General features: G+C 41.5%; 4 protein-coding genes across 15 annotated transcripts; 3 read left to right on the top strand and 1 right to left on the bottom strand.

Annotated features, from left to right (window-relative positions):
• Positions 1-17574: 17574 nt before the first annotated feature.
• On the top strand, positions 17575-35152 carry LOC124147072 (receptor expression-enhancing protein 5-like). Of its 2 annotated transcripts, XM_046517674.2 has the most exons (6): positions 17575-17758; positions 23745-23838; positions 26607-26745; positions 27853-27997; positions 30280-30312; positions 32990-35152. In XM_046517674.2, exons 1-6 carry the CDS (start codon positions 17623-17625, stop codon positions 33061-33063), a joined length of 621 nt encoding a protein of 206 aa, XP_046373630.1. In that variant the 5' UTR covers positions 17575-17622; the 3' UTR covers positions 33064-35152. The 2 variants fall into 2 exon arrangements, with proteins under 2 accessions (XP_046373630.1, XP_046373631.1); XM_046517675.1 differs by lacking the exon at positions 30280-30312.
• A 2549-nt stretch (positions 35153-37701) lies between these two features.
• On the bottom strand, positions 37702-107593 carry LOC124147073 (leucine-rich repeat-containing protein 49-like). 10 transcript variants are annotated; one of them, XM_048402936.1, is made up of 20 exons: positions 107199-107586; positions 103102-103125; positions 99236-99313; positions 98646-98769; positions 97548-97589; positions 86009-86185; positions 82195-82300; positions 76394-76597; positions 73355-73421; positions 72600-72743; positions 71480-71541; positions 45869-46016; positions 45504-45587; positions 44376-44563; positions 43661-43807; positions 41778-41994; positions 40923-41108; positions 40041-40135; positions 39600-39729; positions 37702-39455 (listed from the first exon to the last, which is right to left on the bottom strand). In XM_048402936.1, the coding sequence occupies exons 4-20, from the start codon at positions 98692-98694 to the stop codon at positions 39258-39260; spliced, it is 2244 nt and encodes a 747-aa protein (XP_048258893.1). In that variant the 5' UTR covers positions 98695-98769; positions 99236-99313; positions 103102-103125; positions 107199-107586; the 3' UTR covers positions 37702-39257. The 10 variants fall into 10 exon arrangements, with proteins under 10 accessions (XP_048258893.1, XP_048258876.1, XP_048258880.1 ...); XM_048402919.1 differs by lacking the exon at positions 103102-103125 and having other exon boundaries at positions 107199-107593; XM_048402923.1 differs by lacking the exon at positions 103102-103125 and having other exon boundaries at positions 107461-107593.
• A 36-nt stretch (positions 107594-107629) lies between these two features.
• LOC124147074 (galactose-1-phosphate uridylyltransferase-like) lies at positions 107630-123488 on the top strand. 2 transcript variants are annotated; one of them, XM_046517681.2, is made up of 10 exons: positions 107630-107780; positions 109078-109247; positions 111442-111517; positions 114177-114355; positions 115325-115381; positions 117173-117295; positions 118075-118207; positions 119029-119112; positions 120138-120292; positions 121960-123488. In XM_046517681.2, exons 1-10 carry the CDS (start codon positions 107759-107761, stop codon positions 122017-122019), a joined length of 1059 nt encoding a protein of 352 aa, XP_046373637.1. In that variant the 5' UTR covers positions 107630-107758; the 3' UTR covers positions 122020-123488. The 2 variants fall into 2 exon arrangements, with proteins under 2 accessions (XP_046373637.1, XP_048258905.1); XM_048402948.1 differs by having other exon boundaries at positions 107674-107698.
• Positions 123489-125318: 1830 nt separating this feature from the next.
• Positions 125319-128137, top strand: LOC124147075 (E3 ubiquitin-protein ligase TRIM71-like). The gene has a single exon (XM_046517682.2). It carries the CDS (start codon positions 125434-125436, stop codon positions 127348-127350), a length of 1917 nt encoding a protein of 638 aa, XP_046373638.2. The 5' UTR covers positions 125319-125433; the 3' UTR covers positions 127351-128137.
• The last annotated feature ends 16042 nt before the right edge of the window (positions 128138-144179 follow it).

Below are 144179 nucleotides of genomic sequence, written 5' to 3'. Positions count from 1 at the left end.
TATGTTTTCCTTCATATTTTTTTCTACGATATAACATTTACTTACTATTTTTAATTATACTGTTTTGTGTCAATTAGGTAAATATGAAAATGACAGATTTATTATCACGTTGGCTCATATTTGGGACGGCGGCGTAGCCTTGAGGTTAAAGCGTTCGCTCGTCACGCCAGAGTCTTTGATTCAATTCCCCACGTGGGAACAATATGTACAGCACATTTTTTAGTGACCCCCGCTGTGATAAGGGATATTGCGATGTAGGTATAAATACGACGATGTAGGTATAGGCTCCGGTATAGGCTCCGATATTTGAGGTAGTGACTGTTGCAATCATCACAAGTAGAAGGATATCAAAGACGAGTCACAAAACTCTTTATTGCTATATTTCTTCTAAACCAAATTGTCTAGTTAGTCATTTAGTCTCTGAAATCTTATATTACACAATATCCTTCTTGACTCCCTATGCTGATGTGGAACATAGCTAGCTAGAGCTGGCTAGACTTGCTTTTGTATTCGTTTCTAGATTATTTTCTTTTCATAAAATAAATATATTCCAAGGTCATGGTGTGGAATAGAACTAGCTAGAGCTGGCTAGACTTGCTTTTGTATGAGTTTATAGATTATTCTTTTTCATAAAATAAATATATTCCACGGTCATGGTGCAGGACTACAACTCTTCTTGCATTTATGTTTACGTACATTTCAATGGAGACTTTGTTGATAAACTTTATTGAAACATGCATCTTTCCTGACTTCCTGACAACTCATCTGGAGAAAATACATAGTCTATCATCTGAAACAAGGGACAGGCAGGCCAAACCAAATGTTACCTACACATACATGACCCCAACTCGTGACGCAATACAGTACTGACACCCGGTGTCCTTGAAACGGACGACCATGCCCTGAACTACCGTTCACATTAGTCAAGTGCATGTGTGGTGTTCACATATATGTCAAGTGCATGTGTGGTGTTCTCATCTTATTTTAAGAGCATGGCTGGTGTTTACATCTATGGTAAGTTTACATGTGGCGTTCACATCTATGTCAAGTTCACGTGTGGTGTTCGCATCTTTGTCATGAACATGTGTAAACCTGCATGTGTATCATGCAAGACATATTCTTAAACATGCAGCATTTCTGCGAGTTGTGATCAGAAGAGTCAGCTCTTTCTATTCGTTGGCATCTTCCCGAGGCAAGGGAGTTAACTGACAATAAAAGCCCTGTTTCCACCTTGTCGAACTAGACTAGCTGTACTAACGAGTCTATGCATAGTCCAATCAAAATCGTGCAACAAAATCGAAATCATGTTCGTAAACTGTGATGCAGATTTCGGTCGATTGCAGGATTTGCAAAGCATGTGCACCGCCAACTCGTTGTGAACATATATTTTTCAAATCTTTTCATGTTTTAAATCAAGGTGCTCACGTGATTTGATTCACTTCGCGATGTAAGACTTGATTATCGATAAGATCAGACGTCTTGACTGGGCGCCGCCATTTTGTTTGAAGCAAATGCAAGTGATACGAGAGGTGGAATCTGATTGGTCTATTGGAGAGGCATAGAATGGACATAACATACGGTTGAGCCCAGAAATTTCAGCCTAGTTCGGCAAGGGTGGAAACTGGCCTTCTAAAGTCAGTTAACTCCCTTGCATCGGGAAGATGTTCGTTGGAATATGCGGGAGAATGTGGACAACTATTAGACCAATGTATTCAAACGTGCTATCCAAATCATCTCTATCGGATTACATATCAATTGGCTCAGGGATAGCTTATGTCATCTTTCGGAAGATCTGGAAATGATGCTACAGGAAATATTGATGATGGATTGATAACATACTTTGTACATCTACTTATGACACTGTTTGCGACGGTTATACTCTCCACGACAGGCCTGCTATATATATACCTGGCAGTGTCAACACCTTTGTGACCCTTTGGGTCTGCAGATCAGTGTCGATAAAACAAAGATAATGTATTCTGTAAAAGTTGAAATCTACTGTAAACGGAAAAGTGGTTCTTTAAGGGAGAACAACTAGATATAGTTGAAAAGTTCAACTATCTAGGGAACACACTAACCTATAATGTTTATGTCTCTTTGTGTCATAAAACTCTGGAGGTAAGGGTTTAAAGTCAATACATGTGTTATTATTACAAATTAAGACCAATAATTAAGACTAATAATGTCCGTAATCACGTGGTCATCTGTTTGACTCTTTTGTAGCTTCTACAATGTGTCATGGATGTGAACTTTGGGGTGCCGATGATACGCTTGTTATTGAAATGTTCACTTGAATTTTGTAAAAGATTTTTAAAAGTACACGCTTAATCATCTAATGCAGCAGTATAGGGAAAACTGGATCGGTATCATTTTTACATTGTTAGATATGCTAGAATAATAAACTATTGGTTTAAATTGCTAAATGCTAAAAACTGTCTGTTGGCATTAGCCTACAACATATCCTTGCTGTACTGTGAAATGGGTGTTAAAAACTGTGTTTTCCATGTCAAGAATGTTCTTAGTACAAACGATTTTCTATGGGTATGAACCCGCGAAGATCTGGGAAAGAATAGGTCTTCAGCAACCCATGCTTGCCGTTAAAGGCAACTAACGGGAATGGGTGGTCAGGCTCGCTGACTTGGTTCATGCATATCATCGTATCCCAACTACGTAGATCGATGCTCATTATGTCAATCACTGGATTGTCTGATGCAGACTCAATTATTTACAGACCGCCGTCATGTAGCTGGAATATTGCTGAGTGCGTTAAACAACAAACAAACAAACAAACAAAAAATCTATGGGTATGGTCAGACCCTTCCACTTTAAGCCCTGATGCTTTTCGTGTATGTTTTAAACATTGTTTACTTAATACCTACATCCAGAAATGGGGAGAAAATGTATGTCAGAATAAGAAACTTGTATTGTAAATTGAAAGTTAATTTTGACTATGTAATGTATTTAGATATTTTACCCCAAGAGTTAAGGAAGTATATAAAAAGGATTAGAATGTCTTCTCATTTGGTAAAAATTGAAACCGGTCTTTACAACAAATTGCCAGAACTTTTAGATACACTGATTACTGCCATCGCCAAATGTAGATGCTATCGAAGATTGATATCATTTTATGTTCGTGTGTCCAAAATACAGTCTCAGTAGAATTAAGTGCATACATAAATAGGACTGACTCCAAATGAAGGCAAATAGTTTCACTTACTAAAGTGCAACTTTTATTTACAAGCTATGAACATTGCTATGTTTATAAAGGAAAGTAGGAAATGAAATTGTGTTCAACCTCCATACTCTCTATACCTTGTATTATAAGACTCGGGTAGCCTAGTGGTTAAAGCGTTCTCTCGTCACGCCGAAGACCCGATATGGGTACAATGTGTGAAGCCAATTTCTGGTGACCCCCGCCCTGATATTGCTGGAATATTGCTAAAAGCGGCGTAAAACCATACTCGCTCACTCAATATTATAAGACGAGGGGCTCTGCCCAAGTCTTCTACTGAAGAAACCTATGTTCGGCTCGGTTCATCCGGGCATTAACTGCCAGCTTGAGGGGGGTACATGCAATATGACAGATTGGTTTGCTCCATCTCTACGGCCCGTGACGCGGGGGTAATCAGCGTCTCTTTGATGTTCTCTTCATATCTCATAGATATTAGTCCGGACCCCGTGTCCATGGAAGACGCATTAGGAACAACGTCACCCAAAGACCCTGACATATGAAGCGTAGGGATGGCGTTCGCAATCGTTAGCCAAGGCACTATTCTCCTGACCTTATCCGGAAATGTTAACATTTACACGAGGATGTTTTTAACAAGAACAAGTATTTACCGACAGAGAAAGGCCTATTTTAGAACCAACGTGACTCTCCCGATGTAATAGCCTCCTCCTACAACCGAACGTCTGGAGGCGGGGAACCCAGAAGGTCGTGTTAACCTGTGTAGGTAATCTTCTCTCCAACAGAAGGATGCACTCTACAAAAAGTTAGGTGATGCGTAAGATCTGATATTAGAACGTAGCGAAGACGGTACACATTTGTGAATGTCAAATGGTTCAGGCCTTGAGAAATAAGATCCAGCTTTGATGAAGCCACGGGTGACAGGGTGAAGAGTATAAGCAGAATCTTACGTGAATTATTAAATGAACACTCGAGGCACACATGTTTTTGCACATGAAGTGACCACATTGTGTCAAGCGCTGGTTCTTACATATGACATGATCACTTATGCCAAGCATGCTGTTACACATGAAATGATCACTCTATGTCAAGCACGTTCTTACACATGAAAAAATCACTTTATGTCCAGCACGTTCTTACACATGAAATAATCACTTTATGTCCAGCGCATGTTCTTACACATGAAATGATCACTCTATGTCAAGCACGTTCTTACACATGAAATAATCACTTTATGTCAAGCGCATGTTCTTACACATGAAATAATCACTTTATGTCCAGCGCATGTTCTTACACATGAAATGATCACTTTATGTCCAGCACGTTCTTACACATGAAATAATCACTCTATGTCAAGCATGTTCTTACACATGAAATAATCACTTTATGTCAAGCATGTTCTTACACATGAAATAATCACTTTATGTCAAGCATGTTCTTACACATGAAATAATCACTTTATGTCAAGCATGTTCTTACACATGAAATAATCACTTTATGTCCAGCACGTTCTTACACATGAAATAATCACTTTATGTCCAGCGCATGTTCTTACACATGAAATTATCGCTTTATGTCCAGCACGTTCTTACACATGAAATGATCACTTTTGTCAAGCAGGTTCTTAAACATGAAATGATCACTTTATGTCAAGCAGGTTCTTACACCTGAAATAATCACTTTATGTCAAGCGCATGTTCTTACACATGAAAGGATCACTTTATTTTAAGCACGTTCTTACACATGAAAGGATCACTTTATTTTAAGCACGTTCTTACATGTGAAATGGTCACTCTATGTCAAGCGGGTTCTTACATGTGAAATGGTCACTCTATGTCAAGCACGTTCTTACATGTGAAATGGTCACTCTATGTCAAGCACGTTCTTACATGTGAAATGGTCACTCTATGTCAAGCGGGTTCTTGCACATGACATGATCACTTTTCTATATGGCTATTTGTGTTCTTACATATGAAATGTAACCCTAGACAACCACTACACTTGAGAACGACCTTTTAATCTCATGCAGACGTTTGCATATGAAGATGGTCACATGGAAGATGCAGCCTGTGTATAGTATTAAGCAATTGTCACAGCTATCAATGCTATACAACATATCACAATAGTCCATTCTGGCACCTCGTACATGTCCCACAGGAATGGTCACACATAAATCTTTCAGTCTCTCAATACAGTAGGAAATGGGCCGCACCTCTATGTGAGTGTAACATATGGGATTCGCTCCACAGACCCCGGAAACCACATATAACTATTTCTACCACACCCTTTAACATGAAAGAAACCACCATACATACGGTAGGCACTAGCGTCATAAAGTACAGACCCTATAGTGATTGTTTTACCTATTGTTTAGGAAAAGGGCACGGGGGAGAAATTCGCTCGTTGTAAATTGAACCAGCACAATTCTCCGCAATAGGCTTGGCGGCTTGGGACGAACACAGGAAACTAAACACTCAGAAGCAACACGGACATTTGAAACTGGTCATTTATTGCATAGCTTAAAATATAAATATGGCCACTTATTGCCTAGCTTGATATATGAAACCGGACACTTATTGCACAACCTGACATATGAAACCGGCCACTTATTGCATAACTTGGCAAAAGAAACTGGCCACGTATTGCATAAATTGACACATGAAACCTGCCACTTATTGCATAGCCTGACACATGAAACTGGCCACTTATTGCATAGCTTGACATATAAAACCAGTCACTTATTGCAAGTCGAACGGAATATAAACAACATAAACACACTACTTAGTAACTTATGGATCACTAACAATGGATACTGAGCTGTGCCTCGAACTGCTAATGCTAAACTTTAATACTAGTATTAAAGTCGCATCGTATTCGTCTTAAGCCCTGTAGCTTTCTGTGGCGCACGGACATCCACGAACCTCGAACTTAAATGTAAATAACTAGAAGAGTTTAGATCCCACACATCAGACTAGTTCTTAACTTCCAGTCGTTAAACAGTAAGTAATGTTATACCTACGGACATAAACTCTTTGTCAATAGTTATATATCTTTCCACAATGAGTGCTTTCCCTGATCCCCCTGCACTAAATACAGTGTCGTAGAAGTGCGGTTCAACATTTTCATGAAAGAATCTAACAATAATATTTGTTTATACTTGCCCCTTTTTTTCTAGTTGTGTTGTGTCTTTCTACAGAGGTTATGAATGTTTCAGTTATGCAAGGTCTGAGCGCTGACCATGGACTTGGTGGCGATATGGTCTCAGAGTGCTCAAAGCATGGACTTGGTGGCAATATGGCCGTATATAGTGCTTAAAGCATGGACTTGGTGGTAATATGGTCGTATATAGTGCTTAAAGCATGGACTTGGTGGTGATATGGTCGTATATAGTGCTTAAAGCATGGACTTTGTGGTAATATGGTCGTATATAGTGCTTAAAGCATGGACTTGGTGGCGATATGGTCGTATATAATGCTTAAAGCATGGACTTGGTGATAATATGGTCGTATTTAGTGCTTAAAGCATGGACTTGGTGGCGATATGGTCGTATATAGTGCTTAAAGCATGGACTTGGTGGTAATATGGTCGTATATAGTTCTTAAAGCATGGACTTAGTGGCGATATGGTCGTATATAGTGCTTAAAGCATGGACTTGGTGGTAAAATGGTTGTATATAATGCTTAAAGCATGGACTTGGTGGCGATATGGTCGTAGAGTGCTCAAAGCATGGACTTGGTGGCAATTTGGTCGTAGAGTGGTTAAAACATGGACTTAGTGGCGATATGGTTGTATATATAGTGCTCAAAGCATGGACTTGGTGGCAATATGGTCGTATATAGTGATTAAAGCATGGACTTAGTGGCGATATGGTTGCATATAGTGCTTAAAGCATGGACTTAGTGGCGATATGGTCGTATATAGTGTTTAAAGCAGGGACTTGATGGCAATATGGTCGCATTTAGTGCTTAAAGCATGGACTTAGTGGCGATATGGTTGTACATAGTGCTTAAATAATGGACTTAGTGGCAATATGGTCGTATATGGTGCTTAAAGCATGGACTTAGTGGCGATATGGTTGTATATAGTGCTTAAAGTATGGACTTCGTGGCAATATGGTCGTAGAGTGGTTAAAACATGTACTTCTTTGCGATATGGTCGTAGAATGTTTAAAGCATTGACTTAGTGGCGATATGGTCGTAGAGTGGTTAAAGCATGGACTCTTCACGCCGAATAAAGTAAATTCGTAAAGAAAAAGCTTGAAAATAATAATTATGCTTCAGAATGTTGAAAATATAGAAATTGTTAGCCACAAAAATTACATTGTTGCAAGGCTTTTTTAATGAAAAGAATATTTAGGCTCATAGATTTTATTAAAAACAATATCTGGTATTGGCGATGTAGCTAAAAATATATTTAGTCTCTATACAGGAGACAATAGCGTCCCACCGGTGTCACCCATTTAAAACTAAGCCGCTGTTGCCATCATCAGTAGCTGTGTGAAACACTGTACACGTCCTAGACAATTGATAGTGCAGCAATAAACTCAAGATGTCACACCTCCTGCACTCATGGAATGGGAGCACGAAAGCTAATAGAAAATACATCTCGATGTATTCTATATTCGATGTCATATCTATGAAATCGTATTTGTTGGCAATAATGAACCACAACGAACATAAAACCATCGACCAGCAACCAGGTCTCGTGGCCTCGGTTACAGCTGAGTTGAGATTACATAGTGTAAGACTTAGTTGGCGCTGAGGGTCATACCCTGTAGGAGACTTCAAGGAAGCGGTTGTGCAAGAGGAGCTTGTAAACCCTTCACATGGTACCCGGGAGCGCAGTGACAAGACAAGCTACAACACCACGTCAGTGTCATGTCATCAGAAGGTTTGATCAAGCTGGTCGATGTATGAACCGTGCTCGTAAAGATCATAGCATTAATCTGGAATTGAAGCCACCATCCCATTTCTCTTATGACTCTCTCGACCCGTGAAGATCCCGGTAAGAATAGGTCTACAGCAACCCATGCTTGCCGACTAACGGGATCGGGTGGTCAGACCCGCTGACTTGGTTGATGCATGTCATCGTATCCCAATTGCATGGATCGATGCTCATGATGTCAATCACTGGATTGTTTGGTCTAGACTCGATTATTTAGAGACCACCGTCATGTAGCTGGGATATTGCTGAGTGTTGCGTTAAAGAACAGACAAATAAACAAACAAACATATATCACTAACTCAGCACATACCATCTCTCCTTCAGTGTAATTTCATTGGATGTCTATTAATAATGTCATACCATTCGAAAACGAAGCCACGAAGGCGAAAAGGTCCAGAGTATTTATCATAATAAAACGGCGATAAAGAACACCTGATAATCGAGGATGGTGTGAGTATTACCTTCGTGAGGGGGGCGGGCGGACAGATTGGACTCGACACAGATGACCCAAAGACATGATCGAGGTAGTCACTCTACACACATGTGGTTGTCAGTACTGGTGCTTCAGCCATGTGACCTTTGTACATATGAATGACCTTCACCTGCCTAGCGACATGTGTATGTGTGTTCACATTGACGTCAGCCATTAGTCACACATGTCACGGTCCATGCTCATCTACTAACAAAGGGACATAACTGCTTGGTGCTTATCGGTATGTTGTAAAGGTAATATACTGGCCGCCAAAAAAAACGCAAACCATAGAAACATACAGACGAGTATGTAAGTTAAGAAGATCTGTTTCCAATGTGTACCACTTAATGACAAAACTATCAATCAATTAAGTATGGCTACAGCGTGTCTGTATTCTTGCACGTGGTTTCAAAACTTTCCACGCTAATCCTGAACGAGACAAATGGTGTATCTCGAGTCATGGATCTATGACGTCACATGAGATGTGTTCATGAGCGTCGGTTCACGCAACGTAACATTATGATCGTTTGTTCATTGAACCAATCTAATATCTCTTTAATATGAGTAATTCTTCCCATATTAACCAACACGTAAGGTATTCGCGTTTCTTTTAGCGGTGAGTATATATACAAAGGTAAATATTCATATATTGATCCATTAAATTGCAGCGAATGTTGATGGAATAAAGATTGAATTACAATGGTGAAAGTATACTGCACTTCGATATCCATGTTGCCAGCGATCTCCATAATCCTCGGCCTGCTGTGACAGATGGCGCTGTGGTTCGTTGTTCGCTATCTACAAGACCACTCAATCACTGTCTCTACTTATCTACAAAGTAGATCGCGACAAATATTTTAAAAACTCGTGCACAAATCGCCGCCTTTAAGTACTTCGTTAAAACACGCGTGTTATGTGTGGATTCGAGGAAGGTGTGCACATCTTATCGCCAGCAGTGATCTGGGACTGCTATAGTGGAGGAGGAATAACAACATGAGCATGCTTAGGCATTTGTTGTCCTTGATTAACCAACAGCGGCGGTGATTGTTGTCCTTCACGATCCTCTGAGCAGACATAATTGCTGCACTTGAGCTCCTGTTGCCGAGTGACACACAGACGGACGCTGCTTCGTGGTATGCAGGCAGGACAGAGTGGCAGCAATGCAAGGAAGGATGACTTAATTACAAGATCTGTCTGTCTGTAAACACATATTATACCTAGACAGCAACACATTTTGATTATTATAAGAAAAAAAACATCCCGTGTTCGCCAGGTGTAAATCTGCGAAATTGTGTCCCTAACTTGGAGCTATGCCCTCGTCGCATATCGATCCGAGATAGGTTTTGTTGCCGTACTGGAATAATTCCACTTCTGGTGGTTTCGTTCAGGTAGTCTTGAATCCATGATCTAATATTCATGGTCAGGTCTTTTTGTCCATTTAGATTGTTTGTTTTAAAAATACTATAATATAGTTTTTGACCTCTTAATCTAGCAATATGTTCACAATAATTATATTATTCGGCGCTCCTGAGAGCTTTGGGCAGCAATTCGGTCCAAAAATACCAAGTTGAAAAAAGGACAAAATTTGGTAATAATGGTCAAATGTTACAAATAAAGAATGAATGTTACAGGTCATTATTTACATATACGAATGGTGAACTGAAAATACAAAACAATACCAATGAACAACTCGCAAACAAAGACGTAAAGAAAAAACAATGTGTACTCAAGAACTTCAGTGCACAAAAAGGACAACGTTTACAATAAAGAACGCAAGATGGCGCTGCAATTTGTAAAACATTCCGAGTTTCATCGGCTTATAACGCCGTGTTTTTGATAAAGCATGCCGAAGTGCTCAATGTATTACGTCATTCCTCTTTTTTGGTTTTGCAGTTTAGTATCCCCTTTGTGCGCTGACGTTCTTTCGTACACGTTGTTCTTTTTTCACATATAACGTCTTTGCTTGCGAGTTGTTCATTGGTATTGTTTCGTATTTGGAGTATTATTCGTATGTAATTACGACCAGAGACCATATACCGGTATATATCATGTATATGGTCTCTGTTACGACCGAATGGCTGCCCACAGAGAGAGTCGTGTGTTGATGGTATCCTCTGCAGACACAGACACACGGAATAGTTGTCCGTGTACAAGACCTGTTGTTTCTACGGAAGAGGTGAGGTGAAATTGGGTTTAACGTCGCGTCCAAGATTATTGCACTTAAATAGCGACGTGCATGCACGTGTGTGTGTGTGTGTGTGTGTGTGTGTGTGTGTGTGTGGCTGCTTGTACTAGTCTGGACTGATGCCGATTTATAGTGCTAGCCCACTGAGATATCATGCCGCAGTTTAACATGAATACCCCACTCAGACACAGTATACTGGCTCCGAGCCGACCAGTCCTTGTTTTAGCCCCTTTTATGCCGAACGCCAGACAGGGTAACAACAAGTACCATCTTTTAACGTCTTTTGGTATGACGCGGCCGGGGATCGAACCCCGGACCTTCCACTCTCCGGGCGGACGCTCTACCACTAGACCACGGAGGCGGTCTTCTACGGAAGAACGTTCATGATACTAATATCGATATACATATGTATGTAATAACGTATTTAAATACAAGGAAACATGTTCATCTCAAACCTGAGGCTACCAATGATAAACTGCGATCTACCCTGACATTGCATTTGTTTGTTTGTTTGTTTGTTTGTTTGTTGTTTAACGTCGCACTCAGCAATATCCCAGCTAAATGACGGTGGTCTGTAAATATTCGAGTCTGGGCCAGATAATCCCGTGATTGACATCATGAGCATCGATCCATACAATTGGGATACGATGACATACATCAACTAAGTTAGCGAGCCTAACCACCCGATCCCGTTAGTCGCCTCTTACGACAAGCATAGTCGCTTCACAGCAATCATGGGTTGCTGAAGATATATTCTACCCAAGTCGTGACATTTGAGATAAGCGGCCATTGGATGACTATGCACATAATGTGACGAGTAAAAGTTTCCCACAAGGATTGAATATTATCTAAAAGGTTTTACGAAAAGCATTTGGAAAGGTGATGTAAAGTACAGGTAAAGTTTCAAAGGTGCTGAAATTCATTCAAGCCAACCACCGTTGCTTTAAACACACCTAGTGCTGTACGAGTATGTACAAGATGGACAATGTAGTCTGACATCTACATCAAGACCAGTGCTGTAACTGCATCTCTGTATGAACAAACTGGTCACGGATCCAGGATGCAACAACACACAGGGGATGACAGTCATCAGTAAATGTTCAATACATGGTCACGTCTGCCCGAGTCTCTGGCGTAATGGAAGTAACACTGATAGTGACGAGAAGATAGGCTTTGCTGAAATTAGCCGTGTGTATCTCGTGAGGATTGTCTGTCAATAAATGACTATTTATTCATCTCCAATAACCAACTCCACATTCGCCGGCTGTCTGAACAAGGTTGCTATACGTAGCCTACAGTGCAGCCAATCTGTTGGTCGATATGTACAGATATGTGGTTACGTTACCGCAGACGAGGCTGCAACAGTCGTCAATGTTGTCGTTACAAGGAATGTTGGCGCACAGTGATCGGGGCAACCGAGAGTTCCGTTTGAACGTTGCCATACCCATTCACGTCGTCATATCCCTCGCCAGCGGGTCGTGTGGGATCTGACATTGGTCGCGCATAGCAAACATGCAACCAATTACCCTTTGAAGTAATTCCTAGTAGTTATCGCGATAGATACACATCAGTATTGGCCAACTCTTATGCTAGAGCATATTAATAACAAGAGAAAGCGCTGCAATCGACGGAATCTATAAGCCTGTAGTGTAGCGACGCAAATAAACATCACCAGAACATACATGCATAGCAAATACATATCACTGAGAAGGCGTAGTTTCTGCTGTATTTAACTATGTCGTGGAATCGCCATGTTTATATTTCTCTGAGTCAATATTGAGATTCGTGCAAGGATGACACATGTGTAAACGTCACCGAAATGACACCAGTACAACCAGAAAAGGCAGGATTCTGAAGAATCCTGTTAATCCTGGGGATATCATCCGGGTTAACGCATGTCCAGATTAACGAGTCGGTGTTACTGTGTCTTGTCCTTTATCTATAAGCATGCATATGTTCCTCGCGTCCGGATAGAGGAGATTCCGGACTACGGGGTGTCAGTCTCTCTGTCTGTTTGTTACCTAACGCCGCACTCAGGAATATTCCAGCTTTATGACGACGGTCTGTAACTAATCGAGTCTGGACCAGACAATCCAGTGATTGACATCATGAGCATCTATACACGCAATTGGGATACGATGACATGCATATCGGTGAGCCTGACCGCCCGCTCCCGTTAAAGGCTTCTTACGACAAGCACAGTCGCAGAGAGAGAGAGAGAGAGAGAGAGAGAGGGAGGGGAGAGAGAGAGAGAGAGAGAGGGAGGGGAGAGAGAGAGAGAGAGAGAGAGAGAGAGGACACAAATCAGGCGAAGCTGAACAACGCTGGTCGCGTAGAGAAGATGAATTGGTGACCGTGTCGGCAGCTTGACTCCTGAGAGTTTCTGTTGGGCTACAGCCCTTCCCCACACTGACGCACATGTTACATGTGGTGCTTCCTCCACTGTGATTGAAATATTCATCACCCAGCAGTGAATGGGTACCCGGTAGGATCATGTTGACCTATTAACCTTCTAGCACCTCCGGCACCTTTGGTTGTCTAATGGGCTTCACACATTGTACCCATGTCCAGGCTGCGAATGTATATCGAGTGCATACGATCCATTGACCACGGGGTAATAATGTAGCGCTGTGAACATGCCTTCGGGTGTGGCTCATTATTAATATGAACATAATATTAATGAGCCATTTATATTGCGCATATTTCCACACCACTGGGGGCATGCTTAAAGCGCTATTATAACCCTGGTCACTGAATCAAATGGGGTCTCAAGAATCATTACCAGCTCCCTGGGGAGTATACAACCCAAGCTGCCTGTTAGGCGACTGAGGCTTGTCATCTCATCCTACCCATTCACTGCTGGGTGAACAGAGGCAAATTTCGAACAATGTCATTTGTTTCAGTGTGGGGCGGGGGCGGTAGCCTGGTGGTTAACGCCGATTCCCCCCATGGGTACTATGTGTGGAGCCTGCTTTCTGGTGTACCCCGCCGTGATATTACCGGATTATTGCTAAAAGCTCACTCGGTGTGGGCTGGGCCGGACCGAATGCTGGCTAGTTACTCTCAGGAGTCAAGCTGCTGAAACGTGGTCACCCATCCAAGGACTCCGCGCGACCGACTTTGCTTAATTTCACCTGATTTGTGATCTGTGCGCTGTGCACACGACCACTTGCCAACAAGTGTTTATTACACCAATACTCTCATACGAGGCTGATCCAAAGAGGGCGTGGGTGTGCGTGTCGCTTGAAGCTGTGTTGGGTACGGAGATGTCACTACGAGCACCTGGTTGACCTGTACAGTCTGATGAGTATAGAAGGCATTATACGTGAGCTTCTGTTAATTAAAGCCGAGTGATGCAGATATGTATACTTGGTACAGTCGTGTTGTCTGATGAAAGTGTATTATAATGAGTTCTACTCGTCAAATTGCATATTGTGCTGGGATGTTATGGCGCGCTTGGACTCCATATGGGATGTATGTATAATAATGGTATACAAGATCCCATCCGAGTACTAGTGTACACAAATGTTTGAAGGTGGCTAAAAGGGAAACAAATGAGAAATGGTTATTCGATGGTGATGTATTTGAAGTTTGCAGTGTTCGACGACAGTTTTCAGCCTAAAGTAACGTTTTGATAGAGTTTGTATATTTTGGTCAAATCCAATTTTAAAGGGTATATTTTCCAGCAGTTTATTATGCATTGGCCAAATACTTACATAGCTGTCTGTAACCCATCCACCCTTGCTGAACTTGGCTGGAATTCCTGGGCTCGATCGTAGCGCCACCGGTGGCTATTACGAGTTATGTCCCTTCTATGCCTCTCCTATGGACCAGTAAGATTCCACCTCTCGTATCACTTGCATTTGCTTCAAACAAAATGGCGGCGCCCGGTCAAGACGATGTGATCGATAATCAAGATCTATATTGGGATAAAACGGGTCTTGCATCGCCAAGTACATCAAACCACGTGGGCACCTTGATTAAAAACATGAAAAGATCTGGAAAATATCTGTTGACAACGGATTGGCGGTGCACATGTTTTGCAAATCCTGCAATCGATCGAAAACTGCATGAGAGTTTACGAACCGGATTCGATTTCGTTGCGCGATTTTGATTGGACTTTGCATAGACTCGTTAGTCCAGCCAAAATCTAACTCCATAATACCAGCCTAGTTCAGCAAGGGTGGAAACTGGACTTTTATAGTCAGTTAACTCTCTTGCCTCGGGAAGATGTCTGCAACCACACCTGGTGCATACGTCTGTGTCCCTGGGGGGCGTCCGGGTGAGAACAGCTCCCCGTCAACATTATACTGGTTGTATGGAGGCCGAGGCGACTTAATGGATCGGGTGGTCAGGCTCGGTTGAAGGCGTCATCTTATACCCAGTCCGTGTGGGACGCTGCTCGCTATATCAATGATCACTGGATTGTCTGGTCCAGGACTTACAGGCCGATCACATACAGCTCGAATATTGGGCGTCGTGAAACAACACATAAACTGTAGTCTTTGCACAAACTGCAAGTACGTACTTTACAGTAAATTGTAGTAAATGGTTTTATTGATCCAGCATATAGGGTAGGAAATATACAGCCAGTCGATCACTGCATGACGGCATACATATAACTTGTTACCATATACAAACTGCAGTGGTTGAATTACCAGGTGTTGACAGACTGGGGGTTGACCAAAGTAGGCAAGCTTTACTCCGATATATCGAAGACAATAAAGAAATATATCTTTCTACGGGAGCATTTGGTGCGCCATTTTATGAATGGGTCACATCAGATGTCGGTATTCGGACATTTAATTCAAGCTCGACTGGCTCTCTATATATTAACGCCCAGATACGTAAATGTGTTTTGATTTGTACCGTATACTCAATTACAATAAACTACGGTTATAACGAACTCGAAAGGACCACTAAATTTAAGTTCGTAATAATCGTAATTATGTATAAGCATATATACAGCATTTATACAACGAATGGTCGGGACTAAAAAATAAGTTCGTTATATCGGTCAGTTCGTTATAAGCGTGTTCATTATAAACGTAGTTTATTGTATTTACAATCACATGCGGGTTAACTGCTTGACGTTAAGGCTAGAGTAGGGTCATGGATAAGAGGAAAGTGTATCAAATTCATACGTTGAAATAATGACAAAATAATCTGTCGTCACAAACTAAAGTTAGAAATAGTCTAGTTGTATCCTGTCACTTGATCGTCACGTGACAGAATGTCTTCCGAGCTTGTGCAAACTTTATCATTTATTGTGTTTTATATGTATATGTCTCTTGTAAGATAGTATTTATGGTGTGAATGTACAATGTTAAGATGTATATGGGCAATATGTATATTTTGTTAATAAAGATGACGTAAGAATTTCTTCTTTGTTGTTATAACTTTGACAGAAGACAAACAAATTGTATTCTTATAAAAATGTGTACATTTTCATTATCTTACCAATAAAGCTCACTCATCTGAATATTCTCACATTCTGAATAAATAAAACATATTATATATACATTCCGGAGATATACTGTTTTCAATCTATAGACCTATGTTACCCGGAGATTCGGGGTAGATTTTTACTATATATACCATAGTTAATATATTTTATTGTATCTATAATTTAAGTCATCAATTGATATCACAAAATATTGCTGTCACTATATTTCGATTCAATATGAAAAGAATTATTGCTATCATACATTTATTGACGTCAACAGTTTGATATTTAGTTATAAATATGCATGTGTTTGAGATCTCTGTGAAATGTGTATTGTGAAAGGGCCAGAGATCTTACATTAAATACATTGTATACCTGTGCGTGTATAAAAAATGGACTTTGTCAAAAGAAATTGGAGATTTGCACAAAAGCTGAAAGTGTCAGTGTTTATATTTGTTATATTTTCTCCAAACTTAACCTACCTGCATGTCATTATAGGTATCCAATGCCCATCATCTCGAGCCTGTATTGTGTTTGTTTGTTGTTTAACGCCGCACTCAGCGATATTCCAGCTGTATGGCGGTGGTCTGTAAATAGTCGAGTCTGGGCCAGACAATCCAGTGATTTCTTTGAGAGGCATTTAGAAGTAAGTTCTAAGTAAGGATAAGATATATGGATGAACAATTGTAATGAAGTTGTTTAGCGCCCAATTGTAATAAAGAAGTTGTTCATCCATACATTTCAGCAACATTCTTGTAATATTTCGGCGGGGGACACCTGAAACATGTGAAATGGGTTTCACACATTGTACCCAAAAAGACCAAGCCTTTTGTCTCCCCATTAACGCTGTGGTATCTGCGGGGTTCGGGCAAAGATTTCAGTTAGACTGATTTTACACATAGATCTACAATTGGACTGTAAAAAGTAACATATTTATTGCAAGATTCTAATTCCAGAGACCACAGAAATGGAAGATCTTTATCTTTTTATTAATCACTGCTGTATACATTAAAATCAGACAAAGCAAATAAACTATGTAATCTTTCAAGTAAAAGATATACTACTATAATGTATCAAGCATATCTGGCCAGTCCATTTACCAGGTTGAGACAGATCTATCTCTTTAATTGCTGTGAATGTACATATCACTGTTGTTTATGTTTGGAGAACAAGTCGTGTCAGTTTTCACAACAGACAGCTGTCGTAATCACTGGTGCGTCACACGCAAGTTAAGCAATATTAAATGGCAACCCAGTCTTTGTTAGAAAAACACCGCGGAAATATCCATTTAAAACGCGCGCGCACCTGTTGTCGTCATTCTTTGATAGCAGCGCCACCTGACCTCACCCTGACAGTTTAGCGGAAGTGCGGACTTCACTGAAACCGAAATGGCGGCTGTTAAGCAGAACGTTGAGACGTGGAAAGCCAGACTCGACAAGATTCTCCACGAGAAGAATGGCTTCACGGACCTTTTGGAGAAGATTGAAACGAAGACGGGCGTCCGGCGACTTTACGTCGCTCTAGGTGTGTCTGTAGTTCGTTATTAAAGGCCAGTTATTGACAATGGTGGAAACACATCCCCCTCGAAACTACACCCTTCTCGCTCTTCCAACGATAATAATTTGTTGAAGTGTTCCATATTTGCACGCTATAATTACTTTGGGAACATGCATGTGATGCTGCTGCGTATTTTGTAGTTGTGTGTGACAGTAGCGTGGTTTAGCTGGCAAGATGATTTGCACGAGACGGAAATTAAAACTGCAACTTTGCACACAGCTGTTGATTGGATCACCGGTTGATGAAAGCACTGATCACATGAAAGCTCCTTCCAAAAATGGTCATGCAAAGACCTGACCCAATGCTGGCTCATAATTCTTAATATGCAATTTTTGTTTAATATGCCAAAGGTTAAGGATCAATGCAATGATATTATATTTTCAGTGACTCGTTTTTTGCGCGTCCCACATTTAACATGTTGTTGACCATGTTGACATTGAGAGTAAGTACTCCCAGCTGACACAAACATCTGAAAAAAAGCTGCATAAAATATTTTGTGGAATGTTCTAGAGGTATTTTTGTAGAAGTTTTGTTCATGTGAATTTGTGTGGTTCCAGAAATGTTTAAGAATCTTGTATAATTTTCTTTAAGCAATGGTCGTGATGTTTTTTGCAAAACATTTTATTCACAAATTGTTATGGTTTGAGAAATGTTTTGGAAACATGTTTTAAACAATTGGACATGTTGGCTGTAATGTTTTCATATTATTTTCATACCAAACCAGGGTGTAGAGTAAGCCCAGTTGGTGTTTCTTCTGCCAATGTTTAAAAAAACAAAAACACCAACTAACAGTTAATGAGATTACGTGACTATCGCAAATGACAAAGTTTTGTTTCATGCACACGACTTGTAATGCAGTCAGTCCATATTTCTACTAATCACGGTGGCCCGTAACAATCAAGCCTTGATTAGGCGACCTGCGATTGATATCAAAAGCTAAACTCGCAATATGGGGTACAATTACACCAAATCATCAGCCATTTAATCGCCCCTAATATCAAACATTGATAATCAGGACCTATTCTAACCAAAAATGTAAACAGAGATGCATTTATTAAACAGGCATTGTAGCTAGCTACAAATAACAGAACAGCATCAGCGATAGAAACTAACATTTTTAGTCCTCTAGTCTTTTAATGATAACATAAGCAAACCCTTAAAAAATTCTGCTAGTCCTCGTTAAAACTTTTGGGCAGTTGGGCAAGGACTAGGCCAATTTCTATCATTGCAGTACATACAACAAAGCAGTATGAAGCGACTAATTGGTAGTCAGTATTTCAACCATTCATTTTTTTATCACAATTTTGTTCTCTCATTGTCAACAAGTTGCAATGAACCAAGTGTCATATGAACACGATGAACTTTATTTGATCGTACCTTTATTAAACACAACTAAATAAAGTTATTAAAAGTTATAAAATATTCTGTATGTCACTTGTTGCTATTGCACAGCAAAATGAATCCAGCACATGTGATCATATCACAGCTCATTTACTGAACAGTGTAATTTGTAGTGTTGTTTCATTCAAACTGGTTTGGTGGGAAACAAGTCCAGGTATTTATCATAATATAATAGAGATATTATGTGCCATAACACACTGCACTATCATGCATGTGAAGGTGGCATGACCTCATGTTCTCACTCTTGCACCCCTAAACTTGTCCATTGCCCATGTTGCCACTGGCATTTATTGCTGCAGCAGCCTATGATGTTGAGGGCACTGAGTGATAATGAACATTCTGTTGCATGTAATAATGCATAGATGGACAGGTCACACTTCACTGAAAGCAACAGCTGGTGTTTCATGGGAACATGCTGGTGAAGTCATCAGAGACTAATGTGACTATTGTTTCTCCTCACTGTCAGTTGAGTCATTGTTTGCAGTTCACACTTGAAATTTAGTGTTGAATAAACAGTTGTAGGTCTGGAGTTACTTCACATTTATAATTGTGTGCCTGTGTTTATGCTTGTCGTAAAAGAGGCGACTAACAGGATCAGGTGGTCAGGCTCGTTGACTTGGTTGATACATGTCATATCTCAATTGTGTGGATTGATGCTCATGTCAATCACTGGATTGTCTGGTCCAGACTTGATTATTTACAGACCACCATCATGTAGCTGGAATGTTGCTGAGTGCGGCGTTAAGCAACAAACAAACAAACAAACAAATCTACAATTGGCAAGATCATTATTCCCTACTTACAGAAATGTAATATTCTAATGTTTGATGATAAAACATTGAAATTGTTAGACTTGGCAATGTTTGTATTTCATGCAATACAATAAGGAAACATTAATGTTCGAGTGTAATTCAAAGACTGCATGTTGGCTGCACTGACCTCAAGCTGTATTCAAGGCCTACATTATCCTTTAACAGATATAGATGAACATAAACATCATTATTCCATGTGTAGTTTGAAAATAATGTGGGTGGCATATTTACGGCATTGGACTTCAGGAACAGGGTTACAGGTGTTTTTGAGAAAGTGTTATGTAAAATTCATTAGAATTGTTCAAACACACACTTGATAGTTCAGTCAGTTATTGAGATTTTAACCGTGTATGTCAGGCATCACCCCAGGCTCTATCAGGTCGTGTATGCAGAGTATATCGGTGCATTGATTTGGGGTGCTTTTAGTCATCATGATGATCATGTGGCTGGATGCAGCTGCTGCTGCTAGATTCAGCCATTACCAGGATACAGGAACTATTGATGCTATCCTGCAGCCTGTATGTTTATCATGTAGCAGCTGGTGGCATTATCAGTAATCTTGCCAGTGTTAGAAACCAGCACTAGTCCTGTAGTCCTTGCCCTACTGCCCACTAGTTAAGACATCACGAGGACTAGTGGAAATTCACCCTTTTTAATGGTTTCAATGTGTCTTATCATTATAAGGACTAGTGGACAAGGTTGCAGTCTACGACAGGTACCATCCTGGTCACTATTTTCTGACTTTTCATTTATGATATTGGCGTCATGGAAGTTATATTGTCTTCATAATACAGATGTCATTACTCTGTGTTCATGTTCATTTCTGTGGACTAGGCGTTTTTTTTTGTGTTTTTTTTCGCTGACTGTAACCATGGTAACACTATCAGCGTCAATTTGGTTCCTTTTCAAACTTTGACTGTGCCATCCAAATTTTTGTTTTTTAATTGGCAAGGATGAATAATTATTTGGAAATGTTTAGTTGATTAGTTTCCGATCAAAATGTGTTGAAATCTTGAAAATGTCTTAATGGCATTTGTCTCTAGCAATATCGCTAGTTTACCGGGTAGGTACTCTTTATAGCGACACTGTGTTTGGATACTACATGTATGTGTACAGCTGTTGAACAATGAAGGATACAATGGACAGTGTCATATTGGTATGTCATGTACCAGCCAACAACATAATGCTCGTCAGTATTACTCTTGGAAAATTGCAATCAGCTGTACAAACGTGTTCTCCCAATCTACTGATGTTTACGTTAAAACATACCCAATAATATGACAGAAAAAAAGTTTGATGAAATGATAAGGGAAAAAAATAACTAATTATTATTTTGACGAAAAATATATTCTGATATGGGGTTATTTTAATTGCAGGTTTTACTTTGTGACAATGACAACCATAGCCTGAGTTACGCAGTAGCACTCTTGTGTATATTATCGGGTACCTTTTTGCATGGGACAATTTGACAAATCACCGTTAAGGTTTTGTGCGATCTAGTTATTTCCATCGCAGAAACAATATGTTGACATTAAATCGTCAAACTACAACAAATATTACGTTTAACGAGTCAAAGTATGTCAGTTATGATATGCATCCTTATTCTGTCAACTAAGGTTCATTTCAAGGTGTCAATAGTGGTAATATGATCGTGGTTGCTGTAAATAACAGTGAGTTGGTACAGCGGACTTATTGAACGGAAGTTGTAAGTACCGAATGGAAGCCAAAATTAATGTAAATATTGCTAAATGAAAGTTTGATAAAATTTATTAAATACATTACGTAGATTACAAGCATGAGTCCAGATATACAATTAAACACTTTTTATTACAGATGGCGTAACTTGCGTAATTTAATACAGACCTGTTGATATTCTATTTCCGATGACAGATTATGACGAGACATAGTTTTAGGTTAGGGGTCCAGCTTATCTACCGCATATAACATTTTGAAACTGATTTCAAGGACAAGTTAATACCTCGACTTATCTATTAGATCAGCTGTTCAAATTTGGTAATGGTCGAAAGGAATTTCCCATCTAAAGCTGATAAGGTCACCAAAAAATGAAGGTGTCCAGATGCCATTAGCAAAATCCCTGCATCTGTAACATCCTGGATGCTGACATTATGAATATTTATGTGATGTGACAAGACATCTACAGGTGCTTCGAACAGAGTGAGTGGCTGGCATCCTGTTGTGTCCACATGACGTTCACCACGTTGACACAGTGTTGTTCAGCATTATGTTAGTGGCTGGTCCAAAGTCCATCCTAGTTTTGTTACTGGGATACCTAGCTGGGCATTGTGATGCAGTCCAGTCATGTGGACATGGGGTGTGTCGCAACAACATGGGTAGCATGTTTGTAATATGAGTGACTGATCAGTGATTAACTTTGAAGTTTGTTCTGTCAGCATGAGCGCCGTCTTTTTGACTGTGTGGAAAGATGTATCAAATCAAAATCAATCACTCTATCATGTTGCTATGGAGGTGTAATAAATTTGTAATTAATGAAAATAATAATCTTGATGTATGAGTTATTGCTGTATTTTAATATTACAGTTAGGCTTGTCCTTGTTTAGAAATGAAATATCTTGTAGGTTTTTGTTGTTTAACCTGGCATTCACCAATATGGCAGCTGTGTGATGGTGGTCTGTAAATAATCGAGTTGGGACAGATAAACTGGGGCGTCGGGTAGCCTAGTGGTTAAAGCGTTCACTCGTCACGCCGAAGACCTGGGTTTGATTCCTGACATGGGTACAATGTGTGAAGCCCATTTCTGGTGTCCCCCGTCGTGATATTGCTGGAATATTGCTAAAAGCGGCGTAAAATCAAACTCACTCACTCACAGATAAACCAGTGATTGACATCATGAACATTAATCCCCACAATTGAGTTACAATGACACAGAGCTACAGATAAGTTGCATATTTGTGTAATACAACCCACCAAAATATTCAATCAAAACCCAATCACTTTCAATTAACTTGCTTACAGAAGTGCAGGCATTAAATGAAAAACTCAAATGTATAAAAAACAGCATGAATAAAAACCCAGTGAAGCTTTTTCAGCATGCCTACAACTGAATCAATTTCCGAAACACAATTACAAGCTAATTTTTTTTCCGAGTCAAGCATATATTTAGAACTGTTATATACCTCAAAAACATTATTTCATTAATTTGAAATATCAAAATGTTTACTCATTTTGGGAAAACCCCAATAGAGTGATGAATAGATGAGTAAAAAAATATTGGTTTCTCAATGAAAAAGGTAATAACCCGATTGAAATAAGACCACTTCAAGTAAAAACTCAATTACTCAACAAGTTATCTGGAGCTCTGAATGACGTGTAATAAACCAAGTTACTAAGACCAACCACTTGATCCATTAGTCACCTCTAGCAACAGGCATAGGTGGCAGGGGACCGTTCTACCTAGACTCCCCAAAGGTTGATATACCTAACCTTGTATCATTAAACTTGAGTAATATGTACCGTACAAACCACTAGGGTGTTGAATATTCCCTATATCACACAGGTTATTGATGCAGGATATGAATAGGGCTCAGGTTGCTGATGCTGTATCTGTCTCTCCAGTAGAACCAGACCAGCTGTGAACCAAGGCCGTGTCCTAAGAATTAGCTGTGAACATTGAACCATCCTTGTTGCTGTGATGATGGTTTAAGATGTAACCTGTATATATATATATGTAGTAATGATTGAGTGTATGTTTGTTGTTGCAGGCGTCGTTGCCTTGGTTGCCCTGTATCTGATGGTGGGATACGGGGCCCAGTTCCTGTGCAACTTCATTGGATTTCTCTACCCAGCTTACGCCTCGTAAGTCTTGTCGTGAGTCAGATGTGTGCAGCAATCTGCTACAATGATTAAATAGATTACAGATACATTTCTTCACCGATGTTTTTGAAGCTGATATTGTTTTTTATCAAGATGCGTAAGTTAATAAGAATCCATACAAAGTAATGATATCATACTTTCGTCATACAACATAAAGCATTGTTGTTGTAATGAAGACTTCATAGTTTAATATGTTTATGTTTGTTTGTTGTTTAAAGTTTCACTCAGCAATATTTAAGCTATATGCAGCGGTCGGAAAATAATCTAGTCTGGACCAAACAATCCAGTGATTGACATCCTGGGCATTGATCTACGCCATTAGGATATGATGACATGCATCAACCAAGTCAGCGAGCCTGACCACCCGATCACGTTTGTCGCCTCTTATGTAATGTTTAATGACATCAAGACAGTTCTGACAACATAGTCTCACATTGCTGACACCTTGTTCCTCCATTTTAAAGACACAACTTCTTTTCCACATGGAACATCAGCGCATGGTCATTCTGTCAATCAACCAACATTATTGACCGAGTCCAAAGTGTTACAGAACCAGACATTTTTTGTGAATACAATATATATGCGCTTGGCGCAGTCGGCTTGGTTTAACATTGAAAAGCATTGCTAATTTAAATTGTTAAATTGTGTCAAATTTTCCTGGTCCATATCTTGGTACATACCAAGGTGTAACTAATTGATATTTTTCAGTTGTATTCAGAAAACTATATGGTATTAAGCAATGGCAGCATTGTTGACTTCAATATGCTCAGTTTGATTATGATATGACCAAAAGCATTTTCTTTGCTTCTTTTTGTCCACATTCTGCTAGCCGTGAGAAACAAGGTATACCTATATCCATGAAGTTTTACCTGGTACTGTGTCCGGATGAATTAGGGGTGAACTGGGGGTGAAATGATACATCGGTGTACCGATACATCGCAAGTTTTCATGCGACGATGAGTTCGATATAAGACGATACACTTGCTAAACTAAAATATTTACTCATTTAATGACCCCAAATGTTTTTGTCAGTCAAATACTGCAAAATGTGTTGTAATTAGTGTTTCAAGTTCAGTACTAAAAATAGCCACTACGAACATGTGTCTATAACTAGCCTTTCCCTTTGAACCTGCTTTGAAATATTTACAGTCAAGACGTTTCCACGAGGTTTGACTAAAATATGCGTATCACGATACCTATGGTATTGTGACCTTCATGTGTCATTCTCCCCTACGGTGAACTGATGAATGGGAAACCCAATAACCACCAGAACTCTTCCCTTAGTCTTATGTTCATACAACACATAATTTATCACTTACTCAATGTATTCATATATTTATACTGTATATTGATAACTCATTTGTAGCTGAGTTGGCAAATACATGACAATGAAGAAAGCAATTGCACTCTGGAATTCAATGATTAATTTGTACGTCACAATGTACTGCAGGGTATAAGCCTCTGAACACCTGCAATGTGCACCTGTTAAAGTGTACGGTATATGACCGCAGATAAGCCGACCCTGTAGATAAGCTGAGGTATTACCGTATTCGACGTAATAAGCGCCCAGGGTGCTCTCAAAATTAGAAATAGGGGGCTCTTATTAGAATATTATTTTGGTGAAAAAAAACAGAGTTGAAAGATAAATTTTGTGGTTTATGCTGACAGCCTGAAGTGTTTATGTACGACAGATATATTTTTCCAGAATTTAATTGCCCATAATTAAGGGTGCATATAACACACGAGTGCGTATTATACGCGAATAAATAAGTCTTGTGTACATTGATCAACCGGAAGGGGTGCTAATTTGGATTGTTCAGTAGCCAATATATTAGCAAATGTCGCCGTGGGAGCTTATTAGAGCGGGGCGCTTATTATGTCGAATACGGTAACTTGACTCTTGAAATATGTAAGAACATGATATGACCCGTAGATAAGCCTGACCAGGGAGTGAAAGACAACACACCGTGAAGTCGGCCTGGAAGACTATCTGTACTTGCAGATAAGATAATATAAGATGACAAACATTGTAATTATATGGAAAAAGTCATTATAATTTCTAATAAAGATTAAAAGTAATCTATGAACATGTACACGTATTTAACCGACCTGTGAAGATCCAGGGTAGAATATGTCTTCAGCAACCCATGCTTGCTGTAAAAGGCGACTATGCTCCTTGTAAGAGGCGACCAACAGGTTTGTGTGGTCTGGCTCGTTGACTTGGTTGATGCATGTCATTGTATACCAATTGCGTGGATTGATGCTCATGATCATAATCACTGGATTGTCTGGTCAAGACTCTATTGTTTACAGACCGCTGTCATATAGTTGGAATAGTGCTGAGTGCAGCCTTATGCAACAAACAAATCTATTATTGATAATGTCATTATTCCCTACTTAGAGAAATGTAATATACTACTGTCTGTTGATAAAATGGAGCGGTCGGGTAGCCTAGTGGTTAAAACATTCGCTCGTAATGCCGAAGACCCGGTTTCGATTCCTCACATGGGTACAGTGTGTGAAGCCCATTTCTGGTGTCCCCCTCTGTGATATTGTTGGAATATTGCTAAAAGCAGCTTAAAACCATACTCAGTCACTGTTGATAAAACATAAAAATTGTTAGACATGGCAATGTTTGTTTTTCATGCAATGCTGTCATATAGCTGGTATATTGCTGAGTGCAGCGTTCAACAACAACAAACTTACTTCACTGTGCAGTAGTAGTAATGTGTGAATGTGTGTGACTGCAGGATCAAGGCAATCGAGAGTCGTGAGAAGGACGATGACACCAAGTGGCTGACCTACTGGGTGGTGTACAGTGTCTTCAGTCTCGTGGAGTTTTTCGCTGACATCTTCCTCTTCTGGATCCCGTTCTACTGGCTGCTGAAGGTAAGAGTCCACGTCAAGTGTAGTGGAGAATGTATCGCATCCATTGGGTATCGAGCATTATAGATTGGGGGTAAGTGCGAAGCAACATATTGCAGCTCACCTGAACCGAGATGATGGTGTTGCACAGACTGATGACCGTGTATCTGTTCGTGGATGATACCAGCATCTTGAAACACAAAACGGATTAAATATAAAAGATGGGTCCTGTTCCATAGAGCAATCATAGCGCAAAGGTGACTGTAACTTGCATACTTTTTACCATGTTGTGCTATGTTGATTGCAGCTCCTGTACTTTACCATAGACTACCGATCATGTTGTGCTATGTTGATTGCAGCTCCTGTACTTTACCATAGACTACCGATCATGTTGTGCTATGTTGATTGCAGCTCCTGTACTTTACCATTGACTACCGATCATGTTGTGCTATGTTGATTGCAGCTCCTGTACTTTACCATTGACTACCGATCATGTTGTGCTATGTTGATTGCAGCTCCTGTACTTTACCATAGACTACCGATCATGTTGTGCTATGTTGATTGCAGCTCCTGTACTTTACCATAGACTACCGATCATGTTGTGCTATGTTGATTGCAGCTCCTGTACTTTACCATTGACTACCGATCATGTTGTGCTATGTTGATTGCAGCTCCTGTACTTTACCATTGACTACCGATCATGTTGTGCTATGTTGATTGCAGCTCCTGTACTTTACCATTGACTACCGATCATGTTGTGCTATGTTGATTGCAGCTCCTGTACTTTACCATAGACTACCGATCATGTTGTGCTATGTTGATTGCAGCTCCTGTACTTTACCATTGACTACCGATCATGTTGTGCTATGTTGATTGCAGCTCCTGTACTTTACCATTGACTACCGATCATGTTGTGCTATGTTGATTGCAGCTCCTGTACTTTACCATAGACTACCGATCATGTTGTGCTATGTTGATTGCAGCTCCTGTACTTTACCATAGACTACCGATCATGTTGTGCTATGTTGATTGCAGCTCCTGTACTTTACCATAGACTACCGATCTATTCGGCTGGATTGTCTTATTCCTGATGTTATGATGATGTGGCGATGGTATTGGCTGTTGTTTCAGTGCATCTTCTTGGTCTGGTGCTTCATCCCGACTCAGAGCAATGGCTCCACCATGCTGTACTACAAGTTCATCCGACCATTCATCCTGCGCCACCAGGACAGGATAGATACAGCTCTTGCCGAAGCCAAGGACACACTCAACGAAGGTGGGTAGGACATCTTGGCCTGCTGCTGCTGCTTTGTCCTCCATGTTGTATTCTCTATCCATGTATAGTTATGTAGACATGTTCTTCTTACCTCTTTGTGATTATTTCTGATAAATAATTTCAGTATTTCTTTTACTTGAGATTTTCTTTTCCTGAATAGATATTTAGATTCAACAATAAAGGGATAAAAATGTCTGGTAGTTTGGTAAGATAGAAGAAAAGCAGCTTTTGATTGGCTCTGCCAAACGGACATGTAAATCCTAAGAATGAATCTGGTTTCGACTTGTGGAGTGTGCAGTTAGAGAGGATGGAGCCTTACACATCTTTTGTCAGCCAAAATGTTGTCCACTTCCCTGAAGCAATCTGTCTTCTTATAGGTTTCTTTTCGGGCCAGTGAAATGTCCTTTTTAATAGTTTGTGTACAGTCAACATTATTTGGGCGATCACTGAATAACACAAGTCCCTATCCCTGCTTGTTCCCCTGCTCTTGAACCTGCTCTTGAACCTGCTCTGAAATATTATAAGTCAAGAAGTTTCAACGCGATTTGACATAAATATGGATAACGTGAAAGGTATCGCATCGTGACCTATGTATAGCGATATGTATCATAATGTGACCTATGTATAGTGATACGTATCATATCGTACCCCTAGTACTTATATCTGACGTATGTCAGTGTAGATGATGTACTACGTGCATTGTGTGCATGCACTCACACTTGTGTGAGATGACTTGTATCATGTTACGCATGTGTTCCAACCATGTGTTCTTATGCATGTAGTGTGCAAGTTCTCAATGAAGACACTACACCTTATGACAACGAGAGAACATTCCCATATCTGCATCTCTTATCAATATGACAACCATCATGAGCATTCGGATCGTGCTGAGGACGCAGATCTATCATGGTATTCAGCCTCATGTCTTCAGAAATGTTGGTACACATTCCTGTGTAGGAATTAATCTTGATGAAAGCTAGGCTTATTACGTGCATTCAGATCATCAGAAATTGACTTAATATTTCACAGCTTTATGTATGTGACTTGATATTATTGATGCAATGTTCAAATTTAATGTAAAAATTATAGAAAGTGAATTCCCAAATTTGAACAAAAACTGTATTTCCCTAATGTTCCCACGAGTCACGGATCCTTGACACACCCCTGGTGGGCAGCAGGTTCCTGCTGTGGGACGAACAGGGAAAGTTGAAGGACAGATTGTGGATGTGTCGAGTCTGCATGTCTGTTCCTGCGAGACAGGGTCCAGATAGTATTTTGAGCAACTGAATATTTATTCACATATAATTCACTTTGGGAGAGATAGGTTTCTTTGGGTATTCACTATCTTTTTGCTCCCTTGGGGCCAATATTCTGAGTATTTTTAAACCAATAAGTGAACCTTTTCTAAACTTAGTTCTTCTTATGACATGCCAAGTCGGTCACATATTTCATGAGTTACCACCACGATACATGTTTAAGTTACTGTAAGTGAGACGAAGCACTCTTTTGCATCATTCACTGAAGTAGAGTTCATGAATATATGATGCCTGTAATAGAATAGTAGATAAAGATCTTTAGAAAAAACATACAGATATATACTACCTGAAACGTCTTCCATATATATGACCTGTAGATAAGTCGAATTTTGAGGTTTCAGTTTCATCAAACTGCTTTTCTGTTGGTAAAGAAAACTACATCATATGTATCGGAGGGACAATTGTTTTCTCTCAAATAAATGTACACATTATTGAATGAAATTTTGAAGAAAATTATATAGAGACTACAAAAGTTCAGATATACACGATATACAATGATATACCACATAGTGTAACAACAGGATTAACTTCCGTAATTCACTACAGATTTTTGGTAGGTGGTCCGGCGTATGTACAGCACATAACATTTGTATACAAATTTCAAGGACCAAGTTAATACCTCAGTTTAACTATGAGGTTGGCTTATCTGCGGTCATATGGGTAATTACTCACTATCGTTATTTTAAAAAAATATATCTTTTTATGTGTTTGTGTTTGCAAGCAACTCAAAATTAATTGGGTTATAAGGATTTATTGTGGGTATTTCACGCAAATGCTCAATCCATCTGGAACTTCGACGACAGTATAAGTAATGATAGTATTCCCAGGAATGAGACTGTAGGATCTTCTACCTGCTGTGTGTGATGCTGCCCTGACAATAGGATGAGTGGCTTGTCCTGGCTGTAATAGGACTAAAGCTTGAGGTTGACGGTGTCGCATTAACATCACTTATTTCATTAACAATAGTGTTTGGACTTGCCAAAGAGTCTGCTAAGAAAGGTAAGTTGCCTCACCACCCCTTGGCATTCCGTCCCAGATGGTGTGGGGTCCAAACTGGTGGCAGGATCAGGTACCCCCCTCGCCTCCACCCCCAACCCCATATCTTGTGTTCTCAGTCATGATCACTCTCTCCCACACTATGTCTATATCCATGTGGTTTTACAGTCTCTAGATTTGGCTACAAGAAAATTAACTAACGTAAGTGGATTTCATTTGGGGCACTTTGATTCTGTCACAAGTTATTAGTTGAGGTTACACTTTTGGTTAACTAATAATTGTTTCTAAAGACTTAGTCAGCTTATATTATTTTAATATTTCCTTGAAAATAATTGCCATAGCAATAGATGAACAGCTGATGAAATAGTGACATATTAACATGATTAATCGAATTGACAGTTTTTCACCTTTCATTGTTTTTTTAAATTTAGTTTCCAGTGTCATGTTGGTCGTTTAATTTTGGGATTACAATAAATTTTTCAAATAACTCTATATAAATGTACTTTTGTAGTTGTGAGGAACCACATGTAACAAGGGATGTTCATGTTGGATGCAGTGACAGTGCAGACTCCCCCCCTGGGGGTTGGGGGATGGGGGATGGGGGGGTCACTACAGCAGCATGTTCCTTGCTGTCGTCTTTCTTTTACATGACATACTGTCTTGCTTAGCTGGGTAACCTAGTGAATTCACTCATTGCACAGACGATTCGCTACACACCATCTGTGAAGCCATTGGTGGTGTTCCTCACAGGCGCTGGAATAAACTTGACTTTGACTGCGGAACTGTCTTGCTTGTGTGCCTTGTACGCAGCAGTGAGACTAGGGGTTACCATGGCGACACCTGGCAGTGGTAGTGCACTTCATGCATGTTTAGGAGCTCATGGAATACAGTTCACTTAATAACAGTACAATATCTTTAAGACATTAGGATAGATGATTAAACCCATCTGTCTTTAGTAAATGTATTTTGCTCAGAATGCGGATTGTTACTGAGGTTTCTGCATGAAATTGGAAGTTTGTTTCAGGAGAATTTTGTTTTTGTGATGTTAAAGGATTTTTTAATTTTTCACAAGCTTGCTGTGTTTCACTCGTTTGTTTGCACACTTTTGCTTTTTCTCTTTTTCTTACTTATTTTTTTCTTTCTTCATTGTAAAGAGTAACTTAACCTAAAAAATTGCATTAATATGTAAAGTAATTTGTTCATGCTGTCCCAAAATGAAATGGTGTATATATGTAGAGACAGCTATTTTTTCTTCTTTGTCGGACTTGTCATCTTTACTGGTAAACACAGAAGACATGACGAGACGCATTGTGACCCCTATGAATATTAGGTGGACCAGTCCAATATTTGCAGGGGTGAAGCAGTGCTGTGCAGTATCTTGCATATGGCTGCCAGCTGTGTATATAGTTCACATGCCCTACATGAATTCTACCTGTGAAAATGGTGGAATTGTCCCTAGAGTGGCCCCCACTTTTCACAATGCATCTCAGCATCTTTGACACATGTGAACCACTAGTATGGTAACATTTTAAATTGTTTGAAAGGCCATTACCTAGCATGAAATCAAATGTCTACCCACTCAGGCTAAGTCAGGTCATACCAGCATATTCTTTAGGATATCCTGAAGGTGGCTTCACTGAACAATTTTCTTTTGTTTATGTTTACAAACATGAGTTTGTTTGTGTGAATATTGCAAAAATAGTTTGCAAACAGGATTTTTTTACATTTGACAAACTGTTGGTGAGAAATAAAATCAGTCTTTATTTTCGCTAGTATTTGGCCAGCATTTTAGTGTTTTCAAACAAAATTTAGCTGTGTTAATGGTTGTCAAACATTTTCTGGTCACATATAACCAATCAGAAACTGTAGATATCACATGATTTTACCTACATCTGCTACAAAATGGCGTCAGCATTTAAGAAAAGTGAAAAGTAACAACACCTATTTGCCATCATTTTGAGTCTTTTGGCAAACATCTGTTGCCTGTTTAAGGCCAATCATGTACAATATACACCATTAGACAGTACTGAAAAAGTCTATGATAGAGAATGCAGCAACTTCATCATGCTTCCTGAGTTTACACAACATGTTTTGTAACCAATCCCCTGGTCTCAAATACACACAAAGTTACCAGATTCGTGTAAATCTCGTAGCTGATCACCAAGTCTCAGATAGACACAGAGATCCGTGAAGATCTGGGGTAGAAGAGGTCTTCAGCAACCCAGTCTTACGAGGCAACTATTCTTGTCGTAAGTGGCGACTTACAGGATCAGGTGGTCATACTTGGTTGATGCATGTCATCATATCCCAATTGCGTGGATGCTCATGATGTCAATTACTGGATTGTCTGGTCCAGGCTCGACTATTTACATACGTCTGTCATACAGCAGGAATATTACGGAGTGCAGCGTTAAACAACAAACAAACACATACGCACAAAGTAACCTGATTCGTGTAATTCTAGTAACTGTTCCCAAAGTCTAACACAAAGACACACACACACACACAAAAACCTATTATTGTGGAATAGATAGAAAGAATTCTTATTGCTGTGTGAATTGAGCACTGGTTGTCAAGTTCTTTTATTTCAGTTTTCCATGAATCAAGTGAATGAATTGTAAGCCTTGTGCCTCCAGTGTTGTGTTGTGTATTTAATCCTCTCTCTCTCTCTGTCTTCCAGCAAAGGACGTGGCTGAAGATGCGTTGCAGGATGAAGCTGTCCGCCGTGTGGTGGACTCAGCAAAGCTGGATTAAGTATCCACCATGACTAACACACCCAACTCCGTGTCGGGAAAGTCCTGCTGCTGCCGCCGTCGCTGCCGCTGCCGCCATGTTAGTTGTACCCACAGTTCCGGACCAACATGTCTTTGTTTGCTCAACACTCAGTTCTGGTTTCCTTATTGGGCAGAACCTGCTGTATTGATATGTAAAGTATTTGTACAAAATTGCTCTTTGTATTTGACTGTTTTTGAAATTGCAAATTTGGAAGTGAAAATGAAGTGGTGTAGATATATGAATATTTCCCTAATCATGTTAATTAAATAATATGTTCAAGCTGATGTTTTTGAAAATGTTCTGGTAAATTTGAAGAAAGTGGTAGAGTTAGCGGTGAATAAGAGTTAGACATTGAGGATGTTGAATAGCTGGTAGGGATGTTGGTTGTGCTAGCCGCAGCACTGGTTGGTTGAGGATTTCGTAGGGTTGGCAGTGTAGTAACCTTATTTTCAGTTTCAGTGGTACAATGCCTTCATGTTGATGTTGGTATTATTTCGTTGCAAGAAAGTCAATTCTATACATTTCATATTTTCAAGACATTTTTATGTTTTTGTGAGGTTGTTACGTAACATTGGTAAAATTATACTTCAAATAAATTCCTCCAAGTTGATTTTGCAAACCCATTGCTTGTCGACTCTAATTCAGTATTTTCTGGGTTTTATTGGCAGTTCTTGTGAAGGTATATTTCTATTTATTTTTTGTTGAACCAGATTTATTATTTTGGAACATTTACCAGTCATATCTTATCCATATTTAAGATTGCATGCATAATTTGAACATTATGACAAATAATGAAGCTGCTTTGTTTAAAACCTTCCTGCATTGTAATTTTTATCAACATTTGAAGTTACATTGATATGCATGACATTTGTAGTCATTTGTAGTAGCTGTAGTCGAATATTTGTCAGGGATGTTTGTGCAATTGCTGTCTACTCGCTGCAATGTTAGGTAACCGTGGTAACAGCACAATTGTGTGTGTAGTGTGATAATTTGCATATCCTGATTAACATTTTAGAATGAATTTGCCATGATGTGGAATATCAACAGGATTTCTGGTAGAAGTGATGTGTAATTGTTCATATCTTCGATTAAGTGATATTGTCAGTAAGAGATAATGATATTCATACAGAAGTTTTATTGAGTGTTTCAATTAAGAAACAGATATTAGCTATTGTACTCTTGGAAAATGATTAAGTTGAAAACGATTTTGGGGAAATGATTATGAGATGTAGTCAAAGGATCCGAACTTTACAAGATACTACTCTCTGTAAGACATAGAAGAGCAGGGTTAGAAGTAACTGTTTTCTCTTGTGCGCAACAGATTGCAATCTACCTATTAATAGTCCTCAAGGAAGTGTCACTCGTCCTTTCTGAATGGAACTGTCTCGGACAAGCGGAATTGTTAATTTCAAACCCTGAATAGTACAAGTGTATTGTAATGTGAGAAAGCTTTCCCCAATGTCATTGTTTGCATTGGTAATGTTTTAGTAGGGCAGTGTTGATTATGGACTGTTATTTATTGTGCATGTTGGATTTGTATAACCATTCATTGTGTACATGATGCTTTCCCTCCATTGCTGGGATCAACTCCTTGTTATCGGCGTTGTTTATACTCCTGCACAGTCTATTCTTATACTGTTATGTAGGTAGAACGTGTACCGGAATAACTCGTACTAACGTGTAGGGACTTCTGTCATTATGTTGATTCGTAAAAGAAAATTCTACTTCAAAAGAATTATTGTTAAAATTTCTTATAGGATACAATACATTTATTGTAAATTAAAATAATTGCTAGAGTAATTGCATCCTAACATTTGAACAAGCTGAATCATAATCATTATACTGTATTTATATATTTTCACGATTTACTTTCTTAAGTTGTACAATTTCTGTCCTGTGTGCCGCCTCCTCCATGGCCGAGTGGCGCCCTCTGCTGCCTCGGGTCGGTGTTGCATAGAAAGTCTGTAAATACTAACATCGTCATTGGTCTGTATGGATGTTTTTTCATCATGTTTTGGAAAAAAGGGCTGTAATAGAATTTTGATCTTCCGAATAAATTTTGATCTGAGACTGTAGTTTGTTTTATTTTTGGCACACGTTTTGGTGATACTGCTGCCAGTTCACAACCTCAGAGTGCTTTGTCATTGGGTAAAAGATTGATATTTATCAAGATCTGAGAGCATATAAAATATTCTTGATCGCCAAATCCCACAAGAATCCCAAAGCAGGGGTGATACCCGGTGAGAAGAGTTACATCCCCTGGCAGCCAGGTTATGCTTGACGAGGGTTATAATTCTTGGTCTCTCAGATCTGAGCACTGTACCTGTGCTCATGGGTTTCATCAAGGCATACCTGTGTCGCATCCCTCCCACATTTGGGGGCACGGGTGGCCCAGTCGTCCAAGGCGCCGCGATTTGCTGTGCAGAGTTGCGTCCCTTGGGCACGCCAGAAACATATGATTGTGGGTTCGAATCCCGGTTCGCCCCGATTATGTTTCTAGGTTTGTCAGCACCATACCCGTGCTCTTGGGTTTCACCGTAGTGGTAAACGTCGGAGACCTGCATCACTTCGGGCTTTCCTCCCACATTAAGCTGACACGCCGTGATATAACTGGAATACTGTTAAAAGTGGCGTTAAAACCCAATTCACAAGTTGGTGCAGTGACATTTTGCACACTAAATCCTGCTAAGGCATGAATAATTAAGCAGGGAATAATGGTAGAAAGAAATGTTTTATTTCTCAGTAGTACATTACTTCATAAATTCAGCAGTACAAAGGATGCTTTTCATGAATGTGTAATCTGTTTCGTTTGATTAGAAGCACCGGTACACAGAACAAATGCAAACTTTTATCAACAGCATAAAATGCCACTTAAAACTTTTTAACTTAAAACATACTCAACTAAGAATTATGTGAAGGTTAAAGTATGTTTCATTTTTGCTTTCTTGGTGAGTGAGACTTGTTTACTTTGTCTGTGGTCCATCAAAGTCTTCTCACTATGTGTTACAGATGTCCTACTCAAAAGAAGTGAAAGAACACACGGCTTGTCATGATTGACCAATTAACTGTAATAATATGAAAGAATTGGGTGTTCTTTCACTTTTTTTAGTAGTATATTTATTATACAAGCATAACAAATGCATTCAGATTGATTTTGATTCTTAACATGCATTATATAAAAACAAAATGGGTTCACTGGAAACTACCGATACATGTACTTAAAAAACACTGTTTTGTTCCAGCTTGTAGAAACTAATTGCTAAGTGCTTCAAGCGTGTGCATGTAATGCCAAGAGAGACAGGCCAACTGCTGATATCCACACCTGATGTAAATACAGGTGATTACATCTCACTCTCAGTCTGGACATCGCGTCCCAAACAGGAGTTAGGGTCAGACCAACTCAAGTTCTAAAAACAGTTTATATCAAATTCCTTAGAATTAAAAACCAAGTAAAACACAAACATGGCCCATTGCGAAAAACAAATTCTGGTTTAGTAACCATATGTTCTGGTTTGGTAACTACCTATCCAGGTTTAATTGTGCCCAAGCAGGCTATACATGACTTAGTTTGGTCTTAATTTCTTCAGCATGAACATGGCAGTTAATTAAATAATTCTCAAGAATGTTTTAACCAAATCCCTGTTCCAACCATGCCACTGTGATAAAATACTGGTAATAAAACCACCTAAACCAAATTTTATTAGAATCCGTTGATGGTATAAGATCTGATTTCCTGAAAGGTAATTTAAGCAGTGATTAACAGATTGGGGTTCTCCATGGAATGAGAAGGAAATGCATCATTCAGTTGTAAGGTAATACTGGAAGGGGTATTATTTAGTCTGGAACTGATCTTCAGAGTGTTCATCTTGCTGCAAACCGATGAATGGATGCAGAATGAGATCCTATCCATTGTATATAGCCATGATGATGCAACAAAAACAAATCATGTTCTTAAAGGCGAAACCTTTAAAAATACAAAAACAATCTTGTGAATTTTTCAAACAATCAGTAACAAAATTTTCATGACTTGTGAATACACATACATGCACAAGAAACGGGGAATGTTCTTTTCAAATAAATTATAAATTCCTTGTATTTACAACATACACAATCTGTACAGACATTTTGCATAAAGAAGTACACATTCACATAGTGCAGTGATACCACTCACCCACCAACCTTGCACTGTGTCGACTGGCCGATCAGGCACATGACAACAGAAATACTTCTATTGATGAACCTTTAAAAGGGAGACTAGGTTCTGTTTATTTGGCAGTCCCAGCAAATATGGTTCAAGTCCCTAAAACACCACTTTGATCAAATATGAGGTTTATCAATGTAGCAGTTAATGATTGCCCTTATTAGACAGACAAATTGCTCTCATAGTGTTAATTACAATGTTTAGCAGGAGGCAGAAAATGGCATCCCCTTAAGAGTGTGTGAAGCCCCATTCAGCAATACTGTAGCCTTTTACTGAGTCAGGACCAGACAGGGACTGAAAGCACAAGCAACGATCCACGTTAACAGGCTCAAAGACACACAATCGGCCAAGTCTCTGAATCATACTTTGGCTGTGAACTTCCATGGTATGATGGGGACCTATTCTTCTCTGCAGACTGCTGTTATACATCGCCTCATGTTAGGCCTGGTTTACCACTGGCTTATGTCTGGAGGCCCAGATATTAGAGTCAGCACATTTCCAGTCTGGGCCTGTGAGTGATGGCAACAAACCCAGTCTTCAGTCCTAAATTCTCCATCACAAATTGGGTAGGCTTGGGGTCCTGGGGATGTACTCTACCCTGAAATCTTCAAGGGGAGAAGAGTATGGGGTCCTGGGGATGTACTCTACCCAGGAATCCCACAAGGGGAGTTAATCATGGGGGACTACTCTACCCTGGAATCCCACAAGGGGAGATAATCATGGGGTACTGGGGATTTCTCTACCCTGGAATCCCACAAGGGGAGATAATCATGGGGTACTGGGGACTACTCTACCCTGGAATCCCACAAGGGGAGACAATCATGGGGTACTGGGGACTACTCTACCCTGGAATCCCAAGGGGAGAAAACCATATGGCTGGAAATCAGGAGAGAATGTGGTACATCTAGGACTCCATGCCAGATGAACAAACACTCCTATCACTGGGCTAGACTGCCAAGATGAAGCATTTCAAAAGTACCATAACAGTAACAAGAGCTTTGCAATTGGATGACGTGCCTACATTTGATATAAAAACAAAACCAATTATTACAGTCATGGTAAACTGGGAACATGGCACGCTTTGTTCTGTCAGTTGCACTGTTGGAATGTCTATCTACAGTTCACACTACAGGTAATGGGGTGGTTGGCATATTTCAGTTCCTGGTTACTAAAACTCCCACTCAGTAACAAACGATTGAATACATGTCTTCTTTCATAAACCATAACAATATGTGAACACTATGTACACACACACACACTTCCATTTAAATATCTTGCCTTAGACAAGGAGAAAGACTTATGTTAGGTTCAAACATACAAATGTACAGAGTTGCAGAGATCACCTGAGAGGCAAGCAAACAGTTCCTGCCATCACACCATTTCACAAGTTGACAGTGCTTTGTACACAGAGAGCTGGAGTCGTGGATACAGCTGCTGGGATGAGATCAAGGCATGACTATAGGGAGCAGAGGGGGATGCTCTCTCACCTGGAGGGGGCAGTACAGGGCGGAGGTATGGAAGGGGAGAGTAGAGAGAAGGGGGTTCAGTAGAAGGTGATGAAGACTTATCATGACAGTCACTGCTGCTATGTTATAGTATCACAGCTCAGTGGGGGAGTATAGGGACAAGGATAGGTAGGGGGATGGGGTCAGCATAGAATGAAACAGAAGGGGGATATGGAAAAAGGGGGACATTGAAAAAGGGTGACGAGTGGAGGGGAAGGGAGGAGAGAGGGGGGGGGACAGACCAGGGGGGCGGGGAGGGGGACAGTATAGTAGGATGTCAATATGTTTCACGGTCATTTTTTGCTTGTTCTCCGATTATTGCCCTTCAAAGTAGTGTTAGACTCTGCCCCTGGGTGGTGATAAACCTGTGTTCCTGGCGAAAGACTGATCTAGGTGGCGATAGACTGTGCCCCTGGGTGGCGAAAGCCCATGGTCTGGGTGGTGATAGACTGTGCCCCTGGCTGGTGCTATGACTTGTCGAGTTCTTCAGTGCACTTCTTCATGTAGGTCTTCATATCCTGCATGTCGGACAGCGTGCTCTGGACCATCTCGTAGAACATCTGGGGCCACAGACGCTGCAACTCTGCTCGCTTCTTGTCCGCAAATATTGCTTCTTTTGTAAGTTCATTGATATAACTGCGGGCAAACTGTGTCTTGGAACTATCCTGAAAATAGAAATATTGCACAATCAAATGGCAAGTTAAACCAATGAGAACATTTTCACTAAAAGAAAAGGCCTACACTATTACCAGTGAAGTTTTTTGTGCATGTTACGACCACATGAAAACATTCATGTCAGAGTGTCCTACCTTATTGGCCGTTGTCACCTCCCCAGGTGCCAGGTACACAAGGCGAGATCGTCCCTCCAGTTCTATCTGAGCCTGCTTGCTGTCCCCGGACTTGCGAGGCTTGTCTTCATAGGACATACTCCCCTTTTTCCTGATTCAACAAGAACACAACTATCAGGGAAGTAAAGAAAGACACAAAGACTGTCTGGGGTCAGCACAGTTGTCACCCTCCATCACTCCCTGACTGACCAGCACCCCATCCGCCCCCCCCCCCCCCCATCACTCCCTGACTTACCAGCACCCCATCTGCCCCTCCATCACTCCCTCACTGCACCCCATCTGCCCCTCCATCACTCCCTGACTGACCAGCACCCCATCTGCCCCTCCATCGCTCCCTGACTGACCAGCCCCCCATCACTCCCTCACTACACCCCATCTGCCCGCACAATACCATTTTCTTACCTCAATTCTGACCTTAGCTGGGGGGTCTTGTACCCGATGATAAAGGACAGTGGACCAAACAGCTTCTCTGCATTTACTATGTCTGTTGGTGAGACCTGGAATTAAAGGTAAAGTCTTGTAACCGATACAACAGCGGCTCTGTGCGTTCATTAATGCTCTTCCAGTCTACAGATATTGTGAGACATGTACAGACACACATCTTGTTTTCTAGTGGAGGACCATGACATTATTTCACCTTCTGTTGTCTAAGAAGCAGTACAAGGGTGATAATCATATCATCACAGCAGCCAACTAACACCAACATCAAAATAAAATGTGGAAAGTATAAGTTCGGATTATTGGAATAATTCTTTTTCACAACACATTCCTTTTTAAATCCAGCATGCCCAATGAACAGTTGGGGGCAAAGCCTAAAGCAAAAGTATTTTCAGGAACAAATGATTAAAAAAAGTAAATCCAGTTCCTGAAAATCAATCATCCCTTAGTGCTTCTAGATCAGGATGCCAGCTGGGAAGTCAAACATGAGTGAGTGAGTGAGTATGGTTTTACGCCGCTTTTAGCAATCTTCCAGCAATATCACGGTGGGGGACACGAGAAATGGGCTTCACATATTGTACCCATGTGGGGAATTGAACCCGGGTCTTTGGCATGACGGACTAACGCTTTAACCACTAGGCTACCCCACTGCCCCTGAAGTTGAGAGCCCTCTTCAGTGTCTATTTGAAGACATGAATGCTCCTAAACATTTCTCAATGGTGCTTCCCTGGCTAAGGAACTCTACACTGCACTAACAGCATCTTCATACACTGCCAACAGTGCCCCTAACAGATCATAAAGTGGAATGGTGTGCAACTCTGAAACATCAGTAACATTCACACCTACCTCGACATCATTGATCTTCTTGAGGGAGAAGTGAGCCAGGCGGAAGATGGTGTACATTCTCCAAAGTGTGAACTTGGTGACGGGGTTGCCGTCAAGGTCGATGGTGAGGTTGTCGATGCGCCGGATGTTGGAGAGGGCGTTGATCTGCTGCAGGCTGTTGATGTTGGTGGAGCTGAAGACCAGGGTCTGGGAAATACAGGTGAGGGACTATATCTACAGGCGTCACTGTCATGCCTCATATTTACATGATTCCATAGTATTGGTCTATATTAGGGATGGGTGTTTGAAGTTTAAAGTGTATGACAATATTTTGTGATGCACAAGGTCGTATTGCGATACGTATCATGATATATTGTTTAATTCTAAATTTTGAATTAAGAGTCGTGTTTCATCCTTACTAGTGATGTATAGCAATTGTTCATGTCCTGATTAAAAATCTAAATGAATAATTTAAAAATAATTGACATTGATACCAGAATAGTTTCATTGATGGAATAAAATGATACAATAAGACACCAATACTTCGCAATTTATCATTTTTGTGAGGACAATTCACTTAATCTATGAGTGAGTGAGTATTTACACTGCTTTCAGCAATATTCCAGCAATATCATGAGGCACACCAAAAATAGGCTTCACACAATTTAATCATGTTGGAAATTGAAACTGGGGCATTTGGCATGATTGGCGAACACTTTAACCACTAGGCCACCCAACAGGCTCCTGAATCTCGCAGGCTGTGAGAACATGGACAAAGCCAGGGGAACATGTGATATCAAGTGAAACTACTACTGCAATAGTATCTCAATGGACTATCATAAACCTTCAATGCCCGTAGTCTCTCCAACAAATTACCTGTACACTTGGAAACCGTGTCCGAACTTTGTGCAGGTGCTTGGTAATTTCCTCAAAGTCGACAAACTTAAAGACCATGGATGTGACGGTGCCGGCCGCCTGGATACCCCAGTTCTTGTCCAGTGCCTCCAGAGACTGTGGGCCGTACAACGTGAGCGTGTCGCCCTCGAGGTCAGCCAGGTTACTCAGCTCCTTGCCATTGTTTGTGTTGGACTTCCTGAAACACACGATCCATACATGCTGTAGTTTGCATACTTAACACCTTCAGTTAAGAAAGAACCTTCAAGGCAATGATTACTTTTAAAGACTTAAACCCAAACAGATTTATTAAGATGTTCTTACTTCGTGAAACTGTCAGATTGGTTCCCAGTGTACATCCAAATACAACATTAAATATTGCAGTTCCTGCACCAATGTTTCAATATTAGTTGTTTACCAATCAAGTTATGGATTCATCATTGGCTACAAGATGTGATCAGGCATTATCAGACAGAAAAATAATTGTACTAGATCTATTTTAACAGCAGAATAACAATGGATGCCAAATCCAAGACCTCTACAATGCACTTTTAATTTTAACGACAAACAACACTGACAAATTCAAGGCCTATTCTGTTGTGCTCCTTGCAGGATGTCAGTGCGGGATGTCATTACGGGATGTCAGTGAGGGATGTCAGTGAGGGATGTCAGTGCGGGATGTCAGTGCGGGATGTCAGTGCGGGATGTCAGTGAGGGATGTCAGTGAGGGATGTCAGTGCGGGATGTCAGTGAGGGATGTCAGTGCGGGATGTCAGTGCGGGATCTCAGTGCGGGATGTCAGTGAGGGATGTCAGTGCGGGATGTCAGTGCGGGATGTCAGTGAGGGATGTCGGTGCGGGATGTCGGTGAGGGATGTCGGTGCGGGATGTCGGTGCGGGATGTCGGTGCGGGATGTCAGTGAGGGATGTCAGTGAGGGATGTCAGTGCGGGATGTCAGTGCGGGATGTCAGTGCGGGATGTCAGTGAGGGATGTCAGTGCGGGATGTCAGTGAGGGATGTCAGTGAGGGATGTCAGTGAGGGATGTCAGTGCGGGATGTCAGTGAGGGATGTCAGTGCGGGATGTCAGTGCGGGATGTCGGTGAGGGATGTCAGTGCGGGATGTCGGTGAGGGATGTCGGTGCGGGATGTCGGTGCGGGATGTCGGTGCGGGATGTCGGTGAGGGATGTCGGTGAGGGATGTCAGTGCGGGATGTCGGTGAGGGATGTCAGTGCGGGATGTCAGTGCGGGATGTCAGTGCGGGATGTCAGTGAGGGATGTCAGTGCGGGATGTCAGTGCGGGATGTCAGTGTGGGATGTCAGTGTGGGATGTCAGTGAGGGATGTCAGTGAGGGATGTCAGTGAGGGATGTCAGTGCGGGATGTCAGTGAGGGATGTCAGTGCGGGATGTCAGTGTGGGATGTCAGTGCGGGATGTCAGTGTGGGATGTCAGTTCGGGATGTCAGTGCGGGATGTCAGTGTGGGATGTCAGTTAGGGATGTCAATGTGGGATGTCACTGCGGGATGTCAGTTCGGGATGTCAGTGCGGGATGTCAGTGCGAGATGAGCTGTCACAGCTACAGCTCTACACCACTATCAGGGTGGTCTGTAAGCTGAATGACACGGGGCAAAAAGTAGTGATTGGGAATGTGAGCAAGTGATTTGGGTTTAACACTGCTTCGAACAGTATCTCAGTCTATTCATGTCTCAATGTGATATATATATTTACAACTTTAAAGCTAACAGACCAGGACGATTCAAGGATACATGACCAAATCTTGTTATGGCTAAATGACGCAACTCAGTAAATTGTGGCGTCATCGACCATTGGATCTATTGGGTCAACTTCGAAGATAATCCACTCACCCAAAGAGCATAGTTTCCTTGTGGACTGCCTGTGTCTTGTCTCCCCTTCTGCTGCTAGTGCGAGGGCGTTCACGCGGCCCGTCACCGGAGAACTCCATGGTCATGTTACTTCTTGCACTGCCAGGCCGACTGGTCATCCTCTTGTCACTGACAACAATGAGATGATGTGATGACTTGTCAAGTTATCTCATGCTCCTTGTGAAAATGCCCAGCCACAACATCGATGAATATGTAAGATTGACCATTTACATTTGTGGAACAGTCATTCTCTGTGGACCTACTTGAACATTCCAACATTGCTATGGAGAGATCATGTCAAACGGGGAAGTTTAATTTGTGAGAAAAGTAAATGCTAATCAATCAATTTGCTAATACCCAAGTATGTATCATGGCATTCTTAGTTGCAGTCTTCTTCTTGTAATAAAAAGTGATTTCAATTTTCAAAGACTGGACTGCATGCATAGACTCCAGATCTGCACTTCCATCATTTCTTGACTCATTAACTTCGTGATTTACGGTATATAAAGTCTAAAAAAACACTTCTAGTGTTAAACTGCCATACATATGTTTGTTTCATGGTAGTCAGTTTTGAAGCAGAGCCTATCTGAGATGTCGAAGGAAAGCCTCCACCCACATACCATCGATATAACTCTCCACAGTTTTAATACCCAAGAAGAATGTCTGTAGAAGAGTTCCTATTGTCTGCACTGCTCACCTCGTGATGGAGTCATTATCATCTCCATCAGGACTGTGAGACATGAAGTCCGAGTTGTTGATGGTGCCGATGTGGTTGGCGTAGAGTTCTCGCTGCCCCGACACCAGCCTCCCCGTCCGCGACAGTAACGACCCCTGCATGGTCTCCCATTGGCGCTTGGCGTTGTTGATGGCGATCCGCCGCTTCTCCTGCACAACATAGCAGCAAGGGAACTGGGTTCAGACTGAAGACTTTAATGTCATAGCCAGGAATACTACAGATGTAGAACATCTGTGCTTAAAATAATTGAACCTCTACCACGACAAATGGTCAGAAATAATCTATGTCATTGGAATATGATGACACCATATTACTACCCCGGTCATGGCTGACAGTTGATGTTTCTATTGAAGTATTAGTTTAGTATTAGTTACAGTTGGTCCCCAACAACCCATGCTAGTCTCCCTGTGGGGATTCTAGCATGATACTGTCTCCCCTGACCACCAACCGACCTTCATGACTGATATCTTGTCCCCAACAACCCATGCTAGTCTCCCTGTGGGGATTCTAGCATGATACTGTCTCCCCTGACCACCAACTGACCTTCATGACTGATATCTTGTCCCCAACAACCCATGCTAGTCTCCCTGTGGGGATTCTAGCATGATACTGTCTCCCCTGACCACCAACCGACCTTCATGACTGATATCTTGTCCCCAACAACCCATGCTAGTCTCCCTGTGGGGATTCTAGCATGATACTGTCTCCCCTGACCACCAACCGACCTTCATGACTGATATCTTGTCCCCAACAACCCATGCTAGTCTCCCTGTGGGGATTCTAGCATGATACTGTCTCCCCTGACCACCAACTGACCTTCATGACTGATATCTTGTCCCCAACAACCCATGCTAGTCTCCCTGTGGGGATTCTAGCATGATACTGTCTCCCCTGACCACCAACCGACCTTCATGACTGATATCTTGTCCCCAACAACCCATGCTAGTCTCCCTGTGGGGATTCTAGCATGATACTGTCTCCCCTGACCACCAACTGACCTTCATGACTGATATCTTGTCCCCAACAACCCATGCTAGTCTCCCTGTGGGGATTCTAGCATGATACTGTCTCCCCTGACCACCAACTGACCTTCATGACTGATATCTTGTTGTTCTCCCTCTTCTTCTCCTCCTCCTTCCTCGCCATCACCAGGGCGATCCGCCGCTCCTCCTCCTGGGGATACAGACACAGATAATGGGACGTATGCAATACTGGGACATATGCAATACTGGGATGTATGCAATACTGGGACATATGCAATACTGGGACGTATGCAATACTGGGATATATGCAATACTGGGATATATGCAATACTGGGATATATGCAATACTTGGAAGTACATGTCCAAGGTGCTATGTGTGTTGTAAAACCAACCGGTCCATCATACTGTAACGAAATGGCTGACATATTGCCGATGTGACTTCAACTGTGAAGTCACTGACTCTATACTTACACTGACTCTCTTCATGTCCAGCTGTTTGATCTGCTGCATGTGTCGGAGGACGACCTGTTTGTAGTACTGATCCTGGGCAATGGGGTTCCCATCCAGGGAGATCTCCGACAGACTGGTGGACTCTCCCAGACATGATATGTCCTCAAAGCTGAAACATACCACTCCCTGTACAGTACTGTACTTTGCCTCCTGTCTGACGAACCAGTGCAACAGATAACAACAAAACTCAAGAAATATTTGCTTCTTTACTGTAATACATTCATCCCGGGATGCCACAGCCAAGTGTCGCAATGCTGGTCACGGAGAGTAGGCGGATGGGTTTACCATGTTCGGCTGCTCGACTCCTGAGTTTCTGTGGGTTTGGTACTGCCCCACACTGAACCATGTGTATCACATGTGGTGTCTCCGTCGGCAAGTGACATGACTCTGGTCGAAGTATGCCTCTGTTCACCTGGCAGTGTTTTGGTGCCCAGTAGGATCAGATGGAAATGTGAATGTTAACCTTCTAGCACCCCATTGACAGCTTGGATTGTATACTCCCCATGGAGCTGAGAATGAAATTTGCGTCACACCGATCCATTGACCAGGGTAATATTGTACTGCTTTGAGCATGTCCCTGTGAGGTGTGGAAATATAAGAAAACACAATGCCATTTACTGAGAAAGTGATATCCCAAATATAACATTTGTTACATGTGGAAATATGGCCTCAAATAAATGCCATTATTATCATTAATTATTATTATTATTATTATTATTATTATTATTAATAATAATAATCATTTATTAATCATTTATTAATGAATCATTATTATTATTATTATTATTATAGTTCTATACATTTCTGTAGTACAGCAAAAGCATGTATGTATCTCAAACTATGAATACAGAAACAGACAATGCTAGCAGTAAAGGACAGTGCCCTGGGATATATTCTGACTATTATCCTACGACACTGCGCACTGTCACTGTGAGCCTGCAGGTCAGTACAGGGATGTGATTAATGACACAAACAAACACGCTACTGTCTTCAGCAGAGCCCTAGCTTTCAGTTTGGAAACCCTTAACCCTGCCATACATAAACCACAGGTAAGGCAGACAAGACATGTTGTCTGGGAATGGAACAGTAGAAGTCTACAGGAAAACTGCTCAGATAAAATGCAAAGAGGTGACGTGGGGACCATTGAGACTGGTGTTAGTTGTGTGACATTGGGAGATGTGTGATAATCGTGTCAGACAGAGGATAGGTAGATGTGTGATCTTGTAGTCACATGCGTGACAATGACACAGGGTTTTATACGATGCCGAATGTGCCTCCAGTATGCAAAAATATATAGATGCTGCAAAAAATAATATATTGTGTCCCGAGGGTGCACAATAATATTCATTTTACCAAATTCTTAACAAGAATATATTAAAGTTTCTGTAATTCAAATAATTTTTACATTTGAGAGTACAGTACACAACACCATTTCATTACTTTACTGGACTCTCATATTTCCTGTAAGAACCCTTTAACTAGTAAGTTGGGGCCCTCTGGTCATATAGTATGGTCGTCAAAATCTTTGTTCAATTTCACTGGAGATAAAGGCTGAGACAAACTTACTTCAAGCCCAAAGAGGTTACTCCATGTTTTCGTGCTAACTAGTAATTACTTCACGTCACACATCAAAACATCTAGTCCCCTCCAATCAGTTTAAATCCCTATGACTGTGGCTAGCGTTCTCCCTGTGTGTGCCTGACAGTACCACATTACCCGGTCTCAGTAGTCAACACTGGAACTACATGAATTATTCACACAGAGGGAACACAGCTCTTGAGTGATAGATGATTCACTGGAATACAGTAGGATATGTAGAGCTGCATAACATCTGTAGTGTTCTGTGACTTGGAGGCCCATTGCAATAGGGAGTGAGTGAGTTGGGTTTAACGCCGCTTTTAAAAGTATTCCAGTTATATCACGGCGTGTCAGCTTAATGTGGGAGGAAAGCCCGAAGTGATGCAGGTCTCAAACGTTTACCACTTCGGTGAAACCCACGAGCACGGGTATGGTGCTGACAAACCTAGAAACATAATCGGGGTGAACCGTGATTCGAACCCACAATCATAGGTTTCTGGCGTGCCTAAGGGACGCAACTCTGCACAGCGAATCGCGGCGCCTTAGACGACTGGGCCACCCGTGCCCCCCATTGAAATAGGGAGAAAGAGACAGTTCTCCCTTCAAAAATGCTCTAAGGTTAGAGAGTTTGTAGAGAAGTTTGGTGTTTTACAAAAGTCCCTTTGAGCATACTATGAAATGTAGGACCCATCTGGAGCAGGTATTCTCTTTCTTACTAAATGTACAAGCCCATTGTCATATGATGTCAGGTCGAAGATGTGGTCATCATTACAAATAAGATTAGGATGATGCTGTGACGACCTTTGCTGTGAGGGCATTAAGAGATGCGGCCCATTTCACTTTCGTATTTCGTTCTTGATTCCCCTTTTCTATCCCATGGATCCTGCTTCACAAGCGACAATACTGACTGTCATAGTCTATGTTAAAGTACATGAGTTACGGAAGTTGTAGCGCTACGATCATTTTGTGACACGAGACCCAGGACAATGTTAGCAACTGGTCATTAACTAAAGACTGATTGGTTTAAAAAAAAGCACTTAATGATTGATTCATGATATAATCATAATTTCTCTTAATTGTATTATCTAACATGATTAACAAAATTTGATTAACTAATATAATTGGAGAATAAGTCATCACATCCTCATCAGTTAATTACAACAACACTATTGGTTCAACATAAGATGGCACAGATACAGAGAAGGACTACTGGTATATGTTCCATCATTTTCCCGAGGCAAGAGAGTCAACTAACTATAAAAGTCCAGTTTCCACCCTTGCCGCCCTATGCTGGAATTCCTGGGCTCGATCGTAGCGCCACCAGTGGCTATTACGAGTTATGTCCCTTCTATGTCTCTCCTATGGACCTATCAGATTCCTCTTGTATCACTTGCATTTGCTTCAAACAAAATGGCGGCGCCTAGTCAAGATGATCTGATCAATAATCAGGAACTATATTGTGATAAAATGGGACTTACATCGTGAAGTGCATCAAATCATGTTAGCACCTTGATTAATAACATGAAAAAGATTTGAAAAATATGTGTTGACAACGAGTTGGCGGTGCACATGCTTTGCAAATCCTGAAATCGACCAAAATCTGCATCGCAGTTTACGAACAGGATTTCAATTTCGTTCCGAGATTTTGATTGGACTATGCATAGTGAGTGAGTGAGTATGGTTTTACGCTGTTTTTAGCAATATTCCAGCAATATCATGGCTGGGGACACCAGAAATGGGCTTCACACATTGTACCCTTGTCGGGAATCGAACCCGGGTCTTCGGCGTGACAAGCGAACGCTTTAACCACTAGGCTACCCGACCGCCCGGACTATGCATAGACTCGTTAGTCCAGCCAAAATCTAACTCCATAATACCAGCCTAGTTCGGTAAGGGTGGAAACTGAACTTTTATCGTCAGTTAACTCACTTGCCTCGGGAAGATGATGTTCCACGGACTGGTGCCTAATCCAATCTTGGTCCCATGATTAGTGTGAAATTGTCTTTGTTTAACTTGTATACAGTAAACTATGGTTATAACAAACTCTAAGGGACCACTAATTTTAGTTCGTAATAACCATAATTCCTTATAAGCACACATACAACAAATGTCCAGGACTTAGGAATAAGTTTGTTATATCGGTCAGTTCATTATAAGCGTGTTCGTTATAAACATAGTTTACTGTATCGTGTACATAATAAAACAGGAGAAGACAACCTAGGTTGGTTTTACATCCAACTTGCCTCGCGTCTGATCACTCATTAATGTTTCACACGTCTGTATTCTAGTTTACCAGCATGACAACACATTAAGTGGACAGGGAAATTAGGACAGTGATTAATTACCTGTCCTGAAATATGCAAGGTCTGTGCCTTATTACTTTAGACACACCCTTTAATATTTCAGAACAGGTAATGAAGATGTTCCCGAGATGGTCTTCCTCCTGTTGAGTGTGTCAGGGCCCGGCCTGTACAAGTTGCTGTCATATACAGAACGTGACACCAGGACACAAATATGCTGCGAATCTGATTAAAACTTTCAAATACAATCTCCATTATCCAATTAATTTTGACATAAAAATATGCATGAAAACTTTCAAAAACCCAATGCCATATAACCGTGCATAATTACCCAATGTTGCTTTCTTAGGTTGCGTAGAAACTAATTTTTTTTGTCCACTAGTCCCTACAATGATAACATATAGAAAAACCATTATAAATGGCTGGGCAGTTTTGCAAGGACTATAGGACTAGTGTCGATTTCTAACCCTGACTTGTATTTCTGTACTGTTCCTTCATAACTGATCGAATACAGGCATTCTCAATACTACTCAAAAGAAGTTAAAGACGATCCTAATTTTTTTCCTATGACAATAGTTCATCTCTCATTGTGACATGGATGTATTACGCTGACTAAGGGCTTCCTTATGGTCACATTTCTGCAGCAGAAGTGAGAAATCTCTACATTGTAGTGAGTGAGTGAGTATAGTTTTACGCCTCTTTTAGCAATAGTCCAGCAATATCACGGCGGGGGACACCAGAAATGGGTTTCACACATTGTACCATTGTCGGGAATCGAAGCCGGATCTTAGGGGTGACGAGCGAACCTATAGGCTACCCGACCTCCCCTCTACATTGTAAAGATACTAGTAGGGCTGGGACGTGTAACTAGGGTACCCGGGTCGGGTGGGTACTGAGTAGGACCCGGGTACCCACAGGACTACCCGGACCTGTGGTTAGTCACGTGATATATTGTTTCAGGACAAAAATTCACTATATAACTACATGGTTACACGACAATTTTTAGTCTCTAATGTTCGCATTTCTGCATGACTATGAACATGTTCCTTCTGACTTAAAAATGTTTGAACAAAGCTAAAACTTCAGTCAAATTCAGTGTATGCATGACCACATCGTTTTATACGTGTATCTAAAAACATTCTGCCAGGGCTACTGTCAAACCAATCCCAATCGGACATTTTGTACCTATCTCTTGACATCAACAGCAGGTACCCGGGTAGGGTCAGGTAAATGGGGTGTGGGTACTCGGGTAGCAAATGTGGACTCGTCCCAGCCCTAGATACTAGGCTTATCTCCATTCTACCATGACACAACGACAAAACAAATGTGAACACTTTGGTTACAGCGGAAATAATCAGTAACATGGCATCGGTTGAGCTTAACATTTTTAGTAAATTGAAAGGGCGAATTCAGGTATCAGTGAAGATCGGTGTTAATCTACATTCCCCATGTCATGTGAACCACTACATTGAGACACAACAACATCAAGTAGGCAGATATCCTATAAGCATTCTTCAAACTGACACCCCAACAGAGTGAGTGAGTGAATATGGTTTTACGCCGCTTTTAGCAATATTCCAGCAATATCACGGCGGGGGACACCAGAAATGGGCTTCACACATTGTACCCATGTCGGGAATCGAACCCGGGTCTTCGGCGTGACGAGCGAACGCTTTAACCACCAGGCTCCCCGACCGCCCCCACCCCAACAGAACACGCAACAACCCTTGCAATGTTTTGTTCCAGATTAAACAGCATTATTATGATGTCATGAAGGTCTATAGACGGGAGGTCCATGCATTTTCATTCAAGGTTATGCGGTCATCAGCAATATCATTGTCTCACATAGATTTGATACCTCTGATGGACCAATCAGAATGAAGGACTCAAAAATGTCAAGGCAGAATTTTCTTCCGCAGTATTTGAACCTAGCGACCCATTAAACCTACTATTTTATACACGGGGACAATGATGTCCCAAACTGTGGTCATGGCATCACCTCCCTTCCTCCCTCAAAAGTCTGAAGTTCTACTTGGCCTCACGCTACCTTTACACCAGACAAACTGAATGCCCTTCATCTTCGCTCATAATTTTGAGTGAGTGAGTGAGTATGGTTTTACGCCACTTTTACGGGGGACACTGGAAAATGGGCTTCACACATTGTACCTATGTGGGGAATCAAACCTGGGTCTTCGACGTTACGAGCCAATGCTTTAACCACTAGGCTACCCCACAGCCCCTTCATAATTTTGAACACTGTTTACCTAACTAATGTACTCCAGGGTTTCACTCAACACAGAAATGGGCACAAATGTAAAGAATGGACGCAGAGAAAAAACATATTGCTTCCCAAGCGATGCACAATGATATTCATTGTGCCAAATTCTTGACATGAAACATAAAGGTCCTGTAAATAATGTAATTATCAAATTTTCCAGTACAGTACACTTCATCATTTCATTACTATACAGGACCCTTTAAATACATGATTGGGGTTCCTCTGGACCCCTGGTTTTGTAAGCCAAGGTCAAACTCTGATACTCACTAACAGTTGGTGTGGCAAATGGGACCGGGTTGGTCCCTGGCTAACTTACTGTCTGGATGCCGTTGGCTTCATGGACGGGAGGCTGGTCACACGCTTCCACACTCTCTGCTCCTTGTACCTCCACATGATTGTCATCGCGAGCCCAGGACACATGCACAGTAATCCTCACCCCACATGCAGGAACTGTGCACTTTCCTCTCTCCCAGAGCTACAGGACCGACCCCAAGACACATACACAGTAATCCTGTCCACTGTCCACTTTCCTCTCTCCCAGAGCTACAGGACCGAGCCCAGGACACATACACAGTAATTGTCACCCCACATGCAGGTGCTATCCACCAGACACTCTCTCCCAGAGCTACAGGACCGACATCTGGACTCACACACTGTAATCCTCTCCTCGTGTGCTGGTACTGTCCACTGTCCACTATACACTCTCCCAGAGCTACTGGACCGCCTCCAGACACACACACTGTTTATACTCTGGCACAGTCCACTGAAGACACTCCTCCCAGTGCTACCAGACATTCACACTGTCTGTCACTAAAGGTCCTTTAATACTAAAGATGCTCTCGGCTGAATGCAGTATAAATTCCATCCCAGGTCACGTCACTGACCGCATCAGTAAACAAAACTTACAGCAACTGTACATATGTTGAGGACCACATTCAGAAACGTCAAATCTTGTTGAGTCAAATCCAATATGCTAGTTGACATGAGCATGACATCACCCACTCTCCACTGAAGTCTTCCCACAGTGGAACTAAACATTCAGTTCTTTTTCAGTTTTCCTATCCATACAATTCCTGATTTCAATCTGAAATAATGATTAAGCCATTAGCCCCAGTAACATCAATACACCAGAGCTAATGTCACATCTTCCCCACAGAAACACTGTCAGCCCAATCAATCATATCCTGTAGATTCCTGCTACTCTCGCAACACTATAAAGAGGCCGAAATGAACAACATTTGATTGAAATTCCAAGACCATACTAATCCTATAAAGAGTTAATCAATACCCAAGATTCCTACAATCAATACAACCGCTTGGTGACATGTCCCCTATCAAGTCTACTGCAAACACCAGGGAGCCAAATCTTGTGAGTGTAACTATATGTCTGCTTAATGTCAACAATTCTGTTTAATAAAACCCCTCAGCCTCAAGTGACAGTAAACCAAATTTAATATATTTCAGATAAAGATCACTGTTCAATAAGAATCAGCGATGATCTAGAGGTTCTAACCCTCCACTGTGGCAGTATAGCTCCTTGCTTAATTACAGCCACAAGAATGAGTCCTGATGTCAAAATCCCCTCTGAATAATTCAAATGAACTGCCTTCAAAGAAGCAGCCACTTCTTACATGTAATAACTTCTGTATTAAATAGCAGACATTTCATATGCTAAAATGAATTCAAATGAGTTTTATAACAAATCACATTTTAAGCAAGTTGCATATTTGATGTAAAACAAATTTTCCTACTTTTGACAGCCAACATGATTTATCAGAGGGTTGTTCCAAGAGAAAAAGAAAACATCCTCCTAGTACAGCACATCACAACATACACCACAGCTTCTAAAGGTCCTTGTGTTACGACACAGACAGCTGTACACAGAAATCATTCCCCGATACGCACCGTAAGCTGTCTCACTGGGTAGCCCAACAACTGAGTCATCTACTTACACCTGGCTTGTCCCTAAATCCTTCATTCACAAATCACCCAAACTGATATGAGACAATCTCCATTCTACCGACTGCAGATCCACATGGACTGCCTTCAGACATCCTCTGATACCAAGTTTAACTTCATGTATCAATCATCAATGTGGAGGATTCGGTATATCTTACAAGGCCAGAGGCATAAGACAGCTTGCCTACCTGACAGATCCCCAGTTACCTACCTGATAGATCCCCAGGTGCCTACCTCACAGATCCTCAGTTGCCTACCTGAAAGATCCCAGTTACCTACCTGATAGATCCCCAGGTGCCTACCTCACAGATCCTCATTTACCTACCTAACAGATACCCAGTTGCCTACCTGACAGATCCCGAGTTGCCTATCTGATATATCCCAAGTTAACGACCTGACAGACCCCCAGTTGCCTACCTTACAGATCCCCAGTTACCTACCTGACAGATCCCCAGGTGCCTACCTCACAGATCTTCATTTACCTACCTGACAGATACCCAGTTGCCTACCTGACAGATCCCGAGTTGCCTATCTGATATATCCCAAGTTAACGACCTGACAGACCCCCAGTTGCCTACCTTACAGATCCCCAGGTGCCTACCTGACAGATCCCAGTTGCCAACCTCACAGATCTCCTGTTGCCTACCTGACTGGTTCTCAGTTACCTACCTGACAGATCCCCAGTTGCCTATCTGACAGATTCTCAGTTGCCTACCTGACAGATCCCTAGTTGCCTGCCTGACAGATCCAAAGTTGCCTATCTGGTACATCTAAAGTTAAATACCTGATAGATCCCCGGGTGCTTTCTTGACAGAACCCAAGTTAACAACCTGAGGGAATCCCAGTTGTCTACCTGACAGATCCTCAGTTCTCTACCTGACAGATCCCCATGTAAGTTCAAGACGAAGCCTCCCATGTTACTTCTGTGTTCTATATAACAGCCTACACACAATGCACACAATACAGAAACAGTCCCTGTCCAAAACCGGTAAAATGGTCTGAATGAACATGGCCATATCACATGACATTAATTACAGGTGTGACCACTCGCTCAGGTGACACAAATTCTGTGACAGTTGAGTCTGACAGCTATAGAACACCACCCATCTGACAGCAGCACACTGTATGATTCTTCCAAGCCATGCAAGCACCATGTGATACCAGGTTATACACACAATCACCTGTTCAGATTCAACAGCAAACACTGACAATCAACAACACAGAGTTCCAAGCCATAGAGGTAATTGCCTCTTCATTACTCTCCATACACCTGCAACAAGGTCTGCCATTCTTCCACTCAGGAACAGGACACGGCTTCCACCCAACTTGTCAATGAACAGGCCTTCCCCAGACACACAGGCTAACACAATAACTGACAGCCCCTACCCAGTCCTCTCAGTTCAATGCTATGTTCCTCAGCACAGCCAGACCAGCACACGCTACACCTAGTCTACTAGTTGTAGTTGTAACGGTGCCGGTGGTGGCACGTCGCCTTTTGGAGATAAGACACGCAGTGACAACGGTGGTGGCAGCTCCACACTCCACCTGCTACTACCGCTCTACCTGCACCCGTTAACCATGCAGTGATAAGTGTTCCTCCTTCACACTAGTGCCCACAATAAACACATGTGACATGTATATGGAAGATAAAACACAAGATTACCTATAACAAGGCAATGGTGAGGGTAGTGACTCCTCCAGCTTGACAAAATACTTTGGTCACAATCAAGCAAATCTCATTCTCAACCTATATAAATATCACAAAAATAATTATACATTTGACTGTAATGTTAAATACCTAAAATAAGTATCTCATAGGTTCAAGAAAAGGGAGGACAAAAGCTAATTTCAAAGACTTACAGATGTTTCAATTTAGTGTATAAGTTAATATGGATTAAAATCCATGTTTGTTCCCAGTTGCTATTTAAGAATATTGTGAAATATTAATATTAAACAGGATTGGTTATTGGAATGCAGGACTTGACAGCACATGTCATCAATAGTAAGCAAGTGCGTAGGAGATCTGTGAATCCCTTTGATCTAGATTGCATACTGAGTCAGATAGTTTCCTCGAAGGATACAATCAGAGAATCAATTAGAACCAGATGCAAAAATAAAAAATTGAAATGTGCTTGCACAACTTGTCAAAGGTTACAGAAACAGATAATGCAATCCTGTCGAAAAAGAATTTTGAAATCAATACGCAGTGACATCTGTTTAGCAGATAGCTTCTTATCCATGCGTTTTAACAATTCAAGCAAAGGGCATTTAAAAAAAATAATCGACAAAACATCAAAGAAATTTTGCTAAGAGAGAAAATCAGATCAGTTGATAAATGAACTTATAAATAAAATCTCTGTTTGTACAATAGAAATGTATACAGGACATCAAGCCTTTGAGATGACTGCAAGAAGTCTGTGAAAGCCGTAGAACCTTGATGGTATAGAACTCCTAATCCACCACTGTAATCCCAGCATATATCAAGATTGGAAGTTTTAACACATGCTTGTGTGATACACTACCAAACAAACCCCCACTCCAACAGTAGTCAATTCTCCCAGGTACATGGCCGCTCTACCTGAGGCACAATGTAATTGTATTAACTCAGAGGCTCCTCACGGAGTCCAGTGTTGATTGTCTGTGTGGGAGACATTTAGCAGGCTGTCTTAATCACAATCAGTGAGGTGTGAGCAACTTAATCATGTGAGAAACATGTACCGAACTTTACTACCGTAAACCCTCCATTTAGAGGTCTGCATTCAAAATACATATAATGGGCTGTTGTATTACAATCAGTGACCGCAATCATGTCAGAAACATGTGCCATAATCCACTACTGCAAACCCTCCATTTAGAGGTCTGCATTCAAAATATATATACTAGGCTGTTGTATCACAATCAGTGACCACAATCATGTCAGCAACATGTGCCTTAATCCACTTCTGTAAACCCCCAATTTAGAGGTCTTCTTTCACAATATTGACATAACTGCCTTAGCAACCTGCTTACAGTGTAGCTAGTTATAAACTATTTTGATCACATGTGTTGTTCTCTGATAACATTATTACTGTTCTTTAGAAACCTTTTTTCTACATTATGTCATATTCTTAAAAAACACCATAACAGAACCAAAATTTATAATATTTTCTTTGTGTTCTCAGACACAACTAACTTTACAAACAATTTGCACGACATAACTGAGTGTTCTTAAACAACACAGCAAATCTTAACAGAACACAATTTTGATTACATTACATTCCTACAACAACAATGACGGGACGTCCCGAGATCCACTAGTTCTACTGGTACAAAGTATCAATAACAGCTTGTCAATACAACCTTTATCAGATCAAAGGCGCCAAGTGGAACCCATGCAAGGCACACCAGGATGGGGACAGGCGGACTGTCAGCACTGTTTCAGATCTATGTAAAATAAATACATAACTCTGCAACCAGTCTAAAACAGACACAAAAGTTTAAATGAGAAATATACTCCCCAGTGATCAAATCAAATCATCCAGAACATTGCCTTGACCTTCAGTGACCCAAACATGATCGGATTTATATTAACCCATGTGTCTGTAATGCTTTAAGTGAGTGAGTGAGTGAGTGAGTGAGTGTTTTGTTGTTTAACACTGCACTCAGCAATATTCCAGCTTCATGATGGTTGGAGTGAGTGAGTGAGTGAGTGTTTTGTTGTTTAACACTGCACTCAGCAATATTCCAGCTTCATGATGGTTGGAGTGAGTGAGTGAGTGAGTGAGTGAGTGAGTGAGTGAGTGAGTGAGTGAGTGTTTTGTTGTTTAACACTGCACTCAGCAATATTCCAGCTTCATGATGGTTGGAGTGAGTGAGTGAGTGAGTGTTTTGTTGTTTAACACTGCACTCAGCAATATTCCAGCTTCATGATGGTTGGAGTGAGTGAGTGAGTGAGTGTTTTGTTGTTTAACACTGCACTCAGCAATATTCCAGCTTCATGATGGTTGGAGTGAGTGAGTGAGTGAGTGAGTGAGTGAGTGAGTGAGTGAGTGAGTGAGTGAGTGAGTGAGTGAGTGTTTTGTTGTTTAACACTGCACTCAGCAATATTCCAGCTTCATGATGGTTGGAGTGAGTGAGTGAGTGAGTGTTTTGTTGTTTAACACTGCACTCAGCAATATTCCAGCTTCATGATGGTTGGAGTGAGTGAGTGAGTGAGTGAGTGAGTGAGTGAGTGAGTGAGTGTTTTGTTGTTTAACACTGCACTCAGCAATATTCCAGCTTCATGATGGTTGGAGTGAGTGAGTGAGTGAGTGTTTTGTTGTTTAACACTGCACTCAGCAATATTCCAGCTTCATGATGGTTGGAGTGAGTGAGTGAGTGAGTGTTTTGTTGTTTAACACTGCACTCAGCAATATTCCAGCTTCATGATGGTTGGAGTGAGTGAGTGAGTGAGTGAGTGTTTTGTTGTTTAACACTGCACTCAGCAATACTCCAGCTTCATGATGGTTGGAGTGAGTGAGTGAGTGAGTGAGTGAGTGAGTGAGTGAGTGAGTGAGAGTGTTTTGTTGTTTAACACTGCACTCAGCAATATTCCAGCTTCATGATGGTTGGAGTGAGTGAGTGAGTGAGTGAGTGTTTTGTTGTTTAACACTGCACTCAGCAATACTCCAGCTTCATGATGGTTGGAGTGAGTGAGTGAGTGAGTGAGTGAGTGAGTGAGAGTGTTTTGTTGTTTAACACTGCACTCAGCAATATTCCAGCTTCATGATGGTTGGAGTGAGTGAGTGAGTGAGTGAGTGAGTGAGTGAGTGAGTGTTTTGTTGTTTAACACTGCACTCAGCAATATTCCAGCTTCATGATGGTTGGAGTGAGTGAGTGAGTGAGTGAGTGAGTGAGTGAGTGAGTGAGTGAGAGTGTTTTGTTGTTTAACACTGCACTCAGCAATATTCCAGCTTCATGATGGTTGGAGTGAGTGAGTGAGTGAATGAGTGAGAGTGTTTTGTTGTTTAACACTGCACTCAGCAATATTCCAGCTTCATGATGGTTGGAGTGAGTGAGTGAGTGAGTGAGTGAGTGAGTGAGTGAGTGAGTGAGTAATTTGGTGTTTAACACTGCACTGAACAAAAACCAGAGCGACATAATGAAACATAACATGGATTGTTGTCAATTTCGTTAAATGAGATATGTTGTTTGTTTATCTTCATTTGAAAGAGGTGTACCTGTTGGGCAATTTTTCAAAAATCTTATACTTAAAAAGATGTTTCTAAACAAACAAAAGTATTTGTAATATTGGACATGCATGTGTCATTATAATGGGGTTGTTTCCGTTCATCTTGTCTCAGAATAACACTTTTGTGTCATCTTTCGTTTAAAATGATCTGGATAAATTGCGATAGACTCGCCCAACAGAGGATACATATCAGGAATAGTAGATTATCGGGGTTTCATATCTTTTGTGGCCTAGCTCTATGTATGATATGATATTGAACATTATTCCATAGTGCAAATCATTGTGTGAAAAACTATTTAAAAGATACACAAATTCTACATCATGATTGAAGCTGTAAGTAGGATTCACCTGACCTTCACCTCAAAGAAAATACCAAATATGTACAACTTTTACGTAAGACATCACTACTGGAGACGTCCTTTCACAAAATCTCCTGTTCACTGACATCAGTATTGGGGATGTTAAAAAGAGGAATTTCCTAAATTCATAATTGAGTCATGGAAGTAATCGGAAACAATCTGTAATCTGTGTTTTTTTTATTTCTTGTTATGGTTTCCATTTTAACCAAGAGACTGGAATGAAAACGGAGATACTGTTAACCGTGGGTGTGAGTTGGCATCACGCGTGGCATCACATGGCTACCCGACCGCCCCTATCACAGAACAGAGAATTCTCTACTGGATCCTAAAATGTGAGGTGTATTTACTTGTGTGTAGTTTGAGTTTATTCAACTGCAAAGAGTGGGATGAAGAAGAACAGGAAAATAGATGTGCCTGCAGCAGCCAGGGGGTTCACGGTAGTTCAGTTACCATATTTGCCATAATAAAACTATTCACAATGAGTAAAATTTCATGTCCGAGATCCAGCAGCAGTGAACGCAAGTGCACTTAAAATTGTCAGTCAAGGTCAGCAGTCTTGTCAAGATTGACATTTAGTCCCAGAAAAAAAGTCATCTTATTTAAAAATGTATATCTACAAAAAAAAAAGAATAGAATCCAAATGGAGCCCAGAAGAATCCTTAATTTCAGAGCTGAGGCAATCTAGACTTGCCAAATCATTCTAGACTTGAGTTGGACTCCTTTTTAATTGTTTTCTCCAGGGCCTGGGAGCCAGACTAGTCTTCCTCCTGAAGCAGTCCTGTATGTCAATGTTCCCACACTAAGTCAGCAATCAGCACAGTATTGCGCAGTATTGCCAGGTGTGGAAGATACTTCAAAATCCATTTGGACCAGTCACTTCAAATCCATTTGCTTGTGCTTGCTCATTCAGAATGCTCTTGTTTCTGAGTAAATCAGAGTCAGAAGTCAAGTGCCACACTCTTCAACTGCCATATCACCATAACATGTTTACCTGTGTCTGTGTCATGCCCTGCTCACTCACTGTGTGCGTGGTTGATATATCTGCAGTCTGAACTATGACTGGGTTGCCTCACAAGTCCCTCCATATTGAGTTTACAACTGATGGCACTGAAAGGTTTGGTTCCCAGCATGGGTGAAATGTTTGAAGCCCACTGTTTCATGGGTGGATCCAGAGGGTGGGGTCCAGATGGTGGGGTCCAGGTGGTCTGGACCTTCTTTCCCCAACCCGCTTTTGAAAACCAAGTGTAATATGATGTAGGCAGTAAAATTGACTGAGAGTGGATTTTGATATTTTGGACCCCTCCCTTTTAAAAATGCTGGATCCAGCCACGCTGTAGCCCAACTTAGGAGTGAAGACAGTAATGAGCTGTCTGAAGCCTTGTCTACAAGAGACCGTACAAAGCATAACACAGGAAGTAGGGCTGGGACGAGTCAAAACGTAATACCTGGGTACCCACCACCCTATTACCCGACCCAACCCGGGTACCCGCTTTAGATATTTAGAGATAGGTACAAACAGTCCGATTTGGAAACGTTTGACTTTAGCCCAGGCAAAATGTATTTAGACACACTTGTAAAAGGATCTGGTCATGCATACACTGAAGTTTACTGCATGAAGTTTTATCTTTCTTCAAACATATAAAAGTCAGAAGGAATGGGTGCATTGTCAGAAAGAAATGGGAACATTAGTGACTTATAGTGTAACCATAGAGTTTTGGATAATTTTTGTCATTAAACAATATATCACATGACTAACCACGGGTCTGGGTAGTCCTGTGGCTACCCTGGTCCTACTCAGTACCCACCCAACCCGAGTACCCGAGTTACCCGTCCCAGCCTTACCAGGAAGACATATCTGTCATTCATCTACTGATACATTGTGTTGCTTGCCGCTCCGAGGTAGAGAAATCAGTGGCAATCAAGTTGTCACAAGCGAATAGGTTTAGAGCAATTATGAGATAGGTTTTACTGTTATCTCTTTCTGTGAGGGTACAAATGCACTATAATTTAAACATATACACAAGATTGCGCAAGAACTCTCCAACCTGAACCAAAAACTTACAATGCAGCTCTACACTGCTCCCTGGGACCACCTACTTACAATGGAGCTCTACACTGCTCCCTGGGACCACCTACTTACAATGCAGCTCTACACTGCTCCTGGAGCCACCTACTTACAATGCAGCTCTACACAGCTCCTGGAGCCACCTACTTACAATGCAGCTCTACACAGCTCCCTTGAGCCACCTACTTACAATGCAGCTCTACACAGATCCCTGGGGCCACCTACTTACAATGCAGCTCTACACTGCTCCTGGGACCACCTACTTACAATGCAGCTCTACACAGCTCCTGGAGCCACCTACTTACAATGCAGCTCTACACAGCTCCCTTGAGCCACCTACTTACAATGCAGCTCTACACAGATCCCTGGGGCCACCTACTTACAATGCAGCTCTACACAGCTCCTGGAGCCACCTACTTACAATGCAGCTCTACACTGCTCCCTGGGACCACCTACTTACAATGCAGCTCTACACTGCTCCTGGAGCCACCTACTTACAATGCAGCTCTACACAGCTCCTGGGGCCACCTACTTACAATGCAGCTCTACACTGCTCCTGGAGCCACCTACTTACAATGCAGCTCTACACAGCTCCTGGAGCCACCTACTTACAATGCAGCTCTACACAGATCCCTGGAATCACCTACTTACAATGCAGCTCTACACTGCTCCCTGGGACCACCTACTTACAATGCAGCTCTACACAGCTCCTGGAGCCACCTACTTACAACGCAGCTCTACACAGATCCCTGGGGCCACCTACTTACAATGCAGCTCTACACAGATCCCTGGGACCACCTACGTACAATGCAGCTCTACACAGCTCCCTGGGGCCACCTACTTACAATGCAGCTCTACACTGCTCCTGGAGCCACCTACTTACAATGCAGCTCCACACAGCTCCCTGGGACCACCTACTTACAATGCAGCTCTACACTGCTCCTGGAGCCACCTACTTACAATGAAGCTCTACACTGCTCCCTGGGACCACCTACTTACAATGCAGCTACACACAGCTCCCTGGGACCACCTACTTACAATGCAGCTCCACACAGCTCCCTGGGGCCACCTACTTACAATGCTGCTCCACACAGCTCTCTGGGGCCACCTACTTACAATGCAGCTCTACACAGCTCCTGGGCCCACCTACTTACAATGCAGCTCTACACAGATCCCTGGGGCCACCTACTTACAATGCAGCTCCACACAGCTCCCTGGGACCACCTACTTACAATGCAGCTCTACACTGCTCCCTGGGACCACCTACTTACAATGCAGCTCTACACTGCTCCTGGAGCCACCTACTTACAATGCAGCTCTACACTGCTCCCTGGGACCACCTACTTACAATGCAGCTCTACACTGCTCCTGGAGCCACCTACTTACAATGCAGCTCTACACAGATCCCTGGGGCCACCTACTTACAATGCAGCTCCACACAGCTCCCTGGGACCACCTACTTACAATGCAGCTCTACACTGCTCCCTGGGACCACCTACTTACAATGCAGCTCTACACTGCTCCTGGAGCCACCTACTTACAATGCAGCTCTACACTGCTCCCTGGGACCACCTACTTACAATGCAGCTCTACACTGCTCCTGGAGCCACCTACTTACAATGCAGCTCTACACAGATCCCTGGGGCCACCTACTTACAATGCAGCTCCACACAGCTCCCTGGGACCACCTACTTACAATGCAGCTCTACACTGCTCCCTGGGACCACCTACTTACAATGCAGCTCTACACAGCTCCTGGAGCCACCTACTTACAATGCAGCTCTACACAGATCCCTGGGGCCACCTACTTACAATGCAGCTCTACACAGATCCCTGGGGCCACCTACTTACAATGCAGCTCTACACAGCTCCCTAGGGCCACCTTCTTACAATGCAGCTCTACACAGACCCTTTAACGTTCTGCTATCAGGTTATGAGTTAGTCTGCTAAGTTAAAGAAAAAGTAACAAAAGAACAAACCTTCCTTGCATGTAGTGAGTGAGTGAGTGAGTGAGTGAGTGAGTGAGTGAGTGAGTGAGTGAGTGAGTGAGTGAGTGAGTGAGTGAGTGAGTGAGTGAGTGAGTGAGTGAGTGATATTACAGTGGGGGACACCAGAAATGGGCTTCACACATTGTGCCCATGTCGGGAACCTAACCCTGGTCTTCAGCGTGACAAGCGAATGCTTTAACCACTAGGCTACCCCACCGGCCTCCTTGCATGCATCTATTATTGATACTTGTTATATTAGTAATAAAGACTATCTGTACATGCATAACATGCCCTGTGCAAATGACATCAAACAGTCAATACATTTATACAGCCAGTAGGTGTGGGTCATTAATCACACAGTACAATGTCAACTTGGGGATCAATGAATGGATTTAAATCATGAACATGCCAAATCAACCCTTCATAAGGAAATACCCATTGACTTCAAGTGCAGTAATACTGACAGGGTCTCTGTCCTAGCTACAGTAGATAGCTTTGATTTATCATATCATGCAACAACATGGCGTCAACATGTTTCATATCCATGATACAAAATATATGTTAAACCCTTCTTGGAGTCTTCATACTAAGGGGTGGTGGGGTAGCTAGTGGATTAAGCGCTGTCACACAGAGGCCTGGGTCCTGTTCTCTGTCACTGCTTCCAATAAAAACACTTATTTAAAGAACAAATTTGTTTCAGGACACCCAGGGTGTTTTTTCCCGTATTTTTCAGTAGAATCCCAGGCCCTCCCAGAATAATTGGTTACTTGACCCTTAAATATTGACAAAAACAGGATCAAGGCTACAGCAGAAAAAACAAAAACATAATTTTTCTTAAATGATGCCACCCAAATAGCTTTTCATGAAGTTTAACAAATAAACATGTTGTATATTTTGAATGAAGCTATCCCTCATCAGTCCTACACAATAGACATACACATTGTTGAAGAAAGGCCTCACATTTTTATTTGTCAAAGGCCCCAAGTATGTACAGGCTGTAAACTTTCAATCTCATTAAAATCATATCTTAGTTCTCGCTGCCGCTAAACAAAGATCTGAGGACATCCCATTACGGGTCACATCAGAACGACCTTTCGCGAATTTTGACCGACCACTGAAATGAGTAACAAGAAGTTGACATCAGCCAATTAGGAAGCAGCTTTCTCGAGCTTTATGGCACTCGTTTCAACCTGGCGACTTCCAATTTCACACTACGCTTGAAAAATATGTTGACACAGTTCTCGATTAAAATTTTGAAAAATGAACAAATGTACATTCCGGAATGTCTCATATATGGTTGAGATTGTATGGCAGTGCTTTCCACGTACTGTGCACGCCTCCTCCGTTCAAATGTTTATCCTAAGGAAGCGAGAAATAGACGATAATTTTGACGGAATCAGTCGTACGGACCGTAACTGTTGTTCAGAATACTCCGTGTTAATGTTTTCGAGGTTGTATGATCAGAAAACACATTCCGGCTGTCACTATCGCGATCTAGTAAGCGACGCTCTGATTGGTCGGATGAAAGGTCGTTCTGACGTGACCCGTAATGGGATGTCCTCAGATCTTTGTTTAGCGATAGTGAGGACTTAGATCTGATTTTAATGAGACTGGTAAACCTTTTGCACCAATGAAATGTATATTTTATGACTCTTCTATCAGTTTCAAAGAACAAAGTGACCAGTATGTCCAGGAGCAGTAACAGTTTCAGTATTAGTGTAATTCCTGAAACAGTGAAGCCATTGTGGTCCACCCACCACAGAGTTAGCTCTGCTCATTAATCTCTCTGTCTCAAAGTCTGGTGTTTACGTACAGTAACCCACAGAAGACGACATCATCAACAAAGTGTAACACACTGAAAACACAGCCTTCTCGACTCTGATGATGAACTCGAGACTGAACTGGCAAGTGAATCTGAACTTCTCACACCATCTGAAACAGCTACGCAAATAGAAACCATTTGTCGGGTCTTTCAGAGTCTTTCCTGGTATATCATCAAGAGTATTTGATGCCACTGATGACAACACTCAAACAAATCTATCTTTCAATGAATGTTCAAACCAAACTCACAGATCTCCTGAATGAAGGCAAGTGACTCTTGTGTCTGTGTGTCAATGAAACCTGTTTTTACTTATGTTATGTATGACGACTAAACATAGTACATGTACAGTGCACACTTTTGTTATTCATCGAGTAACATGATGAGGTCACATGACTTGTTCCAAGATGTCTGCCAGTCCAAATGCTTATAACGTACTAAGGATATAACAAACTCAAAGGGACCACTAATCTTAGATTGTTATATCTGTAGTTCGTTATAACCCTAGTTTACTATATTGTGATTATGAGTAAAAGTTCACAAAGATCAAAGATCACAGTACTGACAACCATCCCCCCCCCCTTGTCTGTCCAGCAATAGCTGTGCCTTGTTCTTGATCACTCTCCATGTGACTGTCTACACAATGTCCACACTGTTCCAGGTGAGGCCCATTTCTAACCTGGAATCAGGTTTGTAACATCAAGTCTTCTCAGACCCGGGAAGATTCCGGGGTAGAATAGGTCTTCAGTAACCCATACTTGCCGTAAAAGACGACTATGCTTGTCATAAAAGGCGACTAACGGGATCGGGTGGTCAGGCTCGCTGACTTGGTTGATACATGTCATCAATCCCAATTGCATGGATCGATGCTCATGGTGTCAATCACTGGATCGTCTGGTCCAGACTCGATTATTTACAGACTGCCGTCATATAGCTGGAACATTGCTGAGTGCGGCGTTAAACAACAAACCAACCAACCAACATCCAGTCTTCTCAAGCGTTTTACCATTTCAGTTTCATGTGATGAGATATTCATGGATAAGGAAACACCTTTATGGCAAAGTCCACACAAATGCCAACATTACTTATTTTCTTACAGTTTGAGTACTAAAACACTCACCTAATTGGTCAGAGATGTCTCCATCATAACAATCCTGTTCCTGCAGTAAGTTCACAGACGACTCCTTCCAACAAGCCAGACAAGCTGTCTGCACCAGACAGTAACTGTGGGGGTCTCATTGTGTGGGCTTATGAAGGGCTTTGATTCGGACACATTGAGGAATGAGTTCCATATTAACCCACTACAAAGCAGCATGACCTGACAATGCGGTGTTGCACTTCTAGTGGTGAAAGGGATATCCCTTTGTTCAATAAATGGCCTCATGGGTCAGTAAGCTTCCTTTATCAAACATGTCCTACTGTAAATCTGTCCATTCACTGAGGTGTCTGTCTGCTCACTTGTACAAAATAATGTGTCAATCAGAGCTACAGATAAGCAGAGCATTTGCATAAAATACCCCCCGAAATATTCAAAACCCAATTACTTTCAATTAACGTGCGTACCAAAACACATACATTAAATGAAAAACTCAAATGTATAAAAACAGCTCGCGTAATTACCCAATGAAGCTTTGTCCGTACAAAGGAGCTAATTTCCGAAACACAATTACGAGCTAATTTACTTTCCGAGTCAAGCCTATTAAGAACAGTTATATACATCTAAATCATTATTTCAATTTTTTCAAAATCTTAAAATGTTCACTGATTTGGGGAAAAAATAGAGGGGAAGAATAGATGAGTGAAAAAATATTGGTTACCAAATGAAAAATGTAATAACCCAATTAAAATAGAAACCCTAGAGTAAAAACTCAACTGCTCAAAAGGTTATCTGGAGCTCTGTGTCAATTGAAGACTTAATCCCCTGCACCGAGTGTGTGAGTCAGTCAGTTTTGTTCAAGGTAGCGCTGAACACAATGTCAGTCATACCACAGCATGTCAGCTAAACGTTGAGGAAGTCACTGAATGTAGTGACACTTAAAGCTTACGGGCATCCACAGGTTGGGTATAGTGCTGGCAGACTGAGGACCATCACCAGACAAATCAGGGACTCGAACCCATGACCAGCCAATCCTGCATGGGTCAGGGTTTAAACTCCACAAATCAACTTGCAGTGCCTCAGTCCACTGGGCCACCCATACCTCATTTTCAGCTTGGAATAAAAATTACTGAAGGATATCTGTGGCAAGAGCGTTTAATTATTTCTAAAATGAAATCTTTATTATTTCATCAAACTGTTCAATTGACAAGAGAACACCACCGCGAAGAAAGAATCTTTTGTTTGACAAACGTCATATATTTGTCAATGTGATATTTAGTCTGCGATATTTAGTCTTCATTCACCTGATGAAGAAGTAAGTATACACTCCGAAACATTCTGTTCCTCATAATTCGACCGACTCCGTGGTCTAATGGTAGAGCGTCTGCCCAGAGAGCGGAAGGTCCGGGGTTCGATCCCCAGCCGTGTCATACCAAAAGACGTTAAAAGATGGTACTTGTTGCTACCCTGTCTGGCGCTCGACATTAAGGGCCTAAAACAAGGACTGGTCGGCTCGGAGTCAGTATACTGTGTCCGAGTGGGGTATTCATGTTTAACTGCGGCATGGTATCTCAGTGTGCTTGCACTATAAATCGGCATCAGTCCGGACTAGTACAAGCAGCCACACACACACACATACACGTGCATGCACGTCGCTATATAAGTGCAATAATCTTGGATGCGACGTTAAACCCCATTTCACCTCACCTCACCTCATAACTAATTAATTCTCTTCCTTATGTGTTTTACATCTAAATGTCATTCAAGGACTTGATATGATTCTCTGCATCACAGCATCAGCTCGGTGACAGATTGACCTACATCATGTTGCTAGAGCACTCCCAGTTAAGTAACGGTTGAAACAATAGACACCATATAGGATCTATATCATCGGGAAGAGAATAAATATATTCCTGCTAGGCCAAATCCATATGAATGATGTGGTATAGCACGTGAAATCATTAGGCACATGTGCTTTGTATGTGTATTTATTAATTGCTGACTTTGAACCACATTGATAACAAAAAGTTTTGTGTATCATTTTACACAAGGTCACTGCTTCAAGTTGGCTGTTATCAACATACTGTCCAGAATCAACACCCTCAATACCACTGCAAAACAGTGAGCGTAAGAGAGTTGGGTTTAACCCTTTCTTAGTACAGTACAAATGCATAAACCTTTTTGGTTAAGTCCCATCCAGGATTGGAACCCACACTCCCAGAGCGAGGCACCTAATTGTCAGCACACAAAGTTTGTTTGTTTGTTTGTTTGTTGTTTTACGCCACACTCAGAAATATTCTAACTGTATGACGGCGGTCTGTAAATAATCAAGTCTGGACCAGACAATCCAGTGATTGACACAATGAGCATCGATCCATGCAATTGGGATCAAAGACATGCATCAACCAAGTCAGTGAGCCTGACCACCCTATCCCGTTAGTTGCCTCTTACGACAAAGCATGGTCGCCTTTTACGGCAAGCATGGGTTGCTGAAGACCTATTCTACCCCAGATCTTCTGACAACTGGTAGTCTAGATCACATACTTTGTGAACCCTCTGACAAGTGTAAATTGGCACGGCTCCCATGGCCGAAAGATTTGAACAGTAGTTCAGTCATGTTATTGTCTGTCAGTTTGATTTGGGAGGAGAGCCTGAAGTAATTTAGTTTTAGAAATACTTAATGTCATGGCCAGTGTCATAACTGAAAAGAAATTTCAATACAGTGACAGGAAAACCGAAGACTTTGCATCTCTATCAACTAATGTTTGTTTCAAGGCGAGTTCATGGTGAGCTGAAGTGATTTGTCGATCAGTTTATACATGATTTTGCTGAAATTAATGCAAACAAAATTGAAAGAGATCTCGGATAAAAGGAATATGATGGATTACGTCTCGATACACAATAAACACTTTCATTACCAGATAGTGTAATAACAGGACTAACTTCTGTACTTCAGTACGGACATGCTTCGTCTGGTGTCGCGTGCTCATGATAACATCTTTGTGTTGTGAAATATAATTGAATCTTATTGTATGGTGTATTATGCACACACTGGTAGTCATATGATGGTCAAATACTGTATTCCAGTATTTACTCATCAAGGAATACATTTATGTAGGAAGGCCCTTTCCCAGGTTGATTGTACATAACTGTTTATTTGGCTACATACATTTCTAGTTTGAAGAAAGAAAAGAAAATGCACTATTTTTCCAAAAGCCATTGCCTGAGAACCAATACTTTTATGTTTTTAAGCCCCAGTAATACAATATTAAAACACATACATTTGAAAATCTGGAAAGAAAAGTTCCATAAATCAGGGGTTAAATTTCACCCCTTCTCCACTTATGTTAAAGTTTGTTAATTGGATCATCTCTGTAGAATGACAACCGGCCGCCATTCTGTAATGTTGTGTACAACAACATCTTTATTTGCTCATAAATTGGCATGAAATGAGGCAAATGTAAGCCAAGATCTAATCTCAGGGTGCAGGAAAAAACTTTTTAGGGGAGAGGATGGCACTTCACGGCCTCCAACATTTAGTTGTAGGCCAGTTAGTTTGGAGAAGGGCCAGTAACGTTTAGCAGGAGCAAGCCCTTTGTTGTTAAATCTCCCCCTAACAACCGATGTTGATCCTATGGGGTGACTTAATGTATTGGGTCGTCAGGCTCGGTTGCGTGTCATCGTACACTGAAGATGTGGATCATTCCTCAAAATATCAGTCACTGGATCGTCTGGTCCAGATTTGACTATAGTTGTAGCTTACAGGCTCAATCTGCTTGTGAGTATTGTGCAGTATGTAGAAAATGGGGAATGCAACCATGTTTATATTTTAGGTCTGCTTCTCAGTGTGGATGTGTGTGTTGTGTGGGATCACTCATACCTGACATGGCCACAGTGACACAAACATTGTTCTGACACTCACCCTGGACAGTATTTGACAAACAAAATCTGCCTTTGAATACTTGACGGATACACAGTCAAATCTATTTCTAAAAACATGTATAGCAAGTGATTAAAATAATAATATAATCACAATAATAATGTGTGAACTTAAGGAGCACTAGCCTCCACAAACTCAGTACATCCTCAAAGTGGTAACATTTTTACCCTGGTCAATGGATCATTCATTCTCAGCTCCCTAGGGAGTATACAACCCCAGCTGCCTTGCCAGGCGCTAGAAGGTTAACGGTCACATTACCATCTCATCTACCATGTCTACTGGCTTCCCATATTTACTGCTGGGTGAACAGAGGTATATTTCAAACAAAATCACTTGCCTAAGGAGACACCACATGTGCTTCTTGTTCCTCAGTGTGGGGCAGGACCAAAGCCCTAAAAACTCTCAGGAGTCAAGATGAATGTGCTCTCCCATGCAACTACTGACGGAATGACATTGCTTAATTTCACTTGATTTGCGACCTGTGTGCTGTGTGCTGTGCACAGGACCACATGTCACCACTCCAATATCAGTGCAATTAATGACATCCTAAAACTGTAATTGGACCATTCCTGGGTATCAGTCAATCAGGGTAAGGCCTGGTCAGTGTTCAAAATTAAGGATGGTCCTTGAGACTTGTTCTAAAATAATTGAATCTAGAGATTCCTAAATTTATTACATTAAAGTATTGACAATGCTGTTGAACACTAGTTTGGATATAACTAACATCCGGCAGAAGCCTTGACAAGACTACTGAAGCTATCTGGGTTGTCTAATACATTGATAGAATCAGGGAACTGGGCTTGTTTTCAAACTGAATCATTCTCAATAAAAACTCTCACACACATTTGTTGCCATTAACAAACCCAGCAACAGTTCTTGGGAGTTGGGACATAGGTGGGACGTTGGCAGTGCCCAGAGTTGACTGGGCAATGTCTACACAAAGTAACACTGTACACTTCTACTACAATGCTAGCTCCTTACCTGCATATATCATTGAAGCTGAGGAAGAGTCTTTGCAGGTTGGGGAGAGTGTCTACATCCACCTGGGGAGAGGGGGAACAAAGAGTGTTATAATGACCCTTTGACTTTCTGTCACAACCTGAGATTGTAGTCCGTGTGCCCTGTCCTGCCATTGGACAGTGCAATAGGACACATGGTCTACAATCTCTGGGACTACAGACAGTGGAACAGGCACATGGTTTACGATCTCTGGGACTACAGACAGTGGAACAGGCACATGGTTTACGATCTCTGGGACTACAGACAGTGGAACAGGACACATGGTCTACAATCTCTGGGACTACAGACAGTGGAACAGGCACATGGTTTACAATCTCTGGGACTACAGACAGTGGAACAGGACACATGGTCTACAATCTCTGGGACTACAGACAGTGGAATAGGGCACATGGTTTACAATCTCTGGGACTACAGACAGTGGAACAGGGCACATGGTTTACAATCCCTGGGACTACAGACAGTGGAATAGGGCACATGGTTTACAATCTCTGTGACTACAGACAGTGGAACAGGACACATGGTTTACAATCCTTTGGACTACAGACAGTGGAACAGGACACATGGTTTACAATCCTTTGGACTAGACAGTGGAACAGGGCACATGGTTTACAATCTCTGGGACTACAGACAGTAGAACAGGGCACATGGTTTACAATCTCTGGGACTACAGACAATGGGACTACTGACAGTGGAACAGGGCACATGGTTTACTATCTCTGGGACTACAGACAGTAGAACAGGGCACATGGTTTACAATCTCTGTGACTACAGACAATGGGACTACAGAAAGTGGAACAGGACACATGGTTTACAATCTCTGGGACTACAGACAATGGGACTACAGACAGTAGAACAGGGCACATGGTTTACAATCTCTGGGACTACAGACAATGGGACTACAGACAGTGGAACAGGGCACATGGTTTACTATCTCTGGGACTACAGACAGTAGAACAGGGCACATGGTTTACAATCTCTGGGATTACAGACAATGGGACTACAGAAAGTGGAACAGGACACATGGTTTACAATCTCTGGGACTACAGACAGTGGAACAGGGTAAAAATATTTTCCAACTCACAATAGTTAGTATCCTGTTTCTCCGTAAGTTGAGTTCCGCTAACGCATCCATCCCCATCAAGTTGTCAACATGGCGGATCTGGTTGCCGGCCAGGTTAAGGACCCGTAACTCTGCCAGGTGGGTGAGGTTCTCTATGAGCTTGATCTGGTGGTGGGCATTGATATCATGTTGTATGGATCATGTAACCATTTCATTCCTGTTATGCATATCAACTCGGTTTTGAAATTTTGTTATTTTAACTTAGTAGGTATATTATCATTTGAATAGCAAAGCAGTAAAACTGGCACAAACAACATGAATGTGACGGGGTCTATTTGACTCCAATGTATGATCTAATATATTCTGTATATGATGACAGAGAAAATTACATCCTAAAGCATAGTGATTATCATTTTAAATTATGCTTTTTTAGAATGTTTGTTTGTTGTTTAACACCACACTGAGAAATATTCAGCAATATCATGGCAGGCTGTAACTAATAAAGCTCTGGACCAGATAAGCTAGTCAGCGTTAGAAATTGGCACTTGTCCTATAGTCCTTGCAGACCAAGACACGGAGCCAGACAAAGTCACAGAGTCAGACCAAGACACGGAGTGAGACTAAGTCACAGAGTCAGACCAAGACACAGAGCCAGACCAAGTCATAGAGCCAGTCCATCCCCACAAGGGAATTATCTTGGCCTGTGTTGAGGACGTCACTTGACATCAGACTACAATCTTAGACAGCCATAATTAACACAACACAGACGGACATACCTGATTGCCATGTAAGTCCAAGACATCGAGTTTGACCAAATTATCCAGATTTTCTATTTTCTTAATCCTGCAAATGAAAGTGATAATCAATCACATGATCTCAGTCTACAAGTCCTCCACATACATCACATTCCACTGACCAAGACAAATACCACAGCCATCATAAAGGATTAACACATTGCTTGAGTAACACCTCATGAGATGGCATGGATAAATGACTAAGCATACATGTTGTAATTACCAAAGGTTTTAGTCCAGGGCCCCATTCCACAGAACGATCTAAGGGCTAATATGATTGTAACGCCAGGAGCCTGTTCCACAGTGTGACCTAAGCGCTAATATGACCGTATCTCCAGGGCCCCGTTCCACAGAGCGATCTAAGTGCTAACATGATCGTAACTCCAGGTCCCCGTTCCACAGAGCGATCTAAGCGCTAATATGATCGTAACGTCAGGAGCCTGTTCCACAGAGGGATCTAAGCGCTTATATGATTGTCACTCCAGGGCCCCATTCCACAGAGCGATCTAAGCGCTAATATGATCGTAACGTCAGGAGCCTGTTCCACAGAGGGATCTAAGCGCTTATATGATCGTAACTCCAGGGCCCTGTTCCACAGAGCGATCTAAGTGCTAATATGATCGTAACTCCAGGGCCCTGTTCCACAGTGTGACCTAAGTGCTAATATGATCGTAACTCCATTAGCCTGTTCCACAGAGTGATCTAAGCGCTAATATGATCGTAACTCCAGGGCCCTGTTCCACAGAGTGATCTAAGTGCTAATATGATCACAACTCCAGGAGCCTGTTCCACAGAGTGATCTAAGCGCTAATATGATCATAACTCCAGGGCCCTGTTCCACAGAGTGATCTAAGTGCTAATATGATCATAACTCCAGAAGCCTGTTCCACAGAGTGATCTAAGTGTTAATATGATCACAACTCCAGGAGCCTGTTCCACAGAGTGATCTAAGAGTTAATATGATCATAACTCCAGGAGCCTGTTCCACAGAGTGATCTAAGCGCTAATATGATCATAACTCCAGGAGCCTGTTCCACAGAGTGATCTAAGTGCTAATATGATCATAACTCCAGGGCCCTGTTCCACAGAGTGATCTAAGTGCTAATATGATCATAACTCCAGAAGCCTGTTCCACAGAGTGATCTAAGTGTTAATATGATCACAACTCCAGGAGCCTGTTCCACAGAGTGATCTAAGAGTTAATATGATCATAACTCCAGGAGCCTGTTCCACAGAGTGATCTAAGTGCTAATATGATCATAACTCCAGGAGCCTGTTCCACAGAGTGATCTAAGTGCTAATATGATCATAACTCCAGAAGCCTGTTCCACAGAGTGATCTAAGCGCTAATATGATCATAACTCCAGGAGCCTGTTCCACAGAGTGATCTAAGTGCTAATATGATCATAACTCCAGGGCCCTGTTCCACAGAGTGATCTAAGTGCTAATATGATCATAACTCCAGAAGCCTGTTCCACAGAGTGATCTAAGTGTTAATATGATCACAACTCCAGGAGCCTGTTCCACAGAGTGATCTAAGAGTTAATATGATCATAACTCCAGGAGCCTGTTCCACAGAGTGATCTAAGTGCTAATATGATCATAACTCCAGGAGCCTGTTCCACAGAGTGATCTAAGTGCTAATATGATCATAACTCCAGAAGCCTGTTCCACAGAGTGATCTAAGAGTTAATATGATCATAACTCCAGGAGCCTGTTCCACAGAGCGATCTAAGCTCTAATATGATCGTAACTCCAGGGCCCTGTTCCACAGAGTGATCTAAGTGCTAATATGATCACAACTCCAGGAGCCTGTTCCACAGAGTGATCTAAGCGCTAATATGATCATAACTCCAGGGCCCTGTTCCACAGAGTGATCTAAGTGCTAATATGATCATAACTCCAGAAGCCTGTTCCACAGAGTGATCTAAGTGTTAATATGATCACAACTCCAGGAGCCTGTTCCACAGAGTGATCTAAGAGTTAATATGATCATAACTCCAGGAGCCTGTTCCACAGAGTGATCTAAGCGCTAATATGATCATAACTCCAGGAGCCTGTTCCACAGAGTGATCTAAGTGCTAATATGATCATAACTCCAGGGCCCTGTTCCACAGAGTGATCTAAGTGCTAATATGATCATAACTCCAGAAGCCTGTTCCACAGAGTGATCTAAGTGTTAATATGATCACAACTCCAGGAGCCTGTTCCACAGAGTGATCTAAGAGTTAATATGATCATAACTCCAGGAGCCTGTTCCACAGAGTGATCTAAGTGCTAATATGATCATAACTCCAGGAGCCTGTTCCACAGAGTGATCTAAGTGCTAATATGATCATAACTCCAGAAGCCTGTTCCACAGAGTGATCTAAGAGTTAATATGATCATAACTCCAGGAGCCTGTTCCACAGAGCGATCTAAGCTCTAATATGATCATAACTCCAGGAGCCTGTTCCACAGAGTGATCTAAGTGCTAATATGATCATAACTCCAGGAGCCTGTTCCACAGAGTGATCTAAGAGTTAATATGATCATAACTCCAGGAGCCTGTTCCACAGAGCGATCTAAGCGCTAATATGATCATAACTCCAGGAGCCTGTTCCACAGAGCGATCTAAGTGCTAATATGATCGTAACTCCAGGGCCCCGTTCCACAGAGTGATCTAAGTGCTAATATGATCATAACTCCAGCAGCCTGTTCCACAGAGTGATCTTAGTGCTAATATGATCGTAACTCCAGGGCCCCGTTCCACAGAGCGATCTAAGTGCTAATATGATCATAACTCCAGGAGCCTGTTCCACAGAGCGATCTAAGTGTTAATATGATCATAACTCCAGGGCCCTGTTCCACAGAGCGATCTAAGTGCTAATGTGATCATAACTCCAGGGCCCTGTTCCACAGAGCGGTGTGATTGTAACTCTTGTACGTTAAAGTAGGCTAAGAATAGTTGTAGCACCAAGATTTCACTCTATGCTACCATAACCAAAGCGTAACTACAAGGACTCAATGAACAGGACTTACTTGTTCTTCCCCAGCATGAGCACCCTGAGGGACTTGAGTGCACCGAGACCGTTTATCTCTTCTATCTGGTTGTCATAGAGATCTAGAAAAATGAGGCGTTTGAGCGAGCTGAGGTGTTGAATCTTGGTGATGAAGTTGTGTTGGTAGTTGAGTAGGCGGAGCTGTTCCTCGCCCTCCAGGATCGGACATACCGTGAGTTTCCGTCTGGAAGTAGGCACGAAAACATACATCACTTCCTGTACTTCCGATACATTCTCCACATTAGAAGGAAAGATATACAACCAAGACAAACATACATTGTTAAAGGGAGATAAGTCTTGCACTCTTAACTTATGTACTCCAGGCATGGGCCTCGGTCTCCAAAGCAATCTTAATGCTATATTTCACATACATACATACTTATATATATATATATACATGTACTTAATTGCACAGTAGAAGTGCCACAATACTTGCCACTGCTACCAAGACTCCTTTGATCCGTTTGTGAAATTCCTCATAGGGACAGTTGAAGGGCTTAGATAACCCCAACAAAACAAACAATGCTCTGTAACCATGTTAACGTGAAAGTACAAGGGCAAGATATATCAACAAGGGCTTTTATTGCAAATTTTACTTTTTTCCCTTTTTCTTTTTTTTCTTTTCAAAAACACAATGCAGATTTTTTGGCGTTATTTGACATGGCCACTAAACATATGTTTACAGTGTTCATCAACTGTTGTACCTGATTCCTCAACTGTTACAACCGATTCCTCAACCATTACATCCGATTCCTCAACTGTTACAACAGATTCCTCAACTGTTACAACCGATTCCTCAACCATTACATCCGATTCCTCAACTGTTACACCCAATTCCTCAACTGTTACACCCAATTCCTCAACTGTTACACCCAATTGTTACAACCGATTCCTCAAACATTACATCCGATTCCTCAACTGTTACACCCAATTCCTCAACTGTTACACCCAATTCCTCAACTGGTACACCCAATTGTTACAACCGATTCCTCAAACATTACATCCGATTCCTCAACTGTTACACCCAATTCCTCAACTGTTACACCCAATTCCTCAACTGTTACATCAGATTCCTCAACTGTTACACCCAATTCCTCAACTGTTACATCAGATTCCTCAACTGTTACACCCAATTCCTCAACTGGTACATCAGATTCCTCAACTGTTACACCCCATTCCTCAACTGTTACACCCAATTCCTCAACTGTTACACCCAATTCCTCAACTGTTACATCAGATTCCTCAACTGTTACACCCAATTCCTCAACTGTTACATCAGATTCCTCAACTGTTACACCCAATTCCTCAACTGTTACATCAGATTCCTCAACTGTTACACCCAATTCCTCAACTGTTACACCCAATTCCTCAACTGTTACACCCAATTCCTCAACTGTTACACCCAATTGTGACAACCGATTCCTCAAACATTACATCCGATTCCTCAACTGTTACACCCAATTCCTCAACTGTTACACCCACTTCCTCAACTGTTACACCCAATTCCTCAACTGTTACACCCAATTCCTCAACTGTTACAACCGATTCCTCAACCATTATATCTGATTCCTCAACTGGTACACCCAATTCCTCAACTGTTACACCCAATTCCTCAACTGTTACACCTGATTCCTCAACTGTTACAACCGATTCCTCAACTGTTACACCTGATTCCTCAACTGTTACAACCGATTCCTCAACTGTTACACCTGATTCCTCAACCGTTACATCCAATTCCTCAACTGTTACAACCAATTCCTCGACTGTTACAACCAATTCCTCAACCGTTACATCCAATTCCTCAACCGTTACATCCAATTCCTCAACTGTTACACCCAATTCCTCAACCGTTACAACCAATTCCTCAACTGTTACACCCAATTCCTCAACTGTTACACCCAATTCCTCAACCGTTACAACCAATTCCTCAACTGTTACACCCAATTCCTCAACTGTTACACCCAATTCCTCAACCGTTACATCCAATTCCTCAACTGTTACATCCAATTCCTCAACTGGTACACCTGATTCCTCAACTGGTACACCCAATTCCTCAACTGGTACACCCAATTCCTCAACTGGTACACCCAATTGTTACAACCGATTCCTCAAACATTACATCCGATTCCTCAACTGTTACACCCAATTCCTCAACTGTTACACCCACTTCCTCAACTGTTACATCAGATTCCTCAACTGTTACACCCAATTCCTCAACTGTTACATCAGATTCCTCAACTGTTACACCCAATTCCTCAACTGTTACACCCAATTCCTCAACTGTTACACCCAATTCCTCAACTGTTACATCAGATTCCTCAACTGTTACACCCAATTCCTCAACTGTTACATCAGATTCCTCAACTGTTACACCCAATTCCTCAACTGTTACATCAGATTCCTCAACTGTTACACCCAATTCCTCAACTGTTACACCCAATTCCTCAACTGTTACACCCAATTCCTCAACCGTTACATCCAATTCCTCAACTGTTACATCCAATTCCTCAACTGGTACACCTGATTCCTCAACTGGTACACCCAATTCCTCAACTGGTACACCCAATTCCTCAACTGGTACACCCAATTGTTACAACCGATTCCTCAAACATTACATCCGATTCCTCAACTGTTACACCCAATTCCTCAACTGTTACACCCACTTCCTCAACTGTTACATCAGATTCCTCAACTGTTACACCCAATTCCTCAACTGTTACATCAGATTCCTCAACTGTTACACCCAATTCCTCAACTGGTACATCAGATTCCTCAACTGTTACACCCAATTCCTCAACTGTTACACCCAATTCCTCAACTGTTACACCCAATTCCTCAACTGTTACATCAGATTCCTCAACTGTTACACCCAATTCCTCAACCGTTACATCAGATTCCTCAACTGTTACACCCAATTCCTCAACTGTTACATCAGATTCCTCAACTGTTACACCCAATTCCTCAACTGTTACACCCAATTCCTCAACTGTTACACCCAATTCCTCAACCGTTACATCCAATTCCTCAACTGTTACATCCAATTCCTCAACTGGTACACCTGATTCCTCAACTGGTACACCCAATTCCTCAACTGGTACACCCAATTCCTCAACTGGTACACCCAATTGTTACAACCGATTCCTCAAACATTACATCCGATTCCTCAACTGTTACACCCAATTCCTCAACTGTTACACCCACTTCCTCAACTGTTACATCAGATTCCTCAACTGTTACACCCAATTCCTCAACTGTTACATCAGATTCCTCAACTGTTACACCCAATTCCTCAACCGTTACATCCAATTCCTCAACTGTTACATCCAATTCCTCAACTGGTACACCTGATTCCTCAACTGGTACACCCAATTCCTCAACTGGTACACCCAATTCCTCAACTGGTACACCCAATTGTTACAACCGATTCCTCAAACATTACATCCGATTCCTCAACTGTTACACCCAATTCCTCAACTGTTACACCCACTTCCTCAACTGTTACATCAGATTCCTCAACTGTTACACCCAATTCCTCAACTGTTACATCAGATTCCTCAACTGTTACACCCAATTCCTCAACTGGTACATCAGATTCCTCAACTGTTACACCCAATTCCTCAACTGTTACACCCAATTCCTCAACTGTTACACCCAATTCCTCAACTGTTACATCAGATTCCTCAACTGTTACACCCAATTCCTCAACCGTTACATCCAATTCCTCAACTGTTACACCCAATTCCTCAACCGTTACAACCAATTCCTCAACTGTTACACCCAATTCCTCAACTGTTACACCCAATTCCTCAACCGTTACAACCAATTCCTCAACTGTTACACCCAATTCCTCAACTGTTACACCCAATTCCTCAACCGTTACATCCAATTCCTCAACTGTTACATCCAATTCCTCAACTGGTACACCTGATTCCTCAACTGGTACACCCAATTCCTCAACTGGTACACCCAATTCCTCAACTGGTACACCCAATTGTTACAACCGATTCCTCAAACATTACATCCGATTCCTCAACTGTTACACCCAATTCCTCAACTGTTACACCCACTTCCTCAACTGTTACATCAGATTCCTCAACTGTTACACCCAATTCCTCAACTGTTACATCAGATTCCTCAACTGTTACACCCAATTCCTCAACTGGTACATCAGATTCCTCAACTGTTACACCCAATTCCTCAACTGTTACACCCAATTCCTCAACTGTTACACCCAATTCCTCAACTGTTACATCAGATTCCTCAACTGTTACACCCAATTCCTCAACTGTTACATCAGATTCCTCAACTGTTACACCCAATTCCTCAACTGTTACATCAGATTCCTCAACTGTTACACCCAATTCCTCAACTGTTACACCCAATTCCTCAACTGTTACACCCAATTCCTCAACCGTTACATCCAATTCCTCAACTGTTACATCCAATTCCTCAACTGGTACACCTGATTCCTCAACTGGTACACCCAATTCCTCAACTGGTACACCCAATTCCTCAACTGGTACACCCAATTGTTACAACCGATTCCTCAAACATTACATCCGATTCCTCAACTGTTACACCCAATTCCTCAACTGTTACACCCACTTCCTCAACTGTTACATCAGATTCCTCAACTGTTACACCCAATTCCTCAACTGTTACATCAGATTCCTCAACTGTTACACCCAATTCCTCAACTGTTACACCCAATTCCTCAACTGTTACACCCAATTCCTCAACTGTTACATCAGATTCCTCAACTGTTACACCCAATTCCTCAACTGTTACATCAGATTCCTCAACTGTTACACCCAATTCCTCAACTGTTACATCAGATTCCTCAACTGTTACACCCAATTCCTCAACTGTTACACCCAATTCCTCAACTGTTACACCCAATTCCTCAACCGTTACATCCAATTCCTCAACTGTTACATCCAATTCCTCAACTGGTACACCTGATTCCTCAACTGGTACACCCAATTCCTCAACTGGTACACCCAATTCCTCAACTGTTACACCCAATTCCTCAACTGTTACACCCAATTCCTCAACTGTTACAACCGATTCCTCAACCATTACATCTGATTCCTCAACTGGTACACCCAATTCCTCAACTGTTACACCCAATTCCTCAACTGTTACACCTGATTCCTCAACTGTTACAACCGATTCCTCAACTGTTACAACCGATTCCTCAACTGTTACACCTGATTCCTCAACCGTTACATCCAATTCCTCAACCGTTACAACCAATTCCTCAACTGTTACAACCAATTCCTCAACCGTTACATCCAATTCCTCAACTGTTACACCCAATTCCTCAACCGTTACAACCAATTCCTCAACTGTTACACCCAATTCCTCAACTGTTACACCCAATTCCTCAACCGTTACATCCAATTCCTCAACTGTTACATCCAATTCCTCAACTGGTACACCTGATTCCTCAACTGGTACACCCAATTCCTCAACTGGTACACCCAATTCCTCAACTGGTACACCCAATTCCTCAACTGTTACACCCAATTCCTCAACTGTTACACCCAATTCCTCAACTGTTACACCCAATTCCTCAACCGTTACATCCAATTCCTCAACTGTTACACCCAATTCCTCAACTGTTACACCTAATTCCTCAACTGGTACACCTGATTCCTCAACTGGTACACCCAATTCCTCAACTGGTACACCCAATTCCTCAACTGGTACAACCTTATACCAACAATCTCCTGTAACCTGAGCATCATGTGTTCATGTCAGGTTCATGTCCTAACTCACCTGTCCAAGTTGAGTCTGTCTGGGTTTGATGCCCGTTCCTCCGGGGCCCTGTAAACCACAGGGATGCCGGGCGCTGATGGACTCTCAGCAAATATGACCCGGTCACCTGTCAGTGATAGAGCGATATAATGATACAGTGAGGAGCACAAGGAGGAAGGTTCTGTGTGATGTAATAATGCACTCAGCTAGATTCTAGATTCTGGACCTGACAAACCAGTGATTGATATTATGAGCAATGTCCACTGTTGTCGGGTATGATGATATGCAATCAACCCAGGTACCAAGCCTTACCACCCATTTCATTAAGTCCCCTCATACATTAAACATATGTTACTGGGGACCTGTTCTCTCCTGTGAGTCACTCACCACTGGCGGGGGAACTAGAGACGTGTGCCGGTCAGGGGATGTGTACAACAAAGAGAAATACACTGGCGGGGGAACTAGAGACGTGTGCCGGTCAGGGGATGTGTACAACAAAGAGAAATACAGTGGCGGGGGAACTAGAGACGTGTGCCGGTCAGGGGATGTGTACAACAGAGAGAAATACACTGGCGGGGGAACTAGAGACGTATGCCGGTCAGGGGATGTGTACAACAAAGAGAAATACAGTGGCGGGGGAACTAGAGACGTGTGCCGGTCAGGGGATGTGTACAACAAAGAGAAATACAGCGGCGGGGGAACTAGAGACGTGTGCCGGTCAGGGGATGTGTACAACAAAGAGAAATACAGTGGCGGGGGAACTAGAGACGTATGCCGGTCAGGGGATGTGTACAACAAAGAGAAATACAGTGGCGGGGGAACTAGAGACGTGTGCCGGTCAGGGGATGTGTACAACAAAGAGAAATACAGTGGCGGGGAACTAGAGACGTGTGCCGGTCAGGGGATGTGTACAACAAAGAGAAATACAGTGGCGGGGGAACTAGAGACGTGTGCCGGTCAGGGGATGTGTACAACAAAGAGAAATACAGTGGCGGGGGAACTAGAGACGTGTGCCGGTCAGGGGATGTGTACAACAAAGAGAAATACAGTGGCGGGGGAACTAGAGACGTGTGCCGGTCAGGGGATGTGTACAACAAAGAGAAATACAGTGGCGGGGGAACTAGAGATGTGTGCCGGTCAGGGGATGTGTACAACAAAGAGAAATACAGTGGCGGGGGAACTAGAGACGTGTGCCGGTCAGGGGATGTGTACAACAAAGAGAAATACAGTGGTGGGGGAACTAGAGACGTGTGCCGGTCAGGGGATGTGTACAACAGAGAGAAATACAGTGGTGGGGGAACTAGAGACGTGTGCCGGTCAGGGGATGTGTACAACAGAGAGAAATACAGTGGTGGGGGAGCTACAGATGTGTGCCGGTCAGGGGATGTGTACAACAGAGAGAAATACAGTGGTGGGGGAACTAGAGACGTGTGCCGGTCAGGGGATGTGTACAACAAAGAGAAATACAGTGGCGGGGGAACTAGAGACGTGTGCCGGTCAGGGGATGTGTACAACAAAGAGAAATACAGTGGCGGGGGAACTAGAGACGTGTGCCGGTCAGGGGATGTGTACAACAAAGAGAAATACAGTGGCGGGGGAACTAGAGACGTGTGCCGGTCAGGGGATGTGTACAACAAAGAGAAATACAGTGGCGGGGGAACTAGAGATGTGTGCCGGTCAGGGGATGTGTACAACAAAGAGAAATACAGTGGCGGGGGAACTAGAGACGTGTGCCGGTCAGGGGATGTGTACAACAAAGAGAAATACAGTGGGGGGGGAACTAGAGACGTGTGCCGGTCAGGGGATGTGTACAACAAAGAGAAATACAGTGGCGGGGGAACTAGAGACGTGTGCCGGTCAGGGGATGTGTACAACAAAGAGAAATACAGTGGCGGGGGAACTAGAGACGTGTGCCGGTCAGGGGATGTGTACAACAAAGAGAAATACAGTGGCGGGGGAACTAGAGACGTGTGCCGGTCAGGGGATGTGTACAACAAAGAGAAATACAGTGGCGGGGGAACTAGAGACGTGTGCCGGTCAGGGGATGTGTACAACAAAGAGAAATACAGTGGCGGGGGAACTAGAGACGTGTGCCGGTCAGGGGATGTGTACAACAAAGAGAAATACACTGGTGGGGGAACTAGAGACGTGTGCCGGTCAGGGGATGTGTACAACAGAGAGAAATACAGTGGTGGGGGAACTAGAGACGTGTGCCGGTCAGGGGATGTGTACAACAGAGAGAAATACAGTGGTGGGGGAGCTACAGATGTGTGCCGGTCAGGGGATGTGTACAACAAAGAGAAATACAGTAAACTATTTTCATAACAATACGCTTATTACATTTGTTTGTTTGTTTGTTCGTTGTTTAACGCCGCACTCGACAATATTCCAGCTATATGATGGCGGTCTGTAAATAATCGAGTATGGACCAGACAATCCAGTGATTGACATCATGAGCACCGATCAATTGGGATATGATGACATGCATCAACCAAGTCAGCGAGCCTGACCACATGATCCTGTTAGTCGCCTCTTACGCTTATAACAAACTAAAGGATATATAACAAATTGCATTTTTAGGTTACGGCCATTTGCTGTATATATGCTGTACATACGCCTATTACAATTAAAATTATAGGTCCCTTCGAGTTTGTTATAACCATAGTGCTTAAATTTTGTTTGCATTTATGGAGGTATAAACATAAATACCGCTGAGCACACTGTGTAAATCCTCACAGCTACGAGATTTACACAGTGTGCACACCAATTTCTAAGTTTATACCTCCATAAATGCAAAAACATGTTGAAGTCAATTCTTTTAAATATATGTAAGACAAACAGTCTGACTGCTCATTTAGCCATTAACACACAAACCTGTGGACAACAACACAAAATCTGTGACATCATTCAGCGCAATAATACAACAAATACAACCTTTTTGAAGCTATAATCAGCCAATCAGGAAACAGCAGTCCGCTAGCGGGCATGGAATAATATTCTTTGCTTCATGCAAGCATAAATGCAAAACATTTCTTCGTTAGCCAATCAAATGGCATGGAATCAAGTATGATTTGTTTATTATCCAGTAATTCCATTTTATGCCTTAAACCTGAATATCTTCCACACACAAGTGTAAATCACATAAAAGACTTCCTTTTGTTCTCCCAGCATGAAGGATGTCCCTGAGCAAGCGATTACGGTTTTATTCACACCAATTTCCATTGGATCTTGAAAACTTAGTATTCTACGAAGTCCTGTGGCTGTTGGAACCTCAGTGAGATTGAGAACTTTTGCCAGTAAATCATATTTCATGGTCTTCTACCATATATCACTGTGTACAAGACGAGTTTTGCGTACCTAGAATTGGGGGGCTTTCAAAGGGGGTCGTCTTATACACAGGGTTGAAGGGTTTGATGGTTTTTTCCCCAACACAAAGACATATATCACCTATATGTAACAAGAATGATCTCTCCTTTCCAAATCAATAACTGCAGTGAATATGACTTCACGATTTTGTATTCTAGATAAATCACCAATGCTAATTTTTTAAGTTTGTATTATTTACAGAAACGCCCACACATGAGAACCCTAATCTTAACTTGTTTAGAACTTAACGCAGTAGTTCATAGATCAAGTACTGATGTAGGGAGCTTATTGAAAACATTTGCTTATTTATCCAATTTAATACTTAGTATATTAGTCTGGTTTATCACATCAAAAATACCATTAATCATAAATAAACTTCTTTCAAAACAACAAATATTACAGAAAATCACTGCAAGTAGAGACATTTGTTAAGAATTGTCCACATCTTGTGATCACCAGTGCAGGTTACCTGGTAAGAATGCTGCTGCTTTCTGAGCTTTAGGTGCAAACTGAGCACTGTGTGGGTGGGAGCCGACACTTTCATCATCATCCGGGCTGACCACATCCGGCCGACTCAGGTCATGTGCACATGCTGCAGCTGGAACTATTGGTCTCTTGCCACCACGGTAGTGTATCGGGATCTTCTCTGAAATAGGAAACAACTACTGTTACAGCAACTACAGCAGCACCGACAACAGCATCACTGACAACAACCACTGATGCAGCACCTACAGCATCACCGACGACGACATCACTGACAACAACATGATCCTCCACATGTCCATCATGGGTGGACACAATTCATCACATCCAACTAGTCCACAGCTTATTTCAGACTAGTGGTTTATGCAAAATAACTAGATTTGGGGAGAGTCCATCTAGGCTTCAAACGCACTTGGATTAACTGACTAGTCAGTGCTCGTAGCCATGTCTAGTCCTGTTGATGATGTTGTTCCTGCTGACATACATCTTCCATGCATTCAGATAAAGGGTCCTGGATCCCTGTAGCTTGCACCCCTAGCATGCCTAGAGAATAACATTTCATTTCAAATACTGCATATTAAAAACATATAGCGTGCAGATCATGCTGATATTGGGTGATTTTATGTACTTGTGAACCCATCAAACACGTATTTGACAGGAATATTTTGAGGGAAAATGATAACCTATTATTTTCAATATAAAGTAATCACACATGTGCTTTGAAATTATTTCCACAGCAAACTTCCATAACCACAATTCCATGATATACACAGCATGCACAGTGTTGTAACCAACATCCCCACACTTGAGGTAGTGCTCCCACCCAAAGTCTTACCCCCACTCAGGGTTGAAGGCGACACCCCCTTCAGCAGAAATATGTCTGAGATTTTCATGCTTCAGATCACTGTGCCGAATGAGATTGATATATACACCAGGTTGTCAAGCCCATAAACGTCACTGTGCGCTAACAGTTTGATCACACTTATGTTACAAGAACTGAGATGTTTCTTCACGGTCTAGCGCCTGTATGCTGTCCAGGTCTAGGAATCCCCAATTACTGCCTTTTGTGATACTAGGCAGTGTCTCTGTGTAAACAGTTATCATGAAATGTAATACTGATATACATTACAACATCTGAGTTGGCAGACAAGCAAAGCTGTGTCTAAACAGTTTTATCAAACTGCCAAGTTGTGTTCAGTAAAACCTTTGCCAACAAATGGGGAGGATACACATTTCCAGTAACCCTGATGGACAACACTAGTTCCATGGTCCACTCTCACAACCTCAGTGTACCAGAAGATACAGCCCAGGCCTGCCAATTTGTCCAAGCCTATCTCCCTTTAAGATGTGTTCAGTAAGAGCTTAACATCAAATGCCTGGTGATACACATTTCCAATGACAATCCTTGATCATGTTAGGAACAAAACTAATTCCATGTCCACTTCCACTGGGTACTCCCACAACCTCATGTATCAAAACACAGAACTTCCATCAGGAAGGATCACAAACGACACATCCGTGCAATTCAGGCTTCCCATTAGCTTTCTATCCACATAACGATCCACTCCCCCCAGGAATGTCTAGCTGTATACACTACACGTAATAGTGTGTGTCTCCAGCCCTGCTCACAACTTCTAGCTGGTCCTCAGCCATGCTTCTCCCTAATCTTGTAGGCTGTAATAACAACCGAGCGATCAAGTCTCCTAGAGCTCTGATACCTGCCTGATAATGTAAGCATTCAACCGGTTTGGGATAAGATGTCATTGACAGGGAGAATTCCAGGCTGATAGTGTTCCAACGGGTGGTCATTAATACTGGAAGTAATCAGATCCCTGACAACTTGGATCAACACCAAATTTGTACGATTCAAAACTTATCTGCATAAACCCTGTACAAAGAAAGGAATTCATGAACATGATACTAGACTCGCATGGCGGTTGAAATGAAAGAAACAATATCAATCTAATAGCAATCAGCCATTTGATCATGTTGATTTATTTCAAAACCAAATCACAGAAATGTCTGCTGGGATAAGTAGACTTTCTTTCAGCGCGGCAGGTACACTGGTGCGTGTCTGCACAACCTGCTCCCTCCACCCTGTGGACCAAGATGCTTCAGTTAGCCATGTGGTATAATGTCTCTAGGCCAAGGATCAGTAGGGAATGGGTTTGAATCCCAGATTTTCATCAATCTTGACCCTTCATCTGGGTGCCGTTGTACAAAACAACCATAGCGCTAAGACTATCGTAGGTCTATGTTCAGGTATGGGAGTTACGATCACGTTAGGGACAAGACCCTGGTCCTGATGACTACCTCAACTACAGATGCTACCCTGTTTCAATGGATGACTGAGTGACTCAGGTCAGTCACGTTTGACAGTGACTTAGTTCGGTTGTGTTGGTCTGTTCTTAGTTTTAAAACCTACGGGATGCATGTGGTAGATGTTTACCACTTTGGCAACATCCAAGAACACAGGTATGTTGCTGAGAAACCAACGATACTAACTATGTCAAATCTGGGATTTGAAGACACAAACAAGAGGTTCTGCATACAATGGGACTTCACTCTGCACTGAGACTTGAAACAACTCAGAGCGCTGTGACACCTCCCTAAAAAGTAAGTTTTTTTCAAAAATAATGTCCTCGATACCCTGCATTACTGAAGCTACAACAGAACCATGGTGCACACAGTACTTTAGCCAGCAAATCATATGCCTCTTCTTTCTTATACATGAAGGTCAAAGAGCCATTTCAAGGCAGGGATCATATTCTTTAAAACTACAATTAACACAAATGTGTGCTTATAAACATATTTATGTGGACAATCCCACATCATTTCATTGTCAGAACGTTTCCATATGTATATCCAGCTACTGATTACACTACTCCAGGCCACACAAGTGATTCAACAGTTTCACTGATCATAGGTTGTGGACTTCTACGTGTCACCTTCAATTTTTAGAGAATTATTTTGGGGTACTTAACAGCAGAGTTAACAATGGTTGCCCACTTCAATTCTTTCATAAGGCATTTTGATGATTTTTAAGGATTACCAACCTGAGCTCTCATTGCTATTATATTACCCTTGTATATGGGCCACTGGCCTCATGTACAGAAATAAAAAGTGAACTGCAGAGTTAACAATAGTTGCAATATTCAATTCTTTTTCAAGGTATTTTATCAAATTTTAAGTCCTTTTCACAGTGGCTCCTGAATACCTTGGTAATTTGCAATCACCACATCCAAGGTGGTTCTTAAATGCAACACCCTTAGTAGTTCCCGGTGGTTCTAACATGTAACATCATTGGTAGTTCCCAATCCCCATATCCGAGGTGGTTCGGACATTTAACATCATTGGTAGTTTCCAAACACCATGTCCAAGCTGGTTCTGACAGGTAACATCATTGGTAGTTCCCAATCCCCATGTCCAAGGTGGTTCTGACATGTAACTTCATTGGTAGTTCCCAATCCCCATGTCCGAGGTGGTTCTAACATGTCAAATCATTGGTAGTTCCCTATCCCCATGTCCGAGGTAGTTCTGACATGTAACATCATTGGTAGTTCCCAATCCCCATGTCCGAGGTTGCTCTGACATGTAACATCATTGGTAGTTCCCAATCCCCAAGTCCGAGGTGGCTCTGACATGTAACATTATTGATAGATCTCAATCCTCACGTCTGAGGTGGCTCTGACATGTAACTTCATTGGTAGTTCCCAATCCCCAAGTCCTAGGTTGCTCTGACATGTAACATCATTGGTAGATCTCAATCCTCACGTCCGAGGTGGCTCTGACATGTAACATCATTGGTAGATCTCAATCCCCACGTCCGAGGTGGTTCTGACATGTAACATCATTGGTAGATCTCAATCCCCACGTCCGAGGTGGTTCTGACATGTAGCATGATCGGTAGTTCCCAATCCCCATGTCCTAGGGTTTAGTTTGTTTGTTGTTTAATGCTAAACCCAGCAAATATTCCAGCTCTATGATGGCGGACCAGACCATCTAGTGATTGAGAGTCAGCAAACCTGACCACCCTATCCCATCAGTCACCTCTTATGACAGCACGGGTTGCTGAAGACCAGTTCTGGTCCAGATCTTCACAGGTTACACCCTTGGTAGTTCCCAATCATCATGGCCCATGTTCTATCTTGTTCTTTAACACTGAACATAGATGTAGACATGTAATTTACTTACCGTGTTCCTGGTGTTCTTTAACACTGAGTACAGCTTGCAAAAACGTGTGCAACTTTCCATGCACATAGCACTCCTTACACAGCCTCTTCTTATCCATAGCTGACGTTCACTTCTCAACATGTGGTCTCTACCATTTCAGTGGCACCTGTCTCCAGGTGGCCCCAGTGTGGTGTGAGTGATTAATATCTCGCTACAACTCACCAGCCACAGCCGGCAGGATGCTCCCGCACAATGGAGGTAAGAGGACAAGTGACACACAATCTGTGTCACAGAGACGTCACACATCACAGCCTCTGTATTTCATGTCATGTTTAAGTGCCAGGATTACAACAGATCTGTGTTGATCTGTTTTACAGATGTGATAATGACTACTCAGTGATCAGTGTTATTGAGACCACAGTCTGTTATATCAACAAGAGTCAATCAGGTTAAAACATGTCGAATTGAGAATGAGTGAGTGAGTGAGTGAGTTGGGTTTAACGCCGCTTATATCACGGCGTGTCAGCTTAAGGTGTGAGGAAAGCCCGAAGTGATGCAGGTCTCAGACGTTTACCACTTCGGTGAAACCCACGAGCACGGGTATGGTGCTGACAAACCTAGAAACATAATCGGGGCGAACCGGGATTCGAACCCACAATCATAGGTTTCTGGCGTGCCCAAGGGACGCAACTCTGCACAGCGAATCGCGGCGCCTTAGACGACTGGGCCACCCGTGTCCCCAATTGAGAATGAAATGATTCAAGATAATAGTTATGGGGAATAATGATAAATGGAAAAGATTCTTTTGTATCAAATCATTTTCATAAAGCAGATGAGATCAAAGAAAAGTATCAATGAAAAGTATCAATTGTTTGTGTGTTCGTTTGTTTGTTGTTTAACGCCGCAATCAGCAATATTCCTGCTATATGACGGTGGTCTATAAATAATCAAGTCTGGACCAGACAATCCAGTGATTGACATCATGAACATCGATCCACTCAATTGGGATCGATGACTTCCATCAACCAAGTCAGCGAGCCTGACCACCCGATCCCGTTAGTCGCTTCTTATATTAACAAGCATAGTCACCTTTTACGGCAAGCAGGGGTTGCTGAAGACCTATTCTACGCCAGATCTTCAAGGGTCACATTGTGTGTTCATGAATACTTCAAACAAATGAAAGATCTCAGCATTCATGTCAATGCAGGTGCCTGATCATGTTGTTAGAACAGCAACTTACTTTCTACACAAATGAGTGAATTGGGATTTATGCTGTTTGAAAGTATTTTAGAAATATCACCCATGAGCATGGGATTCAAACCCAGGACTGGGGTTCCTTGCAACTAAGGGGCCTAACTCTCAGGACGTCAGACCACATGTAAAAATATACCCCTCCTATAAATTGGTCTGATGGATAATAACATCTTGTATATATTATAAGGAATAGTATAGCAGTGTTGGGAATCCGTTGGGGTTTTATCATTCATCATTGGGGTTATTATCAGTTAGTTCCATCAGATCAATCATAGATTATAGTCAAATATCCTTTTCTGTGTGTAGTTTCAAGACATTAAATGTCAAAAATTTTAACTTGATTTCGAGGTTGTTATTCCAAGAATGAAAACACTGGTTGTTGATTGTCTATAGATGATAAAATGTGTTCATGAGTAAATATTTACAGAAGAATGTTTGAATATTTTGAAAACAAAATTGATTTGAAAAAACCCATTTCCTCTCAAAATTTGATTATTTTCATAACTAACAGTCACACGCATTGCTTCGGTGTTGGGTAACCAATCAGTCATTCATTATAATCAATCATCAGCACACCACTATAGGACATATATATTTTATCCCCTCTGTGGATTAAAACCCAGGTGAAGATCATGACTAGCAACCTCATGAACCACAAGACCACCCATTGTCCCCTTTAACTGTGATACACATGGACTATATTTTGAACATTGCTGAAAGTATTCACCCACTAGATCACTACACAACTTTGGCCACTAGTCTGAAGCCCGAGTCTAGTAAAATTCAGTTCAGTCTAGTCTGAAGCCCGAGTCTAGTATAATTCAGTTCAGTCTAGTCTGAAGCCTGAGTCTAGTAAAATTCAGTTCAGTCTAATAAGTTCCAGTAACAAAAATCAAATTAATGACCCTAAAATCTCCCGAAAATGGAGCCAAGAGCCAATACTCAAAACTGTCCAGCACCAACTGCGACATTGGTGTATCAACTCACCCTGAGCATCTAACAGTTGGACCAGCTTGGCAACTATCTTGGCTCTCTTAACATTTGGAGGCTTCGTCCGCTTCATTTTAAATACTCCTTCATAGTAGGAACAGTTGGCAGGATGCATGATCACCACAGCCCCACTTGTTGCAAGTCTGTACCCTCGACATGCGATATCACCACCGCCCCACTTGTTGCCAGTCAGTACCCCTGACATGTGATATCCCCTGCGACATGCATGCACTCAGTGCAAGGTGTGGATGAGTGGAAGATCTACACCTTGACTTGTCCATGCTCATTACTAAAGTCAACACACCCAGGCTGACTGTATGGTCAGCTTGTAACTACAGCAAATAGAAACCTGCCTGTGTACATAGTGCAGACAAAATATTACAACCATATTAGAGCCAATAAATTGTAATATTTACGACTGATCAACACTTGAATTATATGTCAAGTAAGTTGCTCTACCCAGCATGTGTCGATGGTGAGGTGAGGTGAAATTGGGTTTAACGTCGCGTCCAACATGTGTCGATGGACTGGCATCAGCCTGAGGTCAGTGATTTCATATATAAAAACAGAGGTTAGGGACCTTTATTAAAGGGGAGGAGAGGAGGGAGTGTATGAGTGTGTATGGGTGTGTGGGTGGAGGGGTTGGGGGGGGGGGGGGAGAGGGTTGAGTGGGGCTAAAAAATGACAGCGAAAGAGGTGGGGTGGGGGCACCCAAAAATGATAAAATATTACATGTATTTGCAGGGGGGATATATTACAAAAATATATTACATAAAGGGTGGGGGGGATCAGCCAAATATGATACAGTTCTGAGGCCAATTCTTTTCTCCCCAATAATAAATGACCATTCCCTTAGTGTGTACAAGGCATTCCCATCTTATGGCAGTTTGTTTAAGAATTCCTTTGACAAGAATTGAGTGCCGATGTCATTTTATTAAAGTAATCCTGTAATGGTTGTAATCAGTTTTACAGTAATTGGTAGCAAAAAGATTTCAGCAAAGAATTCAATCAATCAGCAGTCAGTGGCCTGACATGTCAAAGCCAAGGTTACCAAGGTTCTTGGATAAAAAAAGGCTGTACCATCCTCAATTACCCAGTATATAATACATGTATCTCCATTTTATTTGGATCAACACCTGGACCCATTCACCAACATGGATTCACTTTCAGAAGTCATGCATCTTCCCGAGGCAAGAGAGTTAACTTGACTATAAAAGTCCAGTTTCCACCCTTGCCAAACTAGACTGGAATTCCTGTGCTCGATCGTAGCGCCACCAGTGGTTATTATGAGTTATGTCCCTTCTAAGCCTCTCCTTTGGACCAATCCGATTCCATCACTTGCATTTGTTTCAAACAAAATGGCGGCACCCAGTCAAGACGATCTGATCGATCATCAAGATCTATCTACATTGTGATAAAACGGGTCTTACATCGCGAAGTGCATCAAATCACGCGAGCACCTTGATTAAATACATGAAAAGGTTTGGAAAATATCTGTTGACAATGAGTTGGCGGTGCACATGCTTTGCAAATCCTGCAATCGACCGAAATCTGCAAGACAGTTTACGAACCGGATTTCGATTTCGTTGCACGATTTTGATTGGACTATGCATAGACCCGTTAGTCCAGCCAAAATGTAACTCCATAATACCAGTCAAGTTCGGCAAGGGTGGAATCTGGACTTTTAAAGTCAGTTAACTCTCTTGCCTGGGGAAGATGGAAGTCATGTGACCATCCCCATCTCACTAAGATACGAGGATTTTCTCTCACTCAGGATCCGGATCTGAATGGAAGGCTATATGTAGCAGCATGTCCTTCGAATGCAGATCGAATGAATGGATCCAAGGTATGTATTATTTCAGAATGGAGATGTAATACAGATAGTTTGAGGATGAAGCACTATCATCTTGTTGCAAACTGATTCGGATTTCCTTTATTATAGAAGAAATAAGTGTCTATAGCACTATCACAACTAAAGTAAACCTGTCTTTAATCATGGTACCATTCATCAGTGTTACAGTAAGTGCTCAGAATAACACTTTCTTCAGCATAATTGAAACAAGGGAAGTGAAATATTTATAGAACCTATGTTGGACGTTGTGTGGAAGTCCAGATTATGAGATTACCAGAGATTTCACATGAGAATAGAATATGCACTTGGAATTGTGGGCAGCTGCAGGCCTTACAGTATTTTGCTTGGTTTACACATCCGCGAAACTTAAAAATTGTAAATCAAGATGAAAAAATAATCAGAATGACAAGGGTAAAAATTGCTTTGACCAAAAAAAAAATTCCCACAAAAAATGATCATTATATTTTTTTCACCTACTGATCCAAATCAATCTTTAATATGATTAAAAAATTCTGTACATGGCATCTACTGACCATATTTTTCTCTATCAAGATCCGTAAAGCAAAAAGAAAGAAATTGTTTGGCCTCACATAAACATGCATTGTTTTCCTCACAAGCATGATAAACATGACATGTAGGGAGATATAGCTCCATATTTATAATATAGGTCTTGATTTCCTGCTTAAAATGTTCAAAATAACACGATTTAACAAAAATCTTTCGTCAAAATATGAAATTCATCATATACGAGGACAGTACCATAAGTGTAATTTGATTGGCTGCCTTAGGTCACGTGCTCAAATTTGACCAATCATGAATCTTGAAGCAGATTTTGTCAAGAAAGCGTCATTAGAAACCAATTTTTATCCAATAAAATCGCACGTTATAGCTATGCAAAGACTCCAGGCGATGTTTACCCATGTAGATGACAAAACACAAGCTTTCTAGTGATGTGTCATATGTCAGTCTTAGACGAACGTGTTATTCGTACAAAGCCTCGAAAATGGAGGTATGTCTTCATGTTACTGAGCGGACAGCCGCTGTTATCGGGAAATGGGTGATGACAGATACTATTAATAATTCTTTTTAAAATAATGTTCCAATTACGCAAACAATGAAATAGGTAAGTGGATCTTATATGTGCCAAAATCGTCAAATTTTCGCTTCCTCGGTCCTTAATCTGGACCTTAAGAATGTGTTAGCTTACATGTTTATATTTACAAAAAAAGTTGTAAATGCATTATTAAAGTAATGTTATAAACATAACTTTCATATGTATAAACAATAGGATTAGACCTTTCAAATGGTGTGTAACAGATAGTAGCAAAGATGTTTTACAAGCAGATATTTTCTTTGATGAATGTTGGCGTCATCTATCATACAAGAGCCTCTCAGAACTCAAGTGTCACAGCAGTAAACGCTTCTGGTTGACTGGTGTTGAAAGAGTTAAGGAAAGGTTTGGGTGTGTTAGGGGTATGTTTGGGTGTGTTAGGGAAATGTTTGGGTGTACAAAGGGCAGGTATGGGTGTATTACGGATAGGTTTGATGTATTATGGGTAGGTTTGATGTATTTAGGAAAGGTTTGGGTGTGTTAAGGATGTGTTTGGGTCTGTTAGGGGTATGTTTTGTTGTATTAGGGGTAGGTTTGAGTGTGTTAGGTGTATGTTAAGGTGTATTAGGGGTATGTTTGGGTGTATTAGGGGTAGGTTTGGGCGTGTTAGGGGTATGTTTGGGTGCGTCAGGGGTATGTTTGGGTTTATTTAGGGCAGGTTTGGTGTATTATGGGTATGTTTGGGTGTGTTAGGGGTATTTTTGGGTGTGTTAGGGTGTGTTAGAGGTGTGTTTGGGTGTATTAAGGGCAGGTTTGGGTGTAGTAGGGGTAGGTTTGGGTGTGTTAGGCATATGTTCGGGTGTATTAGGGGTAGGTTTGGGTGTGTTAGGTCGTTTGACATGCTCAACCTGGACAGAACACATACATGTGGGTGCACTCAAACAGTTACACGTGTACAAATATACTCAGTAAATTTCACGATAAGTTTGAGATTCAGACAAATAACCAAAACACACAATGACAATATGCAGCAAACCGGGGCAACCTACCGGTACCAGGTTTACTGTTAAAGGGAGCTAAGGGAAGGAGGGAATACTGTCTACATGGTGGTAGCCAATCCTCCATACACTCATTACTTATGCTGTCACATGTAGTCACACATACAATAGTTCTGGGTATTTATTTACGGAGTCTGAAACATGACACGAACACAGACAGGTGCTGACCACCTCCCTATATTTGGCAGCTGGCATACATTTCTATTGATGTTATTACATATGTCAAATATTAGTATAAGAAAAGTGAATATTGGACAAAAGAGAATATAAATGCAATAAGAACAGGAAAAAAATATATATAAGCTAATGTTTAATGTTAAGTAGTCATGGTATTGGTGTATATAATCGAAAAGTTTTGAAAATCCACTTCTATAGGCCGGTATATGACTAAAGCAGAATCTGATGACCATGCACCGCATGTCAGTTTTATCATCAAAAGCAATGGCCATTAGCTAGTATCACCATATCAAGCCATCAGCTAACACCTCACATTTGAGGGTTTACTAGACTCATGCTGCTACCCTGATTTGTGAAGTCAGTTGGTACACATGCTGCATGGTCCAGGATTCACCCAATGAGAGGAATATTCACCAGCCAGGGACCACGCCAGCAGGGTGAGTGAGTGAATTGTTCATTATTAGCAAACACTGTAGCTATAAGCAGCCAGTATTTTGACTGAAAATATTATTGCATACATAATACTCAATAAGCAGCAATAGACAACAGAAGTTGAATCTGACCTTGGTGATGCAGCTTCATGTACAGACAGTGTTTGAAACAAGTATGAAAGTCAAAGGGTCCTGGTCATAACCCTAATGTTAATAGTGCAATACTGAGGGGATCCCTAGGTTCACATGCTTCAGATAACCTCAAGGACCCCAGGGCTCCCTTAATGTCAAACACTTTGCAGACACACTCTGCCTGTTTCACTGTTAGCTCGGCCATCATTTGTTCAGAAATGCAATGTCAAGGTCGTTCTTGAAGCTGCTACAAATCCTATCAAACATTGTTGAGTCTTGACACGTCTACCTGAAGCTGATCATTGGAGTAATAACTGTCATAAATGTTTTGGAATTTGTGTGTTTAACATGTTTAATAGTCAGGAACCACACAAGTGAAGATGCATGTGTCACTCAAACATACTTACGTTTCATCTTTGCTAATGAATTAGCATCATTTCTCTGATTTTCTGGAACACATTTTACATTTTCACAGGGAGAAAATAAACAAGTCTGCCTTATAAACTTGTTCAAAACATATAACAGGTCAAAGTTCATAACAATAAAGGATAAAAAAGAGAAGATAACTCTTGTATCAGAAGAATTCCCATTCATCATGTACACAGAAGACATCACTGACAGCTGTGTTCCATAACAGTGCATGATGACATATTATCTAATTAACTATTTTAGTCTCCACCTACGTCACTGCTAGATTCATCCTATTTATATTTTAAGGCTTATCAGCTCCATACCCATGTTTAGGGAAACGGTCAAGCTGTAGATCTATATGACTCCTCTAAGATCAAGCTGACACACCTTGTACAACCGAAATACTGTTAAACTAAACTAACTCACTCACTCACTCATTTATCCCCCAATACCAACAGACAATTAGAATCTCTTGTGTGTTGCCTTCTTTCATTACCATGGTTACTTGATGAAATACACAAACATTTATGTTTCATGTGAATCACATCTGTTGACAGTAAACTTACACATATGTTAAGAGAACAGGTTGAGCAGTTTGTTTAAAAATAAAATGTTAAAAGAAAATACTTCCCGCCTCACACCAAAAAACAAAATGGATGAGAACCTAAAAATAATATATTTCACGTCCTAATGACACATTTCAATCCCAAATGCCAATAACATTTCTATATCCAATCCTCGAAGTTATTCTAGTTAGATTACCTCTATACATGATATTTGGCCCAGATGCAAAGTTAAAAAACAGGGAGTACTGGTGGTGGAGATAAATGTTTTCTTGGGACAACAGCCTGCAAAAACTTTATCCATTTAAGCATCACCACTCCCCAGATGAGTAAAAAAATCAAAGCTTCTTTTGGCAGGAAAATATTCTCTATACAACAACCACTCCACCAAAAATACATTGTTTAACATCTTCTTTAAAAAGAAACAAAAATCTTGTTCAGCATCTTTTATTGTTTATATTTGAAACAGCTGACAAGACAGAATTCCAGACCAATCTCTCAATTCCTTATGGAGCTGACAGTATGTCTCACCTGCAAAGTTATTGAGGGTGAAGTCAGCTGTCTGGTTGTAGCGTCTCATCGCGATGTCGTTGGAGTGGGTCTGGCGAAACACAACTGTGGTGGGGTCGGTGTGACCCACTGGACCAGCGATGTGCTGAAACAAGCACAACATCAGATTACTGCACCAGCCCCTCCCAGAAACACATCACTTATACATCATCCTAAAGCACTGTAATAGTGACCACTGTGACATTCAAGGAAATGACTACCTCAAATTAAATATGATCAGGAAAGTATTGCTACAATAACTATTGACAGAGGATGTTATTTTCCTGTTATAGCTACATGTCTGAGTCTAATATCAATCACTACATACTCCACTGTTGAAATATTCTCACCATTCCTATTTCTCATCTTTAGAAATTATCACTGCATCAAAATCAACAGTCTACAAATCCACTAATCTAGACTTAATCCTAAGGAGAATAGAACAGGTTAATTCTACCATGATCCCTGCATAATTACGAAATCTTGGATTTATATTACAGTAATTTGAAAGAAAGACTTCTCCCAGTCTAAGTGCAGGTGAGTGAGGTAATTAAGACAGGTGTGTGACTCACCTGGAGACGGGGTTCTCTGGTGAAAGATGTGCTAGTAGGGAGTACTTGGAGTGACAGAGTAGAGGATATTACCTGGGTCTGTAACACATGCATGTTATACACAGTTAGTACTGCACAGTGAGCAGGGAGAGGGTTAACAGAGGATATTACCTGGATCTGTAACACATGCATGTTATACACATTTAGTACTGTACAGTGAGCAGGGAGAGGGTTAACAGAGGATATTACCTGGTTCTGTAACACATGCATGTTATACACATTTAGTACTGTACAGTGAGCAGGGAGAGGGTTAACAGAGGATATTACCTGGATCTGTAACACATGCATGTTATACACATTTAGTACTGCACAGTGAGCAGGGAGAGGGTTAACAGAGGATATCTCCTGGGTCTATAACACATGCATGTAATACATAGTACTCCGCTGTGATATTGCTGGAATATTGCTAAAAGCGGCGTAAAACCATACTCACTCACTCACTATACATAGTACTGCACAGTGAGCAGGGAGAGGGTTAACAGAGGATATCTCCTGTATCTGTAACACATGCATGTTATACACAGTTAGTACTGCACAGTGAGCAGGGAGAGGGTTAACAGAGGATATTACCTGGATCTGTAACACATGCATGTTATACACAGTTAGTACTGCACAGTGAGCAGGGAGAGGGTTAACAGAGGATCAGGTGTATGATGAAGACAGAGAGACAGTTGTTGATGACAAGAGTTCTGAAACAGCAGCCTTTCAAGAATACAAAACATAATCAATGATTCAGTCTGCTTTTGATATATCTATACAATGTAAAAACAGTGATAGGGATAGAAATACTGATACTTTTACGGCATATTTAAAATTTGACACTGTTGATTGAAACTACATTTACACCAGGATCTACATGTGTCTTCTCAAGGATCTGCTGTAGGGTCTACATGGGTCTACAGTAGGGTCTGCATGGGTCTACTGTATTGTCTGCATGGGCCTACTGTAGGGTCTGCATTGGTCTACTGTAGGGTCTACATGGGTCTGCATGGGTCTACTGTATTGTCTGCATGGGTCTACTGTAGGGTCTGCATGGGTCTACTTTATTGTCTGCATGGGTCTACTGTATTGTCTGCATGTGTCTACTGTAGGGTGTGCATGGGTCTACTGTAGGGTGTGCATGGGTCTACTGTAGGGTCTGCATGGGTCTACTGTATTGTCTGCATGGGTCTACTGTATTGTCTGCATGGGTCTACTGTAGGGTGTGCATGGGTCTACTGTATTGTCTGCATGGGTCTACTGTAGGGTCTGCATGGGTCTAATGTAGGGTCTGCATGGGTCTACTGTATTGTCTGCATGGGTCTACTGTAGGTAGTGCATGGGTCTACTGTATTGTCTGCATGGGTCTACTGTAGGGTCTGCATGTGTCTACTGTAGGGTCTACATGTGTCTACTGTAGGGTCTGCAAGGGTCTACTGTAGGGTCTGCATGTGTCTACTGTAGGGTCTACATGGGTCTACTGTAGGGTCTGCATGTGTCTACTGTAGGGTCTACATGGGTCTACTGTAGGGTCTGCATGTGTATACTGTAGGGTCTACATGTGTCTACTGTAGGGTCTGCATGGGTCTACTGTAGGGTCTGCATGTGTATACTGTAGGGTCTACATGTGTCTACTGTAGGGTCTGCATGGGTCTACTGTAGGGTCTGCATGTGTCTACTGTAGGGGCTGCATGGGTCTACTGTAGGGTCTGCATGTGTCTACTGTAGGGTCTGCATGGGTCTACATGGGTCTACTGTAGGGTCTGCATGGGTCTACTGTAGGGTCTGCATGTGTCTACTGTAGGGTGTACATGGGTCTACTGTAGGGTGTGCATGGGTCTACTGTAGGGTCTGCATGTGTCTACTGTAGGGTGTACATGGGTCTACTGTAGGGTGTGCATGGGTCTACTGTAGGGTCTACATGTGACTACTGTAAAGAAAAAGAAAACAATACTCATAATAATGTTATTTATTTTAAGCAAGCTTGGTTTTGACTTTTTTAGTTAAGTGTCAAACATACAATACTTGTTTGACTTTCTTTATAATGCATGTATATTAGTCTCGAAAAATATTAAAACAAGATCTAAAATCGGTCTTTGCATCACTTTTATAAATAATGCATGAACAATTTCATTTCTGTATAGATGCTGGTGTACAGGGACATGCAGCAGGCAAAATTAATAATGTTTCAAAATCATATGAGATTAATTTCCTAAAAAAGACGTTTAACATTATGTTTAACACAATGCCAATTTCAATCACACTGTATTTAGGTCTAATTTGAAGAGAGGCTCGTGCAAAATATAAACTGGTCTTTTTTTAAACTCTAATTCAATGAAACATTTAGAAAACAGAGGAAAACTTAGACAATACGAACATAGACAATACTAATCTTTTAACTTCATAAAAACTTCATACTTTTCATATTGTTACAAATAGCACCTGCTGTCTATTAATGTTGATCAATGAGTTAGGGTTCCTATCGCATACCTTACATCACATTATTTTATTTAATAAGTTATGCTACAGATACACATATAGCATATACCACAGCCACGTCATACGGTCAACTGTTGATTATCTCATATCAATGTTACTACATATTCATAAGTACAAGCAATGCCGGTCTAGACTGAGTGTATAGACTACATATAGACACAAAACAAAGCCCTGATTACTGAGCACCAATTTATCACGATGTAACTGACATTTTCATTATCTTTTCACTATTGACTACTGACTCAGATTAAGTTTTTTCTGTAGATCTACAAAATGTTGAATATTGATAGGTTTTCAATCATTATCAAATAAAATGATAATCACTTGGTTACATACCAAAGTGATCCTTATTTGACATGGAGGCTATCACAAGTTTAAATCTAACAGATACAGCTAACTGACACAATTTGATCAATGGCGTGATGGCATACTAAAATATATAAGACATTTATAATAATGTAGATGATAAAAACATTTTGATAATCTTTAGTCTTCTGCTAGTGACAGCTCCAGTATTTACTTGTCAGTGAGTGGGTCATGTGTTGTGTTTAATGAAACTGGATTATTGCTGCTGTGAGAAGTATTTCAGCTCTAACACCACTAGTCAACTTAATTATACTACTGAGGGAGGAAAATCCAAACTGGTGCAGATGATAAATGTCTACCACTTTTGTGACACCAACAAACAGGGCACGGTCCTGAATACACAACTATCATGTTTGGGACAATCTGAGACTGGAACCGATTTCTATAGAATCCTGGCATCCTTAAGACAGGGTTTAACACCATGCAGAAATGTATGTCAAGTATGCAGAAATGTATAGAATGGATGCAGAAAAAAATATATATTGCGTCCCGAGGGAAGCACAATAAAATCTTCGTACCAAATGCCAAAGAAATAAAAAGCTTCTGTAATTAAAGTAATTATTAAATTGTACAGAACAGAACACCACGATTTCATAACTTTACAGGAACCTCATATTTCCTGTAAGGACCCTTGAAATTAGTAATTGGGGGTCCACTTGACCCTTAGTTTTGTAGGTCAAGGTAAATCCCTGTAAAGGGATGCAACTCTGCACAGCAGCTTGCAGAGCCTTAAAAGACTGGGCAATGGGGTGCCCCTAAATTGTCAGTTACAGCTTGAATGACATTTTCGTCTGGCAGATTGAAGGCACAGAGTGAATGAGTAGCCATGTGTATTCAGCTGTATCAGAGAAGAGAGCAGTAACAGGTCTAGGGTGTGAATATGGCATACAAGGATGTAACGTAACAAGCATAATGAATGCATGCATAATACAAGCCTTGAAGTGTATAACTAGGTATAGAACAAAGTAGAAATTAACATTAACCTGATGCTTTCACAGACGTTACCACTGAAACACAAACAAGTACAAATCAAGTACACACCTGATATAGTATGACAATAATAATAATTAATAACAAAATAATAATAACAAGACAAAAAGTAAGCAGGGCTCACTAATCCCCCCCCCCCCCCCCATGTTTACATTTTGTAGTTTATCGGACATGTTTTGGGACAGTTAAGTATGATGAGGGCTGGCAACATTGGAACTTTGGAAACTAATTTATACACTAATGGCGGCAACTTAGTTAACCCTTTATGTGTGGAAACAAGGTAGTGGACATGGTGGTATATTGGACAAATTGTTATATTTTGTTGAAGTGTTTAAATAAACTTAGGAATTAGGGTGACTGAGTTTTCTATTTTATTCAGAACTTGTACAGATGATGGCATGATACGAGGACTGAGCGACAAGTTGGGCTTACGCTGTTTAGGCTTGATATTGAGAATTGCAGGTCAGCTTAAGGAAAACTCCAAGTGGTAATCTTACACATTTATCACAAGCATTGATATGGTAGCTGACAAGCCAAGGATAATAATAGAGGGACATCTTGGATCTGAACCTACATTCAGGAGATCCTTGTAGTGCTAAGGCATGTAACTCTACAGAGTGATTTGAGGTGTCCAAGTACACAGTCACCTATGGCTGACAATGAGTAACATCTGTATCAAATTATCATCTCTCTTGACATGGTCGGCAGAGGTAGAAACTTACAGTTTTGGTCCACTTGTCCTTATAATGATAACTTATAGTAAAACATGTGAAAAGGACAAATTTCTACTTACTAGACCTTATGATACCTTAACTATAGTACAGTTTGGCAAGGGCTACGGGACAAGTCCCAATTTCTAACACTGGTTGGTGTCATTGAATGTGGGGGACTATATATTCCTTAGCCACAAGAAAATTATTTTGAAAATTGTAGAAACTTTCATTCTTATAGAATTTACATTTATACTGTACATATCTGTGTATTAACATATTCCTGACATTCTAGGATTGTGAAACTGTTCCATAGATAACCAACTCCCAGCACCGAGGTGACATCCTAATCCTACTGTAGGTAATCTGGGGTCAGTAGACCCTGACTTGATTACCGGTGTGTCCCAGTGGGAGGTGTGAAGCTATACGTTACTGTGTACTTGTGACAGTGTAACTCACATATCAGCTTACAACAGCCGTGTCTAGCAGGTGCTCACATTGTGTATTACCCTGTCAAAGAAGTGGATTCTGTCATTTCATGCAGAACTTAATCCCAACAACTCATTTCTATTGACTGAAGTTGAAAATCATAAACTGTTAATACGGTACGATAAAAACATAAACTTCCTGTTGATATCTTTCTTTGACTTACAGAAGGATGTGATGGACTATGTAAGTCTTAACATGACAAAGTCACCTGTTTTCATGGAAAATAAATAACATTAATCATGTTACAATAAAGTCATTATTTACATGAAACATGTGAAATAAATAATTGCCATAACAAAATATTATATTTGGGAAAACACTTTCTTTGTTAAGTACAGATTCTTACTTGACTTACATGTTCAAAGCATGACAGAAATTGATCTGAACATTGTACTAGCCTGACCTAGTGAGGACACTTAAATGTATGATAAAACTGATGTTTAGTACAACCTTGAAAAGATTTGAAATCAAACCAATATTTTTTTATAACATGTACAAGGCAATTAAATCATGCCTGTGCCGTTTCTACCACATATTTAGTATTGATATATCGACTAAGTATCATGATATATATTGAGACATTGATTAATACTAAAATAAATTATTCTGTACCAGGGTATGTGTATAGATACAAATACAAATTTCTAAGTACCAGTACACCTGCAATTAATCGATTTAATGCTAAATAGGAAGAGCCATGAAAATGTTTCAAATTGAATATTCTGCCTTCTCTTTGTCCATCTTATCTATGTATTTTGAATACATGTCAAGCTTTGGTGGCAGTGAATTATTAATTCAGTATCAATATTAATAAATCTGTATCGATACAGCAATGGTATAAAATGTACCGATACATCAATATTGCAATATATGCTGACATCCCTCCAGAATGAATTAAGGGTTAAACGATACATTCATACACCGGTGCATCGTTTTCACAATATGTTTTTTTCTGTATCGATACAAGACGATAAACTTGTTGAAATATATTACTTACTAATTGATTAATGCCCCCCACCTTCCCAGCGCTTTTGTCAGTCAAATATTGCAAAACGAGTTTAACTTAGTGTTTCTTGTTTACTAATACAAATACCATATAGATATATTTTTCTAGAATTTGATTGCCCATAATTAAGGGTGCATATGACACATGAGTGTATATTCTACGCGAATAAATAAGTCTTGTGAACATTGATCAATCGTAAGGGGTGCTAAATGGGATTGTTCACTAGCCAATATATTAGCAAATACCGCCGTGGGCCCTTATTAGAGCTGGGCGCTTATTACGTCGAATCAATAGCTGCTACAACCATGTGTCTGCAACTAGCTTTTCCTTTAGAGCCTGCTCTGTAATATAAAGAGTCAAGACGTTTCCACTTGACTTGACGTAATTATATGGGTATAGCTGTATCGTGACCTATGTATCATGATACATATCGTATCGTGACCTTATTGTATTGTTTTATGCCTATGATGAATGTACATCAGTTGTACATGATATACAAGATATAGATCCATATCAAAGCACCAATACAAACATGACAAAGATTTCACGTTACATTATCTGCCATCAACTGTGATGCTATCACAACAGACATGGACACAGCAGGTGTCTGATACGCCTCCACATGGTGAATATGAAAGTAAGGGAAAATGATATACTTTCACAGTGCGTTGTGTGATATGATCTCATCAAAGACTGTGCAACTGTATCAGGGATTTAATATTTCTGTTTCCAGTAGAGGGATTGGATATTTATGTCCTAACAAATGCTTCATTTTTTTATTTGTTGCACAGGTCGGCTTGATTAATTCTCCCAGCTGTATTTACCATTGGTAAAAACTAGTTAGAGACTGTTTACTTTGAGAATGAAACTGACTTGATTCAATTACGTAGATTAAGAAAAACAACATGACATTCTAAGACACATCCAGTGTTATTTACAAGCTTTACAAATTTATACTGCCTCCAAAGAACCCTGATTATAAGTAAATATAACAGCAATCTTGTGATCATGGTGATATTACTTGATATTTGTCAAATACAGGTACCCATATTGACTAGCTTAAACTGTCCATAGTTAACGTGACATTAGTTAAAATTCTGTCAATTAGCTCATTACGTAGTCATGTTGCTTCATGGCACCAAATGTTTTCAGTGTTTTTAGCAGGGGGTCCTTTTAAATATGAACTGAGACACTATTTGACAGGACACTTGAGATACTGCTCTCACATATTGTCAATATTTCACAATAACAGTATTTGTGTGCAAAAGCTGGAAATTATCACTTCAAACATGTCAAACTTAAAGAGGATTTGTGAACATGATCAGCTGATAATGGTTATGAAATCTGTGTAAATATCAATGATTACCATGTTTTAAGATGTATCATGTGTTAATGAGAATCTCATAAATCTTTAAAAAATTATAATCACTGATAATTACACAGTTTCACAACCATTATCAGCTGATCATGTTTTTTTGATAATTTCAACAAATGAAGCAATAGACATGCATGTCTCATAAAAAGATACATTTACAAAGAAAATGAAACTACATTGGACACCTGTAATAGAAATGATTTTACATCTCACAAGCATCTGCTAGCATAATAGCCTACAGCTTCAGTAATGTGCTAATTTATTTTTTTTGAAGTATGTAGGTTTAGCTTTCAATTATTTACCAATTTATTAATGTTATTTTTCAAAGGACAATTATTAGACAGATTGATAATTGATTATTATTAATTAATGCCATTCTCCCACTTTTAGAAATAGAATAACATCAATATTGATCATTCAATAAAAAATTTCAAGAGAATAAAAACAATACAGACAGACCCAGAATGGAAACATAACAAATAAATAACATGACATATATTTTTGGCATACCTCTTTTGCAACTGTAAATCTGCTTCTGGGTTTACTGTAGTTGTACATACTTCAATGAATGCACTACGCTACGAAAGCTGACACTACAAGTAAAAGGCTGCCTAATGTCACTCAACGTGATATGCATGTTTTCATTATCTTGGATAATCTCCTGTCAATCAGAGCAACTGATCTGTCAGACTCAAACTTGTTTGCAGTTCAACACTCGTGTGTGTAATCAAACAGCATGCACTGGTAGTGATTTTCATTTTTCAAAACATGCCTTTCTGTTCATTTCAAGGAAACCTGAAGAAACGTTTTGCTGTGTTGTTTCATCCCATGGCTGCGAACCGACGCGTTAGAAACCCATGCCATCAAACACATTCCACAAACATTGCCGCCATCTTGAAACTTAGGAAGCTTTCTAACTGGGCATGCGCAAAGGAAGCGGAACAGGTGCTTGACATTTAACTTTGACCCGACCTTGAAGTCTCACCCTCACCGCTGTCACGTTTGCAAATGTAATATATACACGACAAGTGAAGAATTTTCTGTGTATTCTGAATATATATTGGTGGACAATGTCTACATTTGATCCAATAGGTTAGTTTAACCATTACAAAACTGCCTAATGAATGAAACATAGTGTCTTTTGTACTTTTATTAATATTACTAGGTGTTAAAACATATGGGGTCTAGGGCCAAATAGACTAGATAAGACTCGTTTTTTTACTGACCCCGTCCTATAGCTGGAATATTGCTGAGTGCGGGACAACAAACAGAAACGTAACAGAAATAAGTGAAACGTCATCGCATCATTAAACCTACGTAGTAATCGGCTTCACTGAAGTCCAAATGATAATAATTTGATTCCCGCAGTGCATTGCTAACAGTTGAAGTACGCCTATGTGTCTTTTGGTCAGCATTAATTTAGTTCTTGTACTGAGTGTTATGAAATACTGTTTATTTTCAATGACATAGGGAATTGGTGACCCTGCCATAGTTTCATCATATTTTGGAATGATATGCTACATTCTGATGCATTTTGAAGTTAGCATGACAGTGATCAAGTTGCATTTACCAAAAGTATAGTTTATATATTGGATTCAGTTATTGACAACATTAATAATTACCTCAATTACACAGAGATGATATCTGGGGTTCACTGATGGCACCATCTTCACGAGGCAAGGGAGTTAACTGACCATAAAAGTCAGTTTCCACCCTTCCCAAACTAGGCTGGAATTCCAGAGTTATATGCATAGTCCAATCAAAATCAAAATCGACATCCTGTTCGTAAGCTGCCATGCAGATTTCAGTTGATTGGAGGATTTGCAAAGCATCTGTACCGTAAATTTATCATCAACAGATACTTTCCAAATCTTTTCATGTTTTGATTCAAGGTGCTCACATGATATGATGCACTTTAAAATTAAAATATAGATCTTGATGATCGTTCAGATCGTCTTGACTGGGTGCCACCATTTTGTTTTTAGCAAATGCAAGTGATATGAGAGGTGGAATCTAATTGTCAATAGGAGGGACATAGAAGGAACATAAGTCGTAATAGCCAGTGGTGGCGCTACGAACAAGCCCAGAAATTCCAGCCTAGTTCAGCAAGGGTGAAAACTTGACTTTAACAGTCAGTTAACTCCCTTGCCTCGGTAAGATATGATGGCACTTGTTTTGCACACATATAGACCTAGAATGGAAATGAATACAAAACTATGGAGTAGCATCCTTCTTGAGCGTCTGTCAAGAGTATTTTTTATCCACATTAGTGAATAAGTGAGGTTTTAACATTAAATAGTGTATTTAATATACATTAACATGTTTTGTCATGGCTATGATATTATTTTACCTTTGAGTCCTAATAACTACCATAAAAGTCAACTTTTAGAACATCAGCATATACGGTTCAACCCTCTTCGTGGCGATTGGGTACTGGTGTCCCCACATCGTGCGAAGAGACCATGGAAAGGCCAGGTCGAAAAACTGGAAGCAGAGAAGGTACCAAGACATGACCCCAAGAATCCCCTGTGCCCAGGAGCTACTCGGTCTAATGGAGAGGTAGGTTAACTCGATTACCGTATTCGACGTAATAAGCGCCCAGGGCACTCTCAAAATCAGAAATAGGGGGCTCTTATTAGAAAATTATTTTGGTGGAAAAAACAGAGTTGAAAGATAAATTTTGTGGTTTATGCTGACGGCATGACTGTTTATATACGACAGATATATTTTTCCAGAATTTAATTGCCCATAATAAGGAGTGCATATAATACACGAGTTCGTATTAAACACGAATAAATAGGTCTTGTGTACATTGATCAATCAGAAGGGGTGCTAATTGGGATTGTTCACTTGCCAATATGTCAGCAAATACCGCCGTGGGGCGCTTATTACGTCGAATACGGTATGTAGAATTCATAAGTGCCAGTTTGTTTCATGCATTTCTTTAGTATCTAGTGGTTATTAACTTCACTGTTTTCAAGGATAGTAGCTAAGTGCCTTGTATCCCTGTTTGGTATATGAGCTAGGTATCGTGTTACAGGAGGTTATGATACATCAAAGTATCCTGCTCAATACAAATGACTTGTCAACCTTCTACTTTGATCAACTAATAGAGTTATCATGGTTATAGGTCTTTTCGTGATTGTGATGGCCCAGTCGTCTAAGGTGCCGCAATTCGCTGTGCAGAGTTGCGTCGCTTGGGCACGCCAGAAACCTGTGATTAGGGCTTGGAATCCTGGTTCGTCCTGATTATGTTTCTAGGTTTATCAGCACCATACCCGTGCTCGTGGGTTTCACCGAAGTGATAAACGTTTACGACCTGCATCACTTCGGGCTTTCCTCCCACATTAAGCTGACACGCTGTGATATAACTGGAATACTGTCAAAAGTGGCGTTGAACCCAACTCACTCACTTCTTTTGACCGCCTTCTTGGTTTAGTGGTAGAGCATCCGACTGGTGAGCGGACAGTCCGGGGTTTGATCCCCAGCCACGTCATACCAAAAGATGTTAAAAGATGGTACAGTAAACTATGTTTATAACAAACACGTTGATGACGAATTGACGGATAAAACGAACTGTTTGTTTGGTCACTGCCATTTGCTGCATATTTTATCGTATAAAATTGATGGATATAGCAAACATGCTTATAACAAAATAATGGATAAAGCGACTGCACTTTGTGGTCCCGTGTGTACTCTGTCAACGATAATGTTAAGTTTATAATAGACTGTTAATCCCTGAGCTGAGCTGCTCACGTGTCTCCAATTTGCCTATCAAAACATCCGCGGCACGCACAGCTGTTCAAGGCAGCAATAAACAAAGGAAGGCAATTGATTTACTCATAAGTAGTGACACCTTGTTCTCAACTTACACCCTCAATTAACAATAGTAACACAGTGATAAGGCTATAGCCTTTGAAGTGGATATCTTCTGTGTATAAAATGTGATAACTAGAGGGATGACATTGTGACAACACTCAAACAAATCCGTCTTTCAACGAATGTTCCAACCAAACTCACAGATCTCCTGAATGAAGGCAAATGACTCTTGTGTCTGTGTGTCAGTGAAACATGTTTTTACTTGTGTTATGTATGGCGACTAAACGTAGTACATGTACAGTGTACACTTTTGTTATTTTATCGAGTAAACTGCCTCCGTGGTCCAGTGGTAGAGTGTCCACCCAGTGAGTGGAAGGTCAGGGGTTTGATCCCCGACCACGTCATACCAAAAGGATGGTACTTGTTGTTACCCTGTCTGGCGCTCGGCAGTAAGGGGCTAGCACAAGGACTGGTCGGCCCGGAGTCAGTATACTGTGTCTGTGTGGGGTATTCATGTTAAACTGTGGCATGGTCTTTGTGGACTAGCACTATAAATTAGCATCAGTCCAGACTAGTACAAGCAGACACACACATGTGCATGCATGTCGCTATATATAAGTGCAATAATCTTGGATGCGAAGTTAAAACCTATTTCACCGCACCTCACCTTTTGCTATTTTCAGCATGGGTGGCGCAGCTGACTAACTCCAGCATGCCACAACTTCCGGTATTGTCTCCCTTAGCCATTCCAGGATATCTTGGTCTTGAGTTTGAATCCCTGTTTGTTCTTTGTGTTTCACCAAAGGGATAAACATCTACTTCCCATGGAGGTTCATCAGTTATCACACTGAGGAACAGTGATATGTATCATGATACATCTGGATATTGTTCCTATTGATCATTTAACCCATACCCACCCCTCTCTTTATTGTAGGTGAATGAAGATTATGAAAGTACCTACGTGTTCAAGAATGACTTCCCTGCCATGCTTGAAGAGGGTCCGCCACCTCGTAAGTTGACCTACTCCATATTGGTATCATTGCACAAGTTCTGATTTATCCTTATCAACTTATTAATTATTAATTAACAGAAACCAGGTTCACAACAGATGATTCTTCAAGATCTTGGGGCGTAGGTGGCACAGTCGTCTAATACACCCGAATTTGCTGGTCAGAGTATTTAGGGGTTCTCTAGATTCAAATGCTGTTGGAGTAAGCCTCAAGGATCCATCCTTTATTTCAAACTCTACAGACATACTCCCTAGTTCTACCTGGATGTCACCTATCAGTAGTGAGAGAAATGCAGTGTCAGGGTAGTTCTTGAAGTTGCTACAAATCCTATCAAACATTGTTAAGTCTTGACACGTCTACCTGCTGCTGATCATTGGAGTAATAACTGTCATAAAATGTTTTGGGATTTGTGTGTTTAATAGTCAGGAACCACACAAAAGAGGATGCATGTGTCACTCAAACATACTTACGTTTCATCTTTGCTAATGGATTAGCATCATTTCTCTGATTTTCTGGAACACATTTACATTTTCACAGGGAGAAAAGAAATAAGTCTTCCTTATAAACTTGTTCAAAACATAGAACAGGTCAAAGTTCATAACAATTATGGATAATAAAGGGAAGGTAACTCTTGTATCAGAAGAATTGACATGCATCATGTAGATTGTGTTAGATAACAGTGAGGAACATCTTCATTATCTGCTTATCTTGGACCAGAGTCTTTAATAAATTAATTATTAGATTTTCTTCTCCTCCTACCACATAACCCAACACACACCTATGTTGCAATACCTAGGTCAGTACTGTAATACGTTCTGCTAGTCTTCTTCCACTTTCAAACTGCCCTTTGTCGTTGCAAGACCATACATTGGCTTGTCCCCTTTTGATGGGAATAAGCTTATAGTTGAGACTTGGAAACTATTTGTAACCATAGTAACACTTCAAGGGGAGTAAAATAATCAAGGGGGATAACAGTGACAAATAGCAGTGTTTACTAGAAATATTATTTGTCTTAAATCAGCTGTACTATGAAGATTTTAATTTATTATATCATTGATAAAACCCAAAGAGGGTCTCAATATACAAGTCCATTTAGATCGTATCGCAATACATAATGCTGAAGGTTTGTTTTCTTCTGCGTGACGAGCGAACGCTTTAACCACTAGGCTGCACGACCGCCCCTCCATGTCAGCTGAGGGAAGAACTTGTTATTACTTTCTCTGTTATTGTAAACATTACACAAAGTATAAGCAGCTGTGTTGGTACTGAGAATAGGAACTTAGAAATGTTTAAAATTTGTTCAAGCATGTCTGTGAAAGGCATTAAGAAGTTTTACACATAAGGAAGAGAATTTATGGATGTCAACAGCTTTATTATGAGAGACACAATGTTTCGGAGTATATACTTATTATATATGTTGAGCAATGGGAAGCCAGGATGACACCTTGATTGTTGTTGTTGTTTGTTGTTTAACGCTGCACTCAGCAATATTCCAGCTATATGACAGCGGTCTGTAAGTACGGTAATCGAGTCTGGACCAGACAATCCAGTGATTGATATCATGAGCATCGATCCACTAATTTGGGATCAATGACAAGCATCAACCAAGTCAGCGAACCTGACCACCTGATCCATTAGTCACCTTTTACCACAAGCTTAGTCGCCTTTTATGGCAAGCATGGGTTGCTGAAGACCTATTCTACCCCCGATCTTCACGAACTGATGATGCCTTGAACTGCATTGACACCTTGGACTGACAACAGAAGATGTTTTCACTTTGATGGTGGTTGTGGTGTTCAAGGAGACGTGGGCCGACAGAAGGCCTATTTGCATCAAACTTCTCTTTCAAATGCTAATATGGGTTGTCTCCCTTGCATCACTCCATGGAGTTTTATGCTGGTCACATGTTTTTCATGTGCTATGAAGTATATGTAATACGTATATTCAGTATTTTTTATCCTTCTGGACGTAGGAGATATGTTTCATATTTATCAGAATTAATAATGTAATATACATGATGCAGTTTCACAAGACAGACATTGTGTGTATTGGTTTTAATACGTACATTACCTATTGTCCTTGTGGGTTTCGAGAATTGAGGACGTCAAATCATTCTTCAACTTCATCATTTATTCTAATTCTTAGTTTCATATTCTAACAGATTCTTGTTCTAGTTGAAGGGTGCCGTTGCCACGAAATACTAAGGTAGCGCTGTCGGCTTAATTGACTGCAAAGTAATGCAGAAACGTCTATGAATATACTAATATTTAGACGCAAATATGAAAATAAACGGTCACTTTAATAATGTCTTCCTTCTCGGTTACTGAAGTTTTGTATTTAATTGCATAATTACCGTTTTATAACCTCTACGGTCCCCCGCTCACAGCACAGTCTCTTGCACATAGCGATACCAACAACAACATAAAAGTTACTTCCCTTTACAACTTAAATGAAGACCCCTTAAATATTAAATTAACCCAAACAATTGATCAGAATCCAACAGTCCTGTATCAACAGCATCAGTAAGGTGTTGACCAGGCATGACAACATTTTGTTTCTACTCATTCAAGTGGTAACTATGGTAACACTTACACCATCTGCCCTTTCCGGTTTTTCAAAAGTCATCTCTTGAGAACTCTGCTCTGTGTTCTCTCCACAGCACCGAGCGACGACCCGCTGTTCCAAGCGGCACCAGCGTATGGAACCTGTAAGGTGATGTGTTTCCACCCGTGGTCCGACCTCACCCTCCCCATCATGTCGCACAAGGAGGTGCGCAAAGTCGTCGACGCGTGGGCGGAGCTGAATGTGGACCTGGGAAAGAAGTTCCTGTGGGTGCAGGTGCGACATCTATATTTGTAGCTGTAGGGACATCTGTCTTATATGTTACCCCAAGGGCCAAATAGCAAGCTCCTCACAGAGATAGTCCATCCATGGAAGCCTCTGTACCACTGCTGCCACCAGTCACAGCTCCCTACTGTGCTTGGTGCTTGACAACCATGCATGGAGTTGAACTTTGACCGTTATAATTACTGTCATGACGCCGAAAATACACTTCTGCTAGGTGTGGATGATACACCGATGCATTGGTGGATTGCGATTTTTTACTTCTCGATACAAGTATCGATCACAGTCGCACACTAAGTAAAAAGTATCGATTCTACCTTAAATATTTGCTTTAATAACTGTTGCACCAAACACTAATTAGTTGTGAAAGTTAATAGTGAAAATTAGTAGTGAAAACGTAAATATTTTTATCAATTGCACCATATTCCTGTGTATGAGAAATATGGCTTACGCACCACGGAAAAGAGCACAAGCGAGTATCGTGGTACGTATCGGATCATGAGCAAGGCATTGTGGAAGGTATTGGATCGCACAGTTGGTGTATCCTCCCAGCCCTAGTCATTGGTCTTAATACATCTGGAAAATAAAAAAAGAAAGTAAATCAGTAGTAAAGATGTTCTCTATTCCTTGACAACGGCGGTGATGATAACGGGAGAGTGACGAAGGTGTTAGTGGTAGCATGGAGTTTGGGCAGATCCCCAGCATCACATGATAATTGTGGGAGCAGACTGAGATTTAAGGTGGATGGTTACAATGTTTTCCCTGTTCCTTGTCCCTGACATCAAGATTGTTGCTCATGCTATCAAACACTGGTCTGCCTTGCCTAGAATGGACTATTGACGGTGATTCTAGAATGCTGTGATGTAGGATGCATAGTGATGAGTGCCACCAAACAACATTCATTCACTTAAGTGGGAAAGGAGTTTTCTAAAGCTACGCTAACTTATCTTATTCGTCTTTCAGCTGTTCGAGAACAAGGGAGCAATGATGGGCTGTTCAAACCCCCACCCTCACTGTCAGGTGAAGAGATGACACTAACGCTAGAAGTCTATTATTATATATACCTTATCATGTTTTGTTTCTGGAGCAGGACTCACAAACCATGAGCGATATCTGTGCTCATTTAGTCATTGTGTGGACCGCCTCCGTGGTCTAGTGGTAGAGCGTCCGCCCGGAGAGCGGAAGGTCCGGGGTTCGATCCCTGACCGCTTCATACCAAAAGATGGTACTTGTTGTTACCCTGTCTGGCGCTCGGCATTGAGGGGCTTAAACAAGGACTGGTCGGCTCGGAGTCAGTATACTGTGTCTGAGTGGGGTATTCATATTAAACTGCGGCATGGTATCTCAGTGAGGTAGCACTATAAATCGGCATCAGTCCGGACTAGTACAAGCAGCCACACAAACACACACACGTACATGCACGTCACTATATATGTGCAATAATCTTGGACGCTACGTTAAACCCCATTTCACCTCACCTTGTCATTGTGTGATGAAATGATGAATTTGTCTCATACATGTATATGAAAGGGATATCTTGAAACGGTTGTTTATAGATTTATGGCAATATTATTATTAAGCCAGATCCTAAAGCCTATTTGTAACATAGATGCCAAATCCATATAATTTTACAATGCTGTTTTGGTAGAGACTAAAATCATTGTCTTGGATGAACTAATTCAGGACATGACTTTCTGACCTAAAAAGTAAAATGAAGCAAATGCTCTTTCACTTTGATGTGGTTGGTAGTTCATAATCTGTGTAGTCTAAGTGTTACTGTTCCATGACTCCGGGGGCGGTGGGGTAGCCTACTGGTTAAAGTGTTCACTTGTCATACCGAAGACCAGGGTTCAATTCCCCAGATGGGTACAATGTGTGAAGCACATTTCAAGTGTTCCTTGCTGTGATACTGCTGGAATATTGCTGAAACCCATACTCACTCACTCCTTTCTGGAGCAGATCTTGAAAAACGTACAATATTTCTTCACCATACTTGTCACGTAGATAGGGCTAGTGGTAAACTGGGGCCTTTTGATAGATTGGGATTTTTTTTTAAATTATTTTTACGAGTTTCCATAGCAATGACCCTGACTTAGACTGAAAATGGTGGTAGTGCTCATTTCCAGAGCAGAACTTGAAAACCGTACAATATTGTTTGCCTTGCACACTACCAGAACTGTCATATTGGTGGGGGATATGATTATTTCTTGCGTTTTGATATTGAGTGTGGCATTAAACACCATACAAAACAAGCATGTTCAGAATACAGGTGTGTTGCAGGTGTGTGACAGGTGTTGTATATGCAGGTGTTGTATATGCAGGTGTGTTGCAGGTGTTGAGTATGCAGGTGTGTTGCAGTGTTGAGTATGCAGGTGTGTTGCTGTGTTGAGTATGCAGGTGTGTTGCAGGTGTTGTATATGCAGGTGTGTTGCAGGTGTTGAGTATGCAGGTGTGTTGCAGGTGTTGAGTATGCAGGTGCGTTGCCGGTGTTGAGTATGCAGGTGTGTTGCAGTGTTGAGTATGCAGGTGTGTTGCTGTGTTGAGTATGCAGGTGTGTTGCAGGTGTTGAGTATGCAGGTGTGTTGCAGGTGTTGAGTATGCAGATGTGTTGCAGGTGTTGAGTATGCAGGTGTGTTGCAGGTGTTGAGTATGCAGGTGCGTTGCCGGTGTTGAGTATGCAGGTGTGTTGCAGGTGTTGAGTATGCAGGTGCGTTGCCGGTGTTGAGTATGCAGGTGTGTTGCAGGTGTTGAGTATTCTTGTGTGTTGCAGGTGTTGAGTATGCAGGTGTTGTATATGCAGGTGTGTTGCAGGTGTGGTGCAGCTCCTTCCTGCCCAATGAGCTGTCTGTGAAGGACAAGACACAGAAGGAATACTACGACAAGTACAACAAGCCCATGCTGGTGGATTATACAGAAAAGGAACTCAAAAAGAAGGTAAGGTCATGGTCACTTCTTGCCAACATGCTGCCAGATGGTAGATGGTCCACTTTCATGTTGTAAGTAGCCAATTTGCCTCAGCACACTTAGACTTGACAGAATTCAGTTGCATAAAAGTTGTATACAACAATGAGTTGTGAGTGGTTTGCATTGGATCTGGTTGACCTGATCTTAAGGTGGACTCAGTGCTTGTGTTTATGCCAAGGGCAGAACCAGCATTTTTAGAAGGGAGGGGTCCAAAATATCAAGATCCTGTCTCAGATAATGTAACTGCCTACAACATTAGGTTTTCAAAAGGTGGGCTGGGGACCCGGACCCCTTGGCCCCCCCCCTCTCTCTGGATCCGCCTATGTATGCTGTTCCTCTCAATTCAGTGCTGGCTGATTCTTACAGATGAGACTATTGTTGACTCTGTTGTTTCAGGAGTGTGTTCATATGGAGAATATTCTGTTCTGTTAATTCATTGGCGTAAAAAGCTAAAGTATGTTGTTTCTGTTGCTTCAGAAGTGGTTGTGCTTGATACTTTGTTTCTAATGTTTCTGTTGTTCAGAAGTCGAGTGTTCTGGAGAATATTGTTTGTTGTATTTCTGTAGTTTCAGAAGGAAGTTGTGCCTGATGTGTTTTGTTTCTAGTGTTCATGTTGTGCTGAACAATGATTCTAGTGGTTGTGTTGCTTCAAGGGTGTGTTGTGCTGGAGAACATTGTTTCTAGTGGTTGTGTTGTTTCAGAGCGTGTTGTGGTATTGAATGTTGTTTCTAGTGTCTGTGTGGTTTCAGGAGCGTGTTGTGCTGGAGAATGACTACTGGGTGTGGCTGGTCCCCTACTGGGCTGTCTGGCCGTATGAGACGATGCTGCTGCCCAAACGTCACGTCCTTCGAATTGAAGACCTCACAGATGCGGAGAGAGACTGTGAGTTGTGGCTGAACAACATTGGTGTGACACTGACTTGAAGCACTGATGATATTGTCTAATCCACATCACATCAAGCAGCCTGTTGCTGTACAGTAACCATGGATACATGTTTCCAGCCACATGGGGATTTGGGAGGGGGGGGGGGGGGGGGGGGTCGCAGTAGCTCAATGGCAACCTATGCTTGTCGTAAGAGGTGACAATATGGATTGAGGGAGCAGACTCAATGACTTACAATATAGTCATAATATTACTGTTTGGTCCATCATATAGTTGGAATATTGCTGAGACAGGCATTAAACAATGTAACAAAACAAATCTATTTCTATAACAGGCTCTTCTGAACAGGTGTAAATCTTTCAGCCATTGATACTGTGGATAACATAGCCTCAGACAACATGGCTTCAATCTTCTAATGCCTGACTGAGGTACTGAGGACAAACTCTTTCTTTGTTGCTATATTTTCTTGAGTATAGCTAAAGTATGGCTCAAGTAGGCCTGTAGCTTCTTATTGCATGTCCTACGAGACCTCACTATGGAACTGTCTGTGTCATGTTTCCTGTGTGGAATCCATGGCAGAATTGGTCCCTAGGACTGTACAACTGCCAGTGACGACTCCACTATATAGCATCTTATCACAATGTGTGACATAATTCATTGTGTTTCATCATAAGCTATATTGTGTTCATGCTATCGACCACTGGTTTCCCTGTTCCAGATTTGATTATTTCCTGGCTGCCATGATACAGCTGGAATATTGCTGACTGCAGTGAACAAAACGTAGCAATTAACCCACTCATCCCTTATGTCTTGGTTTACAGCGCTAGCCGAGATCATGAAGAAACTGCTTTCTAAGTATGACAACATGTTCGAGGTGTCGTTTCCCTACTCCATGGGCTGGCATGGTGAGTAGTACTGGACATAGTCCATTATATTGTGGTAATAGTTCAGTAGTGTTTTTACTTGAGAAATAAATGACGAGTGGGAGCTGTTTGTCGCACAATAAAACACTGCAGGGAAATTATTCTTCCTGCAGTGTTTTATTGTATGATAAACGACCACAAGTTGTTTATTTCTTTTGTGAGATATCAACATATTGTACAACCTTTTTAAGGATGTCGATAAAATGTAGAAGCTTTAAAACATTTACCTTCAGGAAAATATTGATGACTCCCTGAATACAATCTGACGTCGGCAATGTCGGACAAGTCCATTTTATGTACTGGGGGTTTAAGTTTGGTGTTCTCACAAGTTTCATGTTAATTATCTGCACCTTTTCTTCAAATCCAAATTGTCGTATCTCGCCCACTTTTGGATGCGATCATTCGGCCACTGCGTTTATGTGCCTACCCCGGCTACATCTATGGCGAACAACTCCCTAGACACTTCCCTCTAAAAAATAACATCGTCCAATTTCAGCATCATCAAGTTGCGAACGCATGTTTAAATCTCAAGAAATGACGTCATGATAAAACAAAGTTCGTCATTGTTCTTTGCGATTTATTGCAATACTATCTTATATTGGTCATTTACCAGTACTTGGACAAGCACCTGCTGAAATATTATCTGTGATTTGAACAAGATCATTTGGATAATAGCACACCTAGAGGATTCAGTAATGGAGACATCACTCACGATTCTTGAAGAAGAATCAATGATGTTATCATGGTTATGGTCCATATGTAATTTCGCTAACATTTTGCATGATCACATAGTTGCGTCAGTTTGGCCAGTGAATTCCTGGCTTTGAATCAGATGCAACAATAATAGCATGACGTCATTATAATGTTTATATGCTAAATAGTGAATGGAATAAATGTTAAGGATATTTCAATGCTATGAGCAAGAAATGAGAAAGAAAGAGCCTAGTCTGATACTGTGACTACTGATTGCTTGATAATGATTTAGCTGATCTCATGTCTCATGTTAGGGGCACCCACTGGAGAGCGTCTAAAGGGAGACAACCAGCACTGGCAGCTCCATGCGCTGTATTACCCGCCCTTGCTGAGGTCAGCAACAGTGAAGAAGTTCATGGTTGGGTATGAGATGCTGGCCCAGTCTCAGAGAGATCTCACGGCAGAACAGGTGGGTTCGACTGTAGTAGGGGGATCTCACGGCAGAGCAGCTGGGTTCGACTGTTGTAGGGGGACGTCACGGCAGAGCAGGTGGGTTTGACTGTAGTAGGGGGGTGTCATGGCAGAGCAGGTGGGTTCGACTGTAGTAGGGGGGATGTCACGGCAGAGCAGGTGGGTTCAACTGTAGTAGGGGGATCTCACGGCAGAATAGGTAGGTTTGACTGTAGTAGGGGGATCTCTGGGCAGAAGAGGTGGGTTCTACTGTAGTAGGGGGATCTCTGGGCAGAAGAGGTGGGTTCAACTGTAGTAGGGGGATCTCTGGGCAGAAGAGATGGGTTCGACTGTAGTAGGGGGATCTCTGGGCAGAAGAGGTGGGTTCGACTGTAGTAGGGGGATCTCTGGGCAGAAGAGGTGGGTTCGACTGTAGTAGGGGGATCTCTGGGCAGAAGAGGTGGGTTCGACTGTAGTAGGGGAATCTCTGGGCAGAAGAGGTGGGTTCGACTGTAGTAGGGGAATCTCTGGGCAGAAGAGGTGGGTTCGACTGTAGTAGGGGGATCTCTGGGCAGAAGAGGTGGGTTAGACTGTAGTAGGGGGATCTCTGGGCAGAAGAGGTGGGTTCGACTGTAGTAGGGGGATCTCTGGGCAGAAGAGGTGGGTTCTACTGTAGTAGGGGGATCTCTGGGCAGAAGAGGTGGGTTAGACTGTAGTAGGGGGATCTCTGGGCAGAAGAGGTGGGTTCGACTGTAGTAGGGGGATCTCTGGGCAGAAGAGGTGGGTTCGACTGTAGTAGGGGGATCTCTGGGCAGAAGAGGTGGGTTCGACTGTAGTAGGGGGATCTCTGGGCAGAGGAGACGGGTTCGACTGTAGTAGGGGGATCTCTGGGCAGAAGAGGTGGGTTCGACTGTAGTAGGGGATCATGGACTGTCATTGTGCACAACGTGGAACACCCAGTTAGCAGCTCAGGGTGTTGGTGTGATGTATGACCTTCTTGGGTAAATGTAGTTGCACAACAGCCTGGTCTTTTCTGAATCTTCCAGGTGATTTTTGTGATGCCAGCCTTTGTAATGTATGATCCAAGCTTTTCATTCAAAATTGGTTACAAAATTTCATCGTGACTTTAGGTATTGCTGCTTCAGCAATCTTTTTCAGATGTTGTCTCATCCATTCATACATTAGCCATTGTGTAATATGACATCCATTCATACATTAGCCATTGTGTAATATGACATCCATTCATACATTAGCCATTGTGTAATATGACATCCATTCATACATTAGCCATTGTGTAATATGACATCCATTCATACATTAGCCATTGTGTAATATGACATCCATTCATACATTAGCCATTGTGTAATATGACATCCATTCATACATTAGCCATTGTGTAGTATGACATCCATTCATACATTAGCCATTGTGTAATATGACATCCATTCATACATTAGCCATTGTGTAGTATGACATCCATTCATACATTAGCCATTGTGTAGTATGACATTCAGTGAGCATGTTTCTTGTATACTTCAGGCCCTTTGTGACCTGTAAAATTAAGATTTAATTTTTTTCAAATTGATCTAAATTGTAAAAATGTAGGTGAGCTATAGAACATTGTCATGCCTCAAAGCTCAGTATAGGATGTACAAGCTTCATTGTGTAATATATTTTCTTTCACAGGCTGCAGAAAAACTACGAGGCTTGTCTGAAGTTCACTATAAGCTGGCAGAAGAATCGTGACAACACAGTGTATAGGATATTGTTGACAGTGGGTGGAGGGAAGTGCTGTGCCTTGTGCAGATGTGTTCTGGTGGTGTGAACTCATCGCTTGTACTCCAGTCATGAAAGCACTGCCACGGGATGTTTAATATTGGCCAAACTAATCATAGATGTTTTGTCTTGACTGCTGTGAAATGTTGTTGTTGTGTTTGATGAAAGTGAATCTACTTATTCTGTGTGGTTATTGGCAAGGCAGGAATCGGGCACCAATCAAACGTCATACAGTATAATACTGGCTTTCACACATTTATGTTCTATATAGACATCCTTCATGCACTGTTTTAGCTGTTCAAACCAGCATTAACAATATGATCTCAACAGGAGATTTTACCAATATCATTAAAATCAGATCTTAGTGCTTGCTTCTGCTCCACAATGATCATAAGCCATTACAAGTCACATAAAACTATCTTTTTTGAACTTTGATCTATGAAATGACGAACAGGAAGTCAACATTAGCCAATCAGAAAGAAGCTTTCTCGAGCTTGATGACTCAGTTTCAAACTGGCGACTTCCATTCCGTACTACTGTTTAAAACATGTTTTAAGAAGTTCTCACTTTAAAATTTAAATACTGAACAAGAGAAAATTCTGATTGTCAATAAATGGGAAAGATTATATGGCAATACTTCCAACAGGCCATGGAAAGTGTCTTCCATTTCAAATGTTTATCCCTTTTTGACGGATTCAGTCGTATCCGTTAACTGTTGTTCGGAATGCTTAGTGTTGCATGATTGTATAATACACTCACACTTTCACATTCTATGCTCGGATTGGTCGGAAGAAAGTGGTTCTGACAGGGTGGGATGTCTTCTGTAATAGGAAGTCCTCAGATCTATGTGTAGCTGTTGCGAGCGCAGCGCTATCGTCTGATTTTACTGAGATTGGAGATATTAATGAAGGATGTGTTCAAGTAGAGTTGTGAACATCTCAATCTCTTATGCCTGAGAGAAACCTATGATCACAGGTTTGAATCCGAGAATTTATCTGATCATGTGTCTAGGTTTGTGAGCAACATACCAGCTTATTGGTTTCACCAAAGTGGTAAAAAGTTAGTACCTGCATACAACTGAAATACTGTTCAAATCAGCATTTAACCAAACTCACCAATTTTGTGGACTCACATTTTGACATGGTCTTATTGAGTTAATGGAGCGTAATTTTCACAGCTGAATATTCCTTATTTGTAGCTGTTATTATGTTCAGCCTGCAGTATACTTGAGATGTGTGTTTTGTTCATAATCTGAGGTTTGAATCTCCTTGAAGACAACTTGACCATGTTATCTCACAGAGCAATACCAGAACAATGGCGATGTGTTTTATGAAAGTGTTCTCCACAACATACGTGTCCTCAGTCAGGGAATTCTACATTGCCAAATAATTATTAAGACAGATTTATGTATTTTACAGCTAATAAAGCCTATATTAGCATATGTTGGTTTGTTGTTCACTACATACTTTTTGTAAGGGACTGTTTGGTGGTTCATGGTAGGACTAGATGCCAATATACTTGTCGGGAAGTAGACTCAGATGTGGATTGGATGGTAACAATGTGTAACAGTACATCCAATTATCTTAGCCTAACTTAATGTGTAACCTGACTGTTGTGTGCCTTCCTTCTTTGACCCCCGCGGACACCACTGGTTTGCCAGGCCCAAAATCAAAATGTGTTTATTTATAGACCACCAAGATGTGGAATGAATACTGCTATAATTTTTTTTATGAAAACAAGCATTGGTATGGTATGGCATCCCACAATAAGAACAGATTAGTCTGCTGGATTTTTCAAGGACAAGAAGAGTACAACAGGCAGAGTGAGTGAGTGAGTATGGTTTTACCCTGGTTTTAGCAATATTCCAGCAATATCACGGGGGACACCAGAAAAGGGCTTCACACATTGTAGCCATGATGGGAATTAGACCTGTGTCTTAGGTGTGACGAGCGAAGGCTTTAACCACTAGGCTACCCCACACCCCTACAACAGGCAGACAAAGGGATCATAACTAGCATCAATCTGGGATTCAAACCTAGAATCAGCGGATCAGGCAGACAAGGGATGCAACTCTTCAAAGCGACTTGCCGTGGCAGCTGATATATCTGTTCAATGTGCCCACATATGAAGTATGTGATTGACGTCTGGTCATATCCAGACAGGCAATATGATATCACTAATAACTACGACAGTACTAATATTCGCTGTTCAAGAGGTTGCAAGACTAGGACAGTACAGAAATAGGACACGGATACACACAAGCAGGGTATGACTCAGGGTCGTTATTCTCTAAACTTGCAGCAATGCAAGGGGACAAGATGCCAGAATTTACATGTGGTATTTGGGTTCCTATAAGTATCAACATCTAAAATTATGAACATTAGATATATTAAAGCACATAAAGTAAAAGTTGTTTGAAGAAAACCTCTATCAAAATTATAATTTCTTGTGATGAAATTTGATGTTTTGAATGTCAACAAAACAAAACTTGACAATGTGTTATAAAAGAAGCAGCAAAGATCTAATTTCGAATTACAAACCTACAACCAATTTTACCTATCTATGTAGGTATCTTGCTGTCTCCTAGCAGCCTTGTTAGAGGTGTTACTTTCAAGTTAGACCTGAGAGGTTTTTAATTTGAATTGCATAAACAGCATTTAAATATGCATCTATGGTGATTTTTGACGGGTTTGATATTTTTCATATGAAAATTCCATGACGTGAATCGAGCCTGTAACCTCACATACCATGTTTTGTTTTGCAACGCACTGATTTCCCACTGTGCCTAGGGGCAGGCTCAATCTTACATGTCATGACTTCAGTTATCTGCTTGCTGCACATGGTTTCCTCTCGCCCACTGTAATCGAATTCGTTTTATACCGCGACTAATGTATTGTTTCATTATAAGGTATCCTGATGATTTTTATGCTTCCTTGCATTTCTTGCATTTAGACGGTTGATAAGTTTGTTAAAACACTTGGCGGATGCAGGTCGTCGATCCCAATTGCGTACATCGATGTACGTTCAGTCATTGGATTGTCTGGTCCAGACAATTATTTACAGATGGCGTCGTATAGCTGGAATATTGTGGCGTTAAACAACAAACAAGATCAGGAAATACTTATCACGTTAATATAACAATGACGAGGCGTAAGTGTGCACTCGACGATACTGACATGTCACACAATGTAGACAAATAGATACCATGACTGGCGTATCTTTATCTTTACGTTATCAAGGTGTGCATCTTTCACCCTCGTTATCTCTATGAAGTCCGGACCTGTGATACACGGCGGCTACCATAGACAGTCAACAAGTGATTGTTTCTTCATAAGTTTATGTTACACCTGCTGAAAGGCATCGATTTATTGCACCAGAATCGTAATGGCCGACACATCTTCAGAAACAGCGCAAAACATTACCAGTGGCGTTGATGCGCAGGATGATATAGGACTCGCAGGTCAAGATGGCGGACAAAGTGACGCACACACTCCTCGAAGTCAACGGAATAGTCAAGACGGAGATCGGCCGGGTGCAGATGATGGTGGAGACAGTGATGTCAATGTTGACCACGTTCATGAGGTTGAGGAGGACGGGAACCAGAGAGCGGAAGGAGAAGGGGGACACCCGGGCGAGGAGGGCGTGGTTCGGGCAAGGTATTGTGGGTTGTGTGAGGAAGGTCACCCCGCAGAAGGCAGGTGCATGAATTGTTGTGAAGACCTCTGTACTAACTGTATTAAATATCACGAAAGACTCCGAGTCACGGCTCTTCATAATATCCTCCTGTTCGAGCCGGGGGCCACCAGTGACATTGTGGTCCCTACCAGGTCCAATACGGACTGTCATAAGCACAACGAACCACTCAAGTTTTACTGCCAGACTTGTAAGCAAGCAGTGTGTAGAGACTGCATCCTGACAGCACACAAGGGCCACCAGGCCGTTGACCTGACAGACGAAGTGGACAATGCTAAAAAAGAAGCAGAGCGACTTTTAAAGAGGGTTCAGAACAGCGTCCGTCGGTCAGAGCGGGAAATGGGGGATCTGAGGACCTACCATGCTGAATTCCTGGACAAAGTCCGGAAGGTGTCCGACGTGATTGACAAGCTCCATACAGCGGTGCTCCAGAGGGTGGAGAGGTCCTACCAGGAACTCACTCAGATGATAGCAGCGACCAAGGAGGACGAAGTGATGCGTCTGGAGCAGATTGAAGAGTTCCTACAACAACGGTTGCTGTCTGCGTCTGACTTCACTGCTGTGGCTGACCACGTGCTGACGAGCCAGGATGGGATTGACGTCATGTTGAAGCTAGACATGATGAAGCAATCTGTAACGCCTGTCTGCCAACATGCCGACTTCCAGAAGGGACATGCTGAATTCTTCTTGGCGAAAAACCCACGGTTCACCTGCAATACCGCCGACAATATTCTGGGGCGGGTGGCCTTCTCTTTAATGTGGCCCCCTGTAACCAATACCCCAGAGAGACGGGCATTCATACGAGAAATCAGGCTTAAAAGAGAAGTAGCGTTTCATATTTGGGAGATGCATTGCACTAAACCGTCGGTCAGAGGGATTGTTGAGGGTCCCAATGGGGTTGTATGGGTCGCGACCCCTCGTTCCCTTCTCACCATTGGAGTCAACGGTGAACGTAAGAACAGTGTCCATCTTACAACCGACATAGCAAGCATTACCGGAGGACCAGACGGGAGGCTCCTTGTGGCGTTCATACAAGGTAATACCAACAAGATTTTGTATCAGGACAATTGGTCCAACTTTGCCCCCGTACCGGGACCCATGCCTTCGATAGCTAGTAGCATAGATGGACAAAGAATTCTGGTGCCTCAGATGTGCCACGGCGCGCCCCGATTGCTGGTCATTTGTAATCAAGGCAAGGACATCGTGGACGTCGACCTCCCCCCACAGCTCGCCAGCGACTTTGACATCCCAAGCTTTAGTGTAGGACCTGACGGCGAGGTCGCTATGTGCATCGGTAAACGTGACATGGTCGTTATCCTGACGCCGTCCTTCAAGTACAAGAGTGACTACCACGGGCCCGATGGCGTCTTGTACCCCAGGAGCATCTGTTACGACAAGCTGGGCCATCTCATCGTCGCCGACAGCAAGAGATGTAATGTTCAGCTTGTCAGTAAGGATGGACGGTTCTTGTCCTACCTGCTAAACAAGGAGGATTTTCAAGACATCGGGTCACCAACTGCCGTGACCGTCGATAATCGGGGGAGGCTGTGGATTGGAACCGGGAATGGCAATGTGTGTGCCTACACCTACATGCACGACATTCTGTGACGGCATTGTGTGTGCCTACACCTACATGCACGACATTCTGTGACGGCATTGTGTGTGCCTACACCTACATGCACGACATTCTGTGACGGCATTGTGTGTGCCTACAGCTACATGCTCATTTTGTGCCTACAGCTACATGCACGACATTCTGTGACGGCAATGTGTGTGCCTACACCTACATGCACGACATTCTGTGACGGCATTGTGTGTGACTACATCTACATGCACGACATTCTGTGACGGCAATGTGTGTGCCTACACCTACATGCACGACATTCTGTGACGGCAATGTGTGTGCCTACACCTACATGCACGACATTCTGTGACGGCATTGTGTGTGCCTACATCTACTTGCACGACATTCTGTGACGGCATTGTGTGTGACTACATCTACATGCACGACATTCTGTGACGGCATTGTGTGTGACTACACCTACATGCACGACATTCTGTGACGGTATTGTGTGTGACTACAGCTACATGCTCATTTTGTGCCTACAGCTACATGCACGACATTCTGTGACGGCAATGTGTGTGCCTACACCTACATGCACGACATTTTGTGACGGCAAAACGTGTTTCTACACCTACATGCACGACATTCTGTGACGGCATTGTGCGTGCCTACACCTACATGCACGACATTTTGTTACAGCAACGTGTGCTCCTACACATACATGTACGACATTCATTCGTTATTGAATTGCTACCACATGCTAAGATTGACAAGAAATCAGCGACACCAAGCCCTTGGACGATTGCAAGCTGGAAAAACCGCCCGGCAAGTAGCTAATGCATTTCAAGTCCATGTAAGGACCATTTACAGGCTCCAGCAACGGTACCAGACCACCAACACTACAGATGACCGAACACGTAGTGGAAGACTAAGGGTCACCACCCGACGTCAGGATCGTCAGACTGTGCGACAGCATCTTCAAGATCGCTTTGTAACTGCTGCGGAAACTGCTCGACAGTCTGGCGACGCCGTGGTGGACGTTATTCGGATGCTTGTGTTGTTGAGAGAGACTCGTGGGGTGGTCCGAGCATAATGGTGTGGGGTGGAATTGGTCTTGCACAGAGGGTCGGCCCTGTGGTCTTCCAGAACATCGGTCCAGGGAGAGGGAATCGTGTCACAGCAGCTCGGTACATTGATCAAGTCTTGAGACCACACGCCATACCTCATTTTGCACGTCGCCGCAACCACGAGTTTCAGCATGATAACGCCCGTGCCCATACTGCGAGAGCAACAAGAGACTTACTCCAGCAGAATGGCATCAGAACCATACAATGGCCTGCCCTCAGTCCCGATTTAAATCCCATTGAGCACCTGTGGGACGAGATTCAAAGACGACTAAATGACGTCCGACCAAGGCCGACAACTGCAGCTGAACTGCGTCAGGCGTTCCACAGAGTGTGGGCTCAAGTGCCTATGGCCTTCATCAACCGCCTCATCCATTCCATGTATCGACGTTGCACGGCAGTCATTAGTGCATATGGCGGACACACGAGATACTGACTTGTGATGCCATTTTCTCAGAGACTAGTGTTATGTTTCACTTTAAGAACATTTGGCACTTTAATTTCAACATTGATGATCAGTTTCATCTTTTAAATATGTCTCAAAGTATGTTTACAGTGTTTGGACAAATAAGGTTTCTCATATATCTATCCATGGTGACGTTTATTTGGCGGTTCAGTATATATTGTATAACATGTGACTACACTTATGTAACAGATATCATGGTTATAAGTTTCCGGTTTAGAAACCTCTGCATGCGTTCGTGCGTGCGTGCGTGCGTGCGTGCGTGTGTGTGTGCGTGCGTGCGTGCGTGCGTGCGTGCGTGCGTGCGTGCGTGCGTGCGAGTTGTTTAACACCGCACTCAGCAATATTCCAGATATATGACGGCGACCTGCAATCACTACAGTCTGGACCAGACAAACCTGTGATTGATATTGAGACCAACGATCCACGCCGTCGGAGTCCATTGTCACGCAATCAATCAAGTCAGTGAGCCTCACCCCACAAGTCTTATCTTACGACCAGCACAGGCTGCTGGGAAGCAATCCTAACCCGGAATCCCTAAGGGGTGGTAAGATATGTCAGTCCCTCCATAGGATGTCAAGTCATTTGCGCCCTAAATTCCATTTAGAAACAAATGAATGCGTCCATATACTTTTCCTCCGAAAGACACCCAAACCATTCTACATAACATACTTTTGAGAACCCTTTTCTGTGTTGTCATAGTACTCTTGGACACACAGATTAAGACGGGGGTACAGGCCTATGCCCCAACCCTGAATCTGAAACTGAATTCATCGGTTTTTAACAAACAGCAATTAGCTTCCAAACACAATTTTTTCCCTAAAGAATTATTTGTATTCATTTAGCATTTTGTTTTTATTTTAAGAGAGAGAGAGAGAGAGAGAGAGAGAGAGAGAGAGAGAGAGAGAGAGAGAGAGAGAAGGACAGACAGACAGACAGACAGACAGACAGGGAGAGAGACAGGGAGAGAGAGAGACACACAGAGAGACAGGCGCGCACACGCACACGCACACGCACACGCACACGCACACGCACACCAAAATATTATGATTGTATAATTCTCCACATTGCCACAATGCATGAAGCCCATTCTCGATGTCCGCGTGATGGTGAAGCAGACATACAGATAACGCGGCGTTAATCTCTCTCCTTTGTGTCACCATTCAGTCTGATCATCAGACATTGCTCACAGCCAAAATTCTAATTTTGAATATCATACAATCAAATATTATGTATGATAATTATTTAATGTTGTCATTTTGAACAAAACCACACAAACACATGTCATTTGTCTTAAATCTTTCAGGAATACGTTATTAGTTGAGGCTCTGGAATGTGTAGGTTTGTAAACAAACATTGCATCGCCGTTGCTCACACACAAATATTATGTTTGCGTCTGGGCCATACATAAATTAGATGAGGGCTAGCAGTTAGGAGGGCTTAGTTTATACCTGTTCTTTGACAAATAACCAATTTTGTTGATTGATTTGGATTAAAGGCAATAGACAAAAGCAGAGTGACACTACGGCAGGCTTAAGACTCAGTATCCCGATTACTGAAATAAGGTCCAGACATCATAGATTACCAATAGAAAAGGGCGATGGAGATATATGCCACGGGAAGACAGAATTTGTAGTCACTGTAATAAACATTACTTATCCGACGAAAATCACGATCTACTTATATGTATTTTGCATAACTTGCATAAGTTATATATTCAAAAGATGTATTTTACAAGACCTAGTGCGATATAACTTGATACTAAATTCTTAAAGGTTATGAGAACAAAGGAAATCAGCACAGTTTGTAAAAGAAATCTTTAAGATCTTTAATTAAATTATGAAAGTGTTGCAGTTAAACCTAAAGCTGACTCACGCCTGTCTCCTGCCTCGTGTCACATCATATATCTACACTTGTACTTTCAATATGTCATAGCTGTGACATTGAAGCGAAATACATGTTTTTTGTTATTGTTTGTTGTTGTTGGTAACAGCGAAACTGTCGCAAACCCATATACCCGTTCACTTAAATGATATTACCGAAGGAGTGGTCGTTGTGTGTGACTCCATGGTGAATTAAGTTTAATTATTTTCAGCACGGAATGTTATGATAATATTTAGCAATCTTTGAAGAATTCTTGACATGGGAAAATCGTATGTCCTATTGCTAATCCTTTGGATTCAAACCTTTTTTAGAATTGTTTGAATGCTCGGATAGTAGGGTGAGAAATTGTTCAAACACAAATGTAATTGCTCATACGGGGAGAATCGTTTAGATTGTAGACATAACTTACAAATAGATTTAGAAACCCACATTCGGAGGAAGCACAACACAATATTTAAAAAAGGATCAAAATTAACATTCCGAATCAAATACCATTTGGGAGTTGTGTAAAAATTGTATCAATAGTGTGTGCACATTCCCTGCACATCCGCTGCAGCAACCTTCACCGCCTTTGTTACTGACATTTGCCCTCCATCGATGCATGCTGGAGTGAAGGTTGCTGGAAACATACCTCCTGTTTACACACATTATCTATTATGGGTGATGTGAAATAATATAAAATTAGAATTAGAACACACGTGCACATATATTATGATATATATCTGTCATTCCTATAGGATAGACACTACCATACATATTTCAGGTCCTTTATGAGCGAGTTTTAACGCCGCTTTCAACGGTGTTTCAGCTGATGTGGAGAAGACAAACGTGATGGAGATCTTTGCCGTTTACCACTTGACATCCACAGACATAGATAAGGTGCCGACGAACCTAGGAACGTCATCAAGCGGTTCTGAGATTCGAACCCATTCCACGGGATCAGACACGAAGAAGCTGCGGCGCCTTAGACGACTTGGCACCCCATACGCCCAGGACCCCGTTCCACAAAGCGATCTTAGCGCTACGATTGTCGTAAGTCAGTGTTAAAGAATGGGAGTTACGATCAACTTAGAGCTAAGATCACTTTGTGGAACGGGGCCCTGCAGGACGTATCTGGTAAACGCGTGTACCTGGTCACTGACTGAACATGACTACATTCGTTATAGCGCGAGTGCTTCGTATGAATTTAATTAACTCGCTATCTTGAACCATATGATAACCTTTCTCCAGGATGTCATACTTTCTCATCACGTGTATCACCCTATATCAGTTGCCTCTCTTGTTTGTATTACCTGAACTGAACCTTATTGACGCTCAGGCCGCTATCAGCGACATCAGAGGTACAACATTATTTCAACAACATAATACATATACATATAAGTACATATATACAAAAACAGAACCGCGACTGGTGGTCGTTTCATTCGATTATATCATCTATATCCTGTTTATATAAGAAATTTGTTTATTTAGTTAATTAGGAGAGTATACGGCCTCTGATTCAGTGGGGTTAAATGAGTGATTACATGACATCTCAATGCTATACCAATACTATGTACCTTGGACGTTTTAATCTGTTGATGTTATAAAACATAATTTTATTGTTGCTTATAGGGTCACAAGTTGGCCCAGTCATCTAAGGCGTCTCAATTCGCTTTGCAGAGATACGTTCTTTGGACGGTCCCGAATCCAATGATCGTGGGTTCGAATCCCGAATTCGCTCTGATACTGTATGTAGGTTTGTCAGCACCATACCCGCGCTCGTGGGTTTCACCAAAGTGGTAAAGATCTGAGACACCATTTACTTCGGGCTTGCCTCCCACATGAAGCTGACACGCCGTGATGTAACTGGAATACTGTTCAAAGAATAAAATGTCGCCTTAAGGTAACAGATCTATTATTGAGAGAGTTGACAAATAAAACTGTGATGGATGTAAATGTTAAATAAATAACTGAATAAACAGATTATGAAAATATCAATTTCTTCATTAATGTGAAGTGGTGGATGATTCAGTGAAATATGTCGAATACTTTCCCAAATAATAAGGTTTACTTTATAGAGGTCCGACATATCCTACATTAAAGACTTGTAGAATCTGTAGACGACACATGTAATGTTCAACATTGAAATATGAGCGACATAATATCGTCATTTCCGTGTCATCAACACAACCAAAGGGGGATATGGTCAGGTGCAGTTTTTCATTGTTGTATCAATATTTGAAAATCTAGAAAATTTGAATTACAGAATATATGGCGATCTAGAAATGGCTATGAGCCATTCTGAATGTGGAATGAGACAAGTACATCTTTATTCTGACATGAGCTTCAACAAGCAAACGTGTTTGTATCAAGGTTGTGTCAATGTGAAACAAGATGGACGCTTTGTAGAATTTGATAATTCAATATTGACGTCAACAAGGACTAAAGATGGCGACCATTGTCAATTGTTGTGCGGCAATGTGGCCCAGCTGTGGTCAAGTGTGAAACTCCTCCACTCCTCGCGTCTGTAGTGGTCACAAGCCACCACTGGACGTTTGCTTGGTGGTCACTCCGCATGCTTGACATTCAGTAACCCACAGCGTTGAGTGTTTGTTGTCAGGGATGAGTCTGGTCGGACCCAGGTTTGTTGTGTGGAGGACTCAGCATGGCTGTCTGTTTTTAAACACAGGACACTAAAGTACATCTACGTCATATTTTAGTGGTGTTATAAGTCGTATTTTGCGGTAAAGAGAGCAGGATATGTTTTGTAATTTACAGCACCCCAGCAGGCTTACGTTACCATTGTCTCATTCAGTCTTTGCGAAAGAATGGTGTGACAAAACAGACTCGAGTACTGTGATAACACAGGTTAGAGGACCGTGACTAAACAGACTAGAGGACCGTGACAAAACAGACTAGAATACCGTGACTAAACAGACTAGAGGACCGTGACAAAACAGACTAGAGGACCGTGACAAAACAGACTAGAGGACCGTGACTAAACAGATTAGAGGACAGTGACAAAACAGACTAGAGGACCGTGACTAAACAGATTAGAGGACAGTGACAAAACAGCTTTTGGAAAAGTATGTGCACTTAAAACAAATAAAACAAATACAATATGCTAAATGAATGCAAATAATTTATTTGGGAAACACTTTGCTTTTGGAATTTTAATTTATAGTCATGACAACACAGATTAATGTACTGTGGCCACCTGGTTAACTGGGCCTCAAACTAGAAAAGTATGTTATGTAGAATGGGTTTTTGGGTGTTCGGAGAAGCAGAATATTACTAGCAGTCATATGTTTCTAACGGGAGTTTTTTGGCGCAAATGACTTGACCTCTTATGGGATGTCGGATTAGAGTTCATCCCCAGCAACCTATGCAATAATTTCCCATATTTGACCCGTGAAGATCTGGGTTAGAATAGGTCTTCAGAAACCCATGCTTGTCGTAAGAGGTGATTATGCTTGTCGAAAGAAGCGACTAACGGGATCGGATGACCAATGACCAATCGACCAATGACGAAGATCGATGATCATGATGATGTCAATCACTGGACTGCCTGGTCCAGACTTGCTTATTTACAGACTCCCGTCATGAAGTTGGAATATTGCTGAGTGCGGCGTTAAACAACAAACCAACAAAACATTTCCCATATTTATCACGACCGCATTCAACATTTTGAAACATTGACACTGACTCACCTCTATCTTTCGTTATCTTGAATGTGCGTACATGGATGTAATATAAAAATACTCTCTCCCCAAAATACGCATGAATCATCAATACCTTCATATTCGTACATATGAACATGATACACAATCAACATTCTTCTAGAAAGCTGTCAGTCATTTCAGGAGTCCATTTTTAATTGCAATCCATGTAAAACATTTCACCCTTGCCAAGAAACCGCTGAAGACACGCCAATTTTAAATCCTTGGCGTGAGTAACTTAAAACAAACAAACAAGCATCGGCAACTGCACCGTCAGCGATGCTTTTGATACATCTTGCCTAATCCACCCCGGCTCTCGGCCCTGTGTCCCAGCCACGCTTACGCATATACCACGCCCACTACGTGACATCAGACACTATTTGTTTGCTGTTTAACGCCGTACTCGGCAATATTCCAGCTATATGATGGAGGTCTGTAAATAATCGTGTCTGGACCAGACAGTCCTGTGATTAACATCATGAACATCGATCTACGCTATGGGATACGATGACATACACCAACCAAGCCAGCGAGCCTGACCACCCGATCCCGTTAGTCGCCACTTACGACAAGCATAGTCGGCTTTTACGCCAAGCATGGGTTGCTGAAGACCTATTGTAACCCGAATCTTCACAAGTACATCAGACACTGACATGATGGGCATCCTATATATGTATATGTAGTCAGGAGTCTGGCACAGCATGCCCCCCCTTGTCTGAATCACCTTTGACTCGGTTGTAGCGAACTAAACGCCGATAAGTATTATGACAGACATTTAATTGACAGTCCGTGTTGCTCCTGTGGATATCAGAGTGAAAACGCCTTACATTATTTCTTTACTTGCTGTAACTTTACTCAGATAAGACTTAATATGCACTTTTACACTACCGGTTATAACCTGGATACTATGAACGGAAACAATGAACTGGCTCACTCTGAAAACCAGAAATTAGTTGAATCCGTCCACGATTTCATCATCAAGACAAAACGTTTCAGCTCTTCACAAATTAATAATTAAATTAACCGGACAATAACCTCATGATTGACTATTACATTTGTTACAAACGACTTGTTACACACACACAAGCTGTAACTTTCTATTTATGTTCACTTTGTATTTGTATTTGATGTAATATGTACAAACATATGTTTTAAATAATGTCTATATCGATGACGTCACATCCTTCATTTCAATATGTGATATATGTTGTATGGGAGCGGTGTTAACATAAGCTGTAAAGCTTGTTCACCAATCCCAACTCATTTCAATGAATAAAAATATGTTTAAACCAATCACCTTTCTGCAATATTTCCCTCAGAAGTGCAATACTCTTATATTTGCCAGAATGGCCACCGGAAACAAAAAGCTGGTAAAATCGCGGATTATGCACAAAATCAAATCCAAAAATGTCTTGGGGATTTGTAGTGGACTTTCTGATGAGCACATGTATAGAGTTAAGGCTCCGTCAGTTGCTGATAACTAAACATAATTGTGTCTTTGTGACCGGGCCAAAATGAGAATCAACCGGATTCCCAATTCTTTCATTCATTGACTCTGATGTTTTTAAAAACAAATGTGTGCCAGACCAACTACAACACCAGCTTCTATTCACCTTATTTTGTTGTAATTCCCAACTTGTCATAATGTTTTTGAGGGCTTGAATGTTAACATATAGATATATAAATCAAGCTCTTTAGTCATGGAATGGAAGCCATGGTCCCTTTGTACAGACATATAAAGTTCACAATATTTCTTTCCCTACATTGCTTTCATGAAACACCTACAATACCAGTGTTTCAGAATTGTTCCCAAATATTATACTATTAAACTTATACAGAGTAGGGTATTTATAATATTCATCAGGAATATTCGGAACACATGTTTTAGGCAGATGATCAAATTAGTAAGAACGTATATTCATATCCATCCTATTCGCAGGATCACATTTCACAAAAATCGATGGTTTCTTGGCACAGTTGCAAATCTACCTGCTTCTGCATTTAGACGATGCGACCTACGACGACACTGTGCCAAACCATCTTATTTACAGTGATGCAACAAATATATGTTTCAACACATAGGTACACATATCGGTTTAAATGGAGAATACGTTTCTGAGCTTAAGACAGCAGAGCATGCCAATCCTGCTGATGCATATAATGGATTCTAGCCATGAATTTATTTTGTCAAAGAACTGATGCTTGCAAACAAACAAATAATATCTGTGGAACGTAGACACCAAAGACTGAAACTCCTACAAGATTGCTGGACATAAAAGGAAGTTCCTAAGCCCTTGAAGATGCTGTAACCCTGATCAAACAACTTTTAAGCAAGACGTATGAAGATCATTGAAATTTTCCAAGAAAGGACACGCTCTATCGTATCTCAAAACTTTTAAAATATAGAAACCAAAGGCTGGGGCTGCTCGACATGAAGGGAAAGTTGAAGTCCTTCCTCTTGTCATACATCCCCAGGAAACCTATTCAAATAACTTATTGCCTAAAATACATCATTGACGGTTTGAGAAAATGTACCCTTTGTGGATTGATGAATGTTGGAGAGACACAACAAAAAATATGGACACGAGTCAGCCAACGTATATCGGTCTCTTAAGAAATAAGGAAGAGAATTTATGGATGTCAACTTCTTTATTATGAGGAAGACAACGTTTCTTACTCCTTCATCAGGTGAATAAATGCTATGAGACAGAGGGAAAAATATGTCCGTGGAAGAACAACAAAAGAAGAAAGATAACAGGTGGAAACTTAACCAGGGAAGCCAAGAGATAATTGGCGCTGACAGGAGATTAGGAATGTACAAATGGAAGCCAACACTTAACAGTGAATTAGCGCTGATAGTTGTTAGCGATGGACAACTGGAAGCCAAGATTTAAATTACCACTGATTGGTAATGTGCAATGGGCAAACGGGAGGCCAGGGGGTATTAGCGCTGATAGTTGTTAGCGATGGACAACTGGAAGTCAGGACTTAAATCACCACTGATTGGTAATGGGTAATGAGCAAACGGGAGGCCAGGGGATATTAGCGCTGATAGTTGTTAGCGATGGACAATTGGAAGCCAGGACTTAAATTACCACTGATTGGTAATGGGTATTGGGCCAACGGGAGGCCAGGGGGTATTAGCGCTGATAGGTAATAGAATGGAAATAGCAATGGACAAATGGAAGCCGGCTAGATAATGGAAGCCGGCTAGATAATGGAAGCCAGCTAGATAATTAGCACCGACAATGATCAAAGCAATAAGTCCCAAGCACAGGGCAGATAGGTTCCCTGGACACGGTTCATGGCTTCTGATGTCAATGGCTTCTTGTAGTTTGCTTTGACGCCCGTTGTTGTTGTTGGTAGAAGACATGTCTTTGGGGACTTCCCACATGATGTTATGGTCTTAGTTCTGGAGGATGTGTTCGGAAATAGCGGATTTCAGATCTAATTTGTTGACAGAGGTCTGATGTTCTTCGAGTCTGGTGGCCCCGTGAAGATCCGGGGTAGAATAGGTCTTCAGCAGCCCATGCTTGTCTCCCCCGTGAAGATCCGGGGTAGGACAGGTCTTGAGCAACCCATGCTTGTCTCCCCCGCGAAGATCCGGGGTAGGACAGGTCTTGAGCAACCCATGCTTGTCTCCCCCGTGAAGATCCGGGGTAGGACAGGTCTTGAGCAACCCATGCTTGTCTCCCCCGCGAAGATCCGGGGTAGGACAGGTCTTCAGCAGCCCATGCTTGCCGTAAAAGGCGACTATGCTTATTGTAAGAAGCGACTGATGGGATCGGGTGGTCAGGCTCGCTGACTTGGTTGGTTATTATCCATCAGACCAATTTATTGGAGGGGTATGTTTTTACATGTGGTCTGATGTCCTGAGAGTTATGCCCCTTAGTTGCAAGGAACCCCAGTCCTGGGTTTGAATCCCATGCTCATGGGTGATATTTCTAAAATACTTTCAAACAGCATAAATCCCAATTCACTCATTTGTGTAGAAAGCAGTAGTTGTCCTAACAACATGATCAGGCACCTGCATTGATATGAATGCTGAGATCTAAGACTTTCATTCGTTTGAAGTATTCATGAACACACAACGTGACCCTTGAAGATCTTGGGTAGAATAGGTCTTCAGCAACCCATGCTTGCCGTAAAAAGCGACTTAGCTTGTTGTAAGAGGCGACTAACGGGATCGGGTGGTCAGGCTCGCTGACTTGGTTGATGGAAGTCATCGATCCCAATTGAGTGGATCGATGTTCATGATATCAATCACTGAACTGTCTGGTCCAGACTCGATTATTTACAGACCGCCGTCATATAGCTGGAATATTGCTGATTGCGGCGTAAAACAAGAAATCAACCAACCAATCGAGTCTGGTGTTGAGGCTTCTGAGGTTTTCTCCAAGGGGACCTGCGCTGCTTGTGCCTCTGCCATTGGCTTGTAGATGGGTGTTGATGGACTTGCAGCTAGAAAAGGTGACATCTATGTTGGCTTTGTTCTTGATAAAGGCGGGACTCTAAAATCTGTTGACAAGTCCCTTCCTCCCCTCTTTCGTACTGAATTCCAGAGCTTCACAAAAATCCGTACAAAGAAAAATATATTGATGGGGCTAACATATTTATTGAAATGGAACATTTGGGAAAGAAGTAGGCATCTCCGTGGGCATCAATTGAGCCCCCCTCCTTGCAGATCAGTTCTTTAGGTTTATAAATAAGAATTTCTGCTTGGAAAAATATAAACAAGGACATTTGACCAAGACGTGTAGCTCAAGCATCCGGTTCATCGATGATCTGATATCGTTCAGTCATGGTATAATAGCAAATTACCTTCCACTTACTTACCCACTGGAACTAGAAATACAAGTACAACTGCCTCATCTGTTTTATATTTAGATTTGTGAATTACGATTCAGAGTGACAAGAAAGTATTCACAAGACTGTATGACAAGAGAGATGACTTCACCTTTCCAACAGTCAACTTCCCCTTTATATCGAGCAGTATTCCAACTGCTCCAATCTTTGGTGTCTATATTTCACAAAACGTAGGTACAATCAGTCTTTCAAGAACTTCATACGATTCTTGGTGAAAAGTTGTTTCATCAGGATTACAATATGTAAGGCTTTAGGGTCGGATCATCTGATGATTGGATAGGGAGGGGGGTGTAGTTGTAGTTTTTTATTCATAATAGAGAGGTGAGATATATGTATACGTTACAGTTCAAATTCGACATATGGGAAGAATGTTGCTGTTTTCTCTCAAACGGTACAAACGTAGATGTTTTTAAAACAGAACAATGAAAATAGAAGTATAATTGAAGACCATGTTTTACAACACCAGGTGAAGCATAAGCCGAGCGTGCAGTCAACGTGAGATGTTTATAATCACAACTGCTGAGAGAATGTAATTTTCAGTTACTTAGATTGTGGGGGACGGACATAAACTGACGAAGATGTAAACTGACGAAGAGCGTTGCCAAACTGAAATTTGGACACGTTGGGTCCAACCCCCGAATAGTGTTACAAAATGGGTGAGAATCAGTTGCCCAAACACGACCAAAACAATTTGCTGAATAATGCACGTGCTACAGTACCCGGATCAGTGGAACTTGAGTCTAAAGTGAAATTTTGGCTGCTCTTACAGCATGCCAACCTACAAAGATGGGTATAGGTTACACACAACCCAATGTTTTCCAATAGACTTCTATAGTGACGTTATTTAAAAAAAAAATAGTTAAGCATTCAACAGCTATTACCTTTACGTGTGTGCACAATTTGGCCTTAGGGTAGCAATAAAAACAAAACAAATGACTAGCTTAGCTAGCTCCTTTCCGATTACAGGAAGCTAAACACACCAACCCCAGTTCCGCACCAAATGTCACCTACTTGAAAATTCTGTGGTCACATTCAGCAACAGTCATCATGTTGAAAAAGAGAGTGCTAAGATATAGAAAAGCATGGTCAGTTTTAATAACTGGATGGATCTACATTTAAAAGACAAAAAAATCTTACACAATATCCTCCAATTACAGCCTGCAGATATCTCTGCCTGCAGATATCTCTCGATATCACCCGAAGAGTTGGAGAATGACAAATAACATGCTAAGATTACCGCTATAACAAGCTGTTGGTATGCATGACCAGTCGTAAGGAGTTTTTGGCTATTGCCAAATGACAGTCAACAGGCGCATGGCCTGTTTCAAGCAGAATGGTGAACAGAGACAGGCCTAGCAGTGGCAGACCTCCTGTCACCACACCCAGGAAACGCTACATACGTATCCTCCATCTGCGAAATCGTATTATCATAGTGAAGTCATCCTGTTAGTCGTCGGAACCAGTGTCCAGAAGATGTCGGTTCAATATCAGAGCTCACAGACCATTACGAGATGTAACGCTGACACCGGAACACCGACCGATCGGCTCGAACACTGCAACGCTGGTAGAACACAAACTGAATGTGTGTCCACCGCCGACGAGGAGAACGAACGTCACGTTGTTGTGTTCAAGAAAACGATCCGTTTGGAGGTGTCAGCAACTGTAAAAGTGGCATCTGTAGCCCTGTCAACGCGGCATCATTTACCCTGTCAATGCAGCATCTGTAGCCCTGTCAACGCGGCATCTGTAGCCCTGTTTAGACAGGCATTATGAATTTCCAAGGAAACATCCACGGACAGCGTTACGTTGACCAATCTCTCTACCCTGTTGTTGAACCATTATTGCAGAATCCCTGGGCCCTGGACAAAGCCCCTATACAACATCTTGCCTTGGCCAGCACAATCCCTTATAGAACAATTGTGGGATCACCTTGACCGTAAAATTAGAGCACGACCATGGCGTCCTCATAACAAGGATCACAAGGACACAGATCCCCTGAGAAGATTGAAATGAGGAGGACATTTCCAATATTGAGGCTACAGTGTGAAAAATAAATTCCAATGCAATTCCCTATTGTGACTTGCACATGTTCCCGTCTTTTATGGAGGAAATAATCGACTTGCCTTAGCATAAATTTATAATGGTGGCCATGGGCGGGGAAACATATATGGTCCCCCTCTTTGCGACAGCTTGGTGTCATCACTATTTGATAATGATTCATAAAAAAAATACTTGTTGCATAGTGGGAACTGTACAGTACTGATTTCATATGATTATGATTAGTATTTACAGATTAAGATTAAAACTGCAGCAAAGAGGGTTTGGGTGATCCTGGTACAGTCGGACTGGTTAGGCTCATCATCAGCTCAGAACCCCTGCCCCCTCTACTAGCAGCCCATACAGCGAATGAGACTTCTCCCAGGAAGAGCTGCCAAGTAAAACCCAGCCAGAACTTTTCGAAGAAAGTGAAGACTACCCAACACTGCAGCCTTCTGCATTACCCAGATTGTCAAAAAGGCTGCATTCCTTGCAGCAGAACCGGGTACTCTCCCAATGTCAGTCAACACATTGGGAGGTACCAAACCGAAGGCACCGAGAACAATGGGGAATCGGACAATTTTGTACTTGGGTACTTGGGATGCAAGCGTGACATTTCGAAAGCGAGGTCCGCATATTTGCCATGTTTTTTCTGAATCTTGTCAATCACATTAGTGACAAAAGGGAGAGAAAATTCAATAATATAACTGACTTCATTGGCGAATATAGAACAAGAACAGGTTTGTTGGCCTGGATAGGTCTGAGGTTGTATACGGGCCTTTTCCAAAGAATTTTGTATATATCATTTTCCAGGACGCCCTCTACATATTCTGGGTCGTACCATGGTTGGACCTCTGTGTCGAAACCACAAGCATTGCGAAAACGGTAATAAACGGATCGAGCCACTCCATCATGTCGCTCAAGATACTGTGATTGTGCCAAAGCTTGGCATCCACTGACAATGTGTTTAACAGTCTCATTTAATTCGTCTTACTATTATTATCCATATTATTTTGATAAGCGAAGACGAGCATCTGGCTGTGAAATACACATGTACATAGTTCAAAACGCCTACCGCCAACTGTGCTAATGACTCAACAATTTTTTCATCACCATCATCCCAGATACATGGTCAAGTGTTGGTAATTGTAATGTGTAACTAACGGAAAACCCCGAGCACTATACTACATCTGTAATTTGAAACAGACTAAGGTTTTTGTATTTCTAGCTTATGCAAGGTGACAATTAGTACCACTGAACACAAAGTTGGAAACCAACGAGTGACCAATAACTTATGCTAACAAGAGGTTTAATCTGGGATCAATATATTACCAGTGTGTTATGAAATAATTTGATCATACCCTGCTGACTTCGAGCTTTCAAGTTTAATATAATGCTTAACTTACTTCCTCTGACGCACCGACGATGGTAGGAAAACGGATGGGTAGGTGATAAGTGGATGGGCAGATGGTTCGATAGTCCATGGTCAATGGGTGGGTGATAGGATGGAGTTTGATGTATGACTGGATTTTGATGGATGATGAATGGTTTGAAGGATGAATGGATGATGGGTGGATTAGTTTTAATGGATATGAAGGGTTGATTGGTGAATGGACGGATGGATGATAGATGATTGACAAGACGAAGGATGGTTGATAGAGGAAGGATGGATGAATGGTTTGATTGTTAGATGGTCAACTGTCAGCATCCTCAGGACTTCAGATGGGTATGCAGTAGTTATTAAAATCACCTGTGTATTCCCCAAATTATGTTATTAAATTCAAAACGTCAACGCCAGAGAATAACCAGTCTAAATATCTGCCAAAATATGATTCCGTTGTTCGAAAAAGGCACAGAAGAGATTGTAATTATATGAATAGAGTACTGCGAAGTCAGTGATGCCACCACGTGTTTACCAAAAGAGCGTGTCCTGCTCTACCGGAAGCACCAAGCATTACTCAAGCCATATTACGGCGGCATGTAAACAAGCCAGTCTTGACCAGACAATCCAGTGATCCATCATGAGCAATGATCAACGTCGTTTTGGAACAACGCCATGCCAACCCGAACCCTTAAAGTAAGTGTCAGTGAGTAGGGAGGCGTGACAGGTTCCTGTGATGGGCTGGCGTCATATCATGGGATAATGTCGCGCATCATTTTGACAAGCAACGTGTCATATTAAGTAACTTCCTCTGAATGTCCACCTTTAGTTGAGGTGAGGTGAAATGGGGTTTACCCCACTGAGATACCATGCCGCAGTTTAACATGAATACCCAACTCAGACACAGTATACTGACTCCGAGCTGACTTTACCTTGTTTTAGCCCCTTAATGCCGAGCGCCAGACAGGGTAACAACAAGTACCATCTTTTAACGTCTTTTGGTATGACGCGGCCGGGGATCGAACCCCGGACCTTCTGCTCGTCGGGCGGACGCTCTACCCCTAGACCACGGAGGCGGTCGAGTGTCCATCTTAAAAAGTCAATGAAGTTGTCAGGCCTTTGATGGTGAAACCTTAGTTGAAAAAACTTAAAAGACAAACTTTGAATCCAAGTAATAACTGCACAGAGTACATGACTTGAAACAATATTAAATACTGGGCTGCATAGCTGGATGTGTAGAATCAGCAGAATTAGGTAACTTAGTTGTCGTTTCCTCGGCTGCTGATACACATATCAATCTATAAATATTACGGTGTTCTAAATATGACAACACTGCACTTCCTGCTCTCTCGGCAGTAGAAACGAAGCTTGCGTAATAGCTAATGTTATGTGATTAATACTCGGAATGGTTAGAATT

This window comes from Haliotis rufescens, unplaced genomic scaffold (assembly GCF_023055435.1).
Source record: "Haliotis rufescens isolate VD_foot unplaced genomic scaffold, xgHalRufe1.0.p SCAF_1, whole genome shotgun sequence".
Classification (NCBI taxonomy): Eukaryota; Metazoa; Mollusca; class Gastropoda; order Lepetellida; family Haliotidae; genus Haliotis; species Haliotis rufescens.
The sequence above is the reverse complement of the archived record's forward strand: the minus strand, read 5'-3'. Positions and strand labels throughout refer to the sequence as shown.

What these genes read in the sequence shown, in the direction of transcription:
- LOC124147072 (XM_046517674.2), top strand. Translation starts at nt 17,623, where the DNA reads ATGGCGGCTGTTAAGCAGAACGTTGAGACGTGGAAAGCCAGACTCGAC. An exon ending in CAAGGACACACTCAACGAAG is followed by an intron (nt 27,998 to 30,279) that starts GTGGGTAGGACA and finishes CATTAACAATAG; the next exon opens with TGTTTGGACTTGCCAAAGAG. An exon ending in CAAAGAGTCTGCTAAGAAAG is followed by an intron (nt 30,313 to 32,989) that starts GTAAGTTGCCTC and finishes TCTGTCTTCCAG; the next exon opens with CAAAGGACGTGGCTGAAGAT.
- LOC124147074 (XM_046517681.2), top strand. Translation starts at nt 107,759, where the DNA reads ATGTCTACATTTGATCCAATAG. An exon ending in GTCTACATTTGATCCAATAG is followed by an intron (nt 107,781 to 109,077) that starts GTTAGTTTAACC and finishes GTCAACTTTTAG; the next exon opens with AACATCAGCATATACGGTTC. An exon ending in AAAAGGAACTCAAAAAGAAG is followed by an intron (nt 117,296 to 118,074) that starts GTAAGGTCATGG and finishes GTGTGGTTTCAG; the next exon opens with GAGCGTGTTGTGCTGGAGAA.
- LOC124147075 (XM_046517682.2), top strand. Translation starts at nt 125,434, where the DNA reads ATGGCCGACACATCTTCAGAAACAGCGCAAAACATTACCAGTGGCGTT.
- LOC124147073 (XM_048402919.1), bottom strand. Translation starts at nt 107,246, where the DNA reads ATGTACAACTACAGTAAACCCAGAAGCAGATTTACAGTTGCAAAAGAG. An exon ending in GACAGACTCAACTTGGACAG is followed by an intron (nt 76,598 to 82,194) that starts GTGAGTTAGGAC and finishes GCCTACTTCCAG; the next exon opens with ACGGAAACTCACGGTATGTC. An exon ending in TGGACTTACATGGCAATCAG is followed by an intron (nt 72,744 to 73,354) that starts GTATGTCCGTCT and finishes GCCCACCACCAG; the next exon opens with ATCAAGCTCATAGAGAACCT.